The 144,179-nt window shown below is 37.3% G+C and overlaps 2 protein-coding genes across 4 annotated transcripts in view; both read left to right on the top strand.

Annotated features, from left to right (window-relative positions):
* The first annotated feature begins 37,315 nt into the window (after positions 1 to 37,315).
* On the top strand, positions 37,316 to 95,024 carry SLC1A3 (solute carrier family 1 member 3). Its single transcript, XM_015848511.3, has 10 exons — positions 37,316 to 37,427; positions 38,985 to 39,258; positions 54,689 to 54,826; positions 77,618 to 77,822; positions 79,218 to 79,260; positions 86,036 to 86,331; positions 88,032 to 88,265; positions 89,620 to 89,814; positions 91,238 to 91,372; positions 92,382 to 95,024. The coding sequence occupies exons 2-10, from the start codon at positions 39,078 to 39,080 to the stop codon at positions 92,584 to 92,586; spliced, it is 1,632 nt and encodes a 543-aa protein (XP_015703997.1). The 5' UTR covers positions 37,316 to 37,427; positions 38,985 to 39,077; the 3' UTR covers positions 92,587 to 95,024.
* Positions 95,025 to 143,538: 48,514 nt separating this feature from the next.
* NIPBL (NIPBL cohesin loading factor) overlaps positions 143,539 to 144,179 on the top strand; it is a 140,231-nt gene continuing 139,590 nt past the window's right edge. For 2 of the 3 annotated variants that reach the window (XM_085529882.1, XM_015848466.3), the window contains exon 1: positions 143,561 to 143,681. The gene's annotated coding sequence lies outside the window, so the exon portion shown is untranslated. Of the gene's footprint in view, positions 143,682 to 144,179 lie in introns of all 3 variants that reach the window. The other variant, XM_085529880.1, reaches the window with a different exon arrangement.

The raw sequence follows: 144,179 nt of genomic DNA, 5'->3' as shown, positions 1-144,179 counted from the left end.
ATAACACACTAATGTTTTAGTTTCTGCTGAAATTTAGTGCATTAAGACAGCTAAGAGAAGCATCACCTGTGCCAAGGGAAGGGTAGTAAATCCTATATAAGAAAGGGAAGGTAGACAATCAGAAAGAAAGTGCAGATTTATAGGATGTGGCACAGATGATCTCATTGCACTTGGCTCACTTTCCTGAGGAGCTGCAGCCTAAGTCTTGCTTGTATCTGTTTACTTTAGAATTTTTTCAGCCTTATTTCTAATAAGCTCCCAGATCATAATGCTCCCCTACACCAAATTCACTGATCCACACCCCCTGCTCATCTGGCCTTGGCAAGCTAAAGCTCAGATTCTTATACTGCTCCTGATTCAGCTCTTATCTCCACTGCACTCCAGAGCACATTTGAGTACAGGAGAGACCCTGCTGCTCCTGGCATTTGTTTGCCTACAACTAAGCTAGACCACAAACAGCTGGAAGTAACTACACCAGAGTGAGATTTTGTGCCTGGGCTCTGTAGCACACACAGCTGTGTTTTTAGAGTGACGTGCTCAGGCTGGCCAAGAACTGCGCAAGGCTGCCTCCATCAATCTTCAGATTAAGTTGCTGAACTCTTAACAAGTCTTGGAACACATTCCAAGTAAGATGATTCAAAGCATAACTTGGCTATGTGAGGGTAGAACTCTAGAGAAATTGTTATAAGCACATTGCCAAATTGCAAATACCGTAGTAAAGAGCTGTCAGAGTTTTCAGAGAGGTGGTTGACAGATATCTTGTTTTAATTTGAAAATGAAAAGTTTTCTTACATCTGCATGGAAGCAATGTATTCAAAAGAAAAAATTCTCCAAGCATTCAACTTATAACAGTCTGAAAAAGTGAGTTAATGCTTGATAAAGTTAAAGGTAAATGAAGATCGATTCTTAATAAAAATGTCAATTAACATTCATAGAAGAAACTGCAAGCAGATCTACCTGCATTATTGTTGTGTACATTACAGCTACACAATTTTGTGTTTTCCTACCAGTTTTCAGAAGTTATACCCTATGTCTTGCAAGTTCAGAGAAATGGGTCTCAAAATTTTCTGATAGGATATACTAATTCCATATGAATTAGCTTAGGCTAAGTATTTATGTGCACAAAATGCCTATCATGATTGTCGTTACCAACAACTGACCCCGGACTGAACCCCATCTGGAATGTACCCCATCCGGAGAGAGACAGCGTCGTGGGTGCCATGGAATCTTCGCTCAATTTACTGCTGCGTCACACAGCTTATATACCAGCATGGCTTCCATGCATGCATGTCCTGTACACCTGCTATGCAACCCCATGCACACACAACCCTTCCCACTCCTGGGGCCCCCCTTGCTTAAATCATGTCATCACCAGGCATCCAGCAAAGCACTTCTTCATATCCCCATAGCGTGGTTCTGCTTCAGCTCCTTTGGCTGTTGTTATCTTAGCAGTTCTTCACTCAGGCCTGTCTCCCGGTTGAACTTATTCCCCAACAATGATATTTCAAGAGAAAATTAGACTTACCTTTAAGTCAGATTTTCCTGCAATTTTTACCAGCCAGCCTTCAGTATGATCAGTAAAACCAGCATCAGTACATAAGAGATTACCTCTTCTTTTCCCTTGCCATTAATAAAGTTTGTTCACCCCTATAGATTCTGTTTTCAGAAGTGGCAAGCAATCTAGACACCACAGACAGTAGTTGTATATGCACAAATGAAATGAGGATTCCACTGACAGATCTCTAAAGCTTTGGATGACAACAGTGGTAGCAAGGTAAAACTACGCCAATATTACCTGATTTTGACGGTCTCTGTTGTTTTCAAAATTAGATTTTTTTCCTTCACCAATCTGTCAAAGCTTCACACCAAACTGTGAAACTGATTGTGTAATGGATCCCTTGGTTCACTGAAAAACAGGAAAGAAACCATTTTGTACAAATGAAGACATTTTATTGACTAAAAATACAGTGCTATTCCTTGTTTTGAGAACATAAAGTGAAGCAAGAAAATTCCCAAATATGTGATATAACATTACAACATTTCTTACTTTGATTACCTTGGTTCTGCATCAAAGAATCACTGAACTTTAGGGGCTGGAAGGGACTTCTAGAGATCATTAAGTCCAATTCTCCAGCAAACCAGGGTCCTTACAGTAGGCTGCACAGGTAGGCCTCCAGGTAGGTCTTGAATATCTCCAGAGAAGGAGCTCCTACAACCTCCCTGGGCAGCCTGTTCCAGTGCTTCGTCATCCTCACTGTTCCAGGTTATGGACATTTCCAATTTATTATTCTAAAAATCTGTTAAATAAAGATAAGAAAAGATCAGTAAAAGTAAGTATTGATTCTTAAAAGTAGCCAGCACTTTGCAGTTGAAATAGATTTTTTCCTAAAGAGAAGATGTATCCTTACAGTCTTCACATCATGAACATGAACAAAAAATAAACAAAGTAATATTGTCCAGTTTTTGTTTTGTGAAAGTGATAGAAGTATTCACATGCAATTTAGTCTCATTTTGCAGGCATTTCTTTAAGTTTTCACAAATCAGCCATTCTTGAAACATGTACTTCAGGAATCCCAGACTTAGGAGATAAGAAAGTCTGGAGAGAAGAATTCCACGAGGTTGAGGAGCATCTGGTTAGAGATCACCTAGGCAAACTCAGTACACACAAATCATAAAATCATAGCCACAGAACAGTTTGGGTTGCAAAGGACTGTAGAGACCATCTTGTTCCAAAGCCCCATCCAGCCTGGCCTTGAGTCCCTCCAGGAAGGGGGCATCCACAACCTCACTGTACAGCCTGTTTACGTATCTCACCACCCTGATGGTAAAGAATTTCTTCATGATATCTAGTCTAAATCTACCCTCTCCCACTTTATAGCCATCTTTGTGGCCTTCATCTGGACCCATTCCAATTGCGTGCCCCAGAACTGGATGCAGTACTCCAGGTGGGGTCTAATGATATGAGAGTAGAGGGGCAGAATCATCTCCCTTGACCTGCTGGTCACTCTTCTCTTGATGCAACCCAGGATCTATGGACTCCAGAATGATGAACTGAAATGACTCCAGAATGATGGAGCTGAAAGAGTTGATTGCAAAACTCCACTCTATCATATTTGAAAAGTCCTGGAAAATGGGAGAGGTACTCGAGGACTGAAGGAAGACCCTTGTCACTCCAATATTTGAAAAAGGCAAGAATGAGGACCTGAGAAACTATGGGCCAGCCAGTCTCTATTGTGACCCTGGGAATGTGATAGGACAACTTGTTCCAGATGCCATTTCCTTGATAGGAGTGGCTGGCTCACCAGAAGGTTGTGCTTCTGTTCAGTGAGACTTAGCCTGTAGAGTTAGGTGGAGAGGAACTTTGTGAAATTCAACAAATTCAAGCACAGGAGTCCTACATCTGGGTTGGAATAACCACACAAATTGTAGAATGGCTTCAGCTGGAAGGGACCTTAAGATCTATCTTATGAAATCTGGCATTCTGTCTCTGTTCTTTGTCAAGACCATGTTCCTTGAGATCACAATCTCAATAAGAGCATGGTTGTTAAAGCCCAGACTGCTTCTGATCTTATTCTCTTCATTGAGTTCTTCTGCACTGGTGAGCATCAGGACCATTAAAGCCTCACTTCTGGTTGGTCAATCTGGATACTGGATAGCCCAGTTATCCTCCGGTGACTCCAGGAGTTTTTTAGATTGCTTGCAGCCCATTGTGCTGCTTTCCCAACAGACATGTTGAAATCCCCCATCAGGATGAAAGTCTGTGAGTGTGAAGCCTCTTGTAGCAGAAACAAGAAGACCTCATCGACAGGATCCTCTTGATCAGGTGGCCTGTGGTAGACCACAGATGTAGACCAGATGTCCTGTATTGGTCTGGTCCCAGTTTTAACCCACAAACTTTCAACCTTATTATGGCTGTACCTCGGAAGCAGCTCTTCATGGTCTATCCACCTTGTTCTATCCACACAAAAAAACCTTTTTTATGACCAATAGCAACTCTGCTTCCAAGCTCCTCTGTATGGAGATTGTTTGCATCTTGTTAAACTGGTAACAGAAGATCACCACTCTGATAGTCTCTCTGGTATTCTACTGATGCCAACTAAACTCTAGTTATGATACCTTCAGATTAGGAATGATGTGACTTGGAGGACTGTTTAAATTTTCCATGCTTAATGTAGAACTGTTCTTCATATTAGATGGTTCCTTCAAGTGCAAGAAAACAAATGTACAATTAAACTTTACAGAAAAGGTAGAGCTTTACAATCAAAACATATCTGTTTGCTTGTAGGCCTGTGAGTAAAGTCTCCAACAGCAAATAACATGCCATTTTTATAAAGGAACACCAAAATCAGTGCTTATGTCACCCCTCTGGCTAGGGGGATGTATTTGCTCAGAGACTCATTTCAGGTCTGAAGACCCACGATGTCAGAGAGGTTTTATATTACCTCAGCAAATTACTGCACCTTGTCAGACCATGACCATGGGTGATAAAGCTTCAAGGAGTTTTATAAGTCATTTAGTGATGCTCATCACAATTTCTAATATAGAATAAATGCATTAAGATGTGTGGTGTATTCGATGATGTTACACTTTTGAAATAATCAATATTTGGCACTTCATATAAATTATGACATCTTATTTTTCATTATAGAAAATATGATAATTGGAGTCCAAGTCGTACTCATGCTTTTAGGTTTCTATATTGTTGTGTAATTTATGAAAACCTTACTCAGAATGCTATAAAACAGTGGGTAATAAATAGCAATTCCTGCCGTAGGAAGCTAACAGAAAACTAAGACTAAGATTCAAAGCCAGACACTGTACTTCCTGTCTTTTAGATCTTCTAACATGTAAATGAACCATTACAAAGACGATTAACTGTTAGAATTGTATGACTGGAGTCCAAAATTCAGCCGTCTTTTTTATTCACCACCAGAGTAGACCAGGTGTCCAGAATCCTAATGCGTGTCTTTTCAGTTTAGGTTTGTATGATCTGCATACTAAGCACTAGTCAGCATTGTTTTCCAGCTTTAATTTATTGATGCCCTTAACAACTGGCTATTTCACTGCTAATTGTACTTTAAATTTCTAGTACAAAATCAAACAGCAATTGGGACTCTAGGCATGCACATTCATGAAGTACAGTTATTTTAAAACAATATTTTAGTTCCCAACTGTTTATTGCAACAGAAAATTAGATTTATACTCAGAGCCTTTCAGTTTTCTCACAGAAAATTATGCTTTGGTATTTTTGTTATTTTAATCACATAATCTTATCATTATGTTATCTACATTCTAAAAGATGTTCTAGAAATAAGATGACAGTACAAGAGAGTGTTTTCAAAAGTTGAAATAATTGTCTCACAGGCATACATGTATCTTTAAAAAAGGAAGCCTGGTGCTTTTGAGAATCTCCCCTCTTCATTCTTCTTGTTAAAACAGACAGAAATATTCTGACTAATTCCATTTTGAAAATCTGCTTTATCTCCCAAAAGTCACTGCATGGCTTCAGTTTGTAATTTAAAACATGTTTTTCCTGATAGTTGTGGAATAGAGTTGAGGGTTGGCCTGGAATGAGAAGTTCACTGTGTGTGACTGTGGATTTGGCTGTTCTGCTTGTATAGACCAGCCTTTATCTTCTAAGAAAATACAGGCTTGAAAATGGGCTTGCATGAACCAAATGATATTCAACAAGGCCAATAGAAAGGAGCTGCGCTTAGGCTGGGTCAACCACGTAGGTGTGTACATACAGAGTGGTACATTTTGAGCAGGCCTGTGGATAATGACTTGGGGGTTCTGCGTGCCAAATGAGGCTGCTTGAGGGAGGTGATTGTCTCCCTCTACTCTACCCTTGTGAGTCCTCACCTGCATCCAGGCCTGGAGTGCCCAGCACAAGAAAGATGTGGAGCTGTTGGAATGAGTCGAGAGGAGGGGCACCAAGATGGTCAGAGGGCTGAATCACCTCTTGTATAAAGACAGGAAGTGAGCTTTTCTTGTTTAGTTTAGAGAAGAGAAGGCTGTGGGGAGACCTCATTGTGGCTTTCCAGTACTTGAGTGGAGTTTATAAACAGGAGGTAAAATGACTTTTTACATGGGCTGTGATAAGACTGGGGGGTGGCTTTAAACCAAAAGAGGGTGGATTTAGATTATGTTAGGAAGAAATTCTTTAGATGGTGATGAGGCAGTGACATGGCTGTGGGTGTCTCATCTCTGGAGGTGCTTGGAGCTGGTTTGGATGGGGCCCTGGGCAGCCTGAGCTTGTGCGGGGCAACAAACCCAAGGTGGGAAAGTCAGAGGTAGCTGATCTTTAACATTCTTTCCAGCACAAGCCATTCTATGATTGTTTGAAAAAGTAATTGTTACTTTGATGACATGGATTTAAAATACAGGTCTTGACAAATGTGTAGGGATCTGCCTTGCTGAAAGTCACCATGAAATAATAATACCTAGGTTGTCTCCAAGGAGCTCAGAAGATCTAACTGATCTAATAATCTAATAGGGGTTATCTCTTACAAGCCCATTTTAATAGTAGAAATAAACCTCAGGTTTAAAGACAGTAAATGACTTATCCTGAGTTACAATTGGAGCCTTTTGCAAAACTGGAGACAGACTCTCAACTCTTCATCTCTGTCCTGCTCTAGAAAATTGACCATTGTTTTCCAGTAAAAGAGATAATTTTCACAGATGATCTTGATCTTCACAAAATATGGAAAATGGTGCATAATTCAGAAACAAGATACACTTTGCAGATTGAAAGACTAAGTGCCTGAACTTCCATGGTCCTGTTTTATTTTTCCTATTTAAAATACTGTCCAAGCTGAATAGATGGATTTTTTGTGTTTTTCTGGGTTCACTGAATAGCCCATGATGAACATATAATTTCTTACATTACGGGAATACAACGTCAAAGAAATTCTCAAGAGCTATGGCAGACATGTAGTCAACTCTTCTTCATGTGTGAGTAGTTACCCAGTGCGCTCTGGATTCAGCAATTCTAAGCAGGCTTGAGTCTCTTCTCAGGACAAACATCAAAGAATAGTGTTTCCAACCTGTGAAATGTAGTCCCATAGTACTGACATCTTCATGTTGCCAGATGTGGAATAGCCTCTGATGCTCTGAGGCTGTTTAAAGCAGTTGGAATAATAATTAAAATACACATATGTATACATAAGATTTAAGGCCTAGGAAAAAATAATGCCAAAAAGCTCAGATTGTAAAAACAAAATCTTGGTTGCAAATGTAATTTGTAAAGTTCTAAATTTATTTCAAAACATTTAGAATAATATTTTCATGGAATTCATTAAAGCATTAAGCTTGTCTTGAAATATGTGACGCTTTTTAATATGTGATAAAAAGTAGACTTCAGTTTCTGTGTAGAATATGTAAGTTCAGTTACTCAGTTTTTAACTTCCAAAACTGAAATCCTCCCCTAAGGTCTCTGTTATTTACTTGAACCAATCTGATGACCTTCAGATGTAGTAACAACAGCAACAGTACTTTTTTCAAAAGACTGCACGCAAATATTGAGTTTAACTTAACAGTTTGAGAGATCTGCTTAGATTAAAGACTTAGAGGACAAGAACCTCCAAATCCTTCTCTGAAGGGCTGCCCTCAATGAGTTCTCCTCCCAGTTTGTACACATAGCTGGGATTGCCCCAACCTAAGTGCAGTGCTTGGGCATGTTGAATCTCTTTCTGTTCATAGTTCACAAGGAAACAAAAATAGAGATAAGCCCTCTGGAAATCCCGTATTTTAGTCTTGTCCATTCTCAAACTTACCCATTCATCCAAATTTTTCTAATTTTTGCACCGAAATGAGTTCACCGGCATTGTAAGTTTGTATTCCCTGTTACTCTCTGTTTACTGAAGTTAGCATTTTAAAAGGGGAATACTTCATTTCTTTGATTCTTCCCTCAGTGTAAATACATTGGGTGATATGGCATTTGCTAAGTTGAAACTTGTTCTTCAGCTTATGCAACCAAAGCAATCCATGTGACACAAACTAAGTCAAGCCACAAATGCTAACTAACATAAAGAAATACTGTGGAAGAATCAGCCCAAAGACCTTTCTTTTCAGTTCAGTACAGTTTCTCCATCTGTAAAATCAGTAAGATATACTGAATACTTTGTGTATTTTCAAATCTGCAGATGTGAAACACTGCATGAAAACCTGGTATTCATTTTTATGATGGCTAATGATCGTAACATTGAGGAAAATTTACATTCTGGAGGATAGCTTACATGCAGGAGTTTTGCTAAGTTAGATACCCTGCTATGTCCTATTCAGGGCCCCTGGCCATAAAGACATTATGTTGCTTGAGGTTTTGCAGAGAACAAGAAGGAAGCTGATAGAGGGGGGTGGAAAGAAAAACATATGAGGAATGACTGAGGCAACTGGGATTGTTTAGTCTGGAAAAGAGGAAGGCCAGGGGAGACCTTGTTGCTCTCTACAAGTACTACAGAGGATGTTGCATTGCCAAAGCTGTCAGTCTCTTCTCAGGTGACAAGAGATAGGATGTGAGGAAGTGGCTTCAGACTGTGACAGGGAGGTTTATAGTGAATACCAGGAACAATTTCCTCGTGGAAAGACTGGTACAGAATTGGAACAGGCTGCCAAAGGAAATTGTGGAGTCCCCTCTCCAGATGGTATTTAAGAGAAATGGAGTCATAGTAGTAATGGGCATATTGTATTGATGAGACTCAGTAGGTCAGGCTGATGGTTAGATTTGAAGCTGTGAATATGTTAAGTAATACATTTTCTTAGTACTTTTGATGTTGGTATTTTGTCTTTTTTTTTTTTTTTTTTTTTTAAACATATTATTTTTACATGTTTGGACAAAATAAATGAATTAATCGTTTTGGTTCTAAGCAATTTACAGCCCATTCCCTTGCCCAGTTCTCTCCACTAGGACCATAGACAGGGCATATGAAAACACAGCTTCTCATGAGTTAGTGAATGAAACAGAAATCAGTCCATACCCTTTCCTGGAAGCTATAAATTTTACAAAGATTCAGCTGTGACATTGACAAAAGTTACAAGTAGTTGGCTACTATGCAGGTACGGTGCTTCAGGATCACACTGAAAAACAAAATATAAATCATAATATTTTAATTAGATTACTAGGTATATTCTATTTCACATCTTTAAAGATGTCAGACCACTACCCTTGCCTTAAGCATTTTTTTGTACCATTCTATAACCTCACTGAATTTTCCTGAATACACACATACTTTTCCCCCTAAATTCAGTAAAGAACTATAAGATACACCTCCTCCAAGATTGGAACTTAATTACAGTTTGAGATTGTAATTCAATTTAGATTTAATTCATCATTGATTAAAATAATAGTTCATGCATAGTGTTGATTTTTTTAAGACTACAAATATATTTTCCACTTGAGAAGGGGGTATTTCTTTCTGACTGTAGCTAGAACTTACAGCAAAAACCACAGGAAATTATTTAAAGCATTTCCCACTAGGAATTATCTGAGAATTATATTAGCAGATCTGCTTTTTGTTTTATTTGCAAAGTGTTTAAAAAAAAAAAATAGATTTCAATAGCTATTTTTCTAATTTCTTTTCTAGAATAATTTTTGTTACTCACTGGTACACAGGATCATGCATCATTTCTGGATGAATGTTTGTTCTGAAGAGCTGACTTTACCATAATTCATGAATTTCTGGTACATATACCTTGGAAAAAAATTAACTGGCATTAATATTCTTATTACAGTCTTTTTTCAGAATTTTTCTGTTGAAGAAAGAAAAATGTATTTAATGTACATATTCAAGTCAGCAACAGTTTGAGTTTGAGTTGCCAAAAACTACCTTCTTTATATCATCTCCTTTTTATTTTATGATATTTGCATGCTAGTCTTCATAGACAGCATTTTCCTATTGTATCTTTTTCTAATAGACAGTATTATTAAAGGCTAGAAACAAACCTATTAAATACAGCACAGCAATGCACTGAGTTTCCCTGTGGCAGACCAGCACATTATTCAAAGTTACTTCAGGAATTCAGCCAGTGACGACATATGGTTGCCTGCAGCTTCTAAACATGACTGAAAACCCATAAAACGTGGGCATAATTAAAGAAGAAAATGAGACTGGTATGTAACTTCTTTCTGTGCTGAGGTGCAACACATACCAACAGAAGGGTGGAGATGGCCTCCAATAAACTTTGCTCCATTTGTGTTTTAGGAAGGGAACAATAGTGACAGAAATTACAGTAGAATTCTTATCCTCCAGCAGCACAGAATCAATTATTTACATATATACTACAGATTAGTTATTCAAATTGTTAGAGACTATATTTTTAAGTATCATTAAAAGTCAGTCATAGAGTTTGGACACATCTCTGATGGAAAAGCATTTGAAAATCTTGTAGAAATCGTGAAAGGAGTAAAAGCAGAAATGAAGAAGCAAGATTTACAGGAAAATGTTTGTCATTCGACCAAAGGATAAAACTACAAAAAAAAAAAAACAAAAACAAAAAAAAAAAAAACAGACAAGTTTCAGTTTTTGTTACTTTGTGGTAACTTATTCTGAAATGACTTTTATGGAACTGTATCTTTTTCACCTTAAAAATCTGATGATACTTCCATTGCAGTTTCCCTTTTTAATATTTGGCCTTTTTCTGAGGTGTTGGTTCCAAAATTAGATTCTTTAATTTTACAACAACCTCTCAGATTAAATAAGACTTATGGAAAGTTTTTGCCTTGTTTGAATCTTTCAGATTTCTCCTTATAGAACCATTACTACTGGCAAGTCAGAGCGTGTCTCCTGTTTTTGCTCTGGCTTCTTCAATTGTAATTTCATTGCGGCATTCTGCAGAGCTCCCTGCAGTGTCAGTCTCGTGATTGATTTCTTTAATAATTTTCTACATAAGATTCTAATCTCAAAAGCAGGAAAAAATCCTGGGATATTCATATCATCATTTAGATTAGTGGAACAGGTGAGGTGAGCATCCCCTTTTTTCTTTTTTGATGGAGTTAATTCAGAGAGTGGCAATTTTTGTTCTTGACATAATATAGTTGCTTGTTCTTCTATTGAAATCACACTTCTTTGCAGATGAATTTGTCTGTACTAGTGAAGGGAGCACTAACATACACAAAGAGGGTAGATGCCTGGACTGCAAATATTGTCAGTTCTGTGTTGGCTATCCAACCAACCATCTACGCAGCTGACTTCCTGCTCCAGCAAGTGTGGAAACCGAGGTGTCTGAATCTCTTCAGATGCAGCTGTGATCCCTAGGAAATGATTGTTTCAGATCCAACTGAATGTTAATCATTTCATACTGAAGTCTGTTATGCCACACCTCTTTATTATAATAAAAACTTGAGCATGAAATGTAGCTACATTACCAAGAAAATTCTAGAACACCTTTTAAGTTGGTTTTTATATTGATAAAAAGTAGAGCTTCTGAATACAAACTTGAGAACCCATAAGACAAGCAAAAAATGGAAGAATTGTTCATGGAAATACATGGGCCTGTGCCCCTGTCACTCATAGAAGATGAAGAACAAAATATCAGAGGAGATTCTCATCACTATTATTGAACATTGTGCATCGGTGTATTGCAAACAATACTTAGGAAAACACAGCAGCAGAAATTGCGTTATATTTGTGTGTGTGCGTGTGTGTGCATAACCATTGCAGTTTTAAGTGTACTGCTCTAAAGTAAGACTCATCACCTGTAACTAATTACTTGTAGTGCCCAAGGAGATTTCTATTCATATTTATGTTCCACTTAATGATGGTGAGTACTCATTTATTTTAAAAAAAGCTTCCTTCGCTCTCCCGTAGGGACAGGAACTACCCACAGGGCTGCTGTTTGTGTGCTCTACCACTTCCAACTTTTGGTCACATCCTTCATTTGTTTACAATCGCTATGGCAACGATGACTGCCATGGTAACTATTAATAAACTGCCACTAATTCAGAAAAGAAAAGAGAAAGAAATGAAAGAAAACACATTTTGCACCAAGCTGCAAAAAGATAAAACATTTTAATCACCGGCAAACTCTTTGTAGGGCCAGATTCCATGCCCCTTTCTCAAACAGCAAGTGGAGACGTAGGACAAATCAAAGTAAAAAAATAAAAAATAGCAAAGCGAATGAGAAATCACCCCAAAAGCTTGAGTTGAATTAAACTTCTCTTACTTCTCTTACTCTTTTAAAAGTCAGCCACGATTAGTAGTTTATAAATTGAATGAGTCATAGGAGTACATATGCACCAGACAATTTTTATAGTGTTAGTTTCAGAAGATTTCTTGTGAAACACTTCAATGAGCAAAGCAAGTGTTTGTTTTTTGGAAGCGATTCAGATGCAGAAGGAGCAGACTTGTGGCTGACCATGAAGTGTAATGAACGACAATCAACAGCAGCAGCATAGTACCTCTTCATGCATGCCCTTAAACAGGCAAACATGAACTAAATGCATTTCCTCACACTTTTGAAATCTATAGGAGATATCATGCTGTCTTAAAGCCTAAATTAAAAATCATGGAACTAAATTCTATTACAGGAAAGCTTCAGAACTACTGTACTTATCCCCAGGAGCCTTAAAACAAGTGTTGTACATTATTTTTACCATTTAATTCACTTAGTAACTTAGAAATATATCTATATCTATCAAATTCCTAAGTTAGGATTTAAACTTCGAGTGTTCAATTCAACTCCAGAACATAAGGCAGAAAAGACTGTTTTCCTAATTTAAAAAATGATAGCAGATCGTGACAGTTGCTTGAACAGAAGGTTTTTTGACATAAATAGTCCTGGCTGGTTATAGGACTAAAGAAATTAGGTAGAAGTGATAAACCCTCCAAAAAAATTTCAGCATCCTTTTTATGTTCACAGAAATCCTATTAGACGAAGAGCAGGATGCTGATTAAATCTGAGTAAGAAAGCAGCATGAGACCAGGGTACCACAGCCTATGTTCTTTGCAAAGTGGAAGGCAGGACCATTCTGAGGGCACTCAACATCTCAGTGAAAATCTTGGGAAGCACTTCATCTGCTTGCATAGGCAATTATGAAGGATATACAAAAACAGATTTTTAGGTGAGCAGATTAGAGTCCTTTGACATCAGCTTGGAGTGAGAAAAGCATTCAAACTCCGAATGTTCCCTAGAGTGTGCAATTGGTCATCTCTCTTGTATACAGAAACAGTGTGTTGGTTTTTTTAATCTACACAACCGAAAAGCAAGAAATAATGGAATCATACAATAGATTGAGTTTGAAGGGACTACAAAAATCATCCAGTTCCAACTGCCTGGGCCCCATGCAACTTAGCCTTGGACACCTCCAGGGATGGGACACCCACAGCTTTCTTGGGCAATTTCTTCTCATAAACATTTTCAAGATATCTTTTCACTGGATTAGACAAACAGCAGCACAGGAGCATCACACAAAGCTACTTATAGAAGCATCCTATGCATCTGTTAATAATACCTTCCTTCTTAGAATATTTTTTGGGTTTTGAGTCATCGGACTTGGAAAGAATATACAGTTAGAAACAAAAGAAGGAATGCAATTCTGCAACTAACTACTGAAAACAGCAGTCAGAAAAGGAATTACAAAATAAGGAGTCTCAGAATTGTTTGAGTGATCCCTCTGAATTCCCCATCATCTCTTCATGAATATAACTTATCACTAGTCATAATGTAAATTAGAGCCTGTGTGAACATGAAACAATTTATTGTCACTAGTACCAACATAATGCTCAGAAGCTAGTGAGCTCTAGTTAGATAAGATCAGTGGAAGAATTAAAATGTTGTTGCAGAAGCAGAGGCGAAATCTATGTCCTACTGTAAGATGGCAAAGTATTGCTGAATGGCTGATACAGAATAGTTTTAAGGCACAGAAGTGTGAAGAAGATACATTATTTCATTGAGATAAAAGGGTAAGACAGCAAAAAATCTTCCTGAGAATAATTTTGCTATGGTTACAGTCTTTTGCAGAAAACATTTGAAGGTATCTGAAACAAAATATGGAGTAACATCCTATGGCAAGTTGAGATAGATCCTTCCACCTGCCTGCTCAGTATATGTAAGAAAGCTGCAGTAAAATACCATGCTAAAGAGAGCCACACATGAAATCTATAGAAGCTCATTCCATCTTCTAGAGAATTTCTAAAGTTATAAAAGTGGGAGATCTTTGGAACAAGCATGAAGGTGTTTGGGGCACAGATCTGTGCTATCTGCCTTGAGTCTTCTGTCTATCCTTGGATGTCTACCATGAGCAGGGCACAGGAACTGCTCAGGTTTTTTTCTGACATTAAAGACCAACTAGTTTCACCTCCCCTGCTATGGGCTGGTTGACCCCCATCAGATCAGGCTGCCCAGGAGCCTCATACTCCTCCAGGGAGTATGGCACCAAGATACTCCAGGCAGCCTATGCCAATGCCTCACAACACTCTGAGCAAACAATCTCCTCCTAACTTAAAATAAATATCCCCTCTTTTAGTTCAGTGACATTCCCCTTTATCCTGACATTATTGGTCCTTGTAAGAAGTTGGTCTCCCTTCTGTTTATAAGCTCCTTAAAAGGACTGGAAGGCTGCAACGAGGTCCCCTGACATCTAATCTAAACCCTCCCTCCTTGAGCTTAAAACTATTCCTCCTTGTTTTATCACAGTCTATCCCTGTAAAAAGTTGATTCTCCTCTTGTTTATAATCTTCTTTTAAATACTGGAAGGCTGCATCAAGGTCTCCTCATAGCCTTCACTTCTCCGGACTGAACAAGCCCAGTTCCCTCAGCCTTTCTTCATAGGGGCAAGTTCTACAGCCTCTGCATGGCCCTCCTCCAGATCTGCTTCAACAGCTCCATATCCTTCTTGTACTGGGGTCCCATAGCTGGATGCAGTATTCCAGCTGGGACCTCATGAGGGCAAAGTAGAGAGAAACAATAATCTACTTGCTCATGCTGACCTCCCTCCTCTGACAGAGCCCTTTATAACATTGGCCTTCAGAGCGGCAAGAGCTTACTGCTGACTGTTACTCTGCAACTTCTGCCTCTGAATGGTTGTTATAGTTGTATCATTTCTTATCAATGACTATCAGTGACAAACTTTTATCTGTACATCAGGAAGAGACCCCTCCAAGGGAGAAGTCCATGTATTTACATGAGATGGAAAACTCAGATTTTTATATCTAGGCTTTCAAATTATTTAATATCAATGAAATGCATGTGTAAGTTAATTAGTTGTGTAAAAGTTGCAGAAAAATAAAAATAAAAAAAATAAAAAATTGAAGCATTAACATTGTAAATTTTATATTATTATCTCTGTAAATAGGAGGCAGTGTTTATTTATAAAATGCAGAGAGTTCACTTATTCCAAAACATATAGTATTACATTTTATATAAGTATACATAAACATTACTTGATATCTATATATTGCCACATGATATTAGCAATGCTGCAAACTATAGGCCTTCCTCAAGAACTATTATCTGCAAATATCTTTAGATTATAACTAAGCCTGAGCTGCCTTGGCATAAATTACCTAAGCTTCTATACAAAGAGAAGTAGTAACACAGAGGTATTCCATTCCATTCCCTTCACTATAATGAGTTACTTTGGAAGCTTTGGAATACATTCTGTAATCTTTCCTGATCTGTCCTCTTGTTTCAGTGATTGGGCAACAGCCAAAAATAAAATGAATTTGATATTGAGAAGCTTATTGCTTCACTGCCTAAAAATAAAAATCTAGGGTGAAGGAAAGTTCCCTTTATAGTGAGTAAGAGAGAGCTACCTATTGAGAAGCAGTCAGTGTGGGAGGTGGAGAAAACGTCTAATCCAGGTGACATCAAATAAGGGGAAAAAATGGATCTGGAGTGCTTCCCTTGCTTGCTTGGAAGCTGCAAGCAGTCACCTTTGTGAAACCACAGTTAAGAGCTTGGTGTCTTTGGACACACATTACTTCTGGCACTTATACATTCGCCTGAGGCACCACTTCCAAGTCAGGAAAGTGACTGAGCTGAAAACTTGTAATTTTCTTGTTGATGCCACAAAGTCAGTTCTCAGCCAGATCAGTCCTTCAAACTGTCCAACTGTTTAGCTTGGCCGAAGTTCATACTGGCAAGTGAAATTTCTGGCAGCAGCTTGAGCAATGGCTCAGAGTAATCAAGCTTAATGCAGCTTAAGGATGTGGTGCACTGGTGTATCTGAGTGCATCTAGCAGCTATGTACTTCTCATGGGGAGAGCAATTCTTCCCATGATCCCTGATGGACTGTGCCTACCCCTCCCTTGCTCTGTCAGTGGGGCTGATTTGATACATCAGTGATCTGGATCAGAAAGGAAGACTGGATTAAAACTAGCATATTATGGAGGGAAAAAAAATTGAGGAACACAATGGGAAACTGAGAGGTGAGTGTTGAACTTATGGAAGAAAGCAAGAGGAGAAAGGGCTGGACTAACTGCTGGAATGCCCGGAACTATATGATCCAGATGGTACTTCTAGATATTACTCTCATCACTGAGCATCAAAAAGAAAAGTCATGCATTTGAGTACTGGCACACAGACCACTGTTTTCTCTTACAAATGTAGAAGAGTAACTGGAGACTTTACCATGGTACTCCAGTGTTTAGAACATTTTCCTTGTCATGACATCATGGTAGGTTATGTTCAATCACCCTCTGAGAGATTTTCAGTGATCACTTTTTAATTTTATTTTGCCCTTATCTCACATTTGAAAGACAAATGTGAATCATGAAATACTTAGTTTTGTGCATCTTGGAGTCAAGAAAGATATTTGTGTAAAACATTCTATTGTTAATCGGAAAGTAAATAAGACAACTACAGAATCGTGTGAGAATCAGAAATAAGATTTTTTAAAATGTGTATCAGTTTATCTTGTAAAAATCAAATCCACCTCTACACTGTGTTGCGCTTTCTATGTTTTAATGTTTATTCTGTCTAGAAGTACATTCTGTCCCAATAGAAGAACAGATAAATTTAAACAGATTTTTGTTGGATTCCATCCACTTCATTCAGTGCAGCTATGACCTTATCTTCCTGTTCTTTGGGCTCTTGCTTTATTTTGGATACCCTAATCCCTGAATAGTGAGTACAAAATAGTGTCCCTTTCTTCGCTTTCCCTCAGTTTTGCAACTTAATATGCAACATTAGTTAGCCCTTAAAAACGTTTCTCCAGGTTTGATGGCATTCAGCCCATTGAATTCTTATTGTTAGAAGTCTTTATAGTCATCCAAGTGCTAACAAATGCTAAATAAAAGAACCTGTTTTTCACGTTGCCAGAGGAAAACTTCAAACCAAAGGAAAAGCAGAAAAAGAAAATTTGTTCAAGATTTTCTAAGCTCCATTGGGAACGTGATTTCAGGTAATTGTGTGCTAGTGGTGGTATTTCCTGCATTTTCACACACATCCCTCAACTGAAATAATTCATATGTAAGTAAAGTCATAGTATGTAGTTACCGCAGATTCTTTAAGTATGTTACATGGATTCCAAAGTCACAGCTTCTATAGCTTCTCATTTTCCTCCTTCAGAACAAGCAGATTTGGAATATTTCAAATATTTATCAAATATGTGCATACTTCTTTGCGTCTCCTGTGACTCTAATGGTCATTACAGGAAAAAAACCTCTAGCCTGACTAGTATTGGTGAGGGCTATTCAAATGTATTTAAACCTCGTTGCTTCTTAGTCCTCATTTTCAGCAAGGTCTGAAAATGAGGACAAAAAAGCAACTTACTGAAGTTGTAATTTCTGCAGAATTCAAAAGCTTCTGGCTCTGGAAAGCACATCTGAGCATCAAACATTTTGAACCAAAGTTCTTTACCTGTCTAAACTAGATATACTCTGTGTTCCAGATGCACTGTCAGCTTTCCAACTCACACCTGAGTTCATGTGGAAACCAAAGGCAAATGTTCCTGTGCCCGTGCCCACAGAAAAAGAAGAGGGAAGGGAATAGAGAGAAGAAATCTAAACATACTTTGTCAATTGTGAGTTCAAGTCCCTGAATTTTACTGTATTCATAATGGCTGAAGAGGACAAGTTATATAAGAAATTCAGAGAGCAGAGAACTTGGGAAAACAGAATGGAGAAAATGGAAACTGTGGTTGACCTGGCACCAGTTTTGACAGAGAAACCAGTGGGAGATGATCACAAGTCAGCGGTTACTATGCAGAAAATTTCAAGGAGATAATGCTAAGGCAGTTAAACTACAGACAGTACTTTCTTAGAAAAATGTTGTGCTATGCAGTAAAAAAAAAAAAAAAAAAAAAAAAAATTGCCTTGTGTTTGAAACTCGGAGTGAATGGAAGGATGTATCCTGGGGGCTTATGCATAACAGAAGACAGTGTAAATTATCTTATTCTTATCTTCTCTAAATTTGGCCCAGTAACTTGAATTTCTTCTATATCAGTGAATTAGGGTATCTGAGCACTTTAACTAACGTGATTTGTTTCCCTGAGTCTTTTACTTACAAGTTCAGACTTTTCCTGGTATGAACCATGATAAAGGACAAAAGAGAACACCCTCTAATTCCATCTCCTGAAAACCAGTATTCTCCAAGAACTTCCAGAAAAATATGGTGGCAAAAGATTTCTAATTAAGTCCTGATTAAACTTGACTTGTGCAGTACATTAATTTTATTGAGTTGTCTCTCTATAGATTTTTAACATTGATTTCTATAAATTATTCAGGTTACAATTCAGATGCTCATAATTTGTATGTATTGTTCCAAGCCCACATGCACAGATGTCTGGAAAGGAGCTATGCATCTAACTCAATGAAAGAAGTTGCGAATAACCCAAAGAATCTATTGGCATTTAATAGTTACAATATGACATCTGTACCTAAGATAGAAGAGCAGAGCAAAGAACAAAGATGATCACAATAACTTTAAAAATGGTGATCTGGGAGTATGAGGTCAAAGGAGCAGGCCACAGGGGGGGAGGGGGGGGGGGGAAGGAAAAAAAAGAAAGAAGAAGAAGAAGAAAGTAGACTGCCATATTAATTGACGATAAAAGAAAATACACAAAACAACAAAAGAGAATGATAATCTAGGGAAGGCACCTCAAGAGCAGGGTGAAGTCTTCATGAATATAAAAAACTGAATGGACATTTTCCCAAAGCTATCAAATTGCTCACAAGTGGTATAGAAACAGAGGCACACAATTGTATATGGATGTTTCATTTATTACACAGTTTTACTTTTTTTAACAAGACAGCTAAAAAAAGAAAATAATCTATGTCAAAATCTAATCAACTTAAACTTATGTATATATATATATAATTTATATATAAACATATATGTATGATTATGTATAATATATATATAATTTTTAGAAATATAAATATACATAAAATAATATGCATATACACATATATATATGTTACACACACATATATAATTTTAATAAGATCAAACTTAATTCCAGTTGTTCTCTTCTCCTTCCACTGTGCATCTCTGAAAAGAATCACTAATCATTTTCTCCATATGTTCCCACTGATATTTGAAGACAGCAATAAGTTCCTCTCTGTTTCTCTTCTCTTTTAGAGGCAGAACAACTTCAGGTTTCTCCTCACAGACTACATTCTTCACTACCACAACCACCTTCATAGTTCTCTACTGGACTTGCCCTGCTCTTCCCTGTATCAGGGAGGCCAAGACTTGATGCAGTAGTCCAATGAGGCATGGCAAGTGCCATATTGAGGAGAAAAATTAGTTCCCTCAAGCTATTGGCTACACTCCCATTAATGAAATCACTTTGCTAATGTGAATGGCTTTCTGCAAGGGTACAGTAACATATCTATGGAAATACTTTATCAGTGTATCAGTGTTGAAGTTACAACCAGGTATTAACACATTTCCAGACCACAAAAAAAAAAAACCAAAAAAAAAAACTGTTTTAATGGAAGGCTTAAAAGTATCATCAGGTTTTTCTTAATCAAACTGCAAACAAAATAATTTCGTATCTCTTCTTTTTGATTGTCCAGTTTGAAAGAACTTCAATCATGATGACATGATACTCCTCCACAACCAAAGGAAAAACAATACCAACAGTATCTAGTTCAAAAATGAGAGGAAGAAATGGTTCAAGGAGAAAGAAGTACAGAGGGGCGGGGGAAGTAGTAATTGCATGGGAAGAGGAGAAAAGGACTAACAAAAGGTCAAAACTGGAAATCTTAAATGAGATGGCAAGTAATTACAGAATTAAAAGATTGAGAAGAAATATTCTTAAGTCTTTATAAGCATTTGAAAAGCTGGGCAACACAAATAAAGACACCTTCTGAAGTTCTAGAGCTAATAAGAGCAAAAATGACCCTGCTGACCTTCTCTTTCAATTCCTTTTAAAGTTCTAAATGATATAAAATCTATCTTAGTGCTTCAAGTAAACTCAGTGACTGCTTGTGGTGCGTGAATCCTGGATCAGTCTTTTGGCTCTACACAATCAACTTTCCATAGCAAAGTGAGACTCTGGCATTGCTTCTCAGTGGCCAGTGCCAGCAGCAACCTGAATTTCAACTATTTTAAATTTGGAAGGATTAAGAATTTGAATGTAAATTCAGTGGCTCATTTTGTATAGAGGAACAATCTATGCTTCAGTACTTTTTTTTACCAAGTCACTCAACATGTTGACCAGTTGTCCCTAAACTGGCTGTTTTTTGTTAATTTCACTTTTCAGCTTTCAAACTACCCCTCCTAGTTTTTAGCCATTTGCCCCAACAGGATCAAACAGGGCATTTTTGTGTAACGAACTCCTTTCTCCATGACCACAGATTTCACTGTGGACAGCAAGAACGTTGCAAATAGGGCTTTATTTACTTATTGTATTTGTTATATAACACCCATCCCCATGTATCTGGCTTCCCTACAAAAGTTGAAGGCAAGAATAAATAAAATAAGGCTGTACCCAGTGGCCAGAGAGAAGCAGCTGTTCTGCCAAGAGAAGAGCAAAGAAAGAACTCCAACAAAAAGAGCTGTTGAAAAAATTGTGATAAAATGATCAAAGTTGCACTGTCCATGAAGGTCAGCAAAGTTTATATACCAAAGCTTTTGCATGCACTGTCTTTTTGATTGCCATATCTAAGCATTTTATGGTCATCCCTGGAGCCTAATACAGTTCATGCTGCTGTGTGAATCCATCAGTGGAACTAAAAAATGTTCCATGTTTATCCAAAAGTCATGTAGAATGAAAGAAAGAAAGAAACAAACAAACCAAAAAACAATCATGATATTCAACTGTAACTGCTTAGCAGACCTGAAGACAGTTTATATTTGTGAGAGTCATTGCCAAAAAGTCGAATTACTGTGATGGTACAGGAGAAGATAAAGTAAAAGTAAACTTAAATTATCTTTAGTACCAGCAACTGTAGAAAAGTAATTTTTTTTTTCATTAGCAACTGAAATACAAAAATGAAGCATACTAGAAAAGTATATGAAGATTTCAGAGAATTCAAAAAGTTATGAGCACTCAATTTCTGTCCATCCCTATAGAATATCTTATATGGGCATAAATAAATACTTCTATTTGAAATATGCCACTCTACAGTACAGGGGGGAGGGTTCATTATTCTGGCTGTTTCTTGCATAATGCAGAAAACCATTTGATTTTGAGCTACGTGATCATACATCACAGTCACATGGTCTTAAACTATCAGCACAAATGCCATCCAGATATTCTTAGCTCTTTAGTCAGTATCAGCACATGCACATGTTGAGCCCTGTCTAGAAGACATGCAGACAGGACTAGTTTGCAGCTAAACTGAATTATGTAATTCTGGACAGTTGAACTTATTCTGCTCTTTTGCCTTTGCTTGTGCTTCCTATTCCCTACTGTTCCACCAGAGACACCTACTGAGCAAAACGGAGGCGTATGGATATTTCAGGACACATATTAGCCAGACGTACTCAGGTAGGTACAACTCTTCATCCCTGGCTGCTTGCTGGTACATGCCTTGCAGCGCTTACTATATTGCCTGTCCTGCCAGCAGAGTCACTCTGCAACCGTCTCCAAGATACTTCAGTCAAACCCAGTAAAGTTCACAGGAATTAATGGGAATCTTACATATATGTCAAGTAACTTAACTTAAAGTCTTCGAAATTCAAAGCATTATGGGCCCAGGTTAATATTTTACTACAGTAAACAAGCCAAGTCATGACAGTAGAAACATTACATATTGTTTTAAGAACCTTACACTCTTTCCTTTTCAGCTCCAAAATCCTAAACATGATTAAAATTCCTCTAGGATGACACTGTGCTTTGTAAAGCCTTCCGTTTAAAATTCCAGTAACTAATTAGAAGATACTTTTATCTTTCACCAAATGCCTCCATAAGGCCCCATGCTCCTTGCAGATTTCCAGCTATCAAGATTATGTGCCTGTTTCCCACCCCTGAATTTCTTTTAATGCTCTTTCCCGATCTCCACTCTCAGAAGAAAAACAAAAGAAATGAGTTCCACAGGATGCTGTCAGTAGGGTCCACTCCCCAGCAGATTCATCTGTTTGGTACAACCAGCTCTTCAGACAGAAAGCGCTTCAGGGCACCGACTGTCTGTTTTTTGTGCTTAAACTACACAAAAGGCCCAGCCCTTGCTGGGAGCACTGGATGCTATCTGGGTTCTCACAGATGCTTTGATCTCCCTCCATTATCAGGCCTTCCCTACAGGTCATCAAGCTCAGACTACTGAGGCTCTTCTACATTTGGCATCATGCATTAAATCTGTATGTGGAGGAAAGTACAGCTTTTCCTTGTTTTCTTTTAAGAACACCCCCTTCTTCCCTCTGTACATCTGCTTAAGTACAACAAATCCATCCCCTAAGTACATTTCAGTCTGCGTTTAACAGTTTAACACACAGAGCCTGCAGTTGCAATGCTGCCTGATGTAAGCTGGCCTGCTAGTGAGAAACCCAACATCTCAATACAGACATTCAAATCTATGTTTTATGAAACATGGATTTCTTAGCATGCAAAAAAAAAAAAAAAAAAGTAGACCATCATAGTATTAAATACGTGAAACAGAAATTCCTGAAAGGGTTTTGAATAATCTAGCCATATGGAATCACCAAATCATCATCCAAACACAAATGGTGTTTTCTAAGCTGGTCATCACTCTCCATCCAAATTGAATGAGCACAGATATTGAATTACCTGTTGCCCGTGGACAAAATAATTGCTTCTCATTGCAGGGATGAGGGTTTTGGCAGAGTACCCTGGTACTACAGGGTACCCTGGTACTACTATGCAGCTACCAGCATAGCTGCCCCTAAGGCAGGGCTGTATACGGCTTAAGGGCAAACAGAAGATTCCCACTGTGCCAACATATCAACCTCTGTAAACACAATCATGAAATGAAAAATCAGAAGTAGCAAAAGTGTCTCATGCCAGCAGTACATGCCATATTTATTATTCTAGTGCATATGCTCTGAATAAAAAGATCATTGCAGGGGTTCCACTACCATTCTCCTTCAAAATTAGGCATTTCTAAATGCACAACAGCTGATGAGATTACTTTTCAAGTAAAACAGATAATATGTGGAGAAATCTAGTTTAAGAATGACACTTTTTTTTCTTATTGCCTTTCCAGTTTTTGTTTTCTCACTATAGTGTATCTTGAATCACTGTCAGTCATTGAGTTGTACAAAAAGGGGACCCTTGTATCCCAGTGTTTAAGGACAATAGCTCTCCCAGCCTCTCCAGGCATCAAATTCCTGATGCTGAGTGGGTTGCACAGAAGGTGCATACTATAGGAATTGAATTTCACACAAACTATCTATGAAGAAAAAATCTTAATCACTTGAATTTTTTATTTTCACAATTCTAATTTAATTAGAATCTTAATTCAAAACAGATTTGAGGGAAAAAAATGCTTTCTGAAGTTGTTTTGATTGTTCTGATTTTGAATTTTAGTAAAAAATAATATGATTAGGAAATAATGGGACAGTCAGTATGATTCAGTTTTTCACTTGCATCTAATTTCTATTTGAAATTGTATCATGGTGACCTTGGGAAGAAAATAATGGCTTTTACTGCAAGTTGTAAGACACTGACCTTTTTCCTCTGAATTTGCACAGATTGCACATTTTTCTGAAACATGACGGGAAATTTTTATATTTCATCTGAATTAGAGCTTTCACATCCTTATATGCTTTGAGACTCTGCTTTTCACTCTGCACTCACAACAGGCACCACTGGAACGAGAGCTGTGCCAGGAGGAAGGTGGCCTCAAGATCAAAATGCAGATTTATCAAGAAAACAATAAAGAATAGGAAAACAAAACCACTTTAACTAGACAAAGCCATTGTACATTCATATCAGGAAGATTTCACTCATTAGCATATTTGTGAACAAAAAGGAGAGCCAGGCACGAAGAGGAAAGTCAGACTGACGTGAATGAGGTTACAAAAATGTAGCAGAGAGGTTTGTTTTTCAAGTTTCATATGTCTGTAATATAGTCAGTGGTGGATTAATATACTACAAGTGGGAGATCTGGAAGCTGTTCTGAGCCCAGAAGAATGTCTGGTGTAAAAGCGGTGTGCTAGCTAATGAGAACAGTCTTCTCCAAAGTTTCCTGAGAGCACCTATGGCAAAAACTTTGCTATGTTCTACTTCTGTGATAATATTCATGTTTTAATCTTGGTAGAATTCACAAACAGAAAAATGCAGGAGTATCTAGTGGGAGATGTTCTCCTATCTACAAGAAGACTCTTACTCAAATGTACTACAGAATGCTATACTGATAGCCCCAAAATGCTATAAAAATATTTTCCAAATGACATGATCTAGTAAGTTTAGCGGAATAACATATGTAACAAAAGAAATAGTGTATTAAAAAGTTTTAATTAATTTATTATTTGAGGATTTCCTTTCAAAATTTTCAGTCCCAACGACTTCAATTCAAAGATTTTATCAGCATATCTGTGGATCAGTTGCACTATTTGCACTGAATTACTGTGATGTAAATGTGAATCCATGTACTGACTTCCACATATACAAGCACAGAAGAAAGCCAGAGAATCTTCTTACATATTAGACTGTTAGCAAAGGAGAAAGCATAATTGGTGTGGAGGAGTTTCTTCTTTGCTTGTTTGTTTAGGAAAAGTCATGCTGTGTGATCAAATTAAGAAGAAGAATTTTATTAGGATAGCAGGGTAGGTGGAATGCAAACTGCTCTGGTCTGGCTGCTTTCATTAATTCCAAGTAAAACTGCCTCTACTTTCTCTGCTCTGTGGTAGAACTTACATTCCTGTCCAGAGAATGAAAGACTTCAAAGATGCTAGCTTGAAAAGAATAGTTTTAAGATTAACACATATAACTTATTTATATATTAAAGTGATGTGTTTAGAATAACAACATCTGCACTCCCACTGTGGCGGCATCCAGATTTCTCTAGTACTTCTCTCACTCAAGAGCTATTTGATCTGCTAATAGTAGTAGATGGTCATGTAAAGATTACAGATGTTGGTGACTAGAAAGGTGATAGCCAGCTACCTCTATATTTTTGAAAAAGCACACCAGATTCTATTCCATGGTGTACTAAGTGTATAAGCTAGTAGTTCATTTCCAGTGGCAATCATTTGCCTAAGATTCTCTCTCTTCTGCCTAGCAGGATGGTGCTTACCACTGCTCCTCCTCTTGCTACTTTCTGCTTGTGTGAGGCATTCACACCAACAGTCCAACAGCTCTTCATCCTGGTGTTTGCCATGTACCAGGCAATTTGACGTAGCAGCTGACTGACTCCCATTACTAATGGGCCACAGTTCCTCCCACTTCACAGAGGTGAATATGGCTATTCCTAAATTTAATCTATATCTAAGAAACAAAATCCATTAAATTACAACTTTATTTTCATAGCAAATGTAGGCATTACCTTCATTTAACTAACTAAATAAATAAATAATAAAAACCCAGAAAACAGAACTTGGCATTTACAGATACTGTAGTTTCATGATGGAACTACAATGCAATATTCTAGTTTCAACTTTTGAAAACCTGTGATAAATAAGGATATTAAATAATAAGCATGTAGATTTATATTTCTAATAAATTGTATATGGCCATCTGAAATGCATACCAGATTTGCTTTGTTCACACTAACAAAGCTGTTCACAAAATGAAATTCATTCAAAATGCATTTCAAAAATTATATGAATTACATTTGTGAATGGTTAAGATTAAGACTTTGACATAAAAACAGAATTGTAGTCGAGAACTTACACACAAATAAACAATGAATGAATGATGAAAAAACAGTGCTATTTGTGTCAGTAATTATATTAATATGGAATTCACTACAAATTTAATAGTGACATCACAGTTCTGTTTCACAGATATCAATTAAAAAAAAATATCTACCCAAACCCACATTTTTCCATTTTGGCTCCTTTTGTGACCACAGTATTTATCTAAAAATTCAATGAGACCAAAAGTATACTGAATGTAACTCCTTCTTCAAGAAGGATCTACTGTGGAAAAATGTACCTCTCTCTTTTACAGACAACTTTACTGTGAATGAATGAAAAACATACATGACAAAGAGGTGGTCTGAGTCAGCCAGCACATCTTCACTAATGGCATATTGTTCCAGATCAGTCCAGTGGCCTTTTATGATAGAATGACAGCATTTGTGGACAAAGAAAGGGCAACTGATGTCTGTTTTGATCTGTGCGTGGCCTTTGACACAATCCCATCCCACATCCTTATCGCTAAGTTGGAGAGAGAGATTTGAAAGCTGAGTGGATTAAGAATTGGTTGGGTGGCCATAGTCAGAGGGTTGTAGTCAACTATGTCCAAGAGTATGCTAATCACTAATGGTGTCCCCAAGAGGTCTGTCCTGGCACTGGTACTTTTCAATATCGTAATTCATATAATGATCGGGACAGGTTTAAAAGGTAGGCCCACTTGAAATAATGAGGTTCAACAAGGTCAAGTATAGGGTGTTGCACTTGAGTTGGGGCAATCCCTGATATGTAAGCTGGGGGAAGAACTCATTAAGAGTAGCCCCCTAAAGAAAGGATCTGTTGGGTTCTTGTAGATGACAGGCTGGACACGAGCCAACAGTGTTCATTTGCAGTCTGGAAGGCCAACAGTGTCCTGGGCTGCATCAAAAGAGGGGTGGCAGCAGGGAGAGGGAAGGGATTGTCCCTCGCTACTCTTCCCTTGTAAGGCCCCAACTGCTGTACTGCGCCCAGGTCTGCGTTCCCCAGAATAAGGATACAGAGATGTTGGAGAGGGTCCAGAGGAGGGCCACACAGATGACTGAAGAGCTGGAATGCCTTTCCTATGAAAAAAGGCTGAGGCAGTTAGGTTTGTTCAGCCTAGGATACTGGGCAGGTCTCATTTTAGACTTCCCTGTAATTGAGGGGAACTTATAACCAGGAAGGGAAGCAATTTTTTACGTGGTCTAATAGTGATAGGACAAGGAGGAATGGCTTTAAACTAAGATTCAGATTAGGCATCTTTTCTCAGACGGTGGCGAGGCACTGGCATAAGCTGCCCAGAGAAGTGGTCATGTAGTTGGAATACACAATCTCTGAAGATCCCTTCCAATTACACAATTCTATTCTAAAAATAAAAATCATGAAAAAAAAAAAAATCACTGAAAATTAATATTAATTTTTCTATACTCTGATGTTGCATAATTTTCAATAAAATATGCAGTCTTTTACAAACAATATTTTGGAAATGACTACTGGCTGCATACACTATACATTCATGCTATTACTTAAACATGAATTTTATGTATGCAAGTGTTTTTATTTTCAGAGAGTATAAACGTGTCATAATAATAAAGATACCATGCCATGAAAAAAGAAAAAATTACAGAATTGAATAGGAACTGAAGTGTGCCATTTAATTTAAAAAGAGAGTGAGAGCACTGTAATAGAAATTGAATAGAAATAGAAATAAAGATTGCTACACATTGTGGGTGCTGGTACCTCAGTTGGAAGTGATGGATTAGGAGTCTGAAAATCCTTTTGCATTGTACTGTGTTGAAAGTATCAGAGTGAAAAGAATAGTTCTGAGATCTTGAGACTTGGAGAAGTTATTATCATTTACAAATACCCTACTGTGTGAACTGGATTTGTTTCTTCTCCAGGGCTTTTATCTGAAGCACTCAGAAAATGAATAAAATTATAAATTGCACTGAAAGTGCTCTGAAGTTCAGAGCTGAAACCTTCCTCTGGAGAGGAGTTCAGTTAAAGAAAAATTAAAAAAAAAAATAAAATTAATGAGAGGTTAAAAGAGATCTTTAATAACCTTGTTCTGATGAAGGGAAGGGAAGGGAAGGGAAGGGAAGGGAAGGGAAGGGAAGGGAAGGGAAGGGAAGGGAAGGGAAGGGAAGGGAAGGGAAGGGAAGGGAAGGGAAGGGAAGGGAAGGGAAGGGAAGGGAAGGGAAGGGAAGGGAAGGGAAGGGAAGGGAAGGGAAGGGAAGGGAAGGGAAGGGAAGGGAAGGGAAGGGAAGGGAAGGGAAGGGAAGGGAAGGGAAGGGAAGATTATGACCTTATGCTAAAAGGTGATGACGAAGTGAAATTAGATAATTTTCAAAGTCTCCTTCCAAGTCAAACCAGTCCATGATTGTAAGGCAGTATGATAGTGTATATAATGAGAATTCCAATGAAATCAAAACTCATCTGATACCCTCACGGCATGTTTCATGTTTCCCACATTATCCTACAATCATTTCTGAGGCTTTGAGAAGCTTGTACTAAAGGTCTACAATTTTAGTGTAAGCCAAGTGAAGATCTATGGTAATTTTCACTTTTCAGAATGTCTTGTACAGCAGTGAGTTGTTTTGCAGATGACTCGTACTCTTTCTGGTCATGCAAATAAAGTATATTAAGGTTTATGGTTAATATCTGTTTAGAGAAAAATATCGCAGTATTGTCGTATATTGCAAATGTATTAACAGCGCCCTCTTATCAAAATGTCTACAGAACAAAATGTTAAATATACACAACCTACCAAGATATTCGCATTGGTGGGATTAATGAAATTAGTTGCATGGGGGATTAGACATGTCTTACACTTATTTTGTTCCCTCTAAAAATCCTTTAGATTTCAGAGGGAAAACTGGGATGAAATGAAATAATTAAACACATAATTAATAAAATGAGGGAAATACAGATTATGAACACTTAAAGTGAGGTAAAGCATGTTTTATTTTCATGCTTTTCCCCTACACCTATCACAGTACAATATTACTGCAAACCTTCAAATAAGATAATAGATGTAAGAATGCTGAGTTTGTTACTGACCCACTGAAGACTTGAAGAGCTTGTGATTTGTACAGTTTGCATGTCTTATGTCATGTACAGCACAACAAAATCTGCTAAAATCTATTATTTCATTCATCTCTTATTTTGTTCTCCTGAGACAATGTAATTCTGTTTCCAAGAAAAGTATCAGAAACTTGATCACATAATTAAATACTATCATATTCCTTGGCTTAACAGAAAATCAAAAGTATCAAATATTATTCAAGTATTCAGATTTCAGAGAAAATAGTGCTTTAGGGATACATTTTGCAAGATGACCCATTCTCATAGGTGATGCAGTTTTAGAGTTATAGGTCAAACCGAAATTGCTGGCTAATTATGCAAAAAATTCAATAGTGATTTTACAGAATTAATGAATCATCAGGAAATTATTATCAAAGCACAGCTGACTAGTTCCTATTCAGCACTTCTGAATCACTGCTCATTGAGCAAAGCAATCACTGGACAATGGGGGTTTTGCCTGAGCAAAATGTGAGTCAGGAGACCTGGACTCCCATTGTCTTCACTGGGAGTTTTGCCTGCATATGGAGTGAGCTGGGACTTGTGGTGAATGGGACCCATTCACAGAGCAGCTAAGTAAAGCACTCAATACATCACTATTTTGAAGTTAACACTAGGTGGTAGACATAACTGGAAGAAATACAGACATTTTTGGAGCCATGTGAAAGACTTGTATAAAGCAGCACTTCAAAAGTATTGTCTCTCATTTCCCCCTATTTTTGCCTAAACTTTTTTGTTTTGAAACGTATCTGGCTGTTCACACTGACATTCCCTTTGGTTTAACAAATTAATTAAAATAATTTCCTTTTTTTGCACCCAGTCTGCAGGCGGAAGAGACATCCCTGTTTGGAGAAGAGTTGATGTTCTTGCAGCTGCAAAGGGAAATCTCTTCCGCTGTCCAGACAGGCTGTCCTTATTTAGTTGGAGAAAGGAGAGATTTCTGCCTAACCAGTTCTCAGCATGATGCTGTTTGAGTGCATCCTCACTGATCTATAGACTGCCAGCTGTACTAACTCCTCCATGAGCACAAGTCCTTCAGTCCCACTTCCCAGAATAACTGTGAAATAATACAAACAGAATACCAGGAAGAGGCAAAAGGGAAAAAGAAGATAGTCAAGTAAAGAAAAGAACAAAAAGGCCATATAAAAAAGCCTGCAGGGAAAAGAAAATGTGGGAAAACAAAGAGAAATGAAGATTATTATCTACGTAAAGAAGAAGCATAAAATAGGAAAAGACTTGGAATAGATGTTGTAGAACCAAATAGGCTAAGGCCTAAGCTTCCTTCAAAACTTAAATTCGCTGAAATGAATGAAAACAGTAATATTCCTTGTATTCAAAGCAAAATATTGAAGGGAGAAGAATGAAGAGAGGAGATAGTAATAATGGGAATAGAAGGAAGGAGAACGATGAGTGTACAGTCATGGGGAGAAGTTGCTCTATCAAAGGAAAGAGGGCAAGAGGGAAGGCAATGCTCAGCTGGAGCTGGAATTCAGAAAGGAGCAGAAGGGTTGGACTGAGTGACTGCATGGAAAACAATCTCCTTGTATAATGTAAGGACTGCTCTGGAAATAATGCCTCATATTTCACCATGTTGGCCCACAGTATCAGAGGTGGATGCTGGAAGGGTGGCAATAGATACTGAGCCTCCCCACTAATCTTTCATTAAATGCTGTGTAACAAATTGCTGCAGAGGAGTCTGACATGGAAGTGCAGATGAGGCAAAGGGGTGTCACTGGAAAAACTTCCACGTGGAAAAAAATGGCACTTGTTCACATTCACAAGCTAAATATTTATGGACACTAAACTGGGGATGTAAGCTCTGTGGGGCAATTAGTGGTGCATTTCAGTAGTGGCAACAGTGATTTTGAAGATGAGCCACATTCTGAAAAGCCACACGTGGCTGCTACACCACATAATGAAATGTATCTCAATCTGTTCATCTGCATGAATTTTACTAGTGCAGTGCAGAATTTTAAAATGTGAACTCTACACATTTCTTTTCTCAGTTTTTGTTTGTTTTTTTTTATAGCTTTCTGAATTTCTTTACTGCAGTGAGCATATTCATGTCCTCTCAAAAGTGAAGTGAAGAACCTGGTCGTGAACAGAATAAAGTAAGCGAATATATCAGTCTCAGTGAGATGTCTTGTCTCCATTGAAACATCCTTGTTCACCTTGATAATTAACACCTTCCTCAGCTTAACTAGATCTGATGGCAGGCATTTGAGCACATTTCAAAAGCAATTTGTAATAAATATTAAAGGACTGTTCCAATTTGCTTTTAAGTAAGTCACGGAGAACTAATGAGTTCTGTGGGCCTGGGATCCCAGTAGAGAATGGTATTTCAGAATGAAAAACACAGCAAGAAAATAAATGCTGACTACCAGACAGACTGAATGTCCGGATGCCAGGGTTACTGTGAAGCAAAGATATTCTGGGATCTACCAGGGTATATGAAATATAGATTGTACAGAAGAACTTAATGATTTTATATTGTATCAGCTGATGTGGATTCGTTATATAGTGAAAAAGAAGGAAAAAGACTTTCTGACATTTGTTTTTCCAAACCTGGTGCTGCTTTTTCCCTCAGTGAAAATGTGCATGTTTTCTCAGAGCCTGTTTCTTTCTCACAATAAACAATGCAAAGCCCTCCTGCCAAAAAAATGTCCAAATGCTAAGCAGTTGCTATTATAGTCATTATTATAATAGCAACTTTGAGCTATGTGCTTTTAAATTACAATTATTTTTACAAAAGATTTTTATGTGTCTTGATTGCAGTAATTATGGTTCTATAGTAATAAATGTGTATTTAAACAGTCCATGTTAGCTTATTGCTCCAAATAAACAAGTTCCCTCAACTGAACTTCTTACAAGTGAATGGTTTTCTTTGTATTAATCTTATTTGCTATTCTAGCAACACACTAGGATGTATTAAAGAGATGATAAACCATTGTTTCATAATAGAAATAACTATGAACAAAGATGTCAAATAAAAAGCAATGTTTCATATGAAATGTGTTTCATGCAGATGCTATCAGATTTTAATTTAGAAAGAAATAATGCTCTTTAGATTTGTTTCTCACCTATCTGCTCTCATTTTGTTTAATAACAGCACCTTGTCAAAGAAAACAAAGGAATGTGAAAAGGAAAAGAAGTTCACGACTTTGTCTGTTATACAGGCTGAGACATGCACTACTGATAAGGCTGCACTCTGTGTAAAGAGCATCCTGTATAAGGAGCAACATGGAATACAAGAAATAGGCTTTTTTAACAGTATGGGAGTAAATAAAGACAGAAAACTGTTCAGACAGTGAGACGCCCACCAACAGCACTATGTTCCCAATATAGTACAAATGGGACATCATTGCTCTGTTGCTACCATGACTTGCGGCAGTGCATGCTTCCAGCAGGGCTTCCCTTCAGGACATGCTCTAGCTCAGACAATTCACATGTTTGGAAAGTTTACATCTCTTCAGAGAAAATATTTTAGAAAGATAAATCAGAAAGAGGTAGCAGAGAGAGAAAGAGAGATAGGAGTCTGTTGCCAGTATTTTGCTCTTTCCTAACTAGCCACAGTGCTATATGAACTTTTGAGTTGAACCTGTCTGTGTGGTTTTTGCAAGCTATAGGAAAGCCAGCAAAGCAACACTGTATGGAACCTTGGATCTGAATCTTTACAAGCTACTAATGTGATCCCTTTAGATTTCTTACAATGACACTGTCCCATACAACCTCTCATCCCTTCCTACAGCCCTACATACATTTTAGTGAGAACTATTCCATTGTATATTCACAACTATGATAAGATATTTAGGAAAAAAGTTCATGAGCCATGTTCTCCACTGGCTAAACTAATCTTCCCTTCACCCTTCTCCTGACACTGAAAAGAGGCAGCACTGTCAATTCCAATGTGCATTGTGTGGTGAGGCCCAGGCAGCCGGCGATGCTGAATGGAGATACTGCAGGTTCGTGTTTCTCTGCTGGGAATTGTCACCGAGCAGAAAGGAATGCTGTGTTTCTATTGCACAACTTCTAACTGAAAAACATCAGAGCTCTAAAACAAAAAAATTACCATTATTTTCATGGCACAAGACCTCAAAATTTTGGAATTAAAGTAGCCAAAAAGATTTCTTGGCTAACTTGAGTTAGTAAATCTAAGACTGTAATTGGACTTTGCTTTTAAACTGTTATTTTGTCAGAAGAGTGGTATTTTACAATAATCATCTAATCTCTGCCATCAACAGAACATTTCACAACATGTTATTTATTGATAATTGGTTTTGACCAAATATTTGTTGTCTAGCAATCAGATGCTACAATTGTGATGATAAATTCAAGTTCAGAGTAACCAGTAGATGGAATTATCTTCTAAAAGTAAATAACAGCAACATGCTGTGATTCACATCCTTGAGTGGTCTTAGACGATGTGATCTGTATTTCTTTATGATAAAAACAAAACCAGATAATACAGTACAAGCACTAAAAGGTTTTCAGGCTACAAGTAGTAGTAACTCAGGTTAATGTTTTCACGGTGCATGGATACGTGTTTTCTAACAGAACATAAACTATGTCTTTGATGCGTGTAGGGGGCACACAAGTATACACATAACAAAACACTATCTGTTTTCAACGAAAGTGTTAACTTTCACTGTATCATATCTTAAATAAAAATAATGTATATTTTTCACATTTGGCTGGCAAAAGTGAGGTATTTGTCAAATTTCACTGTGCTAAACAGATCTGAAAACAACCAAAACCAAAAATTAATTTCTCATGGTTATTTCAGCATGGTCAAAAGGAGAAATGCAAAGCCAATCTAGTATTGCAGGGGGAAAAAAAAGCATGCCATGATCCAGTTGAAGTACTCAGGAGCCTAAGGCTTTGCCTTAGCTCTGCCAATTATTCGCTAGTTTATATGGATTAAATTTAACCTCTCAGAAAGTCAGTTTCTTCATTGGCACAACAGGATCTAATGGTACTAAGCTGAGTTTGAGCTTGCAAGGCAGTCACATATATTCTCATTTTGTCCAAGTTAATTGAAGACTGGTTACATACGATTTACTATGAATAAATGTACTCTTTCACAAGTACTTCATTTCTATTTTACCACTGTGGAAGAGACTGCATAAAGTTTCAACAATATTTAACTGAGCTTCTACCTAAAACTACAAAACTTTTAAGGTACTGCCAGCATTAATTGGTAGTGCTGATTTGTTAATGTGAAGACTGGATTGCTTGGATTGTTAAGATACCTTTTTCAACTGGGATCCATGCACGCTCAAGCTAAGTTTTATTACCCTCCGAGAAATGGAGTGGAATAAAATGAAATTCATTGCTTCAGTTCCACATCTTGCATTTGCTACTTTTAATTTCCCTAAGGTTTCTCTTGATAGCTCTATTCACATGAAAATAACAATACCTTTTTTTTTTTAAACTGCAGCTTCCACTCTGATATCTTCACTTAGTTTACAAAGACATTTTGCCAGTGTGCAAAGTACATTTACTGGCAGATTTTTCTCACCACAACAAAACAGAACTTGAGTTTATCGTGTGGATCCACACTGCCCATAAGGAAAAGGTTCAAATTAATTTGTCTTCACACTATCTGTGCATCTCCTGCTTTCTCAAGACAGGGCTGAATCTGAAGCCCAAAGCACAAAGGGTTCTGTGCTAAAATAACTATGTAGAAAGGCTTTACAAGGCCTTGCATTGTTGCTTGTCCTAAGGTACGTAGAAATGATTTTACCAATGTAACATTGATGGTAACACCTTGAATGCTGCTTTGTTACTCAAAAAAGCATACTGATGCTTTTCCACATTCCAAGTGTTGCCTGGTTCAATCTAAAGGCTATAATGTTTCTAGGAACTTCTGTACTTTAAGTTGCTGTCCCTAGAAACTTATAATACTAAAATTACAGATTAGAGTTCTCAACCGGTAACACTTTAAATCTCATCCTAGCCCTGGGATTAAAGACTGTATACTAAATCCATTAAGTCTGTTGTATACTTAAAAGGTAATTCAAGTAGGTACATTAGAATTGTGTGTTGCCAGGAGAAACTGCATTACTAACTGTGACTCATTTATTGTTATTGAGGAACACCTAAAATACCTGTTTATTATAATAATACTGTAATAGTAATATATTGGATAGTAATATTTATATATTCTTTACAAGTTTCCTAATTTCACTGTCAGAGATAAGTAGACTTATAAAAGGAATGGTTGTCAGGAAAGGAAACAGAGGGAAAAGAAGAAAGAAAATTTTGAACACACTCCCAGAACGCCCTTAGTGTTCTGTTTCTCTAAGCATTCTTCAACAGTATCTATTGCTCATGAGGGCAAATGAAAATATTACTGCCGAAGTTAAACCATGCTGTAATACTGCTTAATGTCTGTTTACATCTTGTCTCATTCAATAGCTGATTCTCACAAGATTCTCTTTTCAAGATGGTGTACTTTCAGATCACCTCACTTGGGTCCTGACTTCTCTCCAGCTAAGGCACCTTGAACATTACCACCTATTTGAATGCAGGGCAGAATGAAGTCTTTATCTGGGAGGTGTCACAAAAAGCTCACCATGCTCCACAAGGAAACATCAAACAAACTGATCAATAGAGGCCAAGGGTCAGGAAAGAGGTCAGCTCCCAACTCCAGGCAAGGGGGTGAAAATATTTAAAAGCTGCACTGGAAAAACAGTTATGAGATGGACATCTAAGCTGCCAGGTATTAAAAAATGCAGCGAGTGGTTTCTATCCTTGCAACACAAGATGTTAACAATTTTTCTTGCTTTTTAAAATAAATGAATACAAATTAAGGTCATTCAGATGTTTATTTTCCCTCTTGTGAAATGTAAGATCAAGATTCCATGGTTCTCAGTCCAAACGCAAGCCTTCATTAAGCATGAGTGTGGATGCATTATACTGTAAAAGAGTTTTTTCCTTATGTTATACATTGTTCTGTTAAGCACATTTTAAATCAGAAAACATCTTTGCAAAGCTGTCACTCTGACTGTGTGGAAGTTGCACTGCTCTGAATTTTATTTCTTACCTATTTGTGTGTGTTTGGTGTGGCAGAGTATTCTGTATACTTGAAACCATTTAAAGCCACATCATCTGTAAACTGATTCTCATAAATGTCAACTTACAGATTTTGTTAAACTTAAGGGAAAATACACTTAAAGTCTCATAACTTTAAGTCATGACAATGACAAATGCACTGAATTATGATTGTTGAAGAATTTTAACTGACTTGACCAACATTTTTAATGTTAATGTGCCTTCAAGAGTTGAGAAGTGTGTGGGAATTCCTCTGACTCTACTCTGCAAACATCTTTTCAGTAGTGTAAACTTCTAAATACTGGGGGAAAAAAAGGCCAGTTATTTCCCAAAAGTGGATGTATTATGCTTTTCACTTCACCATTCATTCCATGCTATTGAAACAGGTTGAATGGGGCTTAACATCCAGTGGATTTAAATTGCCAAATGGGAGACGAGTCTCATCATGTCCTCTGATTATCTACAGGAAACGTATAAAGAATTACAGCTGATTGCATTTTTCTCTTCTCTTGACAGTGCTCCAGTTGCTTCTGAAAGATACATCTGGTTCCAACCCTGGAAGAATAGGTGTTCATGAATAGGTGTTGTTGAGGTTTAGAAAATACCTAACAGCATCACACCTTGCTTCTTATTGGTACAAGCTGTCATACTAATGTATTATATCATTTATTTTAGTGAGCACAGGGAAGGTGTTATATAATTATGTGGAGGCTTTGCAGCTTTCAGCCTGCAACACTGAGTGGAGAAGCGCTCAGCTCCAGTGCGTGCGCAATCCTCAGTCCTTCCTGGGTTCTGATTTTGCATTTCTAATGAAGCTGAACTGACAAAGCGTGAAAGTGGTCTAAAAGGAAAAACAAAGAAAGTGACCCTGTTCTCACTGCGCTGAGGCTCATCAATATTCCAGCAGCTCAGCTTTCCCCTCTCCCTGATGTCTTTAATTTTTTTCAGAGCAGGGCTGACAGTCTCCTCCCCTTTCCTTAAGTTGCAGTGATAGTAAGTTGCTGCATTCCCCAGCACACGCGGATTGTCAGTTTTCTGCCTCCCGCTCGCTGAACCGTGCAGCTCTGCTGCATTTGCTGGGAAGTCCCAACCTGATCTGCCAACAGCGTACGGAACCACACAGGTCTGGAAAGGTGAGCAGACCCTTCAGCTGCGCGGGAACACTCATTTCTCACTCTTATCCTTTGTATGTTCCTTAGTATAACGATCCTACTGCCTATACTCACGTTCTCTCTTGACCTTAATGCTGAGCTGTTATAGAGCACATTAGCTCTGTAGAGCTCTATAGATTAGCTGCATGAAGCATCTAGGGAAGAAAAGGCATGCTGAGTGAATCTGTTTCTTGCAAAAGAGTGAAAATCAATTGCTCTGAAAAACCTTCTTGCACACAGTCCTCAGACTGGAATAAGTACTAATGTAAACATCTGGTGCAAATGTTTTCACTCTCTAAACAAGTAAAGCATGTGTCTTTCTGTTAAAATTCACAGAGAATGCTGCGCTCACGTGCCAGTCTCCAAACATATGGCAGTTCAGAAAGCAGTGACTAAATCTCAATAAAATCAATTTCCTACAATATGATATTTACTCTAAGGCATATTATATCAGAATCTTTTGTATTTATATTCCAACTGCTTCCCAATTGAAAAAATACATATATTTAGGCACTCAGTTTACTAAGGTGTTACAGTTAAACTGTATATATTGGAGGCAGGTTTCAATAGAAAGAATGAAGTTCATGTAGACATAAATTTCTGATTTCCTCATAAAAGCATTCTGCTGTATTAACACTTCAGAAAACCAGATTATCAGTCTGAAAAACCACCTTTGTGTAGACTCCATTATGAAATAAGTCAATACCAAGCAGATGTCAGTATTTTATTCTTAAACAGAGAATAAACTTTAAATATTAAAACATTTTATGGTTGATTCAGTGGCATGGTTTCTTGAATTCAGACTGTATGCCTATAGTTGCTGGACACTACTTGCAAGGAGAGCTTGTGCTATGGTTAGAAACAGCAAGCTAAGTGGGATATAACTTCTGATGTTTTACAGATGTACTCCAAATAGTTTGTACACTTTAAAGATGAATATTATCAGTATAAAACTGTCAAGGGCACACCTTCTAAATAGTGGCTGAGGGATGAATAAATGATTCCTGCTGTGTTTTGCCATGCGAAAAGGAGGAATTCAGACAATGCAGGCAGCCTGTTAAAAACATCTGAAATGCAGAACACTTTAAATGTTCCAGTTCAAGCAAAATATTTCTCAGTATTCAATTTCTCAGTGTCTATAGTGAAGGTGAGCTAGCTTTTTTTTTTTTTTTCCTCTTTTTTTTCAGATGGCAAGGATTTCCTGATCAGATGGGAAGTACACTTGACATATGCACTTGACATAGAGCCTTATACTTCCAGGAATAGTAACCAGTTCATGTTACTCTAGGAATCAAAAAAAGTTAGCCCTGGTTTTTACAGAATGGCAGTAAGCTCACTGTAACTTTTAATAAGCAGGATGCCTGTCTGAACAGAACATAAAATCCTTCCTTCTAAGGGTTCTTCTCACAGTCAACAGCTTAGGCATTACAACAAATACAAGTTTTATTGAAATGGGAAGAACATCTGCTTCCATGTAAATATGTGGTTAATCATTCCTCTGAAATCTTACTGCAGTTTTTGGTATTTCTTGTCTTGCAGGCTCCTGCAGCACCTCTCACAGAAAAGGGTCTCCCATTTTTCTGAAAGGATTTTGATAGAAGTTTATTATAAAAGAATACTTTCTGCAAGATAATGACTAAAGGTAATGGAGAAGATCCCAAAACTGGAAGTAGGATGGAACGCTTTCAACAAGGAGTCCGGAAACGTACACTTTTGGCAAAAAAAAAGGTGCAGAGCATAACAAAGGATGATGTTAAGAGTTACTTATTGAGGAATGCCTTTGTGCTCTTCACCGTTGTTGCTGTGATTCTCGGTGAGTCATTTGTTCCATAGGAATATTCTGTTTTCCACTGCATTTGACAATGACAATTTGCCTGGGTGTTTTGCATTACAAACAAGATTCCAAATTCTTCTGCACTGATAAGGATGATCTTGCTTGGAGAGTTTGGGCTCTTGCAACTGTGTGTGGAAGCTGTGCAGAGAGCCATTTAAATTATTCTAGTATTTCTAAGAAAAAATGTGGAGGAAGAGGTCAGATGTTTTACAGGCTCTTCTCCTAAAGAATTAGGCTCAATAACTGTAACAGAACATTCTCAGCAAAATCTTCTACTCAAAGCAGGTTAAGCAAAATGCTCAGGATGTAAATTTTTCCAGTTTCATCATAATGAACACTTTGTAATGACTAACAGAAGTTCTTTATGAATGAAACAGGAATGAAACTTTAACTTACATCTGAGCAAACTTCTGTATCAGAGCTTCAGTCTTTTTAGTTTCCGCATGACAAATACAAACCAATCAAAAGTAAGTGCAGGCTTGCTTTCTCTGTTTCTCACAATCTTACACATGCATCTTTCAGATGCAATTGTGGCAACAATAGAAATGTTACCTGTTCAAAGAATTGCAAGATAACACCTGATTAAATGCCTGTTTAGATGGTATGGAGAGGAATCTGGAACATCAAACAGCATGCAAATTAGGAATTCAACAAAATGATAATTTAAAATATAGCTACATGTTTTATATTTACATTAGAGGCAGAATCGTCTGACAAAAATATGCATTTTTTAAGGAAAAATATTACTTTTTATAACCATATAATCATTTTTTATCATTTTCCTTTATGTACAGATTTATTTTCTGAATGACACCATATACTCCTTTAAGTACTCATACTGTGAGCAAGAATATTAACGTTTTACCATCCCTTTTTTTTTTTTTCCCTGTTTTCATTTTTAATTAGTTTGCAATATAAAACCATGAAACTGCTCATCAAGACTCAAATGTTTTACTTTAAGGTATACATCTTAATCCTACACAGATCCAAACATCCTTGATGATGATGTTCTGCAAAAATCAGCTCGCTTTATTTTTACATCTTTCTTAGAGTTGAAATTTTAGGGCTCTACCATTATTGTTGTCTGACACCAGTGCTATAAGGTTATTTTAAACCACTTTTAGTTTTGATGGTCTTTTTCTGGGAGAAAATTATACTGGTCTCCTTAAGATTAACTTAGGTACTTTATTGCTATAATGAAAATGTAATTCTCTCTTGTTTACCAATGGTATTTGATCAAAATTACTTTTTATTCCTAAATAAGAATTTGCTCCATGCAAAAAAGTCCCAAAGCATTAATATTGGTTGGGGAACAAATAATAAACATCTTATCTACACTGGTAAGAAAAGGCAGAGCAAGCTATCCAGGTTTTCAAACGCTGTCCAAACTCAAAGCAATACAATTGATGCAAATAACAGACAAAAGCAAAACAATTTCACATATTTTTCACTACCATCAGGCTCCAGGATGACTACCCTAAAGTCAGAAATGTAGGAGCAGAAATGTAGACTGCAAGAGTGTGTTTACATTGCACGTTCCAATTATCTTTAGAGTACTAATGACAAACAGCTGCCCATAACTCCACTACCACCTACAGCCAGGGCAGAGTACAGTAAAGATGGAACTCAGGCTGGAGAACTGACAAAAATGTGCAGCCTCAAATGACTCAAATGCTAAAATTATGCTCACAAACCTGTGGACACCTCTGACTGCTGTAATATCTTAAAGAATCTTCTCATTGCTATTAAGGAATATTCAAAAAATTTCTCACATGGTTGGTGTAATTCTACATTACATGTGTGATTAGAACAGCATGTTCACACTTGGCAGCTATAAAAAGGTAAAACTCTTTTTGGATAAGTTTTCACTGTTGTGGAAAAATACAGAAATAGGAAACAGTTGGCTTAAGAGTTTGGAAAATATTCAGTGGTTGTGCTTCATCTGTCTAGTCTGGACAGAATTCTTATTATCTCTTAGCTGTTTGATGATTTGTGAAAAATCAGGTGGAGGGCTCAGTCCTTTCCTAGCAGATAGCAATAAATATTATAGAAATAACCCACAAGTTAGGATTACTGATTGTCTCATCAGAGATTCTTAAATGAGAATATAGGTAGAGACCAACCTATACTCAAGTAAAAGATCTTTAATGCTTTCTGAAATCTGTGGAGATAGAACACGTCAATTTCTACGGCTGTCAGTCCATCAATTTTAATGAAGACTCAACTGCAGAAAATCGAAATTTTATCTTAAACGAAAACGGCAATTTCTCAGAAGCATTTGTTTTAGGCTGCTTTGGCTTAGGGAGTGAGAAGAAAAAACCCACTCAGTAGACCATTTATGAATTTTCTGCTGAGTAGGATCCATGCTGGTAGATATCAAGTGGATTGGATCATCTGCCCTAGCCCACATCCAGGACTGTAGCTTGAAGCAAGTATTTGAGTATTTCTTGTGAGTGAGTGTCTGTGGAAACAAGCACTTTGTTATGAAGTGGATGGCTGCAATGTGCAGTTCTTTGAGAACTGATTTTTAGTGACAGAGCAGAGATTTTGTGGCATTCACTTGGGAAGGAGAAATACAATCAATTACCTTCACTTCTGCCTGCAGTCCAATTCTGAATTGATTTCTAAATTATCTGTTCCAATACCAAAACAGTTACTCTTTAAAAATCTAATGATGAATGTTCCAGGAGTTATAACTCTCACTGATGATTATTCACATGCTATTCTCTATTTTTTTTAATCTCAAGTAAGTTTCCTCTGACTTCTCATTTTGCATAGGCAGGTTCTGTCTAGTATATCATTTGCATTATCGTAACTATTGCCATTTTTAGATAAATTTAAACTACTTTCAAGACCTTCGAGAGACTGAGAAAAGCATGGTCAGCAAAGTGAGTTAAAATTATTTTTTTCAGATTCTGCTGGCTCAGCTAGAAATATTAAAATATGTTTTGTTGTTTGTTTTTTTTTAATCAGTAGATGTTGGCAAAAGCCAATAGATATGTGAGGTGAATTTAGGAAGCTGACCATTGGTGAATTCAGTGTTGTGATGACCAGGAGCTGTTTAAGGTAGGGTTGATGCCGGGGTGGCTCATGGAAAATCTGCAGGAAGTGTTACCACCTTTGAAGTGTTAGCCAAATTACTGGCAGAATCTCAGGGGCTGCCCTCTCTCCCACGCTACTTCACTTCATCATCCTGTCCCCAAAATGCCTTCCTTTCATATGTTCTTCCTCCAGCGGACACAATTCTCTGTTACCGACCTCCCATTTTCCAGAAATGCACACAAGTCCAGATTTTGCTCTGGCAGGACTTCTGAGTGCCCTAAAATATCTTGTAGATTCTGAACTTGTACTAAAGAAAAGCTCCAAGCTCACAGAACTCCTGGGAAGCTGTTCACAGAAAAACATACTGTTATAACTAAGAGGCTCAGTGAGAAAGGAAGTTGTGAAGCAAGTACAATAAAAAGCTCTTTCTGCATAGAAATGAAACTACCATGGCACCAGTCAAGAGGGATGGAGATGGAGCTCATTCTGGGAACCAATTTGTGCTTCTTGCTACCTACCCACCAAAGAGAGCTCAGGTTGTCTGCATCATGACATGCAGTCCTCTGAAACTGCAGGGAATCTCACGAAAAATGTGAATTGCTGACAGGCATATACAAGATCTATCCTACAACAAGTGTGTGCCTTCCATATGATCACAAAACTTTCTGATGTCCTTTCAAACAAAGCAGTTAAAAGTGTAATATGAAGCTAGAAAGCAGAGTTAAATAAATCCTGCAGATGATCCAGTATTTAAAAACAAACAAACAAAAAACCTAAAAGATCTGGACAGTGAGAAGCTGTGCAGAAGTCCAGAGTTGCAAATTCTCCTGTCTCAACACACTACACGTCCCGACAGTAATTTAAAATTATGCAAGTGACACACGGGTAAACAGAACCCATGGATTACAAAACAAAAAAAATAATAATAATAAAGGACAGAATCTTGTACTTTGAAGCAATTTGCTTTCTGCTACTGGTAGATATCCTGTATGTCCTGTATCCACTGAAGAGAAGGTTATATGACACTATTGCACACTGGAAGTGTGCACAGTGACAGTGCTGACAGAAATCTTGGTAAAATTTTCATGAGAACAAAACAGAGATCCATCATGGTAGGAGAAGTTGTTGCGATAGGTGAGTCCCACGTGAGAAAATATTGTAAATGTAACAAAAAAATGTGATGCCAGCAAAAGGCAAAATACATAGAAATAAATCAAGATAGCTTAGGGAGATGTGAAGAAATTCTGTCTTTTATGAAGTCAGAGGCTGTCTTTATCCCAGCATTTTCCTGAAGAACATGCGCTACACAATGGCTCTTTCTTACCGCATGAACCCTCCTAGCAATGTAATAAAAACATATAAAAGAATGTTTTAAAAACATGCATGTATTAAGAACATTCTGGTGTTAATGAAACAGCCCAGTGCTACTTGTCTGACTGCCATATGCAGTGTAGTAACGACAATTCACATGGCTGCTAAATAAAAGCTGTGTATTCAGTACCAGTACAGATGTTAGCAAAGGTGCAAGATATGCTCAATGTTACCTTAATATCTTATTTGCTTTTGTTAGGCCAATCAGTAGGCTTGCCAGGTGGTGCTGAAATGTAACATTTCTGGGCAATCACAAATCAATCCAGAGAGTCATCTATTCACTGTTTTCTTCATACAGCTTGTGAAAATGTAGGCATTGCTGGCATTTTCAAAACTTGCTCTAGAAATTCAATTTAAATTTATTTATTTAATAGTACTCTGTACAAAATGAATTTCAAGGCTTTTTAGAGTGGAGCACAGGCCATTAACAAAGGCATTTACTGTGTTCAGTGATTTCTAAGAGATTTGCTGATAACTTTTATTGCTGTACTCATAGAACGTGTCAATCGTGCCATCAAAGGATAAGGTACAAAAGAAATGAGTATAAAAGACCATCAAGAAAGAGTTTGTAGTTTTGTGAGCATTAGGGAGAAATAGAGAAATATTTTGGTGACAAACTATTTTCAGGCCTGTCCAGTTCTTTTCACTTTTCTGTATGTGTGCTGTAGTTACTGTGGTGACTGCAAAGCAATACAAAATCAAGAACAAAGTGGTAGTGACTTGAATGCTGAGTAAATGTTTAAGCTCTTTAGGTTTTTACTAGCACCCTAGCTACTCAAACACTTTAGTGAGTAGCCATGAGCACTGGAATGCCTTTCAGTTGCCCAAAATGAAAGTGTAGTCCAATATGTCATATTCAGTCATTTATTAATTCCAGAAGCTTATTTATTAATTTGGTTGAATATTCTTGAAATAATCAGGAATCTGAAAGTTTGTGAGATTTATGATATGAAAGTATTTGAAAAAGAACACAAAACAATCCATAATGAAAGAGATAAAGAAATTCAATCTTCTAAATATTAATAAGGCTGCTAAAAATGATGAAATAACTGAATATGTGGCAGCTGGGAGATATTAACTTTTTGATTATTTCACTCCTTCTTTACAAGGTTAAGTGCAAAAAATAGTCCACCCAGTTACATTAGTTGTGTGTATATCCTGTCCATTCTCCCAATTCTTTCTTTTCCTGTACATCACATTCACATTTTGTATTTCATTAAATTTCAGATTAGAACTCACCCATTATCCTTTGCATTTATTATATTTTGTCACATATTTGTTGCCTAGACAGTCTGACTTTGACCTTTGGAGCAGTAAAAGAAAGTAACTGATAAATAACAGAAAAGGAGCTCAGAGATTTCTACTTTGTAGGCTAATTTCTCTGAATGAGCTCTTCACAGAATATACTGATGCTGATATTGTCTATTAGGAAGCAGTGAGGCAACTGATTGTGGAAGGTGATGTGAAAAATGGGGCAGAAACAAATGAAAATAATTCCAGATTGATTTTTGTAGGTACTTGATTAATTTTTTCATTGCATCAACACTGCAGAGCTGGAACTGTACTGACAGCATGGGTGCTTTTAACTAACATGATGCAATCCCAGGGAATTTAACTTTTAAAACCATGCAAAAGTTCAGTAGTAGATCAATTGAACTATACATATCACTGAAAAGACAAGCAGTTAAAAGTTGGAAGGGAGGCAAAGTCAGAAGGATAGCATGAGAATCAGAAGGGTAACAAAGTGCTATTCTTATCCTCTGTAGATGTAGTACCAAGTTTCTTCTCTTAGTAGTTTTTATATTCAACTTTTGGATGTCGTTCAATTCCAAAAATTGAAAAAGGAATAGTATTTTCTTCCTTTAAATTTGACATGGCTACCTACTGCCTATTAGCACTGCTGTAAGACCATAAATCAGAATCACCTTAGCCTCTACACAGTACATGATTGGTTTTTTAACATTTCAGTAACCTGGCCCAACTGAAAATTCATTCCCTCCACAAAGGTGTATAAAAGATGCAATTTATGTGGTAAACGGTATTTACACTTGAACATAAACTACTTCTTCAAATTGCCTTTAGAAAATATTCAGTTTTTAGCAGACACAAGAACCAAGTTTAAACAAACAAAAAAACGAAAAACAACCAGAAAAACAGACACTATCATAGCTTGACTGTAGTGAAACTATTAATGAAGAAATTCCTAGCTGATGGATTAAGTTACTGCATAATTTTTGATGGTTTTTGAAATTTTTTGACTTGGGAGCATATACATCAACAAACAGGGACTTATAACCTAGTCCTCTAAAGCCTTAAATTAAGTGAAGGGAGCTTGCTGTACATGAAATTCATATCTCAGAGCTGAGTATCTTTGCAGAATATGGTTGAGAGCAAGGAGATTCAAAGTGTGACCCCACAAGTCTGCAAAGCAGATATGTAACTGTTACAATCTTGACAGGAGGTAAAATAAAGCAGAACTGCATTCCCGCTCCCACTCCTTTCTGTTAATTTGTATCATGGCAGATATTTCCAACCAGTCAAAATCCAGAAGTATGTGAATCACCACCTTGGGCATAGTGTCAATGGCTCTTGAGGAATCAACTTGCACTTTCCCTTTCAAAATCTGAGTTTAAGAATGGATTCCACTATTTCTTTCAAAGTTATGTCATTGGGCAGAAGGAAGTGAGAGATTGAAAGTTATATGCCAAGAGAACAAAAGGAAGTGTAGTGTTTTATCCTAATGGTGAAAACACTCATCTTTAGCAGGGAGCCCCACGTAGTAAGGAAATCATTGGTGAAATTACAGTAACATAGGGCATTCCAAATCCAGCTGATTCTCTGCATATATGTGTTAGCTGTATTCAGCTTCTTGTTCTCCAGTACTTAGATTGGAAATAAGAAAACTGATCATGGCAATTCTAAGAAAAAAGACAAGCAGAACTGTGAAAAGGAAACTTAAAAAAGAAAAAAAGAAAGAAAAAAAGAAAGAAAAAAAGAAAGAATGAAAAAGAAAAGAAGTTTCCATTAACTTTACAGTCTCACAACTAAGCTATTTTATCTAGAGGGACTTTGAAGGTCAAAATTTGGGCTGAGGTGCTTTGTGATTAAGTGCTGTTCCAGCTGCCAGTTTTCCTTTGCTTTTTTTTTTTTTTTTTTTTTTTTTTTTTTTTTTTTTTTTGTAACCTTCCATTCTGAATGCTTAGAAGTGAGAGGAAAGGTGTCAGAATTGATGTGGAAGTTACATCCAGTTCAATCCTCCCTCGTACAACATTTTCAGAGTGACAGACCACCCACTGTACCTTCAAATTACAACTCATAAGAAGTCAGTTAATTAAAAAGCTCAAATGGGTCCTCGTCAAAATGAAATGAAATGAAGAACTTTTTGAAATTCATACACTGGAAGAGGCTGTTGACTACTGATCAGAAAGGATGGAAGATTCTAGATCTAGGCAGTCTGATCAAAGTCATAATAAGATTTTTAGGAGTCTCATCTGAACAAATATAACTGACTGAAAGCAGCCTAACCATCTTTTTGAAATGATAATAACATGTTCCAATGAATACTATTAATGAACCTTAATTCCTTATTGACAGAATATGATTTCTTTCAATAATAAACGATCACATTGATCCTCAAACCTGATATATTCCACATCTGGAAATCCTTCCTTTCAATTCTGTCCAGATTGTTTGCATATGTCAGTAAAGTACTGGATAAGAAATCTTTTAAATCTTCTGACAAAATCTGCCATGTGAATTATGTTCCATGACCCAAACAGGTCTGGCACAGGCATATCTTGATTCAACAAAAACTTAATCCTCAGTGGCAAATGCCTCAATTGCAGGTTTAGACTATCAGTGCTGAGTTCAATTAACAGGTGGTTTTGTAGGAATGAAAAAGTTGGGCTAGCTCCACAGAGATATAAATGCATAATTCAAGTGTCTCACAGATGATCATATAAAACTGCACATCAACGAAACTGAGCCTGCAAAGAAATGTTTTGTAATGTATGTCTAAGGTGAAATCAAAATACACAAATAAATGCAACTATCAAGGTCTAAACTCAGGCTCTCCATTAAGCTACACCAGACATCCTTCAGAGTAGGGCCCTGTTTTTTGATTTTGTTTACATAAAGTTCTTGGCACGGAGAGATCTCAGTCTCATTGACTGCAGTTCCTGAGTGTTACTGTAATGTAAAAAAGACAGAAGATTACTGATAGGCAGATGAATCTGCTGAAGAGAAGAGCAGAATTTTGTGATGTTTAGGATTATGTCAGCTTTCAGTTGATGAAAAACAGGCAAGAAAGAAATGTAAAGGCAAGAAAAGAACTATGTAAACTTTACAAGACACCAGTCCTCTTATCTATTGGGAATTACTCTTTATAGGAGTGAAAATATGGACATTTGTCAAGAAGATTGGAGAGCAAAATAAAGCCAGAATGAGAAAAGTTATTACTGTAACATTGTAGAGTACTGAATAGTGTCTTAGTTTTAAACAATACTTCCCGAAATACAGTCTATCTGACCTGTGTTGGGTGGGTGTTGCATTTTGTGTAGCGGTGAAAACTCTTCTTCATTTCAAAATCTCTAGAAAATCTTTGTAATTACTTGTTTCATCTTACTTATGTAAGAACTGTCCCATTGACATCTAACCTAAATCTCCCTTCCTTCAGTTTATAGTCATTTCCCCTCATTCTATCACTATCTACCCATGTAAAAAGTTGATTTCCCTCTTGTTTCTAAAATCTCTTTAAATTCTGGAAGGCCACAATGATGTCTCCATGCATCCTTCTCTTTTCCAGTCCTATCAAGCCCAGATCCTTCAGCCTATCAGTTCTTACAGCTTCAGACTCCTCATTCCCACTGTAGCCTTTCTGTCCACAATATCCAAGGAGGGGCTGATGTGCTTGCAGCAGTGCAAAGGCCCAACAAGGCTGTCAAGTCCAGGCCCCTCTGTAGTGACAGGAGACAGCAGCGCAGCCTCTTTGCTTAGCATAGCAGCCAGCACCATGGCATTCCTGCAGAGCCTGAGCAGAAGTAACACAATGACTTTTTCCCTGATATGAGGAACAACTCCAGCACCAGTGCAACTCTAATTTTTGGAGAAAGTCAAATTCGTACCAGAAAACCTCTCTTTACAGCCTTAAAATTCTATTCAGATGGAATTTGCAGATTTTTTGCCTCTGTTTTCTGATCTTCCATAGCGGGAGTTTCAGCTATATTACTTGATGTCTGGCAGCCTGGTTCAGTATCACCTAGGCAAAGATTTCAGCAGTACCCATGAAATGCCAAGCCTGCCACAATCACTGCGTACGGAAGTATACATCCAATTGTGCACAATAAGCACTGTGCATCCTGACTGAAATAGACTTACTTTATACATGGACAAGCCAGGTATTTTTGTTGCTAGATCTGTCCCTTAGCAAAATATCACAGGCTCCTCTGCCCCAGTCATGTCTAGGATATTAAGCTCTTTTAAACAAGTTCTTTCCTGGCTCCCTCCATCCTATCTCTCAGACAATGAATGGAGAGAGTTATTTGCATCCAGATTAACTCGTACCCTTCTTCACCATATCCACCTGCAAGACCTCACTAGCTTTTTTTCACCTAGCTACTAAAGAACAGTTACAATAGGAGTTAATAATACTTAAGATATAATTAATAGAAATTTTAAAAGTCACTAACAAGAATATTGCTACAGTATACAAATATGTAATAGTAAGATGAATTCTGAATTTAGGTTATTCAGAATGGTGACAAAGGGAACAGACTTTCCTACCTACATAGGGAAAATCAGAACTCAAGAAAGGAATAAGTTACCATATGCAGAGAGTAGGTGGAAGGTTTCATTCAAAATTATGAAACAAAAAAGAGATCAAGAGGTTAAGAATGATTGTGATTTTGTCGGCACCTTAAAGTATTCCTTATCTCTAGAGGGATTATTTACCTGTTTGTCTTAAGTAGATACAGTTGATGTCTTATCTGAAAATGGTTGTTAGAAGAAAAGGTGTCAGAACAGAATGGTAAATTAAGCAAAAACAAATGACCCAAAGAACAGAAGCATTCATCCCAGGGCTCTGTTGGAACACAAGAATGAAATGGTTGTGCGGCTAACAGAAATATACAATGTCCCATTAGTCTGGTAGGAGCCTGATTCTTCCACTGGCTCCAGCCTAATTTCTGTCATAGAACAAAATGTTATTTGCTTGCTGGTCACAAGGTTTTCTGAAAGATCATGCTTAACAGTGATTATTTTAGTGACCATTCTACTTAGTCTAAGGAACTCTTTTCCAGTTCTATGGATATTTCCTATTTCCTCCTGGAAAAGATAAATACTGTAATAATCTTTTGAAGAAAGGAGCTCATGTAACAATGACTTGGAATTTACTGGTAAAAAGCAGAATATCTATAGTAACCTCCTCTAGGGAACCCTCTTTGCAGGAGTTTGGACTAGGTGACCTGCAGTGATACTTTCCAATCCCTATAGCTCTCTGATCTCATTTGGAGGGCAGTTTTTTCACAGTAATTTATACCATCTAACAATTTTCCACTCAACACAAATCTGAATGATTTACGATCAATTAAAAAGGCAACATGCTAGATCGTGTACAAAAATATACAGAACACAGACGTTTAAAGAATATAAACTCCAAGAAACTGTGTGGCTTTATTTTCTGTGTGTTCCTGATGTAAGATAGACAAGGGAAGCTTTTAAGGATTAATTTTAAAATTGAAAAATACTTCTTCAGCAGAACTGCTGCTGTTATTCACTTAAAAATATCTTGCCATTTCTTGTAAACTTCCTTACTTTTTTAAAGTTATTAATTACGTGAAGTAGAGAAAAAAAGCTCATCCTTCTGTATTAAATTTTTATATGCAATTAATTGAGGTAAGCCAAAAAAAAAGAATTAATTCCCCTGAAGTTCTTGAGTAAGCCCCTCGATCTGCAAAAAGACCAGTTTATCATCTTCTAAGAGCTTTGGGGTTTTTTTGTTTGTTTGTTTGTTTTTTCACTGATGTGGTGTTTTAATTGCATATGGATGTGCAACCTTTCTTTTTTCTAAGTAATATAAAGTATCATGTGAAACAGTTTTTATTATTATGTAACACAGTTAAGAATATCTTTATTTTCTCCATGGAATAATTTCAAAGTAGTAAATTTTGTAATGACAGCATAGGAAAAAACAAAACAAAACTAAGTAACCAAATAGTTCTTAAAAACTGAGTATAAAAATATTATTTTTTAATTGCTGCTTCAGACTCAGATTTCAATACTTACCACACCCTGATGTTAGTCCATTTAAGAAATTTCAAATAAAAGGGTATTTGTCTGCAATAGTGAAAACTTTTGTTTCCTTTCTGTTACCGCAGCCATTTGGAAAAGCCTAGACTGATTCATCAATATTTTCCTGCTTTAGGAACAAGCAATCCCAAATCATATCTGCCATTTCTGCCATTTCAGTTCCATTCTCATTACTAACAACATTATTTTCCCCTCTGCTTCTTTCAAGTTTTAAATCCTCTCTTGACTGAATTCATGTAAGTTAGATTCTAATTTGAACATACGCTGGAATAGAAATGCTATAGATAAAAGTTTAATCTGATTGTCATCAGATTTATCTGCACAAAGATTTTCCATAAATTTGAGAGTATCACTGAGAAGTACACCTCAAAAGCCACATTTTTAAACTGTAACCTGATTTGCTTTATTATGCATAAATTGTTTTTTTTGTACTAGTTTACAGACATATGGAATAAGGATCTTCATTTTAAACAAACACTGTTGTTTTTTGTCCAGAAAAACAAAACAAAACAGATTCTGTTGAATCTACTCTTTCTAGCAGTGTAGAAACTGTACACCATTTACTGTTTAAGAGGTTAGGCTCTGATATTGTAGATGAGCTGTTCTTTTCTGTTACAAAGGGTAGACGGAAACCTGCCCTACAGGTTGTGGCAGTACAGTATGTTTCACACAAGGCTTTGTTTCATTACAATTTTCAGAATTAATCAGAAACTTGAAACTTTTCTGAGAAATGCCTGCTCCATTATTTACCTTTCTCAGTCCTGATTGTGGAGGGTGCTAATCCATACCTCACTTACCAGACACTGATGTGGATGGCTGTTGAAATACTGCACATTTTCCAAAGGTTTAATGGCTCATACTGAATTAATTTTAATATCTTGTTGTTGTGCCTGACTTTAAATTATGATTTTGTGGTGTTATCTGATTATTTAAAACCTGTAAGTGTTGGCTCTAAACAATTAATTAAAACAAGTCAAAGCTATTTTAACTACTTTCATTTTTTTGTTTGTTTGTTTTCATGACCATTATGTTTGTTAATAAAATCTTAACAGACAGGAAGAAATATCCAGTATCTTAAGTATTGAACCCAGAACATAAAACGAAATTTCATCTTCATTTATTCTAAAATCAAGAGAGGCTAATAAAATCATGCTGTTCTGCTTTAATGTTCAGTCTACAATGAGAAAATCATTTGGTTAAATTCCTTCTTTTGCTGCTAGGATGGCTATGTTAACACAGTATTCAGAGAGATCTGTAAAGCAATTACTACTCTATTTTATCAGTAGGGAAACTGAGTTAGAGAAAGGTTTTTATGGCCTAGGCATGACTTCACATAAATCAATGGTAGTGCTAAGATTAAGGCTGAAGAATTAGTAAATATCAGATGTCAGACCAGGTCACCAGGGCACATATTTTCCATGTTGCAGAATTATTTTCTTGTAAATTACGGTGTTGGGCAATACTGTAATTATGCACAATGCACATTAGGACAAGGGGGAAAAAAAAAAAAAAAGGAATACCACCAGTAATATTCATTGAATCAACATCCACTTGGGTCCTGATTCTCTCTTAGCCAACATTGTACTGCTTGGACAGTAGTGGATGAGATAATCAAGACCTTCGAGTATAGCATAAGTATTAGTTCTTATAGCAGCCTCAGAAACCCTCTCTAACTTCAGTAAGGCTTTGTATTAGTGCAGAGATTAATCCATGTAGAACTAATTGCAGGACCGGAGCCTAAGTAAAAGACTGGTCTAGCTCTATTTGCTTGTTATCCAGTTGTCAAAATGTCACGCTCATTAAGTGAAGAAACAAAGGGTCCAGATGGATTCTTTATGTCTGAGAAATGTGTTTCCCATATAAAAAGAAAATAATTAGTAAAACTGCAGTGGAATTTCAAATCTTAAGAGAAGAAAATTTTAACACAGGTCTTCTGGGGCCCTTCTGCACTTTATAGTTCACTCTCACTTATAAAATCATTTGTAGAAAATGCACTTTGACTTCCAGAGTCCACAAAATATGAGTGAGGCAAAAATAAATGTTCTCCAGTCCTATCACTCTATTCCACAGTGTGATCTCTTTGCTTTTTTCCCCTTGAATTCTTAATGCTTTTCACTCACTGTTTCACAGTGGGATTTTCTGTCCTACACTTTTCTGGATACTTGTAACTTACCCAGTCTTAAAGGTTTCCCAGCAGGATGGTCAGACAATACAGGCTACTAACATGGGAGTTGTAGTCATTTCCTTATGCCAATAGCTGGCAATAAGCTAGTGTAGGAGGCATAGCAACATATTTTAGCTGATAAAATTTTGGAATGAAGATACCTGCTGCACGGATTTACAAATCTAAAATCTTGTGGTCAAGTGATCAATAACTGGAACTAGGTGCTATGTGCTGGCATCTTCGGTACCTACCCAAGTTCTAGGAAGTTTTATAAGAGAGCTAGAATCCTCTGCTGCCCATTATATCACTAAGGATGCAGTTCCATGAAAAATATCAGGACATCTGAGTATGCCTGTCTGCCAAAAAACATTAATCCCAGTCTTCTTCAAGGCACATTCCTATCTGTTTCCTTGTGGATCTACCAACATTTGTACAGCTATACAAAAATATCACCTCAGTGAATAAATCTGGAAGCCAGTAAAATAAATTATTTCTGCAGTTGAATTAACTATCTGATTCAACTTTCTATACAGCAAAAATTAGCCCAAATGCTAGTAATGGACAGTGGACAAGAACAAGTTACAAAGATGTATGGTGGATGCTTTGTCTTTGAACCATCCATGGTCAGGCTGTATTGAGCTTTGAGCAATCTCATCTGGTTGTAGACATCCCTATTCCACTGCAGGGATTTGAATAGGTGACCATTAAGGGTCTCTTCCAATTCCAACATGGAGTGGGAAAGGAGAGCTAACTTTCATCATCTGCATGAGCAAGGAGTGTTCCAGGTACAGAAGTGTGCTGCCTGGCTGGATATAGAAAGCCTACATCAGATAGATGCCAAAGTGTTTAATGGTCAGTAAATTGTAATGAGTAATGGTCAGTAAATTGTAACCAAAAAAATAACCAGATAAGCAAGTGAGGCCACTGGTGCCAGGTGGAGGATGAAATATTAGAAGTTCCAGCTGTGAACATGGGACTACCCATGGCTTCCATTTGTAAATATATCTCCAGCATCACTTATCTACTCCCAGCAAGATGAATGGATTCAGACACTCCCTCACCCTACTGCCTCAGGTATCAAAACCTGCCACTTAGTCATCCAGAAAGGCCCTCCCACTCAATTAGCTGCTGCTTCGCAAGTGCCTATGTGTCTGAAGGCAGGCATGTATAAAGCTACTCACATCCTAGTGCTGCTTTGCTGTGTGAAGGCCTAACCACAAGGGGATTCTCAGCTCATCAGGTTATCTCACCCCATCTGAAGCATGTCTGCAGGCTTAGGTCCTGCAGAGAAGACAGGAATGGGCAAGGCATCTGAAGGCTGGTGGCTAGCATGCACATGCACTGCGTATGTGATTATATTCAGAATCCCAGAAGTCAAAGAACTCAGCCACAGTAGTAAGGACAGTTTCCTTTTACATAAACCTAGATTATATGTCTTATAGTCAGCTTTTTCAATTACTGTACTCATATTCAGATGTTATTACTGCTTCAGAAGAGTAAATCATTACATCTTTTCCCTCTCTACAGGTGTAATTCTTGGATTTTCTCTCCGATCATATAAGATGAGCTATCGGGAAGTCAAATACTTTTCATTTCCAGGAGAGCTACTCATGAGAATGCTGCAAATGCTGGTCCTGCCACTAATTGTATCCAGTTTAGTTACAGGTAAAAATATTTGTTGTTATTAATTTCATAAAGATGTACCACACACCAAATAACATAAACAAAAACAAAAACAAGTCTAATCTAGAGACCATGTAGCAAAAGTTTTGAATACAAAGAAACTAAAGATGTTTTTCCCAGTTCCAAGACATTATAACTGTTCATTACTACACGTAGCTGCTGTGAGGTTGATTCTTTTTGTCCTCCTTTCTGAAGAGATGTTTTCTTCCACAATGACCTACTATTATCAAAGAGATAACAGTAAATCTCAGAAAAATGCTTCCAAGACCTGAGAAAGTTCCAGCTATTGACTGAAATCAATAACGCATGGGACTGATCTGTAAAAAAATTTATTTCCTGTTTCTTCTTTTGAAAGCTTAATGCATTCTGAGACTAGTGATAAATTTATGAATCTTGTATTGGAAACTATGGAAATTATGACAGTTTTTATTCCCAGCCCATGTATATTCTATTGCTCATATCTGCTTACTGTTTTGTCCCTTTCACCTGCAAAACTCTCCAGGTTAACTCTTCAGGTTGCACAAACATTTAGAAAAGAATCTTTAAAAGTGAAAAGGAAGAGAGATTTACCCCTCCTCAGTATCAGCTGAGACTCATGCTGGTGCTCTTGTTGATCCAGAAAAGAAGCAAAATTGTGTAGAAGCACTTTGTTCAGGCATAGATCTTCAGATGCAGAGTCACAGATTTCAGAAGGAGTTGGCCTTGCATTTAAACCAGTTCGTTTTCAGTATCTCCAAGTCTCCATAGGGATTTGTCAATGTTTCTAGATAATTCTAGTCCAGAAAGGATCTTCCATCCCTGTCTTCAGACAATACTTTGGGGATTTTGTTGTTGTTTGTTTGTTTTTGTTTTGTTTTATTGTTGTTTATGTTGTTGTTTTTAAATCATTTACATTTTTATATTGATATTTTTAATTAAGATAATTGTTATCTATCTAAGAGATTAATTATCATGCAAACACCTTGCAGAGCTGAGTGGAATGCTCTTAGATTTTCCCTTTAAAGCAAGAACATTTATTATTAAGGTGAACTACAATACTCAAATTCCTTTAGTCTGGAAGGGAATAATCACAGAAAATTCAATGCAATTTGCAAAGAGTAGATCTCATTCTGCTAAAAGAATTCTGAAATACCACATTATTGCATCTTTTTTGTTGAACTACAAGAAATTTCTCAGCTTGTTGCTAAAAACTCTGGAAAAAAAATGTTTTCTACAATAAACAGTACCTCATTTAGTGCAAAAATAGTTTTTAAAACATAAATATGATAAATATGTTCTTATACATTTGATACAGAACTCTCACACTCATGTAAATACAAAGATATTATTCAGTAACTAAATAACAAACTATAACTCTTATACTACCATACAATTACGTAAACACTGTTGGGCTGTTTGATACATTATAACCTAATTCATTGGAGAAAAGTCTTATCCTTCCCAAATCACTTTTATGTCTGCTCTGTGAATCATCCATGAGCCAAATTTCTTATTTCCTGTATTTTATTTGGCAAAAGTGTAAGTGTAAGTTTCCTCCAGAGTCTTGCATGCTGACAGCATAATATTACATAGCATTATGATATAATAATATTTCTTAACACTTCAAATTATCTGAATAAATATTTTTGCTGTTTGCAAGCATGACAGTGTCTCCAAGAGATGATGTTCTTGGTTTCCTTTTGTATTTATGTGAGTGCAGTATAACTGGTTTTGAGGATGGCATCAGAACGTAAGATGTTAGAGGTGTTAGAAATAGGTTCAGCATAACTACCTTCCTTTGTTAATTTTTTTAAAGGCAAGGAAATTAGGATAAAGGGGAAGAAATAACTATAGAAAGTGTGGGCTGTTGCAAAAGTGACACATATATGTTGAAAGTGAAGAGTACTATGGTCCTAATTAACAGTTCAGTCATCCACAAACACTCATAGTGAATATAGGACTATAAATAGTGAAGTCAACTCAGTCGTGTTTCTGCATTTTCTCAGAAGTAACAATACAGAATCCTATTCAGAGAACACAGAATCATAGAATGGCCTGGGTTGAAAGGGACCATAATGATCATCGATTTTCAACCCCCTTGCTATGTGCAGGGTCACCAGCCACCAGACCAGGCTGCCCAGAATGGGCATCCAGCCTGGCTTTGAATGCCTCCAGGTGTGAGCCATCCACAACCTCATTGGACAACCTGTTCCAGGGCATTACCACCCTCTGAGCGAAAAACTTCCTCCTAATATCTAACTGAAACCTCCCCTGTCTCAGTTTAAACCCATCCCCCCTTGTCTTGTCACTATCCACCCTCGTAAACAGCCATTTTCCCTCCTGTTTATAGGTTGATAGGAGAGGTGCTCAAGCTCTCATACCATCTTAGTGGCCCTGCTCTGGACCCACTCTAAGAGCTCCACATCCTTCCTGTACTGGGGGCCCCAGACCTGGATGCAGTACTGCAGATGGGGCCTCACAAGTGTTGAGTAGAGGGGGACAATCACCTCCCTCTCCCTGCTGGCCACCTCCTTTTTAATGCAGCCCAGAACACAGTTGGCCTTCTGGGCTGCAAGTGCACACTGCTGGATCATGTCCAGCTTCTTGTCCACCAGGATCCCCAAGTCCTTCTCTGCAGGGCTGCACTCAAGGGATTCTCAAGGAGTCTGCATAAACACCTGGGATTGCCCCCACCAAGTTGAACCTCATTAAATTTTCATGGGCCCACTTCTCCAGCCTGTCCAGGTCCCTCTGGATGGCTTCCCTTCCTTCCAGTGTGTCAACTGCACTGCTCAGCTTGGAGTCATCACAAACTTGCTGAGGGTGCACTCGATGCCATCATCTGTGACATCAATGAACATATTGAAGAGCAGCAGTTGAAACCATTGATCACAACCCTTTGGCTGCATCCAGCCAGGCAATTCCTAATCCATTGAAGAGTCCAACTTTCAAGACCACACCTCTCCAATTTAGACAGAAGGGTGTGGTGAATGACCATATCAAAGGTTTTGCAAACTCCAGGTTGAAGACATCAATTGCCCTTCCCATGTCCACTGAAGCCATCACTCCATCATAGAATACCACCAGTTTGGTCAGGAAAGATCTGCCCTTGGTGAAGCCATGCTGGCTGTCTTCCATCACCTCTTTGTATTGTATGTGCCTTAAAATAGCTCCTAAGAGGATCTGCTCCATGCTCACCAGGCACAAAGGTGAGGCTCACGTGCCTGTAGTTACGCAGGTCATCGTTTCTTCCTTTCTTAAAAATGGGAGCAATGCTTCCCTTTTTCCAGTTACTGGAGACTTCACAAGACAGCCATGATTTTTCAAGTATGATGGAGAGCATTTTGGCAAATAGATGTTTACTCACATTTGACTTCTGACTTACCATTACTGTACGTGGCTCAAGCAGCTTTCTCCATTAGATTCTACTTTCTGATCTGTATGTTACTAAGCATGTGTGACCATTTGCTTGGGAGAAAATTGAGGATATTTCCATACCTTTAACCATTTTTTATTGTTTAAAGGAAAATGGGATTATATGAATATTTATTAATCTTTTAAGGTTTAAGCACAAATCCCATGAATACTCTATGCCAGTCTTTATTTTCACTGACCTACATCAGTGGTCTCAATCAGTATTTCTTACGAAGCCAAATTAAGGCATAACATGTGAGAGACAGCATAAATAAAGTAACAGAGAAAATTTCTATTTTTTTATGACCAAATTTGGCCTGACTTCTTATACAAATACAAGGCTAACAGATTTGTCCCATTTCTGCTTTGAATTTGCATTATTTGTAGGATTTCCAAGTATTTTATACTTCCTATTTTGTTGTAACATGAAGCATTTTACGTAAACAATTTGCTTGACATAATTACTTTAAAATATTCAGTGTCTGTAAAAAATATCTAAAATAAATATATACTCATGTGCTAACAATTCCACTCATTATGAAAAAGCCAAATACTGCTAAATTTGTGCCAGCATTAAAAACACTATACATTAACATTTTTGAGCAGTTACGGCAAGAATATCATGAAGTTAAAATTACAGCTCTTAAACTACCCCACAAATTCTGTCTCCATATTTTATTTAGTAAGGCAGTTTACAGAAATATGTAATGATAGGTCTCCATGAAAACCATAGTTAGAGAATAACATTTGTAAAAAATATTGAAACTAAAGAAATTTTCTAATGCCTATTTGTGAATATTTTGCACAGTTCTGGTCACAACTCTGTCCCTGAAATTCTGGAAGCCTGGACCACTACTTTTAAATGCAAGTAACCAAACTAAATCAAGTGCATTTCCTCCAATATATTTTTCAGGTGAAATATAGCAGAGCATGAAAAGTTTGATCAAGCTGCATACTGCACAAATGAAGTAAGAAAACAACCTGCCCTGAAAAAATACACTAACTTAAGCTGGGCAAAGAGGAAGGGAATGTGAAAAGAGCAATAGTATAAGCAAGCACTAATGTTGTTAGCATTTACCACTACACGCTATGGAAAGAGCTGACAAAGTGCAGAGACCTGGAATTTCCAAATGTGGGGGTGTCTGCTAACTTACCTCAGACATACATGTGATGCTCTGAATTTCAGTTCTCAGTGGAGTGCAACAAATGATGATGATGTTAAGAACAAGTTGTAAGGAATATCATAAAAATTATATATATATATATATATATATAGATAGATAGATAGATAGATATAGATATAGATATAAACACATAAAGTTACTCAAATAATTAATCAAACATAATTAAAGACCACATTTAACAGTCAAGATGCTTTAAATTACCTATGAAGAAGCAAATATAATATTCAATGAAACAGATGAACACGTAATCAATTGTTGCACAGCCAGGTTTTGCACAAAGAAATTTATGGATGTAAATTGTGGAAATTAATACTGTGAAACATTGTGCAGCTTTAGGCAAACCATGTTACCTTTTTATACCTCTGCTTCCTTTATCCTTTCAGATGTAGTTTTGGCAAGGATTTTTTTAATAGTGCTGCTAAGTAGAAGACTACATATGCTGGAAATTTTAATGAAGACATGTATTTGTCCTGGCTCAGCAGGCACAAAGGGTATAGCAATTCTATCACTGTGGAGATGGAAATAAACTTGAGCAAATAAGTACAGTAAGAATGGTACGGGGCCAACCATGAGATGGTTGCTATGGAAATACAATACCCAAAGTTACCTGGTGATGGTTTTCAGCCAGCTATGATCATATCACCAAAAATCTTGATCCAACAAGAATTACTGATGAAAAAATAAAAAATAATTTCTCCTGATGTGGTTTGATGGACCTACAGTAGGTTGCATGACATGGAGCTGCAGTACATTAGCATAACCTTCCACTGAGAGCAGCTGTGCTTAGTCCATAAAAAGTACATAATTCCAGAAAGTACTTCAGTCCTGAGTTATTAAATTTATGAAGTTAGAGTATAATTTTCCAGAGTTTGGCATGAGGTAGTAAATCAAGTGTAAGTGGATGCAATTTCTATTACATTTCACCAATATTCCTATTTGCTGGTAAAATGTTAGCACCCTCTCATTTTGATATTCACAGTGTTCTTTATGAACATGTTAAATTAATAGCAGTGAACATAAAGGACCAGGCTGGAAATCCACTCTTGTCTAGTTTTGTGGAAGAGGAAAATACATTGGACAAAATCTTCAGTTAGTTCCAGTGATCTCCTGTCTACTCAGTGACAAGTCTACTGTGTAATAAGCACTGTCATTTACTATAAGGTTACAGGTGCTGTCTGCTTTCAACAACAAATATATCAATATAATGAGTCTCTCCTTGATTACTGTACATAGATAAATGGACTTAATCCATATTAATATTCTACAGAGCTTTAGCACAGTGTCAGTAGGTTTCTGTAGAGAGAACAAATGCTATCAAGCCAGCACTGTCTTTTTTCCAGGGAGAAAAAGGAGATGATAAGAGTAATTCCATTTAATTCATTCTAGCAGAACAGACCCATGAACATCTCAGATACCCACAGAAAAGATGGAAGTCAAAAGTATTAGCAAAAATCAGTCTTACTCTTCCATGTCTCAGTTTGGGTAATATATTCCTGATTCAGTTCTACTAGTTCATACATGACAATTTAAAAAAAAAAAGAAAAAAAAAAAAAGGCAGGGTTTGTTCAGTTTACCTGGTCACCAGAATTATAAATCTATTTTCCAAAATATAATTTATTTTTTCCAGTCTTTCTAGAATTTGTTCATTTTTGTATGTCCTAAAGAAATAATTACCGAAAATAGAGCAATCAGTGGGAAATTTTGTACTGATCTTATTTGACTCTAGGTGCAGACAAAAACCAGAACCAACTTTTGAATTTTTACTGTATTTGAGCTGCCTGTGTATTTCTATTTCTACTGAAGCTTTCTACGGGTGAATTCTGTAGGTATCCCCTACAGGATTAAGCTATAAGAAACCAGTCCACAAATATCCTAAGAAAGTTATGTTTTTCTCAAGCCTTTCATTTAACACAAAAAAATGTTATTAATTAATAACTTACCTTCTTTTTAAGGTAACTTGTCCACCTTCCCACTTCACCACTGTACTATGAAAGCATGTGAAAGCTAAACAGCATGGCAGTTTTAATTTCATACTCTTGTATTTTTCAAATGCACAACAATTAATGTACTCACATAGGCATACATGCAATTTGAATAGCCGATGACAGCGCTCTTCAATTTGAACATTCAAATCCTTTTTTTTTTTTTCCACTAAAGAAAAAAAACTCACTCTGATTTGTGTGTCTTCAAATTCAAGACTGATTTAAAATATGGCCATGCTAGTTGTTGAATTTATGAGTACCCATTCATCTTGTAAATGGGATCCCCTGCAGGAATAAAGAAACAACTGGAGAAATATTACTAAACAAACTCTGTACAGGTCCAAGTTCTGTAAAAATTTTGCCTCAGACTAATGTATCTATATTAACAGCAGCTAAAAATCTACAACTGGTTTGCTTAAAAAAAAAAAAAAAAAAAGCAGTTTTTGCCATTTTCCATACAAGTAAAAGGAAGAAATTGAAAACACCAGCTGATATGCCTGCATTGCTGTTTAATCCAATTATTTATCTATATAATATATATATATATTTATATATATATATTATCTAGTTGTTATCTATAACGTCCAATGATCCTTAGGCAGGTAGTAAAAAATGAAAAAGTTAGAACCCTCTTATACACAGTCTTTAAAGGAACACAGGCAGGATAAACTTAATAATTGTGTAATTCTAAAACAATTTGGACAAAAGCTCTTAGCAGTTACAAAAGTAGCAGGACAGTTATGTTTTAGAAAGTAAGAAGAAAAAAAATTGCAAACTATTCAGAGCCTAGAAGCACCAATATATAAATGTATTTAAGACTGACACTTGTGATAATGTTCTCAATTCTCAACACTTTTGCAATAGGAATTATGCAGAATCAGTCTTCACAAGAGCCTGAGAAAGAAAATCCAAGTGAGTTCTGATGCCACTAAAAATAAGAAGTCAGTGAGAGTAGAGAGTAAATTACTGCATATAACAATACTATCTACAATAAATTTGATTATATCTTAAAACTTAAGCACGGTGAGCAGCATCCAACAGTGGAAAGTAAGAAGAAGCGAAACGTTGTGGAAGCATTGTTCTGTGCAAGCAGTAATGCACAAACAGCAAGAGTCTTCAAGTCTGTAATACTTAAAGGAAGCAAAATTTAAAAGAACCTCCAAAATAATTTAAGTTACCTAATAGAGCTTAATTAAAGGATGGCTTATATTTTACTGTAAAATACATATTTTCTCAGTGGACCACTAGTTTCAGTTGTTTCACAAACTACGGTATAACCAGTCATTATACGCTGCCATTCATTTTGCATTCTCTGTGGATTTCCAGTTGAGCTCATGATAGGTAAAAACCTCCCATCCATAAAGACTTTGTTTTGATTCTTTATTTTACTTCAAGTGTATAACAACATTTTCCTTGCTGAAAGGCTAGTTGCTGCAGAATAAAAACTACTTGGAAGAACTTGTAACAATTAAGATATCTTGAGCACTGATGGACTGCATCAAAACCACACTGAATCTTTATTACTATTTCTTTGCCCATTCATTTCCTATTCCCATCAACTGTACAAGAGCTGTACTTTTTTTTACTTGAATAGAAATGGATTTGTACTGGTTACAGGAATAAAAACACACCATACCTGAAAAGTAAAGTCCACAACAGTAAATGTAAGATTAGCTGCATTAGATTATAAATAAGTCTTCTCAGCAGTTTAGGCATTAGGACATAGAGATAGCATTTTATTCATAATATTGAAGACTGAAGCTGTAAATAATGCTGTTTTCAATAGTGAATTACTGTGATAAAATGGCAGATGAACAGTGCCAAGTGCAATTTAATACACCTGGGAAAGGTGACCATACTGCAGCTATACTATGCCTAATCATTAGTTCTTAATTGGCCATTAGTATACAGGAAAGGGTTCTCAGACTCACCATGAACAGTGTGAAGCAAATTACAATGCTTACTAGTGGTGTACAGTTCTAGTGAAATACAAGCAGGGATTAGACAGACTACAACTTTTTGGCTTGGAAAAGATAAAATGGGTAGATGATTGCCATAGAAGTCTATAGAAATCATAAATTATTTTCAGAGGCTTAGAAGGAGTAGGTTTTGTATCTCATAATGATTTTGTATAAAAAAGGAAATACACGGTGTCCAGTGAAATAGTTTGGGAGCACATTTATAATAATGTCCTTTTTCACACTGTGCAGAATTAAATTGTGCTGCACGTTGGCACAAGCCAGAAGTTAACCATTTTGAAACAAAGCTGGAGAGCTCACAGATAGAACCATTGTTGACTATTAAGCTTGCAGCTTTTGTTTTCCTACTTCTTTCACCTCATTACCTCTAGCTTGAACACTGTGATCTGCATCCCTACTTCCTATGTGTGAATATAATACAGCTCTAACATATTTACTTCCTTGTCAGTTTGTCTCTGCTTTAACAGAGGCTGCACAAAGATAATTGCCACAATCACTCATGAAGACCAGAAACATCTAAACAGTGAAGAATGTTCCCTTAATCAAGAATGTTTCTAAGGGTGCATTTTGGGGACACAGGAACACTACTGGGAGTACTTGCACACCAGCATGAGTAACGCTTATCATCCTTTCATCAGAGTTATAAAATCTGACAGACACAAATTACTTCCTGAATCGCTGCATCAGCTGCTCAGATCATTGCAGAAGTACCCACTGCAAGCTAAGTCCTTTGTGCATAAGCAGAAGGTTTTCAGCTCTCATAAGACTGTAATGCAATCATCAGGCCCTCTATCCTTGTTTTCACTCCTTATTCTTCTTTTTCTGTGCATTGATAATGGGCAATTCTTGATCTTTTAATGTACTATTTTGATTAAATTCTCAAATGTAATTTCTGGATCTCCTATATGCCACTCTTCAAACATATCTGTGTGTCATAAATTTCTGTGAGACAGGATGATCTTTACTGGAGGCAGTTACTGCCTTTTGATAGCACTGCTGGATGTCCTACTTGAATTCTGAGCAACTGCAAACTAGGGATATCACTATGCACTGTAGGAACTACAAGACTAAAGCCCTAGGTCTGGCTTCATGGTCAAATACATGGTCTCTTACAGTGAGAGTGGGGCAAGTCTCTTCTCACTGGTGACTAGGGACAGGACGAGGGGAAATGGCCTCAAGTTGCACCAGGGCAAGTTTAGGTTGGATGTTAGGAAACACTTCCTTACAGAAAGGGTAGTTAAACACTGGAATAGGCTCCCCAGGGAGGTGCTTGAATTGCCATCCCTGGATGTGTTTAAGAGCCATTTAGATGTGGTGCTCAGGGGTATGATTTAGCAGAGGGTTGTTAGAGTTAGGGTACTATGGTTAGGCTGTGGTTGGACTTGATGATCTTCAAGGTCTTTTCCAACCTAGATAATTCTATAATCCTATGATTCTATGATAAAGTATTTGATTGTCTGGAAGATAAGGATGACTGCTCCGCTAGCTGTTCATCATCCACTGGTGTCTGATGGTGAAGAGGAAACACAGAGAAACTCAGAAAAAGTATCTAACTGATTTGTTCAAATTAAAGATAAAATTAAGAGACAGCAACATCTGGGATTTGAGCCTCATGATAATATGGAGCAATTCTGTGTTCTCTGCAATTCCTTCCACCCACGTGCTCCTGTTAGTGTATATTTTTAGTTCTCTACCTTTTCTTTATTGTTTCAATGTGTATATTTTGCAGCATCCAATTCAGCCCTTGAGAAATGAAAGCAACAAAACATAAACATTACTGTTGCATATGGAATGAAGATCATCACAGAAGATGTCACTGCCAAGTATTTAAGAACATGCTTTGTTCCTAGGAATATCTAACCTCCCACCCTGGGGGTGTTCAAGGCATGTTTGGATGTTGTGTTGAGAGACATGGTTTAGTGGGAGCTATTGGTAATAGGTGAATGGTTGGACTAGATGATCTTTTAGGTCTTTTCCAATCTTTGTGATTCTGTGTTTCTGTGATTCTGTGATCTTTCCAGTTGTTTCATAGTTCCTTTTCATAGCTGATAACTTTCTGCAGATCTGTGAAACACAGTGTGGTACATCTGTTGCAATATTGTCACCAGATGTGCCTGAGGCAGGCATGAACAGAGCAAAATGTTTGCTGAAACTTGGAGTCCCCTTACAGAATTGACAGCCTGTTTTAATTGGGTGGAAGGTCTTGTGATGTCAACATTTCAGACTCAAACAGACTGATCCAGTTTTCTTCACATCAGTCAGTCCAGTGCGCAACTCAGTGTTGTTGCACTGCTGAAGCTTTCTGCAGAACTCATGCATCATTCCATCAATCCCAGAAATCACCGTTTGGTTTGGTTTGGCATGGTTTAATTTGGTTTGGTTTGATAAGTTGGTTTGATTTTGGTAACGGTTAATTCTCTCTGATCTTGGTAAGGTTTGACTGAATACTGTGAGATCACTGATACATAGCACAGCAACTTCAGTTGTATCCACCTTAAAGCCTCCTGACTCTGGAAGGTAGCAAGCACCATTTGAATTCCAGAAGTGGAGACAAAGAAATTCTTGTGGTCCACTGACTGTTCTCATAGCTAGCTAGCTTATCTCTGAGTTTCCCAGGCCAGAAGTGGTGGTAAGTTTAGCTTTTCTCATCTTAGTAGAGAGTTTGTCAGTGCAAGACATAGTCCTGTCCTCTGAAAGGAAGACATGTAGAATTCATGCAAGCATGGGTTCCTCCAGATTTGGTGCATGCATTGGAACAGGGAAGATTTGTATTTAACTCTCAGTTACTCCTGTTGAGAAAACACTTGTATTTTGCAGAACGGTAAGAGAAGCTGCTGGGAATGTAACCTTTTAAATCTTGATTACTCAGCAAATCAGATGAAAATGTCCCATGTATTTCTTCTGTCGATATTTTCTTGAAGAGATCTTCTACTCCACGGGAGTCTATCAAAACCAGCTGTACAAATGATGGCCTGAAAGGAGAAGCAAAAACTATTAGGACACAGAAAGATTTGTGCAAAAAGAAAACATTGTTTCATTATTTATGTTGCCATATGGGAAGTTAGAAGATAAAATCCCATACAGTTTTGAACAATTGAATAGCAATTCAATTTTAATTCTGAATAAGAAACATAGGAATAAAGAAAACTGCAGAGCATTCAACTCCAGTGCCTCTAGAAGCATTCAGACCTTAATGTCATTTTTTAAAACTCATCTTTTATAGAAGTGAAATATCTAAGCGAATTAAATCTAGAAGTAAGGAAAAACTCAAAAGTATACTCTGACTATATTTCAAAAACTCAGCACTCAGCCAACAAAAGTACTTGATTTACAAAATATCAATTTTTAAGTTATTCCAGTATTTGGAGAGCATGAGTTGTAACTCCTATGTAGTTAAGAGCTGGTAATTCTAGTATAGTTCTTTAGTCAGTATTAATGCACACTGCTTCATTTGAATGACTTCACAGATCTTAAGCTGCAAGTTTGCCTCACATCAGTGTGTTTTCAGGATCAGATTTTCAGTAATCCAGAATTAAACAGAATTTTCATTTCTTCAGATAACTGCACCTTTTTGTCTTCAGATAATTGTGCCAATAGCTCTTCACTGGTGGTTGATAAGGAAAAGGAAAAATACAGCATAGTACTGTAAGTACTATATTTGCACTAGAATTAATATACTCCCTCCATAAACAGCTCTCAGTACTTGTATGCTAAGCTAAATGCTTACTTTATTCTGACATTCACCACCCACTTCTAACTTAGATTTGAATATTTGATAGTATCAGAGATTCTTCAGTGAAAATAGCTCCTTTTTAGAGCTAGAGACACAATAGATTTTGGTCAAGAGTTCACATAATGAATGGCTGTTTCATCAGTGAATACATTCTTGCACTGAAAATCAGCCTTGTCCTCTATTTACAATCACAGTACATCTTTACTCTCTAAATCTATTAAAAAAATAAATAAATGAATAAATTAATTAAAATAAAATAAAAATAAAAATAAACATAAAAATAAAAATAAAAATAGCTCAACAATGTTAGCTTACTAAGCTTTCTAATGTCTGTTTCAAGACTAATGAATCTGTGCAAAGAACCTGTATCTGTAAAGAAAATAGAGCTTTCAAATTCAAGATAGGATGTTTAATAGCTCCTTAAAAGTAAACAGGATTCTCTTCTGTACAGTAGGTCATCACTGTCCAAAAATAACAGTAATCTAAAAAAAGTAATAATAATAAAAAAAAACCAAAAAACTCTTCTCTTTCATCTGTTTAGTTTTAAAACAGATGATATTTTCTTTGGTACCCCAGACCTCTCATATAAATTCATATCCTCAGTTCTGCCTGCAAACAGATGATACCCAGATGGCAACTGTACAGCACTCGAATCAGGGAAGCCAGAACCCATTTGCAGCCCTACATGCAGCACTATAAGATCCCCCAAAAGAGATTAATAATATTATTAAAAAGTACTCCTTGCTACTGTCAGGCATTTCAGAAGAAGTCTTCACTTCTTTCCATTACCTCCTACAAGTCTGTAAGGTGGGGAAAGACAAAGCAAAATATGTACAGCTTGGATGATGCAAGGCTGTAACTGAATCAGTGACCCAGAGTTCAAGAGGTCACTGAAACAAAGGAGAGAAGAGAAGAAAAACAAAAGCCTGTTCACATGAAACTCCAACCCCACACTTTCATAACAAGTTCTCAGAACAGCCTTAACATCATTACTGAACTATGAAAAAAAGTCCTAAGTGTAAAGGCAATTCGAAGCATAATGACTTGTTGCAGTGAAAGTAAAGACTTCTCAGTATACACTTTGCATATTAGCAGAACTTAAATTCACAAATAAGATGCTAGTTTTCTCTTAGGTTCTTCTGTCTTTTACCCATTGAATTCTTGTCGTAGATATAAATTAAATCATCAGTTGCTATCATCATTTTTTTTTCAAATATCTTTATGTGGAATTCCTAACTCTTTAGACTGACCTGATTAGGGAAGTCTCAGGATGTTTTTTAGATTTGTTATTATTCAAGTTCTTACAATATTTAAAATTTTATATGCAAAATTTTTATTACCAAATCCAAGTTACTGTGATTCTTTGGAAAAAGATAAGCACACAGATGAACAAAGTGGTGCTATTTTCTTTGGTAAGATTTGTTAAAAATAAGACAGTGTAGTGTGTTTATTAAGAAACAGGGGTAAATAGTAGCCACTGCAACAATCAAAAATATGAAAGATTTAATGAGTGGGCAGTTGCTGCAGTAACCTCAGATTATTCCAAAATATCATGTCTTGTTCACATAACTACAGGCAATGTCATGCTGTTCTTTTCAGAGTTACCTTAATATTGCTGAATTAGCAAACAGAGGTAACTCAGGGTATTAAAAATAGTGCTGAAATAAAATACAAGGAGAAACCCAATGGCTAGGTTGTTACCATATGCATTAGAAACTCACTGCCAATAGTTCAAATCTCAGCTGAGTACCATCCAACCAAGCAAAACTTTCTTAATCATGGCTACTGCATGAACTTTAACCATTTTCAGACTCCAGTGGACAATCACGCAAATAAAAGAAAGACCCTACTATTGTAATGGAGTATATTGTCGAATATTTTAGTAAAGAGGACAAAGGTTTGCGGTCCAACAATACTGGATCACATCTTGAGTGAGGAGATGATGCCTCTAGCGTAAAGCTATTACAAATTACAAATTGGTACAATCCCATACACCAAACCTGGTGTCATTTTGTACACAAACCTATATATATTTAAGATCTTGCTATTCAGTCACTAAAATTATGTTCATTTCACTTTTTTAGCAGTTCAGCAGAGGTGTCTCTTCAGATATCTGTTACATACTGAAGATAGAAAAGCAAGTGCATTTTTATAATATACTGCAACACTAACTACTGTTCCTTCAGTCTTCAGTCTCGTATCTCTGTGCTAAAGTATGTCATACTATTTTTCTCAGTAGCAGCTTAAGTTGATCAGGAGGGTATTAGTAACAGTAAATTGTTTACAGCTTCATCATGTGGAATGCAGCAACAGTACATTTGCGGGATATTGCTTAATAAGTTCTGCATATAATAAAAACTTGTCTTTGAAGGGCTCCAGGTGCAGTTTGCCAAAACTCAGACCTGCATTTTAGCAGATTAAAAGCTTCCACGTGTACTTTAAGAGACTGCTTTTATGGTTCACTAAGTAATGTGCTTAGCATCATTCAGAAGGGAAAGGCATCATTTTAAGTGGCATTTTGCCAGGATACATTACAGTTTGTAGTTAAAGTAAATACTTTTTGGCAACATACTCAGAGTAAGTGAGAAGTGGTATTTTCATCCTCGGGGAACAGAGGAAAGGTCTGTTACTATAAAAGTAGATACTGATGTATTTATTTTAATCTTGTAACAACACGTCCTGGGTCTGAGGTACTTTAATGACTTTTGGATTATCAGCTGCCACAATGAACCTTTTCTGATCAATCTGACATAACTTACTATATTACGTTTTTCCTTAAGCAAATTTTATGTGCTTATTGTTTCACTCATGATACGGAAAATGAGCAGCTGCATGCCCGACAGAAGAATCCCATTTCCAGAGAAGTTTGATCCAAATGTCTGGACGTGAAATTATGTCTTTTTAGAACTGCACTGTGCAGGTAGTAGCAGTGTTTTGTTACCAAAAAAATGTGAGCTGCTATTTTCTGTGTTCCTGAGTCTCTGATTCTTGGCTTAAATACAGTCAGTCCTTTGTACTGTGTTATTACAATGAGGTAACCAAAGAAAGAGAGTCTTGGTTTGAGACTGTCAGCTGTTACTAATCACCGCTCCATGGCTTGCTGTGAATCCCTGCTTGCTTCTCCCTCCTGCTCTGCTTAGCACACATAAAGAAGATAAATTACTCCCTGGTTTCCCTTCAAAAAGCATATTGTTTGGCACATTCCAATACTGTGAGCAAAAGATGGAATAAAGTGAAGAGTTAAACGGGTATCTAAACAGGCCCACAGCAGGCTTCTTCTCAGGCAGATGTGAGTTTCAGGAAATGTCCTTCTCCAAACACATTCTGGTATCTTGTAACCCCGGACAGTAAATCAATGGCAGTCTTCATACCACTGCAAGAGGTTTTCTTCACTAATACATGTATCACTAATGTACATAAATGCAGTATCTCAGTGCTATTTACATATTTTAGTGGAGGCTGCAATACATTGATGTCTACATATCATTTAGCAACAACTACAGTCTTGAGAAGCTTCTTGATTTCCCTGCCTTCAATGACTGGCACTGTCAGGAGACTGAAAGGAGGAAAATGAAGTTATTTTTGTATTATTTGTAAAAAAAATCTGTGAAAGCCACCTCAGTAAGAGCAGTGAAAGACTGGTATAACCTACCATGAAAACAGCTAAAGTAAAAATAGCAGCTGATCTGAACTTCAGTCTACATAAAATTCTGACCAAGAAATTACAGTGTATTTGCCAGCTCTATCAGAGTACTATGCTTGATGTCCCAGGAAATAGTTTTCACCAGTGACATTTTACTGTCATTTTTACAAAAAACAAGATGATAACAATTTAACTGGATGCACTGAAATTAAGCAGAGTGTCATACTGTTAAAATGAATTTATTACACAGAAGGAGCAGTATCATTGATGAATGACAATAAAAATGGTCTTTCATTACTGGTGGTTAAATGGAAGGTAAAAGTCACTGCAAAGCTACTGGAGTTTACTTGGGCCTCTACCATGCACAGCAAATGATGTTCTGAAAGTATTCTTATTGTGGTTTCACAAGCATACTCCTACTAATGATGTAACTATGGTTGGACAGGCAAGGAGGATGAAGGCCAATAAACCATGATCAGTTAGTAACTATTTTCCCCTAGCAAGAGTTAGAAAGGTAAGGAGGAAATACACTTGCAGCTAGTAACACACTATAGTTCCTAGAATATTCTTATACTGTCTTTGTCAAGCATTGGACCAACAGGAAAATGATGTTTGGTTTGCATCACTATTTTGTTGCCTGTGCAAAACCTTCCAGAAACATGGGGAGTGATTCAGCATCAGTGGTCACTGATTGGTATCCAGTGCCCACACTCAGATATAATTCAAACCAAATGTTGTATGAATACCAGGAATAAGTATGCATGACGTAGTTAGGTTTGCATCATCTGCAACATTTCTCCTTGCTGTGGTGATGAAAAATCCACAGAAGAAGGGACACTGCTTTATGTAAGTGCTTATGTGGACTCTTATACATGCTTTCAAGACCCACCTTCCTGTTAAGTTCAGTGATTTCTCTGATTCATGCAGTGGTATTTCTTATTAAATGTAGCAAAAATATCTTTATATTTTCAGAATGGCTTATTTTGATGTTGATTTTTTGTAAGTCTGTACTATCTCAAGTAGCTCACGCTCTCCAGAGTCCTCTTGAGCCCAGGTGTTCTTTTCCACACCTTTCTTTGCTCATCCTTGTCCAGCTGGTGCCTGCTGTGTTCTGCAAAGTGGTGAGAACAGAGCCGGCTGAAAGATAATCAGGGTAAAGTGAGAAACTCTGAGTGTGCTTCAGCAGCACTGCTCCTACACGGCAAAGGATGCATTCTAATAGTACAGCCAACCCAAAGCAAAGGCAAAGGAAAACTGCTGCCAAATAGGCTGTCTGTCTTCTCCCAGACATGCCCTCCTTCTGCTTCCTTTGTACCAGGTCTGGTGCTTGTCTGATACCATCCTGAGATGATTTAGAACAATAGACAGAAAAACTAATTCTACAAAAAACAAAGTAAATAGCATTCTAATGGCAAGGAATGGGTCTGGACTACAAAGCTGTGGGACATGTTTGATCCATCAGGAGCCCTTCCTGACCACTTAATTGGCTCATTAACTTGCCTTACTACATCCCAGCCATGGTTTTCTTTATTCATTTTGGCTTAATCACAGTCACGTAACTTTGGATCAAACATAATTAACGATTTTCCTGAGAGCTTTGTCAAATTGTCTTAATGGACAAGGCAAAAATACTAAAACATGCAATTTCGTTATTTCAGTTTCCATATTCGTGTAAGAATAAACTAAACTGAGATTTGGGGCAGCTTGTTCTCTTGGTTCTTGTAAAAAGGACAGACATAGCTGCATTTCAGACGTGAATTTGATGTGTCTTCAAGAAGTTATTAGTTGTACTAATTAAATATTAATCTACCATTGCTTATAATTCTTTGAAAATGTTACTTCTATTTTATTTATTTATTTATTTATTTATTTATTTCCAATTTTATTTTCTTACCAGAAGAACTAACCTGGAGCTCGGACTATCATGGGGCATGATCTTTCATAGACTCAGCTGTCAAAGCTTTAAATATTGACATTCCTGTTCTGGGAATACTTGGCAGCTATCAGAATAAAGCCTCAAACATAATCATGTTAATTAAAGTCAGGCAATACTGCCACTGTCTTTACCTAACTAATGCTTCTCCTTAGAATTCTTCTGTCAGGATATTTCACCATGAGCTTGCACAGCCTTTTTCTTTTTCACAAATTCTCATCAACATACACAAAAGGGATTGTTCTCATGGTCTCACACTGAGAGTTTACTCATCTCATAGTGCTTAGTGGATGTAGGGGGTCGGGAGTAGTCCTTTTAATAGTGCTTCATTAGGAGAGTGAAAGACAACCTAACAGAAACAAAATTAGGGCAACACTCCTGAATCAACAGTTGCCATTATTGCTGTTCCACCATAAGAGTCTTTAACAAGCAACTGCAATTTCCTAATGAAGAGAATATAAAAAATAAACAGGAAAATAATTAACAGTGAAAAGATGTTCTGTTCATAATGTTCTGTTTTTAAATACTCAGTCTGAAACTTGAAAAGGAAATTTATATAAAAAACTACATTACCAAGAAAGTGCTATTAATTCAGTTCTAATTATTAAGAAAAAAAAAATTGAAGCAATCTTAGAAATCTCCCTTTCTTATTTGCCATAGTGAATCCTTATGAGGACCAGACAGCATAGTTTGCTATAAACTTTCATTTAGAGTTAATTATCTTACATATTTTAAATCTTTATCATAGTAAGTAACAAATATTTTTAAAGTAACCAAAATTTAAATCTATTTTGGGCAACATGATAGATTCTATTATACAAAACAGAAGAATTATATTGTAAGAGAGCTAATGCATAAAATCTATTTTTTTCCAAAAAGTTTTAAAGGACAACAAAAGACTTTTAGAAACAGACTTTTCATGTGATAGATGTTCACTTTAATTTTTCAGACTATGATTATACAGATGCATAGAAGTGTACATCTTTCTTGCTCTGACAAATGCTAAAATCACTGAAGGATTTGTCACTCCTATACAGTGACTGTTTTTTTAAAAGAAACAAAATGGATCTTCTTAGCTACCCAGGTCTTCAGTGTTGCACTGTGTACTCTTGGAATATTTTGGGGTCAGTGTGTGTAAAGGAAAATATCCCATTTAAAAAGTTAGTTTGCGCTTTATTTCAACAAATAACCTTTGTTAGTAATTAACATTAGGGACAAATTTAAGTTCAAGTGTGCTTTGCTGATTGGGGATTTACATGCAGAAATAGGACCTCAGTCATACAAGCTGCTGACCAGTTATCTAATGATAGATTCACCTAACTAAGGTGAATATGTACCCTCTTTGCTAAACAAGACAGGACAAAACCAAGCCCAAAACAACAATAAAAACCACCACCAAGTAACCAACAAACAGCACCAACAAAACAAACCAGGTAGAAACTTTAAGTTACTGTGATGGGTAAACTAGGTATGGACTTAAATCTCAGACTTACATACCACAGAACTTATGGTATTAGGGTTGGGGTTAGGGTTGCAGCAGTTATTGGGAGGAAGTGTTCTGAAGTTGGAATTTTTAGCATAGGCATTGATTTTTGACTTTTAGAACAATTCTTTGGAATTTTTTTCAGTAAGCAGCTCCAAAGTAACTGATTTAATTATTATCTCTAGAGAACATGATCAGTATGTTTTATCCTTGATCTTCCCAGGGGCTACAGTATCTTGACTGTGTTTATGTGCCCTAGTAAAGTACAGGACTACAGATGGACTATGTACAGTTTATTTGCAATGTGAAGAAAACTGATATCAATTGAAGCATCTCCAAATCTATAAATTTTAGAATTCTTTATAATTTGGACTCACAAGTATAATAAAAATAGACTGAAAGAAAAGTAGTAGTAATAGAGTAGCTATTCAAGAAAAGGTCTCCATGATCGGGTCATGCTAATTTGGAGAGCCATGATTAAGTTAGGCAAACAATAAGAGCAGTCAGATTAACAACTCAAAATTTAACAAATTGCACTAACTAGATTTTTTTTCCCCTTTTTTCTCCACTGTGTTTCTCTTTTTCTTTCTTCTGCAGTTACCCTACTTACTTGCTCCCACTGCGTTCCCTACATCCTAAAACACTGTCTTTTCTTCTTTAATACCTTTGTTATAGAACAGCGCAGTGCTTTGCTTTTTGTCCTGACACTCTGCAACATGTTTTTATTACATTCACGGTGTGACTGATTTGCCCCTTATTTCTCAAGAGAGGAAAAAAGTGGGGGAAGAGAGAGGACAGGCAGGGGTTTGGGTTTGTTTGCAGTTCTACAGACATATGCCAGCCCCCTTCTTTCTTGCCCTCCCTTCATCTCCACCAACACTTAAAAAATCGTTCCCATTCACACTGTGCGCGCACACACGTTAGGAGGAATTACGGGCACAGCGCTTGAGGTTGCCCTGACAACTTCAAGGCATCCCTGTGCGTGGGGACCAGCAGCCCAGCGGAGTTTCCCAGGCCCCTTGGGGAAGAGGAAGGAGGGAAAGAGAGGAGATTGCAGGGTGCGGGAGCCAGAAGCTGTGGGGAGGGGGGGTAGCAGCAGGATGAAAGGGGCACATACATCTCCAGTGGCACAATGGGAGTTTTTCTGGCTGGCTATGAAAGGACACACTGAGGATACAATGGTCTGTGACACATGAAAGCTTTGGAGCAAACTTTATTGCTTCTCCATTAAGAACCCTTCCAGAGACCCATTCAGCTCTAAGAAATCTTGTCAACATCTTAAAATATAAAGAAAACAAAAACCTTCATTTTCCCATGTTCCAAAACAGATTTTCAATATTTTTTTAGATGTCTTCTTGTTTGTGTCCTAGAAGCTTTTGAAGCTTTAGCACTGGCAGGTACTGGGTGTTCCTCTTCAGGTTCCCATTAACCCCAGTCTGAGGGAAACCTGCCCAGCAGTACCCTAGTAAGGGTTCTCTGAGGCAAGAGTTTGCTTCCTCCTCATATATCTTTTGTTTACACGTGCGCCTGCTATCCCTCTACAGTGAATGCTTCCTGCTGTACATGGCATCAGCAGTTAGAGCCCAAGAAGAGAGGAATTACTGTACCCTGCTTTCAAGCTGAGAGGTCATTTATAGGATAAGCGACAGCAGAAATGAGACTAAGCAACCTAAAATAAGGGGCCATGTAGTCACAGACAGAGTGCATAGTAGGAAGCCAAGCTGGAAAGCAGATTACAAAGGAAAGAGCATGACTCTTGCTCCCTGACATATCAGGTACGCATGGTTCACCACTTGATCCCAGAATGTGCCCAAGAAAGAAATAGGATCACAAGCTCTAATCCTTCTACACAGCACTCTTCAGTGGTAAGATGTGACCTACATTGACTCCTAGTGATTTTTGTAGTGTAGGAGACTGAGTCTAGTGTCCAGTGTGGAACACAAAGATTAGAACTGGTTAAAGCAGTAGGCTTTGGGAACCCTGCAGGCTGACAGTGATCAGCATCTGGTCCCAAATCTACTATTTGTAAAAATCAGGATTCTGAAAACAGATTAATTTAGCATCTGAGCATTTCCAAATCTTCTTAACAAAGTACATAAATTAAGTTTTTTGTTTGTCTGTTTGCTTGTTCATTTGTCTAAGATATAGTCCAACTTTAAAGCTGATCTTGGCTAAACAGAAAGAATATACAGTCCATTGCTGATACTTTAAAGACAGAAAGTAAAAGCACAGAATAGTAATTTAAGCATGTAAAAATAGTTGGCTGAACTAGTATGCATGAATTAATTTTAAATTGCACTTCTTTTCAAGATAGCTAGTGATACTTTAAAAATAAATTTTCCAACAAATGCTGACATAAACACTGTGCAGCTTAGTATTTATAAGAGTCTGTTGCAGAAGATTCTTTCATAATGTCTTTCTTCATCCTGCAGTTTGAAAACACTATTCCAACAGGAAGCATTAGCACTGATATGGAACACGTGGTGCAACCATGCAGATGGAGTCTGGGAAAGTTACTGACTACTTGAAATTGCAAAGAGAAAGTACCAAGGGACATTTTAGGGACAAAAATAGTGCCTGCACCTGTTTGGAAAGAGTTTTTCCATTTCTGACAGTGTTCATGAGACACCCCTCAGATGTTGCAAGTACATTTGCTTAACAGCCATAGTGCAACCCTGTTGGTGCAATCTGGAGAACAAATACTTTAGCAGATGCCACACTGAGCACCCTAGTATTCACTATAGATCAGACACATTAAGACCAGCCAAGAATTAGGATTAATGTCGCAAGTTTTGAAAAGCTTATAAAGGACTCTAAATGCTTATTCATAAAATAGTAAGAATTTTCTGAAACAAGCTAGCAGCATTCAATCTATTTTAAATTCCCATGGCTTGAAACAGAGGTAAACTCAGGTCATTCACTAACAATTGAATAAACTCATGTTAATTGTAACAACATCCTCAAAATTTCTTGAGAGTACTGTTTTATTTCTTGCCATTACAAGTTAGGTGCAAAACATTCCTAAGGCACATTTTTCAAATTATGGTCATTACACTGATGAAAATTGAAAAATTGGCTCACTGGAATACAGGGAGTGCCATACTGGACTGGATGATTTTCTAGGTCTTTTCCAACCGTGGTGATTCTATGATTCTATGATTCTATGATTCTATACTGCTTCACACCAATAGTATTTAACTTCAACGGGTGCTAAGAAAGCGCATAAAACTGTAACTCTTATGACATGACAGAGAATGTGATTGCAAGCATTAGGGACTGGAGATGAAAACATTGGCAGTACGAGCTGCAAAAAAAAGGACAACTTACTTTGGATAGCCGTCTTTGTACTGGTCCACAAAACTCTTCCCATAAACCTATTTGCGTTGTGCTGACTTTATAGTCATTACTCATGAGGTGAATGTGCTTGTGCTTAAATTTACTAGGAATTGCTGCCCTGGACAGTAAAGCATCAGGAAAGATGGGAGTCAGAGCAGTAGTCTACTACATGAGTACTACGATCATTGCTGTACTGATTGGTATAATCATTGTGGTCATCATCCACCCCGGGAAAGGTACAAAAGAAAACATGCACAGAGAAGGCAAAATTGTGCAAGTGACAGCAGCAGATGCCTTTCTTGATTTAATAAGGTATGGCTATGATATTGCATATTTTCTGTACCAATGACAACAGTGATATCTGGATTCTCAAGAGATGTATAGTGAATAAATTTAGGTAGTGAGTGTATAAACTAGTTACATTTCTTTCAGCTATGCAATACTGATATCTCTAACACTTACAGTGCTACAATGCATAGTTTTACATTCCAATCAGGTTGCTGCAAGGGAAGAAGCTGCTTTTAATATTAAAAAAAAAAAAAAAAAAAAAAGATTATTTTACATACGAAATAAAGTTTTCTGTTCTGCTATCTGCATGGGTCTTTTCCCCTTCTTCCATAGCACAATCCTTATTACCAAATTCCTCTGCTTTCTTTACTTCCAACTTTCAACAATTTTCTCATTTCATTGAAGCCCTGATTTAGCTTTTCTTCAATGCCAATCTGGGTTCATCTACTCAACCTTTTTAAATTGTATGGATGGGAAATAAATTCCAGGAACAGGCAAAATGAATGCTTGAAATAGAGGGCACAAATACAAAATCTTGTTTTCTCCTTGCTCAGAGACTCTGCAATACCTCTTTTCTAGAGTTAATATGTCATAGATGTATTCCAGGGAGTAGGGAAACTGAGGTTTTGAACTCAGGAGCTTTTCCACAGGTAAAGCCATCAAAATTTTGTGTTCCACTAACCCATTTGGAGAAGCCAGAGACATGGAGAAAGGCCTCCAAGAGTCATGCTGCCAGGAAGGGGGACTTCAGAAAGATCCATGAAGAGGTTTGCACTCAGATTCCTCAAGATTTATTCAGTTACGCTGCCTCTAATCCCCTCAGAAATATCACCATTTTGAAAAGGAAATAAACAAGCCCCCATATGTAACAAGCATGTAAACACATATATTGTTATATGTGTCTGTGTTACTATTAAAGAATGCTTCGCCTTTGGAAATATTTATTTTTTTTAATCATAAGACACAAAATTGAGTTATGAAATCATTATTTACAAGGCTATGTGACTGAAAAGGTTTTTGAGAAATAGAAACGCATTATTAATAATTTCTTTATTAATCTAGGTCCTGACAAAATAAATAAATGTAAACTAAAAAGTTGGTACCAATACATAGAGCTTTGTTCATGTGATAAATTAGCTAATGTTCTGCTCCATTACAAGACCTGCTATACCATATTGGATCCAAAGATTATAATTGACATGATCTCTTGAACCCTATTGCATTTTGTCCTGATAAAGCTAACCGGGCCAATTCTGTACACAAAGCTCTACTTGTTGTATGTATCTGTATGCATAAATATATATTCATCTTAGGGTTCCTTTGAAAATTATCTGGTCAACTATTTAGTTGGCTCTGCCACTACTTAATATGTAACTAGAATCATAGTATATCTCATATAATCTTCTTTCTCTTTCACAGAAATATGTTCCCTCCAAATTTGGTGGAAGCTTGCTTTAAACAGGTATGTTTTTTCCAGCTCATATTAAATCTGAAGATACTTGGATATGAAAGGACTTTACAGATTGGAAGATGTTAAAAAATGGAAAATGTGCATAGGTTAGAAACTGAGGCAACAGTTTTGTGAATATCAGTAATAGAATCAAACGAAGGGACATTCCATTACCTGTGATAGGAATGCATGGGAATGTTCTTACTTCATTGCTTCCCAAATTCCTCCCTCATTAGCCTAGTCCTAACATAAACTATTCTACAGAGAAAACAATAGTAACTAGTTACATACCTCTTTTAAAAACAAGACATCACGGATCCAGGGAAATTTTTTAATGCGTCTTGTCACAACTTAATTACTTTGTACAGAACCAAGAAGCAATCTCTAACTGAGTTTACCAGTTGCTACGGTAGTAACCAAATGGGATGGAATGTGGAGGAAAAAAAGCAAGAATTTAAAGTAAAAGCTTTGAAAAGATGTACTGAATTACAGCAGAAGAGAATTTAAAATAAACAGCAACATCTTCCTTAGGCACAGGTGTTTTGATGAACAACATTGCCACAAGAAACACACAGAAAAGTTGAAATACTTTGTTTTGAGTTAATTAACAAATACCTAAGAAGGTGGTATGGCTTAGCACACTGTAAACCTAGAAAAAGTATAAGCATAATAATGAGTGAATTGGCCATTGCAAACGTTGACATGGACATTACTATGACTAAACATAAAATGGGAGTTAGTATAAGGCTTTTTAACTAGAAGAAGGTTTATCATGGTGATGTCTTGAAAAAATGGAGTAGTGGGAATGAAATAGATCATCTGTTTTTAATGAAAATTCCTATAGCAACAGGAAATTTAACTCAGTGAATAGCAGTCTTAAATCTAAGATGTTAATTAAAGAGGTCCTGTACATTCTGTTTCTATTATATATGTTGTATTTCTCATGTGTTTCACAGCCTACAGGATTTTCCTAGTAACAATTCAATGAATAGGAAGCGTTTAGTGAATGTTTTTCTGACTTCCATCAGCAGATGTCACTGGCATATACACTCCACACTTAGATCTTTTGATGTATCAGGTGCACACATTCTGTCTTATAGCATCCTTCAACATGTTTCTTTCCTGATAGAGATCTGCACTGAAATATAGTGGAAGGATTTTCCTTCTTTCTCATTATTACCACCATATAGAACCTCTAATGACTGTGTTCAGACTCACAACATGTTCTAAACACTATGTTCCCTATCAATAGCAAATACATTCCAAAATACTTCCACTAATGCACCAAAGATGTTACCTCAAAAGACCAAACATTACTCAAATTTTTAACATTGAAAATTTTTGCTTTCCTTTGCATAGTTCATTTTAGTGAAGTAAAGTTGGACTTCAGAATGTAGAATACCTTTTCTGCATAATTAAATAGAATTTCTATCTAGAAAGTGGTAGCCAAGATGGAGAGGGCTTTTAGAGGGAGCTAGGACAGCTTTTATGACATTGCTAGTGATAGAAGAAACTGGAAGGAATGCTGGGATCTCAGGACTTAATCAGGAAGGATCTTGCTGGATTTTCTGCTGCTTTCCAGTCAGTCTTCCTGCTCTTTAACTTCCTTTTACTGTATTTTCACAGCAAGCCTGTGAAGCAAACAAATCTGCCTCCTCTTGTTTCTCCTCCTCCTGCACTTCTTCCTCCTATTCCTCCTCCTCCTCTTCTGAAAATGTTCATCCCAGGAAACAGAAATAAGAGCTAAGGAAATCCTTGTTCAAACCTTTCAGCTGGGAATGAGAAGATCCATTTCAGGCCTAGCTGATGCTTTTCAGCTCCATACACCAGGAAGGCTTCAGGGCACATCTTTTCCTAGCAGGCCTAGATAAGAACAATAACTTCAAAAATGTCAGGCATTAGGTTCATTTTATTCCTCACAAGTTAATCCCTTACTACTCATGAAAGGTCTGATTGCACTGTCTCAGTCAGCCCTCACTCCAAATAAATCAGTGGCAGATAGGGATCTCTGGAATCAGAAGACAATTAAAGCCTATGACAAAGTTTCTAGTGCTGGTTATTTCCCTATGACATACGATGATACTTTTCCTATGTGGGGCATTGTGCCTTTTCTCAGCAATGACAATCTGAAAAGTCTGATGGCAGGTAAATATTTCACACTTGTCTAAAATTAGAGAATTTTATTCAAAATATTCTTTATAGTTCAGTATTCACCCCAAACTTGGGGATATGCAAAGAAATCTTCAGATTTATCTTTCACCTCTGGCTACAGCTTTTCATTTTTTTCCATGCTAAATTCAAAGTTGATATCTATTGCTTGTCTGATAGATAGGCAGAAAGTTCATCCTATCTGATTACTTGCTGTGCTGTGCTCTCAGGATATATCAAAAGACAAAAGAAACAAAGAGAGAAGTTGGGACATCAGGGAAAACAGAATCAGTCTAATAATTTGTTGGAGGAGGTCACTGTGTTGTGAATAGGCAGAATTTGTTGCCAGATGATGCTTAAAAAACTGGAAAGGTGTACCTGATAACTGCATTTCATCCAAGCTGTTTTTAATTAATGTTCTTTCCATAACTCATTCTTATCAAGGGGATAGGAAGTGTTAATTACACTTCAAGACAAGACTGTTGGTATACATACTGTCGATTCCTCATGATAGTATTGTCTGGTTGAGATGCATTTTAACCTGTGTCATCAACTCTTCTGCAGAAAACCTCAAATGCTTTCATATATGTCCATAAGGACAGGAAAAAATGAATCTGGAAGACAGAGTATTTCTGCTTTATTCTCATTTATCTATATATATTTATCCTTGCATTTTAGGGCTAGCAAACCTGTTGTCTTCAAAATCATCACTCACTAAAAACCACATCACCATATTGACCTAGAACAGATAGCACTAATTATAGTATGTCAGAATACTGATAGTAAATCACGACTTTTCAGAGTATTTACCAATGCAATTACATTTTTCACAAGCTAAATGGTGGCATGTGCTACTTCCGTGGTACCTACTGTTGCTTCTTAATGTCATGTAATGAATTCAAATGAGAGGGCTATGAGTATCTTGCACAGGTTTTGAAATATATATATATATTTTTTTATATGAATATATATATATTCTATATATATATATATATATATATATTTCACAATATATATAATATATATATATTCCCCAATATATATATATAATGTATATATATATTCCCCAATATATATATATTATATATATTTCCCAATATATATATATATATAGTTGAAAAAATATAGTGCAAACAGGTAATTCATTATATTACAATGAGAAATTAAATCTATTGCCTATTTCATCATGAGATATCTGAATTCAAAATAATTTTAAAGCTTCACAGTGTCTTGGACTAATTCCAGAAACTACATTATAGAATTTTCTTGCATATAAAGTTGTTTGTAGAAAGCTATTAGTATTACTGTGTATCAGATAGCATTTTCCTTGCTACTTGTTTGTTTTCTGTATGTGAACTAAAGGAAACTGTATGACTATATTGAATCTAAAATCCTATCAGGCAAAATTCTTTTTACTTGGTGACAAAATGTATAAAAGACTCTTCAAAATGACAGGACCACAGTTATGTTGTTTAGTCTATCCCAGATTATCAGTGTAGGTGTGTAGATTCCTAGTAAAACACAGATGGATTCTGAAAATCCTAAGCCCACCTGTAGGAATTATAGGAGAGTTATTCTTTATCTACTTTCTTCCATTACTGAATGATACAAAAGAATGAGGATTCACAGAAGTGTAGTGTGATATTAAAATGTCAGTTTGAGGTACATGTTTTTACTTCGATTCCCAAAGACAGCTGATAAACCTTATTCCCAGAAAGATGCAGTAAATTTTTGCCTGAAAAAAGAAATTTCATAAAAACTCACGAAATAATCTCTGTTGATAGTTTCTCTGCAAAACAATGATAGTCAGCTCAGCTACCACCAATTCACAACCTTCAATATTTCCTATCCTTTAGAAGATATTCTTTTATACTGTTGCTTTCTATAAACTGTTGGTTTTTCACCATTCTGCACAGAGAATTTTTTATTCTTTTCATATATATTTTTTCCAGTGCTGGTTAAGCAATCTTCTATTTTGCTTTCAGAGTCATCTGTAAAAATTATTAAAAAGAATAAACTTCAACCTACACTTTTTCCTTTGCAGTTACTATATTTATTTTTCCCTAATACCTTCTAATTTGCTTCACCAGGAATTTTCTCATGACTTTTTGATAGACAGCTTTGTGCACAGTAAGACTGACACATCAGTGAATTTATCCATAACCTCATTTATCACTAATGAAAGGCCAACACAATTGACTGTTTTAGAACAAATAAAGGTTGCTCTCTGAGTTCTGTGCTCAAATTCCCACTTTGAATTCAACTCTAAAAAAACTGTTTTTCCACTGCTCTCCACCCTGGGAAGAATTCTAGAAAGACTGATCTCCCTAGGGTAAAGCCAACATTTCTGAATACTTCATTTTTACCAGCAGTGTGAGTCCACAGAAAAGATCAACAACTTTGTGTACCAGTAGTACACAGAGTACATAGTAGTAGCAGAAAAGGGAAGACTTTGCTGAGAGAAGTTCTAAAATCTGTATAATACCCCCTAAAAAACATTTACCAATACAATGGGCATCTTCTGACTGAGATAGAATTTCAAAATCAGCAAAAAGAAGGAAAAAGAAGAAAAAGGAGGGTGGGACTGGGGTGGGTGGAGTGGGGGGTGGGGGGTGGAAGAGAAAAGGAAAAAGAAATAATTAGTGTAACCTAAGATGATTTCTAACTGCCTTTCCAAAGAGGTCAGAAATTTCATATGATTGTGCTTTCTCCTCCCCTGCCCAACACTTTCCCGGTTCCCCCTGATAATGTTGGAATCCAGTATCTCCAATGTAATTGACACAGGAGTGGATGTCTTACAAAAACTGTGGTACCGATGAAATAAAAGTAGTTTATGGCTTAGTCAATAACCTGTTGCAACAGGCAGCAGACAGCACACACCTAACACGGTCTAGAAGCCCAATTATGTTGCTTTTGACTTACTCAAATAGGCAGGAAAAAGAGAATAATCTGGGGATAATTTAGGAGAACCAAGGAGAAGGCAGTAATTGTGTCTGGAGAGAGCAAGAAATAAAATAAATTCTATAGGAAATTAGTCTTTAACTTCAGTCTTCATTAAGAGGTTACCTTTTTATGTTTGTCTAATCTGCATGTCTGAAAGTCCAGCATAATTAGACCCTTCAGATATCTGAAATAAGAAATGTCTACCTAGTTGGTTTTGTTTTATTATATACAATGACTAAGATAAATAAAATTATTTGTATTATGAAGTCATCACACTCCCATTAAACCTCAAAAAAAAATTAACAACTGGAAGCATTTCATGTACAGCTTTGGACAGTAGTTCCAATTTCAGTGTTGCTTAGCTTCTGGCATTCAATTTCTCAGTGACTTGATTCACCACTGTAACCTATTAAAAAAAAAAAAAAAAAAGCCACTTTTGATCATTTTCCTGCCGTTTTGAAGAACTGTGCTATCTCACAGAGAGATCAAACTTCATTTCATACAGCAATACAGCAAAGAAATTTTCACAGACAGGAGTGAGTGAGGGGGGAGCTGTGTTCCTCTGTCAGCCAACTGCTTGAATAGCTCATTTGCCTCCTCTAGTTACGGAATAAGGCTTCATACATTTCTTTTATAATTTTTTAGCAAATTTCATTTAAAACTCAAGGATATCTTTGTTCTGCTACATCTTTTGTATGTACAACTTGTTTCCTTAAATCTCCTGTAATTTAACACAAAAATCTGAAAAACTTAAAGCCTTCAGGAGATACAGTGTATATGTGGTAGAACTAAATTAAAACAATTCAGCTATGGAAAGTAAAAGAAACTTAGGTTAGCTTTGCTATGTGCTAATATTTAGGTTTCCCATCTTAGTTTTAAGTATACTAGCTTCATTTCATTCAGATGCTCATTCAGATGCTTTTAGAGTATGCAACAGTCTCCAAATATTACTACTAACTCTACAGCTTTTGAACTTAACATTTGGGTTTTGTAGACACATCCAAAGGAATAAAAATCCAAAGATACTGAATACTCTTGACAACTGTATCCCATTGCTTTAAAATGATATTTAGTATCCCAAGATAATCTAGAAACATTTTGTGAGTTTTACTTAGTATTTCTTGTGCTCAGATGAATTTAATAAGGATAGGGCTGAGGGTTTTTTTTGAATGCTGGAACAAATATTCAGGGTACACATTTCTTTTTGGAAAAGTACGTGGTGGAAGGCTGGCTGTCAAAGTGGAGATTTAGTACAGCACTGAGAGATTTAAATTGATTTCCCCATTCCATAGAGAAACTATTTAAATTGAGAAATAATTCCATATCAACAAAAATGGTGACTTTTTATTGCATAGTAGAGAAAACTAATGTCTTTTCTAATAGCAAATTTCTAATTTCAAGTTAAGGAATTGGGAGGAGTAGGTATGTTATATTTAGATTACTTTCAGTCTATTTTTTTCTAATTCAAAAACAGTTGAAAAAATATTTGGGGGAATAATGGTTATTTATAAAAAGGCAAATTAAATATTGATAGATTCATAATAAACTCACACGAATGACAGCTTACCTTACCAACAAGCATTATGCAAAAATTCATGTTTTACCATGGAAATTAATAATTCAATGATATGTGATTTTTACCTTTGTTTGGACAATTCACATGATTTCCACCTTTCTGTTCTTTTTGTTTTACCAGTTCAAAACTAACTATGAAAAGAGAATGTTTAAAGTAGATATCCCATCCAATGACACGTCCACAGTGGCTTCCATAATTAGTAATGTATCAGCAGCAATGGAAACCCTCACACAAATGAAAGAGGAAATGGTTCCTGTTCCAGGTTCTGTAAATGGAGTGAATGCCCTTGGCTTGGTGGTTTTCTCAATAAGCTTTGGCCTGGTGATTGGAAGCATGAAGGAGCAAGGTCAGGCCTTAAAAGACTTCTTTGATAGCCTTAATGAGGCTATCATGAGACTGGTAGCTCTAATCATGTGGTAAGTGCCTCTGATAAATTATGTATTAAGTTACTAACTTTATTTTTCACTATAGTGGATAGCCAGAGTTTTTGGCAGAAAGTGATACAATAAGAACTTAATTGAATTGTAACTTTCTGGTAAATGAAACCCTAAGTTGTAGTTTTGTATATTTAGTCTTACAGAGTGTTTGGCTTTTTATCCTAAGAATCAGGATCTTTGGCACACCTTGCCAAGCTTAGCACTCATTCTATGAATTCATAAGGTGAGAAGTCAAAATAACATGCTATCAAAATTTCCTTATCATCTACTCAGATTTCATTAGAGGAAACCAGCAAATCTCTCCTATAATCTTATTTCTACACAGAAAGACCTTGCTACCACTAGTTTCCAACACAAGCAGTTCCTGCAGTTATATAGTATGTAACTATGTCCTTGCATTGTAGCTGCACAAAGATATACATATTTTTTACTGTTTCGTTTCCTCTGTTCAATAGATAAATAAAACCTATACATTTTCCCCAAAACACACAGAAATCCTTTTCAGAAATGAAGTCTTGTTTTCTGTCATGTAGAAGGTAGCTTTTGAAAGAAAAGGCTGAAATGTCTTGTTGCCTTTTCACAATCCCCAAAACCTCAAAACCTGCACATACTAAGTGCAAAACTATAAAAGAGTATGCTGTAAAATTCTATAATACAGAAAACATCTGTGCAAATCAAAAATCTTTTCCCATTGCTTGTAAGAACACTTGAGATAACAAAGCAGAGGGTAGAAAATGTTACTTCTAGTAAGCTTCAATGTGTATTTTATGTTTCAAGGCACAATTAAGATATTCTATATAATGATGCTCACTGATAAAAAGACAAATGGGTACTTATGGAAATGGAAATAGGGCTGCATCAAAAGTTCTGCTGAAATAATAGAATTATGTTTCTGTAGATCTAAGAGTTTTATGCCCAGTGCTAACTCCTTTACTTGTAGCTGTGATTACTGATAGGAAGAAATAGATAAGACCACTTGTGTTGCTACCCCACAGTGCCATAACCTTTTCCATACAGACAGCTTCACACTAAAGTATTTATGGAGTGCTCCACTAGGAATGGACAGAAACATCATGAAATCATTGGAAGAGTGAGTTCTTCCCCTGCAACATAAGAAACAACATTGGAGAGAGAACAGAGAAGGACACTTGGCATATACTTCAACTGTGTTGAATGAGACTTCATTCTAACTTGCAGAATTTTAAACAAATTTGCTAAACCAGCTTGTAAATGATACTTGAATTATGAAGGGAGCTCATCTCCCTACATATGAAGGCCTATTGCTGGAGAATTTTGAGCTGAAATTGTTCTTCTAATGACACTCCCTTTACATTGCAGTGTTAGTCACATATCTGGCCACTCCAGTTTTCCTAAGTGATTTGCATGCATTTTTAAGTTAATCTTCAAGGCTTTGTGTCTGAAAGGCATGCTATACTCCTCTGATGTTCCTCTTAACAGATTTTGAATGTAGTAGAGCCTATAAAAAATCTTTGCGCTGTGGTTTCATCCAATTTGAGCTCCTTATAGTCTAACAGTTAAACTCCTGAACTGCTTTTCAATTACAGTCATCCAATTAGTAATATCCTACCTTGAAGCACACATACAAATGTGTAAAAGTTATGAACAGGGGAGCATTTTATATTGTTCACTACAATACTAATTTGATTTCTTATTTGCAGGTATGCTCCACTTGGAATCCTCTTTTTGATTGCTGGAAAAATTGTTGAGATGGAAGATATGGGCGTGATTGGTGGTCAGCTTGCCATGTATACTGTAACAGTTATAATCGGTTTGCTTATTCACGCTGTCATAGTTCTACCTCTCCTGTACTTCCTAATCACTCGTAAAAACCCTTGGGTGTTTATTGGAGGCCTAATCCAGGCACTAGTCACAGCTTTGGGAACATCTTCCAGGTATAAAATAATATTTTAGGGCCAAATATATATATTTTAATATTATTGCTTTAAGAAACAAACTTTTGCCTAATGCAGCTGGTTAACTTCACTCTGTGAGAGATGGTCATTAGCATTATATTGATTCAGACTGTTATTTTTTTTTATTTTTTTTTTTTATGAACTCCTGAAAAGGTATGAAATTGACATATTTGGTAATGCAGACTGTATGGCTGGAGCCTTTGTGACATCATTTAGCCCTGGTCCTTGAGTTCTGTAGGAGTTTGTAATTGTTGGTGAAGGACAAAGCTGGCAAAAGAAATGTTGTGCATGGCAAAACAAAGAAGCAAGCATGAAGCCTCAGAGGCAATTGTGAGAGAGCTCAGGAGCCTTTCTTGGCAGGTGATGTTCTATGCTAAGTATCCTGGACCTGCAACAGAAAGTCCACTAGTGTTCTATGTTGGTGAAGTGAAAGACTTCATGTGAACTAATGTCTGTTTCCATCTGAGATGGAAGAAAATGTTGCCAAAATGAAATACTTATTTCATATTCCACATCCAGACGAGAAGCTATTAGGACTATTAACACAGAGTCTGAGTAAATTTCATATGGTAAAAAGTCTCTTGAGGACTTACAAAAGACTGTGTCAGCATATTTTCAGTTAAGGAAAGACATCTACTTTTGAAACCAACTCCTTCTTATTTGACATTTTGATGTCAGTGCTTGCAATGTGTAGAATGTCTAAATGGGAATTTTCTTAATGATTTTTAAAGGTCAATAGTAAAACTAAAGACAATCAACATGGTTCAAAAGAAAATAAATAGTGGCAATTAAAACAAATACCTAGTTCTATCAAAACTGAACTTCAGTGTGTAATAGTGTTAAAAGTGTATTTTCCAATCTTAGCTGCTCAAGATTCTTAGTAGGAACCTAAACAGCTGCTGTATTAAGACAGTACAATGCAATGCAAGTAGATTTAAAAATTATTCAAAATGCTATTTTATGTTGACTGTCATCAAAGAGGTTTTCTGGCACAATGTTTACTTCCCTTCTTTGCACTTTATCAGTATTTTTATTTTATCAGTACTGATAAAGTTTTCCAAGTCTGTGAAGTAGTTAGCAATGAAGAGGTCACCGAACCACAGTAACCTGCGCTGCTGAAAAACCTCTTCAGTGTGATCAGATGGAAAGATGCATCTTTAAGAACAAAGAGACAAATCTATTCTTACAAAACAGCCAACTAGTCCCAGAGGATCAGGAGAACCTCCAGTATCATATATAGCTTGGCAGATATATACACGTGTCATCACAGTGAATGACAGTTTGCATTCTACAGTGTAAAACTCACATCATGACTTCTTTCTTTTTGTTTCAGTTCTGCAACACTGCCTGTTACATTTAAGTGTCTAGAAGAAATAAATGGAGTGGACAAACGAGTTACAAGATTTGTACTGCCAGTTGGTGCTACAATTAATATGGATGGAACTGCCTTATATGAGGCTTTGGCTGCAATTTTCATTGCCCAGGTTAACAACTTTGACCTGAACTTTGGGCAGATTATCACAATCAGGTACAGAAGTCATTATTACCTACATCTAATGAAAGCACCTCTGTGTTGATTTCTTGTCATTTAATGAGGGATTAAACAATAAACATCTAGAGCTAAAAACAAGTACTACTAAAGTAGGTGAATAACTGTAACGATTTACACCTTCTGCACAGAAGAGGCCCCCAGCACATACCCTTCATTAGGTAAACATTTAAAAAACTGGAACATGAGATACCTATCACTGCACATAGTAGGGTCAAAAAGAAGATTTAAATTTCTTTTGTCATTAAAATTTTCTTGAAGTATTCACACAGATGTTGGGATCTGCACCAGATAGTTTACAGTGAACGTACCAAGCTGTAGCAAAGGAGCAGCACAGTGGCATGGTGCACTGCTAAGTCAAGCAGGGTGGTATTTTCCTAGTCTTGGTCTCACATAGAGCAAGCTGTGTAAGGAGAAGCAGTACATTTTATTACATCTGCTGATAGAGGTGGAGAAGATGAGTATGTTTTCAAGCAAACAAGCCTTCATGTTTGAAATGTGACAGCAAAACGAAAAAAAAAACCTAAGTAGCACATTAATTTTGTTCTGTGACTCCAATGGCTTGAGAGAAGAGGGTGATGGATACATGTGCACTGTAGATGAATGTCAGCAAGGGGAGAGTGGAAAAATGTAGGCAGACAAGCAGGTATTTATTACTCAGCAACACTGAACATTCAGATAATGGTGAACTGAAAACACAGGATATTTTCAAGCAGAAGTGCTTCTCTCCATAAAGCCCACCATATTAACTTAATATTCATTAACAGAAGGTAAGACTCTGCTTTCACACTCCAGAGCAGTAATTTAACATTCGTTAATACCAGAGCTGCTCCCTGACAAATCACCTGACAAAACAAAATTCTTACTAAAGTGAATGTGAACAAGCATATTTCAGCCAAGCTACTAGAATGTATGATTCAGGGGTTTTGCCAGTTTTCTGATTTCTGTTGACTGAATTCAAAATGGCAAAGGAGTTGGTAATTCACCTAGCGTAAGGTTATAGTGAGGTGGACAGAGAATAAAACTTTGAATCACATCTGCCGGGACAAAATTAATTCCTCAACTTTAACACATTTGAGCTGATGGAATTGGTTTGTTCAGTGAGTGGTGTCATGTACCTATGATGTTTTTGACTGGCCATAAGCACTAAGAAGGGTATTTACCATGCCACAAAATCATGTTACCAGAGTTCTGGATAAACGCTCAGTGTATACATTTTGGACTAAAATCCACATACCCCTCCAAGCTGTGCAGTGTTCAGATTAGGGGCTGGGTTCACAGTTTTCTTTCTTTACTAAAGAGCAAATGCTTTCTTGCTTGTACTTGTTTTCGGTGTTTACCAGATGATAAAAAGTGTTTACTACAGAAGTCAATTAATTGTTCTTGCGGTCTCTTTGCACAGCATCACAGCTACAGCTGCCAGTATTGGGGCTGCAGGCATTCCTCAAGCTGGACTGGTCACCATGGTCATTGTGCTTACATCAGTGGGTTTGCCTACAGATGATATCACTCTTATCATCGCAGTGGACTGGTTCTTGTAAGTACTTAAATGGCTGAATTAAGAACTTAAATTTATTTGGAGGTGCAGTAGGCAGGCACAATTTGACAGCACTGCAGTGAGCTTTTGCTCTAGAAGTTGTGAATCACAATTTCTTGCAATTAAGATACGTTCTTAAAGCAGATGGTGTAGCCTAATGATGGCTCTACTTATGTGCAAAAGGATGATTTATAAACCTGGATACTTAGGATACTAAGAAAATTTTCAGATGCAGTAATTCAACTAGAAAAGAATTGCTCTAGTGTGACTACTTTTGTTTGTTTGCTTGCTTGTTGGTGTTTTTTTTTTGGAAGCTGTTAATGAAATTCCATCAGTTAGGTTTAGAATATTGAGCTGGGGTGGCTATTTAATCCAGGAAAGGTTAGTATCTTCTCCACAGACATGGAAGTGAAAAACAGTTCTTTACTTCTTATCCAGCACCCATAATGTATCACACATCAGTTGTTCTGTTCCTTTGCAGAAGACAGTACAGTCACATCCATAGGTATAAAGGGAGATATCCTAGATCCAAGAAGTAAATCACAGGCATGTTTCTTCCAGCCTATTTCCTCTGACCTAGTTTCCAGAGAGTTTTACCCATGAACTCTTATCAAGTGATCCTTGCAAGAAGCTGGAGGAAACTTTGGTCAGAAGGAAAATGAAAATCAGGCAGATTCTCATTGGCTTGTATGTCAGAGGATATAAACCCAAACAAGTATAAAAGTGCCTCTGATAAGCATCTGCCATATTTTCCTTTTGTTCTCCACATCACAAGCTATTTCTTAGGGTGGAGTTGCCAACAGTATTAACAGATATAGTTTCTCCAAATCCTTGTATATTGCAGTTTTCTGTCGAAGGAGGAATAATGACAATCAATTCAATGAATATACATAATAATCATAAAACTGCTGAATCGTCTAGTAGATATCCAGTGAAAATTTAAATATCTTGTCTGCATACTTCCCTGAACAAGTGATAAACTCAGGGTTAATTTACTATTTCTTCTTAGGGATCGTCTCCGTACTACTACCAATGTCTTGGGAGACTCCATTGGAGCAGGAATTGTCGAACACTTGTCACGGCATGAGCTGAAGAACAGGGATGCCGAGATGGGGAATTCTGTGATAGAGGAGAATGAAATGAAGAAACCATACCAGCTGATCTCACAAGAAAACGAAAATGAGAAACCATTAGACAGCGAAACCAAGATGTAGGGCAAAGATGGCATGAGTCTAACACTACAAGTGCGGAAAACACACACTTTTTCCAGCCTTTTATATCTTGAATTCACCACATTCACTTATTCCTTATCTTTTCCATTTATGCTAGCACTGAAAAGAATTAATGGAAATATATTCCAGACTAGCAGTGATCAAGTGGCTTCCCACTTTAAAAATAAAAAAAAAAAATAAAAAAAATAACAGACAGCAACACTGGTCCTGCTAGAAATGTGCTAAGTGAGGATAAAAAAAAAAAAAAAAAAAGAAAAAAAAGAAAAAGAAAGAAAAAGAAAAAAAAGAAAAAGAAAAAAAAAAACGGCATCTTTGTTACTCAGCCCTGAAAATGTGATTTATTTTTTTTTAATGAACTGGAAAGTAAAATCATATAACAGAGCTTGAAAATGTTTTTTTTTAAATACCTATTGGAAAATTCAACATCTGTAAGCACACAATCAGTACTTTCCAACTTGATAACTGCATTCAGCTGAGTAAATTAATAAGATTTCTTTCACTTGATGTTCTTTTTTTTCTAGCATTACAGCCTTGTTCAATTACTAGACAATAAAAGGACATTAATTGAAGGAATAAAAAAGGAAGTGTATAGATGCAGAAACAATTCCCACAATCAGCACTTTGTCAGCTAAGCTGAGAAACAATTTTACCTAGACACTATTTTTTACATTATCCTCAGCTGATCTTGACAAAAACTCAGCCTAGTCAGTTCCCATGGATTTGCAGACATTTGTGTATGTATATATGTGTACCTCCGCACTGGATTTGCCCTTTAATTTCAACTCCACAACCCAGCTGAACAATCAATGTCTGTAAATGTTTGTAGGGGCAAGGCCCTAGGCTGTACTGACTCTGGGACTGGAAATGCATCTTCTTCTATTTTTGGGGATATAAAAAAATATGCTTTAGGTACACCAATTAATCTACTTAATAAACAATAATATAAATAGGAGGCAGTACCGGCCCTCTGCAGAAAGTGCAGAAGGTTGAGTTGTTCAGATCCTAACAAGACTGGATTCTAAATCTGAATCCTTAGGGCTAACAAGAGATCTTCTGATTGTAGAGCTCCAAAACCCTTGGTCTTCCACTGATCAGTAATAAAGCCATTAGATAGATCTGTGTTTTTCCACCTGGAGAAGAAGGCTCCCTGTTTCAGTGCAAAATTCCAAAAGCCTTATGCATTTATGAGCAGCATCCCAAAAATAAAAAATAACCCTTTAGAAAGTAAAACTAATGGGTGCTTTTTCACCTTTTGCTAGGAAAAATCTATAAATCTAATCTAATCTAAAATACAAAATAGTAAATACTATAATAAATATATGAAAAAATAATTACAAAGGATTTTAAAGCTCAATATTGTAGATTTCTTTCAAGGAATCAGTAGGGAAAGAATGAAAAAAGAGAGACAATGCACTTGTAATCCTGTTGCTTTTTTTGTTCATTCCAGAATCATTCCCCAGTGAAGCCCCTTCTTAGAAATATTAATTATATACATTCTCCTTTTAACTTGTATAATTGTAGAGGTTAAACTGGAATTTTTTAAAATACAGCTACAGTTAGGGGAATGAAGAAATACTAATCAGAAGGCAGAATAATGTTGAGTGATGGTTTTTATTTAAATGTTCTTTTTTCTTCTTTCTACCTTGCCCAACAAAATAAAACTTGATTGTATGAATGAAGGATTGATTCCCTTGTAATGCCCAAAGCGCAACACAAAAAATATTCACCATGCTGCTTTTGTCTTTAAGACAACATAAATGCGGTGTATTTCACTGTAGTGAAAATGTCAACATCCTGATTGAAGGTAAATTTTTTCCCATGTTTAGAGCAACAAGGCAAGACTGTTTTGTTTAGGACTGAAAACTCCTGCCCATCTTCTCCAGTTGATTAGTCCAGACAATAGGAGCAGGAACTCTTCAGTGACTTAAGTGAGCAGGGTTTAACTCAGAGCACTGAGCGGTCAAACCTACAAAGCTCTTAAATTAATCTCTCACTGAAAGAAAGCAAGTGTGACTTTTATGTTTTTGCTAACAGAATGCAAATCTAGGATACAGATAGACATTCTCAGATATGTGTAATTAGAGATATTTTTATATAGATACTGTATTCAAAATGTGTGTATAAATTTTAACTGTAGAATGTACAGCATAACGATTTAATTTTTGTTAAGATTCTGTTTGGAAATACATTGCAAAGACATAATATAAATGGCTGTCTTTCTATGACATCAGCAGAGAAAAATGAATTGTTTCACAAAGTATGTGATCTTTTTTTAAACTAACTTTGTTTCTTATGGAAATCAGGTATTATAGAAAGATTCCCTTGCTCAGCCCTCATTGGTTCTGAGTTGGTATGCACACAGAGTGGATTGAGAAGCATTACTTTGTAGATGTATTTTCAATAAAAATAGTTTTACATTACTACTTTTTGGGGAGATTTTTTTCAATGGCTCTCTAACCAAAGTTCTACACAAACTCAAAGCAAACAAATTTATATTATGGGACCCCAGGTCATTCTACACAGCGGGGATTCCTCACTTCAAATATCTGCTTAGAGTTCCAAGATCAAAGAAAACAGATAAGTGAAACACCACTGACCAAAGAAGGCAAGGAAGGGAGGGCAGGAAGGAACATTAAAAATTATAAGAAAAAATGTCAAACTGAGTGAAGTTCATTCACATGTAGGTAAATCTGCAAAATCTTAAAAAGGTAAGCATTTATATTTCAATTGATTCAGTAACTGAAAAGTTGCTGGTTCATTTTGAATGTATAATTTCATGGTCCAAACACAGAAGGGTCACTGTGCCATGGGAAGTAATAGGAGTCCTTTGACTGGGGTATTAAAGCACTGTAATGTTATGGTCATCCTACACAATCCACTGTTCTTCTCACGGAAGTAGTTTGTTATGGTGTCAGGGTTCATCTGGCAACAACTTCAGCTAGCAGAGATACTATCTAATGGAAGTGAATGTCTTGTCAGAAGGAGTGGGAAGGTATGTGAGCTGAATCACTTGCATTTGGAAATCTGTCTTGGAGCAGATAGAGACAGCAGTGAGAAGCCTTGCCTTCCTGAACATGACAACAGAACTGGACATTGACTTTCATTGATTCATCTGAAGCATTTTGAGTAAAAACAATACATAAATGCAATCGGCATTAAAAAAAAAAACAAACAAACAAAGAAGTAATGGTTATGTTATCAAATGCATAAGCATCATTTTACCCATTTTTTAATGTTGTCTACACATTCATTTTTTGATTCAATTCAGTTAGGCATCTTTGTGTTTTGATAATTACTATCACTACGTGAAGAGCTAAAGAAAAAAGGGTTAGTGCATTGCTCGGAGGTATTACTGGCACGGTGACCGCACAGCTCTGTGGCCCGAAACAGAATAAGGTCTCTAGTATTGTATAATTTTTCAGTGGTGTTTTCATTTGGAAGTTGAGGTACAAAACAGGCATGCCATTCTTAGACAAGAATTTATGTCTCTGTGACGGTGTGTGGCCCATACAAAGCAAAGGGATCATGCATGTGGAAAATGAACTACTGGCAGAAGAAAGTGCTTCTGCCTTCCTTTCAGAAGGACTGGTTTGCACTAGGGACATTTGTGTTCCAGTGCAAATGCAATTGATGAGAGATAGACAGCATTGTTTTCAACCAGAAATATAACATGTATTTGGTTTAATAAAGAGTAAAAATGATCCAGAAGAGAACAATTTGCTTCTAATGTGATCAACTGTGCTAGCTGTGCTTGTTGTAATCAACACAGTGTCATCAGTGTCAACAACTTGCTTCTAGCATGATCAGCAGTTTCCCAGAACAGGATAAAATATTGAGGAGAGCTGATAGATCACTCCCTGTCTGGTTTCCTGTCGTTTATTTTTATTAAGAGATTGGCTTACACTGGAAGTGTGGAGCAATGGAGAGATGGGGAGAGATGTCTGCACCTCCATGACAATCAGAAAACCCAGACTTGCAACATCAGAGAGGCAGCAAGATTCTCTCTGACAGTAAAGAAAACATTAGCTGGAAGATAACATGGTGAGCCTTTTTTGTCCTTCTTTTTCCTCCGTTCTGGCTTCTGGTTACACAGAGGTATCTAAAATGCCAAAATTTTAGAACAGGAACATTTTCATCTCTAACCAAAGTTTTTCATCAGCATGCCTCATTACACAACTAGGGCTGCACAAATAACTGATTTTTCACTTCAGTGAGAGAACTGAAAAACATGGGAGGATAAAATTTTTCCATGGCATCATGAAACAATTTTTTTTATTACAAATTTTTTATTACAGAGCAGTCTGTTTCAGGTAAAGTTAAGTGTTTCATCATCCCCTTCACTGTATTCTTGTATTCCCACAAAACACCTCATTTTAATCTAATTTCTGATCTATTTAAAATGAAGTGAACCAGCTTTTAAGTGAACTGTATTTCTTGAATAAAATGCTGGACAATTTTTCAAGGAAAATGTCAAAAAGAAATAGATCAACTTTTCTACCTCTCCTCACTTTAAAGCCAGTTGTACTCACAAATGCTGGCACAGCTTCATAAGCACTTATCTCAAAACTGCATTTTTCAGCAATATATTTTTATATGAACACTTCTTTGCTATTTCTTTCTTTCCCCACACCTTACATATTTTTCCTCATTTCCCTATTGCTCAGAATTTTTTCTTGATTGTTGACAGGAAATGAGGCACAGCCAGAGGAGGACCACAAAAATATGATGCAAGGGGTGGAACATCTTTCCTTTGAGGATGGGCTGAGAGAGCTGGGGCTGTTCAGTCTGGAGGAGAGAATGCTGTGGGAAGACGTGAGAACATCCTGTCAGTATCTACAGGGGAGCTGTAAGAAAGAAGGGGACAGGCTCTTTATCAGAGTTCATGGTGATAGAACAAAGGGAAATGGTTTCAAAGGAAGGGAGATGTAGATTAGATATAAGATACTTTTTTGCAATTAGAGTGGTGAGGCACTGAAACATGTCACCCAGAGAGTGAACAACTCAAACAATTCTATGACTCTGTGATGAAGACTGTGGAGAGCCCATACAGTGGAGCTGTACAAAGCTGAGTAATACCTAGTGCACCTCGCAGACTCAGAGGATCTACTGATCTGGACCTTTGAATGCTTCTGTGCTTTAGACATTTGAGGTGCATTTGGGAACTCACACAACCTTTGCTTCAAACAAAACTTAAATCAATTTGTTCACTTTAACTGTGCACAAAACCAGGCCAAATTCTTTGGTGCTTGATTACTCTTCTGCCAAAACTCCCACTAACTGAAGTAGGAAGAAAAATAGAATAAAGATTTGACTAGTATTTCACACACAGGGACACAGGGAGTAAACTACAGTGCAGATATATTCAGAATAAAATCACATTGATGCCAGATATTGACAGGCATTGGGTCTTTGCAGGTGCCACACAACTTCCCACACACAGAGTTGCTGCTTCATCTTGCCCCTTGCTCTTTGAATCCCACTCCTCCTCCAGGCAGCAGTGCCTGGCCATGCCAAGCTGTGTGGTGGTTTTGTGATATGCACAAATGGGGACTAGGACTGGACCACCCAGCTTGCTTTCACTTGCTGGCTAAGCCAGGATGTAAGGCTGAGTCTCTGGGAGAAAAGACTACGATACTAACCCAGTGTGCCACTTAGCATCCGCAGTGCAAAAGAGCTATTCAGATGCTGCCAGCACTTCATTTTTAGCTGTTCTGTGGCTCCGTAACAATCAGCCACCTACAAAAAGCAAAATGTTTCCCAGCAAGGACAGCCATGGTCCCATTGGATTGTGCTGCCATCGTGTGGCAAATGTTTTATACAAGAAAGTTTTCTCCAATTAAAATCTAAATGAAACCATCTGGTGAACAGTTCAGCAAAAAACTTCGCGAGACTACTTCATCTGCAGAATGTTACTGTAATCCAGTTTATTCACGTGAATAATAGATTCATTCATCTTGTACTTTGTTCAGCACAGCCATTAAAATGTTCAGCCATGAACACCTTTATTCTTGTTATATGGGTTCTTTTGTGTGTGTTTGTGCTCATTTGCCTATTCTTTATCTGAGCATCTCAGGCAAGATGAGTTTTCTTAGAGTAAATGTCCTACACTGTGCCTGAAGCATTCTTTTAAGTAATGGGACAATGCTGGTGTGTAGCCTTATTATTTGCTAATTCTGGTTGCTAACAAGATGGAGTTTAACACAATTGCTAATCTCGCTTTAAAGGGGCCTTTGGTGATCTGGTATCTGCCAATGCATTGTGAGAATAAGGAAATTACAGAGTCGTGGAGGCTGGAAGGGACCTTTTGTGATCATCTAGTTCAACTCCCTGCTAAAGCAAGTTAATTGCAATAGATTGCACAGGAAAACTTCAAGGTTGAGTCATGGAATCATTGAATCACCAAGGTTGGAAAAGACCTAAAAGAACATCCAGTCCAACCTTTCACCTACTGCCAATAGCTCTCATTAAACCATGTCCCTCAACACAACATCCACTCATTCCTTGAACACCCCCAGGGTTGGTGACTCCATCACCTCCCTGGGCAGTCCATTCCAGTGCCTGACCACCCTTTCTGAGAAGTAATATTTCTAAGAGTCTTGAATATCTCTAGAGAAGGAGATTCCACAACCACCATGGACAGCCAGTTCCAGTGCTCCATCACCTTCAAAATAAATTTCTTTCTTGTTTTATTATGGAACTTCCTGTGCTCTAGTTTGTTCCCTTTGCACCTTGTCCTACTTCTGTACACCACTTAAAACAGACTGGCCCTATCCACTTGACTCCCACACTTTGCATATTTAGAAACATTTATAAGATCCCCATCAGCCTTCTCTTCTCAGTGGTGAGCAGCCACAAGTCTCTCAGCCTTTCCTTAGAATGAAGATGCTCCAAATCCCTCATCATTTTGTGGCCCTCTGTTGGACTCTATCCAGAAGTTCCTTGTCTTGAACTTGGGAGCACAGAACTGGACATGGCACTCCAAATGTGACCTCACCAGGGCAGAGTAGAGGGGGAGGATCACTTCCCTAGACATGCTGGTTGCACTCTTTTTAATATACCCCAGAATATCATTGTCCTTCTTGTCCACAAGGGCACACTGCGACTTCATGGCCAGCCTGCTATCCCCAGGACACCCAGGTCCTTCTCTGCAGAGTTTGTTTCCAGCAAGTCAGACCATAATCTGCATGTGAGGTCTTTATACCCCTCCAGGAGTAGGACTCTATACTCTTGTTGAACCACATGAAGTTCCCCTCTGCCCAAATTTCCAGTTCTCCTTTGTGGAATGCTAGATTTCTACACTTGGAAACTGTACTTGCTGAAACTTGTCCCTGTTGACACATACAGACAGTAAATAGAGATAATGCATTTTGAAAGAGCCTGACCAAATGATAGCCTTCCTACAAGAAGCTCTGATTGGTATCTAACTGAAAAGGACTCATCCAGGTCATTGGCTGTGGTCAAAAAGCAACTGGTACATTTGATGAAGAATCATAAAAAAGTGTTGAGTTTCCTTGCTCCTAAGTCTGGCCCATGCCAGCTCCTCAACTCAGCTCTCCAAACTGATGACAAGTTATAGAGCCCCCATAACATAGATCAAGTATCTTTTTCAATCTTCTTCCACCTGGTTGGCTGATGGTCTGCCCTCTGAACTACATCAGAATTCAGATGAGATCTTTCAGGACTACATCTGTCAGCCACAAGGTTGTTCTCTGCTGGCAAAAAAAAAAAAAAAGGTTGTGTGGCATCTGTCCAGGGCCTGAGCTTTTCCTTCCCAAAAGTGCAGCATTGCCAACTCTAGTAGTACTACATATTGTATTGCACTCTCCTAGAATCAGAATCAGACGACTGACAATACTATCTTAAAATAATTTTTCATCCCTCATAGCTGTCTACAAATGCAATTCCACTGTGACATAATCATAGACTCATGTTGGAAAGGACCTTTAAGATCATATAGTTCAAAACCCCTGTTATAGACAGGGACATCTCTCACTTAGACCAGGATGCCCAAAGCCCCATCCAGCCTGGCCTTAAATGCCTCCAGGGAGGGGGCATCCACAACCTCACAAGGCAACTTGATTCAGTGTCTCACCACCCTCACAGCAAAGATTTCTTCCTAATAGCTAGTCTAAATCTACCCTAAATCTGCCAGTTTAAAGCAATTTCCCCTCGTCCTGTCACTGCCTACCCTTAGAAAACATCCCTCCCTGTCTCTCCTGTAGGCCCCTTCCATGAACTGGAAAGCTGCTCATGTTTCCTCTGGAGCCTTCTCTCCTCTGAACTGAGGAGACCCAGCTATCTCAGCCTGTCCTCACAGGGGAGGCATTCCAGTCCTATGATCATAGCATCCCTCCCCTCTAACATGTCAACTGTACCACTTGCAGACTTGCTGAGTGTGCACTCAATCCCACTGTCCATGTCACATACAAAGATGTTAAATAGCACCAGTCCCAGCACCAATCCCTGACAAAAGCCACTCATCACCAATCTCAAATTGGCCACTGAGTCACTGACCACAACTCTCTGAGAATGACCATCCAGCCAATTCCTTATCCAGTGAGTGATCCATCTATTAAATCCATTTTTCTTCAATTTGGTGATCAGGATGTCATGCAGAACAATGTCAAATGCTTTGCACAAGTCCAGGTAGATGACATTAATTTCTCTTTTCCACTGACATAGTATCTCCACCATCAAAGGCCACCAGTTTTGTTAGATATGACTTGCCCTTGGTGAAGCCACGTTGTTTGCCACCTATCACCTAATCTTTATTTTCCATGTGCCTTATTAGGGCCTTCAGGAGGATCTGCTGCATGATTATGTCAAATACAGAGGTGAGACTGACTGGTCTGTAGTTCCTTGGAAAATAAAGTTTCCCAAGAATAACATAAAGAATTAGAAAGAAGAAATAAAGAGTGTCCAATTGTATTTTTTGTTAGTCTCAAAATGGTTCAACTGACGGTTTTGAACATCTGATGTCTGTTATACTGAATGCTACTGAACTAACGGCCCTCAAAAATTACTCCAGCAAATACTGACCTTTCAATGAATGAAACTGCACAAGAATTTTCACAGCAAAACTCCACTAACAGCAAAAGGTGAATGAATCTGCTAAAAACATAGAGAAGATTTACAGGATTGTGAAAACACATCCACGACCACAGGTAGAACTTTACTGCCAGCCTGGAACAGTGTCTCTATGAGAGCCCTAACAACAAACTGAACACAAGAGATAGAGCATTTTAAAAGAAAAGGTACAGGTATAGAGCAACAGTTCTTACTTCTTCCCATGATAAGATAGTAGGATAAATATTCACTCAACACATGGATAAACACACAGCCTTCTGAGGGAGCTGACACAGTATTTGCAAAGGGAAGTACAGCATTGCTGGCCTGATGGAGCTCTGGCAGTGCTATAGCTGGGGAGCCAGCACGTCTGTGAAAGCAATTTATTAAAAGTAAGTTACTTAGAAAACTCAGCAGAAAGAACTTCAGAAATGGCATGCTATGAAGTTGCTATTTTTTCTCTCTCTCTTGAGAGGCACTGAACATTTTACGTTTCTTTTGTGCTGAAAAGGAGTTCTGACAAAAACTGTGTGAAAGGTCATATGTCATATGGCAAGTCAAAAGTAAGTGAATTCCGAACCTCTCTTGTATATTCATTTGGGAGAATTCATAATAGACACATATATTACAAGTATTATGGAAGCTTCAGATGTGATGTGACATCTGTCACATCTAACAACAGTTCTAACAACTCCATTCACACAATTGTGCCAAACATGATGCAATCATAGACCTGTGATTTCTTTCCCTTAACAGTTTGGGCCTGCAAATAGTCAAAAGCTCCTCACAGGGCCATTATTCATTAGCCTGATTAGCCAGCACTAAACATTCATTCAGCTGAGATGGCAGAGTAAATCACAGGTTTCCTGAGCAGCCTGATCCAATGGGTGGCAAGCACGCCCATGGCAAGGAGCTGGAACTGCATGGGTTTTAAAGTCCATTCCAAACCAAGCCATTCAGTGATTCTGTGACTCTATGATTTACAGCTAACCCTAAATAGTGGCAGTGCTGTTCATTTAATTTTCATCACTTTTTGTCACTCTGCTTCACCCTTGTCTACTGCTCTCTTGAATTAGTGGATAAGTTGGTATACAAAGCACGTTCAGCAAGGGGACTTCCTGAATTCCATTCAGAGGCTGCCCTCTGGCCATTTATCCCCATGAATTGGCTGGGACAAGAAGCAACACAGAATTTGCTAGCTCTTATACACTGAAAATTTTGCTGTAATAATTCGGTTAAGTTTCATGCCCCTCCAGCAGAGTGCTTTGGTCCAGAAGATGTCCTGTCCCTACATTAATTACAACCTTCATAACAGCATGTCTCTTTATACAGAGAAAGCCTGAGTGATGGATGTTGCAAATAGACCATTAAACAAGGATGAAATTCACTCCAAATCACACAGTTTTGTTTGTTCAGCCTGACATCTAGTGGCCCTAAACGGAAGCATTTCGAGCAACTGCACTTATTCCTTGTCCCTCAAACATGAAGTCCAGTAGAAGCGGTGCCTGTAAATTCAGCTCAGACTATAAGCATATTGCTCTTCGTTTTTCATCATTCTCATCTTAATATCTCTTTCAGCTATAACTTTCAGAAGTAAACCTTTCAGAAAACAATGCAAAAGTAGTCTATACTTGGTGAGGATTAATAAAATGAGAAAGTACTGTTTCAGAAATCTGAAAAAAAAAATCTTTTTGTTTGTTTGTTTCTTTTTTCCAGTGGACTGAATAGCAGCTCCTTCTTCATATTTGGCTACATAATTTCAAAAACTATGCAACAGCAACAGGACATTCCAAGAAAGGCAAAGTTATTGTCTGTATTGGCAGCATGAAAACCTCCCAGCCAAAAGTAGCATAGAAAAAGTAGAAGTAGTAGAAGCACTACTAAGGAAGACAAGATCTCTAGTAAGCATAAAGTAAATGTGCCTTTTATGTTCTCTTTAACAAAGAGGCAAAATAGTATCCCATAAAATTTCACGCATTGCAGTCAGTTTCTTCGTATTATCTTGGGATAAAGATTTCTGTAGAATTCAGAAGAGTGCTATTTTATAAGGATGTGATGAGTAGGAAGAAAATCCATTTGTAGAACAACACATGTTCTATTCAGAAGTTTTGCACCTTCTCTGAAACATTGGCTTTCTCTTTGCAAAGTCACATTATTAATTGAAATGAACTGGAGTTCTGATGCAAGACTGGTTCTTGAGTTCCCAATTAGCATAGCAGAATGTGAAGCAAAACACATATGTGATTATTACTGAAGGAGAGGAGGCAAGAAAGCAAGATTTTGTGAGGCAAGTGCCATGTTATCAGTGATACTACCTTGTACATCTCTCATTGTGAATACAACAAGCTCTTTATTGCTGAATAGTAAATTAGGATTTAGGATTTTACCTCTATTACTGTAACTGTTAAGTTGTTTATTAGCCAATCCAGTGGTTAGGAATTTACTCTTTATTCCCTGCTTTCATAAAACCACTTAATATCGATCTGTCTTATTCCAAATACTTCCTAGCATGTAAGTGTCTCTTTTCAGTCCCATCTCTGTTAAGGTACTGTATTTTCTCTTAACCATCTGAACAAAGAATAAACTTATTTCTAGTCTACTCTGCTGTTTATCTTCTCTACTATCTGTGCTCGCACTCCTGTGCTGTGCCCAAGCCCTCACCCTTCTCTTACTTGTGCAACCAGAATTGCAAATAGTATTTCACATGAAGTTATGGACACAGAAAAACTTTAATTCTTCCAAATAGCTACAAAACATCTCTTTAACACATCTCCAGATCTCATTTACTGCTTTACTGTCACCTCATTCTGGCTACTTGCAGTCATCCTTTAAAAATTTTCAATATATATATATATATTAAAATATATATATTTTTTAATAGCAGTAAATCTTGTTGTTAATCCCCAAGTGCAGTGAGTTTTTACTTTGCACAAATGAATTTATCTGCATTTAATCATTTGACTTCCTTTTATATTAATGTCATTCAGTGAATTACGAAGTTTTTTCTCAACTTTGCCAGTAATGTCCACTTCAGTTTTACTCATCTCAGTTCCTCCTTTAACCAGCACCTCAAGCTCCTGAGCAGTGCTACGTTGTCCCAAATACTTTGATTCAGTTGATAATTTTCTCCAAGACATTGTGGCGAGATTGAATATCAAAGAAAATGATGTGGCAGATTTGACTTGAAATTGGGGAATCCATTCTGCGTTTGATCCTGTTTCATTTTCTCTTCGCATCTTAATTCTTGTTTTCCCCAAGTCCTTCTGTTCTGCTTAAACCGGGCTTAAACAACACTGCAACAGTAGGGGTTTTCAGATGTCTGTAGAGATTAAGCACATGTACAGAGGCAAAATCATATGAACATTATCTTTGACAGATGTTTGTCTGACCTGCTCTTGAGACTAGCGTAGTTAGTAACCAGTGTTATATTTCACAGAATCACAGAAGCACAGAATTATAGGGGCTGGAAGGGACCTCCAGAGATCATCCAGTCCAACCCCAGTGCAAAGCAGGTTCTCTACAGCAGGAAGTTAGAAGTTCCTTGTATCATTCAATTCAAGCCCTCTCTGCAGCAGAAGACAATTCTTTCCCACGTGGAACTGAAAACTGCTGATCATATTCCTCTTTAGTACAGCCTCCCTGTAGGCAGACACAGCTGTGTTTGCAGTATCCTTCCTTACAATTTAAACAAACTCACTTCCCCCAGCTTTTCCTAGGAGCATGTTTTACAAATCTTTTACATTTCTTCTTGTTTCCTCTGGCACTTTCTCCAGTTTATTTAATAAATATTTCATGTAATAACCTACTCATTATAATTCACAGTATAATTTCCTTTCAGTCCTGTAATTCTTGTTTTAAGCTTGAATGAAGTCTGGTAGCTGGTATAGTGAGTGTTTGTTGAGCAACATGTACACCAGCACACATGTTCCTCTACAATACACATTATCTCTGCCAGTGTTTGGTAACCTGTGCAGCCTTATTTCAGTCTATGGATTAGATAAATACATCTGGTGCTCATTCAAAGTATTTTGTTTTTCCCTCTCCTACATATCTAGAGATCCAACAGATCCTGCAGACTTAAGAAAAAATTAAGTCACTTCAAGGACTGTGCAGAATTCATACTTGCTGTTTTTGATGATTACTTCAGAAGAGTTACTATTGACTCATACAAATATACATTTTGGTAAACAGAACCTAATACAGCTGGATAATAGATTGGTTACATTTATGAGCAGCACAAATTTCCTACAGTTTCTACAGTGCTCCAAACTGGTAAAAAACTATTCAAAGGAAGGTTCCATCAGTATGTGTATTCTGCTTCCAGTCTCTGCAAGAACTCCTCACAAGGTTACCCAGTTGTGACTGCTACCTGCTTACACACTGCCATGCCCCTGCTGAAAGAAGCAGCTCTTAGCGAATGGCTGCTGTTCCAAGTACATTTTAAAGTCATAGGATAAGCTTAATTGGAAGGGATCCATAAGGATCATCAAGTCCATCTCCACCAAAAAGATGTTCTTCTTGACTTGGATAGAGCAGAACTAAGGTATCTTACATCAAGCAGCTGCAGAGTGTATATCCATCTTTTAGGTGAGATGTGACCCTGGAAAAGGCTCTTAGGAGGGGGTGGATGGATGCTGCATGGTTTCTCCCTGCTCTTGAAGTTATGCCACTACTTAGAAAAGAATTTAAGATGCTGATATAGAGCTAGCATCTTTCTGTTGGTCAGTGATTTGGATACACATCTATGTTTTGCCCTCTAATACAGTGTATGATTCCACATTTATATTAAAGAGTCAGTGAATACAGACAGTCAAACACCACCTAAAGGAATAACTGAAATCTAGAGGTTTGCTGTCTCAAGTGAATGAACAGCAAAGCAACATTTCCTGCCCACAAATTCACCAAAATTCCATTTAAAATAAGGTAGGTATTTTGATTCAACGTTTTCTGTTGCAGAGAACTCCTAATGCTTTTCCTATGTAGTGTTTCCCCCTATAGAAACCTTAGTGAAGTACCATCACTTTCTAGATTTTGTTGTTTTCTTTCTTAAGATCGTTGTAGCATTTTGGCATTCAGCATCATTTCAACTGGCACTTGTTTTCTGCAGAGCTGATTTACTTTGGCAGCATTCTGCATATCCTAATTATAATTCTGAGCCTAAGGTGCATTTATTTATGAGTTTTCCTTCCACTCCTTCCCATCACAAAGATGGGTGCCAGCTTAGTACTGTTGAGTCAGTTGACAGACTTGAATTCCGGTCTTGCTGTCAGAACAACCGTGATGAAAGGGTCTGAGCATCTGAAGCAATAGCAGTGTCTCCAGGTGTCATCTGGTCCTGATTTACCACACCTTAACATGGACTCCTCTGCTAATTTGTCTCAGTGAAGGCTGCAGTCCCCATTTCCAGGCCCCTCACCTCCTTTGCTGTTCTGAATTTGACAATAGGACTTCAAGTAATTTGTTATCATATCAACTTCTGCTGTCCTGTGATTAAATAACATGAACTATAAAGGATGTTGTACTACAGCAAACACAGGTTTTATAACGAGGGCATGTTCCAGGCCCAGATAGTTTCCCAAGTTTCCAGCTTTGTGACGCTCCAGGCTAATCAGTGACAGGATGTCTCAGGTGGGTTATAGAAGTCTGGGCTTGCACAAGAACAAGAACTTTTACCTTCTGTAGCTTAAGAGCTGTGGAAAGACTGCATTTTTTAACTTGAGGTAATTTCAGAATCACTTCTACTTCAAAGTATCTTCTTGAAAAAAACACTGCAGAGCTTTGGGCTGATTCTCTTCCCAGGAGGAAATGAAGAAGCAGATGCAGATCGGAAAGGTGCCCTGTGGGGAAAGCATTCATAGAACAGGAGCAAGGAGCTCTCTCTCCCTTGCAGTTGTGGTCATTGGGATGCAGCACATTTTCTTCATTGTGCCCAGTTCTCTAATTCCCATGTGATCATGAAATAAACACCTCATCCTTTGGAAAGAAGTAAGGAAATGAGCATGGGTTGTCCTGTGAGCCTGTCTTTTTAGAGGGAGAGACAATGCAGTCACGGATAAAAACATTACTTTAGTAGTGGTTGCTTGGCTTAATTCATTTTTGAACCTAAATATGAGGGGCATAACCTTCACATAATCTCATTACCTGCCTTCCCTGTGATTCCTCCATGACATATCATCTCCACACTGTTCTTGTTTATGCCTCACACAAACAGTGAGCTTGATGTCTTCCCTTCCAGGAAACAAGTGGTTAAAATTCAATTTGAAATAACAGTTCCCAGAAGTTTCATCTACCTCAGTAATTACTGCTTAGGGAGAGGGAGAGAAAACACCCATGTCCCTAAATCCCCATAGTTTGGTAGTTCATCTTCGCAATTTACATTGTATTTACTGATATATTTTAATTCAAGCATGAAAAATTAGTCAAACACCAATAACATTTTTACACAGAGTGCTGACAAAGGAATTAATGGAGCAATTAAACAACACACTGGAACAGGCTCATTAAACTAATACAGCCACCATTTTACTGGCAGCAGTATCTTCATTAAAACTGGGTTCAGTATCAGGCAGAGGGAGAGAAAGAAAAGGGAAGAGGGCTGGGAAAGTTAGGAAGGGAATGTAGTAGCATTTTGCAGGACATTTTTCAGCATGGGAAAGGACAAGGTACAAAATTACAAGTCTCTATATCCTGCCAGAGTCAGTGCCATCAGCAGGATATGCTGAGTTGCCCTCACATGATCAAAGACATTCCCCAAATCACCTCTGAGAAACTTCCTGAGGGAAATTATCACCTTACTTCAGCAACAAGCTGAGTCACTCCTGAGACAGTGTAGTGGACAAGGCAGATATTGTGCTCTGATCTATGTGGGATTACAGATGTTTCTGTAGGATCTACCTGTAAATCTCCCAGAGCCATGGGGACAGATCTCCTGCTTGCTTTTACTGAAGCACATCAGTGAGCTGCAAAGGAATGTGGCCAGACGCAGCCCACTTTTAAGCTAGCACAGTGTACTCAGTTCTCCGCATAGATCTTAAGATTTCCTGTGAAATGTTTATTGTTCTCATGAGTAGCAGGTAACTAGAAAGTTGAACAGGTTGTTTGCTTATCTCACAGCTCCTCTATTTTTATGCCAGGAGAGATGAGGTGGAGGAAAGTTCTCTAAGCTGAGAACGACCCTTATCTGAATCTGCAGGCAGATATCCTGGGGAATCTGTTTCTCATAGAATAAGCATGCCTGCCTCTGTCTGAGACTTTAGAACTCAAACTAATACTCCAATGTCTTCATAAGTTATTGTGCTGACGTCATATTTGAAACTACTTATTTTCCACACTGAAGGTTTTACACTGCATCTCTATCTGATATGTGAAAATCCAATTGCTGGCACTAACCTGCTTATTAGTTTCACGTCACCTGATGTGCAAAGTGCACGCCACAAAGCTACCCCACTCCTCCCTTTCCAGTCCCTACAGGATTGATGCAGGCAATGCTTAATGTTAATCTGAAGTGAGAAATCTTTGCCATGCGTGGGCTGGAACAACTTGAATTTCAGAGAGTCATTATTCAGCAGAAAATTGTGTGAGTCAGTGGTAAGCAGGGATGGTTCAGTAAGCAGGGCAGCAGCGCAGTGATTCCTGGGATACCACGTGCAGGTGGGAACACCCTCAAACCAGTATTCATATGGCATACGTGGCAAGGGTGGAAGATGCATTTTTTAAATAGCAATGGCAGTCATGCATTAGCAACTTTGAAACACTTTGTGATCATTAAGGATTAAATCTGGCCCTTCCACTCCTTTTCTGTGTGTGCTTTGCAAATGAGCAAAGCAAAATGCAAATAGGGTAATAAGCAGAGTACAAGGAAGTTCTTGCAGTGCAACCCTCATCCTCTCAGAAAGTTTCTCTGGGGTTAATGTGGCACATTCATGGCCAGAATATGTGAAGTTCTTCTGAGCAAAGGGAACAGCCAAATAGTTGTGGCATAGTTCCCTGTAGCCATGGGGAGGTCTGTGGTTCCAGCAGCACTTCCTTCTGCTCTGAGAAAGGAACTTATTACCACCTTCAAAAAAAAAACAAAAAAATAAACAAACAAACAAAAAAAAAGCTAAGAAACTACGAATGAACATATCCATGGGTAACATCCTCACCACAAATAGTCATCTGTTTTGCATCCCATAGATCTCTAGCAGGAGATACTATCAGTCTCAATTGCGTACAAAGCCTGACCTAACTCCACTGGTCCCTCCAAAATTCACCAAAGTACAGAGGAAAATAGTTTCTTCAGAGCAATGCAAAATATAAGACAGTGGTAGGATGACATATCCACCTTCACTTGGAGTCTGCAGAATAACTTCTGGTAATGGAACAGAGGTGCTGTAACAGCTGGTGATACGCATACTATCCCCTAGGATCACTAACTCTCAGTGGAAATGTCCCTTTCTCAAGCCCAAGGCGTAGTAAGCTCTGCAAGTAAAAGCAGCACCCTTTAATGTGGCTCTTGGAAGACTGTACAGGAAGAAGGAGTAAAGGTAGTGGCTGTGTATCTGAGGAGCAGCAACAAATTGGGAACAAAGATAAAGAGGTTTGGGTGGAATATTTAACTTCTTAAGATAGCCAGGAGAGAAATGAGAGGGTGAGAGGGGGATGGATCAGAAGGACCCAGGCTCGTTTGTGACCTGTTAATACAAAGAATCTGAAGATGTGCCCTCACTTAGAAGTGAAATGGTAGATCTAAGAGCATCCTGTTAATTAAGAGACCAGAGCAACGCAAATATAAGGCACCAAGTTCATCTGCAGTCTCATTTCCAGACTTTATTGATTTTACTGAGATTACAGTTTATATTCTGCCCTGAGAGAAGTTTAATCAGCTCTATTGTTAATAATTGTTTAAACAGTCTTCTGCCCATACTCATCAGTCTCTGTACAGGTTTGATCCTGCAGACTGCTTCACGTGGAAGAGAATCCTGGAGATTCAAGCCACACATGGGTTTGGCTTTCTTGTAAGAGAGAAAACAAACGCTAAACTAAAACTCATGATGGATGCAGATGAATCCATTGCTGTTGTTGCTGTGCAACTCTATGCCCAGTTTGTCATTCACATCTAACCTTCCTGCAACATACTTGGCACAGACTTCATGCAGGGAAAGAATGTTCATATTTTGCCTCTAGACCAATGCTACTGTAACATCATTTCTGCAGACAAAGGCAAACAAGTTTTTGACCCTGGGTGAAATGCAGGAAGTGACTGAATGCTCTGAGTACAAAGCAATTGTAAAGAACGTGACTTAGCTTAACCATCTTTCCCTGCAGTCTGAGCTTATTCATATAGGTGTAACAAACCTCATATATTAGAAAAGCAAGATTTTGCTTGGCAGTCTTAAAAAGAATTTAAAACCCCTTAGGTGTATAATATGCTCTTCCTGGAGATTTCTTTCCAACTCCTCACAGGAAGAACATACCAAAGACAAGTCTACAGAAGTAGGAGAAATGCTACAGAGAAGTTTGTTCTCAATGATCAGGGGAAGATTTTGATGAAAAGCTGTGAGCACAATGTTCTCCAACACAGTGTATTCCAGATTCATAGCTGAGACTTTCAGAGGGCAATGAGGCATCTGCTAAGGAAAATAATGCGCGTTTGTGGTGCCAAAGTGCAGTAGATGGACAGAATATCAGTAGATAAACTTCTCCTTAGTTACATCTAATGTCAGCACCACATAAAAACAAAGACTATAAGAAAATCAGCAAAGCATATCTACTCGTTTTATCAGCCTTTCCAGCCAAAGGGGCCTGCCACTTATCCGAGATATATAATCTACATCTACAGCCTCTCTGCCCACAGGCAAGATTAATCTCAGGTTGTGGTAAATGCTGGGGTACTTGGGCTGAAATGAGACACAGGGTAACGTGTTCAAGCTGTGGGGTCAGATAAAGGTCAGATAGCATCAGATCAGGGTCAGGCTTCACCACTCCACACCTAGTGAAGCTATGAGCATTCAGCACACCAAGCAAAGCTCATTAAAAATAAGGAAGACTGGGGGAAGAAGAGAGAGAAAAAAATGAGAGGGTAAGTGAGAAGAGCAAAATCAGTTGTTGGGACAATGAAAATTTCCTGCTGGCTATAAGGCAGATGGTAACCAAGAGGAGAAAAAGGGACAGAAGAAGTAGAAGGCAGATGTTAAAATAGAAGATTACCAATTACAGAATTGTTTATTTCTGTCTACTTGTTGCACTTATTACTTCAAATAAATCATTTTAATTGTGCTTTTAGTGTAATGATGTTACACAGTTGTTGGGCTTTTTCCAAGAAGATTTTAAATGGTGTTCCTGTGGGCCCAAGCTTGTAAGGTGTTGGAGAGCTCAAAACAGATCTTCAGATTCAGTCCAGTTGAATCCAACAGCCCTAGCACAGTCTTCCAAATAACTGAGTATTATGGCAAGAACCAGTGTAAGGTTTCTTTTTCCAGTAGCATCTGAGGCAGTGCTGCTGTGTTCCTCTGCCCACCTCAGATACACTCTGGAAATATACTGACCAGTGTGCCGGAAACAGGCAAAATGAGAGTTAAGCAATTACAAGGAATGTAAACAGACTTGCTTTGCTCTCTCCAAAAAACGAATGGCAACATTCAGCTATTTCAGTTATCTTCAGAGAATGGACCTATAGAGACATCACTGGAAGCACTCTAGAAAACACACTGACCTCTGCTGACATTGTAGCATTAGGAATTCCCCTGTCAGAGCCCCAGCAGCTGCTCCCCTCGCAGTGCAGCCTGTTTCTGCACTGATACCTGGAGGCGTGTGCAATATTCTCCTAACACCAGCCCCACTGCAGAGGTTTGTGGTGATTGTACTGGTGGTCAGAGTGACCCAAGAGACTGGCAAAAAAACACGGATTAAACTTAAATACGCTCTGCCCTCACCTCCCAGTCTGACCACAGGCACAAGCAACCTGTGAACTCCATCCCATTGACTCTAATTTGAAGTCAGTCTTTTCATACATGACAATGAAAGAGAAATATTATTAAGCAAGCCTCAAAAATAATGTGTTGCGGTACAGGGCACTTTACTACTTTTAAGAGAAATGAGAGTTAGCCTGAGGGGATTTATTTTAGATGACACAAATGTTTTTATTTTATTCTTATGAAAAACTGAGCTCTGTACATTGAAACATGTGAAAAACAGTGCCGCATCTTTTTTTAAACCCAAACAAATGTCTTCATCAGGCTTGTTAGGCTGCTTTGGTGGTTTTGCTTTTGGGATGACTTTCAAAGCCAGGTGTCTTGAAATAGTTCCATGCTTGGTTATGTTTAACCTCTACCACTTTCTGTTCAACTTTCCAGAGAAGACAATTCACTCACTGCTGGAGCAAATGAATATCTTAAAGTGCTCTAGAAATAATGAAGTGTAATAGCAGAGACTGGCAATGTGTTGCTCGATTTTTCAGTATGATACATTTCTAAAAAGCACCATCAGCTGAGGATGTGAATTAGTCCATGTATGAAGATATACTAACTTTCATTTCCCTATTACACAAGGCTCCATGGCAAAGCAATCTAAAGGCTAATTCTGGTTGTCTGTGTCCATAACTTATCTTCTAAATACATTTTTACCTGTCAGTGTTCATTATGTTCCTTTTGAAATGGCCACATTTTGCTTGCAGGAGGGACTCATAAAGCACAATGCTGGCACCCCCAGCTCACAGAGGATGTCATGTGAGGTATGCAGCTTTCCCTGGTCTGAATTCAGCAACAGGGGTGTGGTGGAAGAGGAGGAAGGATGCTGATATACACATTGCCTGCCCCTGGCTAAGGGCCCACAGCTCATAGCCATACACAGCCTCATGGTCTGTGGGAGCAGGGAGCAAGCACCCACATGCTGAGGGCACACAGCTGGCACAGCACGAGAAGCTTTTGTGCACCACAACCTCTGCTTTTGGGCTGACAAAGAAAGGCAGAGGTTTCTGTTTCAGCTATAGGCTGTGGGCATGCTGTCCCAGAGAGAAATGTGACACACTGTTCTGAGCACCCTTTTAATTAAGCTTATTGCAGTAACGCAGATACAGAACCAGCACCAATGAGTGTACACATAGTAAACTGAACACTCAGACAAAATATTACACATTGAGGAACTTCAGATGCTAGGAGAAAGTTCCGCTTTGTTTTCCCACAGGAAGTAAATGCAGAAATTTGCTTACAGCAAGGGTAGACATTTGTGCAGAACCAAGAATATCTGCCAGAGGTGATATGAAAATGTGATTTGGTAAGAAATGTGGCAAATTATTGTTCACTGTTCTTTCTTTCTTTCTTTCTTTCTTTCTTTCTTTCTTTCTTTCTTTCTTTCTTTCTTTCTTTCTTTCTTTCTTTCTTTCTTTCTTTCTTTCTTTCTTTCTCTTTCTTTCTCTCTTTCTTTCTTTCTCTCTTTCTTTCTTTCTTTCTTTCTCTCTTTCTTTCTTTCTCTCTTTCTTTCTTTCTTTCTTTCTTTCTTTCTTTCTTTCTTTCTTTCTTTCTTTCTCTCTTTCTTTCTTTCTCTCTTTCTTTCTTTCTTTCTCTTTCTTTCTTTCTTTCTTTCTTTCTTTCTTTCTTTCTTTCTTTCTTTCTTTCTTTCTTTCTTTCTTTCTTTCTTTCTTTCTTTCTTTCTTTCTTTCTTTCTTTCTTTCTTTCTTTCTTTCTTTCTTTCTTTCTTTCTTTCTTTCTTTCTTTCTTTCTTTCTTTCCTTTCTTTCTTTCTTTCCTTTCTTTCTTTCTTTCCTTTCTTTCTTTCTTTCTTTCTTTCTTTCTTTCTTTCTTTCTTTCTTTCTTTCTTTCTTTCTTTCTTTCTTTCTTTCTTTCTTTCTTTCTTTCTTTCTTTCTTTCTTTCTTTCTTTCTTTCTTTCTTTCTTTCTTTCTTTCTCTCTTTCTCTCTTTCTCTCTTTCTCTCTTTTCTTTCTTTTCTTTCTTTTCTTTCTTTCTTTTCTTTTCTTCTTTCTTTTTTTTTTTTTTTTTTTTTTTTTTTCCTGTGGGTAAAAGTGATCCTGGTAAAAAATACAAAGCTAAAAATTCTGACATTATAGTCAAAAATCTACAGTTTATTCTTCATGAAAATGGAACTAGGTCTGCAGCAGACAGATCATTGAAGTTTCTGTTATCGTTCACAAGTAGTATGAGGCCTTTCTTGTTGCGCCTTATTTCATTATTATGTGGTGTGTGTGTGTGTGTCTGCGCACTCTGTGTCCATCACAGACGATTATTCCTGCATCTTTGGCTTTAAAATGCAATCTTGTCTTTTACAGCACCATACTGGAATGCTTGTAGGACAAAGTATCATACCAGAGGACAATAAGCTGACTACAGATTTATTTCAAAATCATGTTATGTGATTATCCTACCCAAGTTTAATAAGTTAAATAACAACGTAGTCAAGTGATGTTTAGTTCTGCATTAATGCTGACCTATAAAATTATTGCTTCATTAACTGAACTGTCTCTGTTTAATCCCTGAAAGCAACTGCCTTCCTCACAGTATGAAAAGTATCTTGAACTACCAACTCGTGCCACCAGAGGGCTTGCGGTAATGTTGATTTGGCGAGGAACATTGTGAGGAAACGGTGAGGCTCTAAAGGACAACATTTTGTGCACTGAAGTACTTCGTACAAAACTCAAAATATATCATCTTCTTTGTTCAATGTTTTCATCATTCTAATTCTCACAGAAAACAGAAAACTGGTTTGAACATCAGTGAACCAAATCAAGAATACCAAGGAGCAACCAGAATATGTGAAAGAAGGTACATTGAAGGTTACCACAATAAAAAAGGAACTGGGCATCGATGGCAATACTGTTTTGTTCCTAATCTCTGAAAATGTACTCTGAGACGGTGTGAGATGCTGAGGATTGAACACAGGTAGACCTATGACCTTTCAGTACATTTTCAGGCATAGAGAGGTGTTTTATTAACTGTAACCAAGGGCAAAGAAGTAAATTTAAAAGTTCTGTTGATAAAGAGAGATGAAGTAAAGGAGTACGTGATGCTTTTACTCCCCCTCACAAAGAAACTTCTGCGCAGAATCTCTTAAAATTTTGTGTATCCAGATATTTCCTTGCAGAACAAGCCTGAAAACAGATTTATTGCAGAGCTGACAATTAAAACTAAAGAAGCTGATGTACTGATTAAATTACTGATCAAAATGGAGAGATTGAACTATGGGTCATTTGTAGCTAAATGAAAGAGTAAAGAAATGGAGAGATGTAGTTTCTTTTTATAAAATTGAAACCAAATTCTTCATTTCACATCACCTGCCTGCAGAGTAATTGAGTTACTGCTTTAGATTTCAAGCAAAATTCAGACTTATGTTACAAAGGGATAATGTTTAGAGTAATGCTTGCAAAGGGGAACTTGTATAAAAGCACAAATTACCAAAAATAAGAAAATAGGGTTTCACATAGAATTGATATCTAAACAGTCTGGAGGTCCATTTAAAATCATGCAGATCAAATGAGGAAGGAAGGGCATTTACACCAAGACCAATGACAGCAGGAGGTTCTAGGTTCCTTCCAATGAAACCACAGGTGTACCAGCATAAGAACAGAAGTCCTTTTAGAGTTCTTAAAAGTTTGTGAGTGTTTAGATCCAAAAGAGACTGTCTACTTTCCCACATATGGAAACTATTACAGAAATGAAACTCACTTTGGTTTCAGGATGGTAACATTTATACTGTTGTAATTAAGACGTCCAGAAGAACTTGGCTGGGATCCCTCTCCAAAACTTATGTAAATGTAATGCTGCAGCATAAAGTGGAAAATATATGATATGGGAATCAGTATCAAGGAGAATGAAAGATATATTCTATTCATGGATTTCTGAGGTTCCCAAAACCTGGTAAAATCATCCACATTTTTTATAAACATCAGATGAAGTGCTTATTTTTAACTGACAGACAACAGTTTCTAGAAATTTGCTTGTCAATCAAAAAGAAAGATAGACAATGATGATGACTGCAAGATTTGCTCAGTGGAAGCACAGTAGACTATGCTCACTAGAGAGAATCAGAAGATAAACCACGCAGAAAGCAGTAGAATTGCAGCAGTAGTGATGCTTTGCTTTTTGATGCTATCATATATCTAGGAATCTGAAACCATTTCTCAAGAAGTGGGTAAACATCTTGAGAAAATGAAGGCATAGGACCTGAGTTAGTCAAGGTCACACCATAAAATAATGATTCAGGAACAGAATTTCACATCTGCAATTACCTGATCTGCCCCCAGATCACTTAATCACTTAACTATCACTTAATGTGTACTTGGGCTAGGGTAGAAAGAGAGACAGCATACATTGCCAGGAGATAGAGCAGTGAGAAACTGCTGACCCATCCAAGTACTTACTCAGTTTTAATCACAGCAGTGCAGTGGCACCTTCAGCAGCTAAGTTCTTAGTTCTGGCCAAAGCATACTGTCTACGGTAATTCTCAAATACAAAACTAATCCATTCAATGGCAAAACATAACTGTTATGAGAGGTCAGAATTGCCTTTTATGGTGCTCAAAATGAACACTAAGGGCCATGAAGGCACTGAAGCATTATGCTTTCGTTTTGTGTAAGAAAGTTGGTGATGCTTTCTTACCTCTGGGGTGCAGTATTGGACAGATAAAGCATGTAGGAGTCCTGTTGCGCAGCAGAGCAGAATAGACACTCCTTTCAAACATCGCTGATTTTGTTTGAGAGGAGCTGCTTCTATTGTTGTTGTTTTTTCTTTTATTTTAAAGCCTGTTTAGAGAAGAAAACTGATATTCTTGACAGGTTTCTGTAGCCAAGACACCCAGAGATCAATAAAAAAGTACCTGAGAATTAATTATTAGAAGGGATCTGGACCTTAAATCATTTTTCTGTTCTTTCCCATATAAACAACCCTTCAGTGAACAGAAAGCTTGCTCATAAAGATACAAAATTTACTAATACAAACATAGGCATGATTTTGTCACTGTGAGAACTATTATTCCCAAAAGTCTGTCTTGCAGTAGTTAAAGAGTTTGAGTCACATTACCAGTATAAATAGAGGAGAACCTCACAAAGGCAGATGACTTGTTAATAACAAAAAGATGGTATGGACAGCAGGAAAAGAAAAACAGCCAACATTCAGAGCCGTATACAAGCACAGTACATTTATGGAAACAAGTTTAGAAATCTCACAGGCACTGAATCAGTCATCACTTAACTGGTAGTGACTAGAAGAGAGCATGAGTTAACTTAGACTAAGTCCTTTGCCTTTACGGTCAGTTGGTGTTTAGGTCACTCAGCATTGCTTACCTCTTTCAACCTCTTCCTGTAATGCTGGTAAATAATTTTCTCTAGAAAATTATCCCAAAGGCTATTTGAGTGAAAATCTGAAGAACTGCATTTTGAAGATTCTCTTGTGCTTCAGTTTAGCTTAATTCATAGAATCACAGAATCATTAAGGCTGGAAGGACCATTAAGATCATCTAGTCCAACCATCATCCCACGCCTGTGACCATGTCCCTCAGTGTGGCAACTGTCCAGATTGCTCTGTAGGGCCTTTCTTTCCCCAGGCAGGGAGTAAGGTTGGTGGCCCTGTCTGTGGCAGGGAGTTTGAAACTTGATGATCCCTGGGGTCCCTTCCACCCCAAGACATTCTATGATCCTATGATTCTATGACACTTCTTGCCAGCTTGGTGTCAACTGCAAGTTTAAGGAGGATGCACTTAATGCCCTCATCTGGGTCATGACTAAAATATCAAGCAGGACAGTACCAAATGCTGTGGAATACCACTTGTGACCAGACACCAGCTGGATGCTATTCCACTCTTCATCACCACTCTTTGGGCCCGGCCATCCAGCCAGTTCTTTACACATTAAAGAGTGTATCTGTCCAAGTCATGGGCTGCCAGTTTCTCTGGGAGAATGCTGTGAGAGACAGTGTCAAAGGCTTTGCTGAAGGCTAGATGATCGACTACATCATGAGCCTTTCCCTCATCCACTAGGTGGATAACTAGATCATAGAAGAGATTCAGGTTGGTCAAGCAGGACCTGCCTTTCATGAACCCATGCTTGCTGCGGCTGATCCCCAGGTTGTCCTGCACATGCTGTGAGATCTCCCTCAAGATGATCTTCAAATATTAGCAGGTCACAATGAATTCTCTTCTTCTCTTCTCCAGGATGAGTGTCATTTAGACAGGCTCATTCAATCATGAATGGTTTAAATTCCAGATGTGAACTCACCAGAGCAGAGTAGTGGGGACAATCACCTTCCTTGTGCTGGCTGCACTCTTTTTAATGCACCCCAGGGTACCATTGGCCATTTTGGCCACAAAAGCTCAATGTTTGCCCATGACCAGCCAGTTGTCCTGGTCTTTCTCTGCAGAGATCCTTTCCAGCATGTCATTCTCTAACCTGTACTGATGCATGAGGTAATTCCTCTCCAGATGCAAGACTCTGCCCTTGCCCTTGCTGAAACTCATCAGGTTCCTCCCTGCCCAACTCTCCAACCCATCCAGGTCTTGCTGAATGGCAGCACAGCTTTCCAGTGTGTCAGACCCTCCTCCCAGCTCCGTATCATCAGCAAACATGCTGAGGTGTGTTCTATATCTCTTCATCTAGGACACTGATGAAGATGTTGAATATGATCACACCCAGAACAAACACCCAGGGAACACTGCTAGTTACACGCCTCCAGCTAGACTCTGCACCATCAGTCACAACCCCCTGAGCTCTGCTAATCAACCAGTTCTCAGTCCACCTCACTGTCCACTTCTCTATCCCATATTTCCCATCTCACCCTCAAGGATGTTGTGGAACACAATGTCAAACACTTTGCTGAAGTGCTTTATCTACTCTTGTATCTTAAATAAAATAATCAACAAAAAACAAGCAGGTAAGATACAAAATCTTCCTTCAGTTTTGATTTTCTAAATAATGTAGCTAAGCAAATGCCTTAAATTTTATAATTTTAAAATTTTATCCATGCCTAAAACAATTGTAAAAAGCTATGTCATTAGTGACAATTGTCTCACTCCAGTTTATAGGATGGAGGCAAGGCTCTTTGATACTCTTTGAAACCCAGAGTGAGATTAAGAAACAATGGCTCAAATAAACTGGTCTGACCAGTTTATTACAAAAAATAATCAGCCGAGAAGATGGGGAAGGGAGAGTGACGACTGCTGAGAATTAGGGTGATGGGGAGGGGAACGCAGGTGATAGGAAAGGTAGGAAGAAAGCAAGAATTGCACAAAGCGGGGATAGTCACCACATGGATGCCACAGCATCCTGTCAGATGTCGTTCAAGTGGTCCAAGGCAAAAGCGCAGAGGAGAGCAGCAGCAGAAGGGAGCAGCAGCAGAGTGACTGGCCACAAGCAGCAAGTAGGTCAGTGCAGAGCAGGTGGTTGAAGAAGCAGCAGGGTCTCATGCAGCAGGCCCAGGAGAGTCCGCTGGAAGCAGCAGAGCAGCAGCGAGGGATCTGAAGCCAGATACCTTTCTCGTTCTTCAGCATGCAGGCATCTTCTTCAGCACGCAGGTGTCAGGTCGTGAGGAATCTGATGTCAGACATTGTGAGGAATCTGATGTCAGAAAACCTAACTTCATGGTTGGTGATCCCTCTTTTATCCTCCTTTCTCCTGCCTACCTAACATTCCTGGGTGCACCTCCTGAGATGACCATCTTCCTCGAGATAAGCTCACACAAAAGAGCACTTCGCAGCCACTCATCGGCAGCTTATCGCTCTCTTGTTGCCCCTGGCCTTGTCCATCTGTCCCTCAGACAAAGAATTTTTCAACCCTTGACCAAGTCTTGCCTGGACTTGTTCATTGTCAGCAAACTTTGAGGCAATGGAGCAAAACCATGGCCTCTTCCAACATTAAAACTGCAAGCTATGGGGATAGATGTGATCCACAGAATGGTTCCCTTAGCAGAGTTGGATATAGATGGATGAGATTTGCAGCTCCTATTCAGCATTCTTGCTTCATTGTCCTCCTCCTACCTTCTCTCAGATTAGTCCTTATTCATTCATTAGACAAATTTCACTCAAATAGAGACCTCAAACTGTGACACAGACATAAATGCAACATAAATACTTTCTATACTGGGAATAAGGTTTTGCAGTTCCTCTAAGTGTAAGTAAATGAAAATCCTCTTGAGTGTCACAGCAAAGGCTTGTGATTTCTCAGCCAAGTTACTTGAATTCTACCCAGGAGATGTGAACTTCTAGAGAAGTGGTACTGAAAACCAGTCCATAACATTGAAAAAGTGCTGGTGTTGTGTTATAAAACTGCTTTCCATGCTAAACATTACATAAGAATCTGTTAGTATCAACAAGACACTAATTTGCTTTTATTTGTAATTCAAAGTGCACACTTCAGCGGCCCCTTTAAGGCTTAAATATTCAGGTCAGCAACCTAAGAACCACTGGAAAACTTCCTAGCAACACCTCCCATCACTATGGCAATGTGTTGCAGCAACACTGAATGGAGACCTGTTGCTACATAACAGGAAAGCTTTTCTCTCTCTTTTTTTATTTTTATTCTTTGTAGATGCAAGAGATATTCTCTCCATAGCATCAAGATAATATGTAGATGCAATTAAAGCATAAAAAAAGAATACAATTCTGTTAGAAAAAAATAGAAATAGTGCAAATGAGTGTGAAAGAAGTTGAGAAAGTATAGAAATTTTTGCCTGAAGTCCCAGAACTTCAGAGGTCAAGGCTGCATGAAGTCTTGTGAGCAAACAGCTCATGGCTGTTTTTTAATAGATTTTGGACATAGAACCCAAAATAAAGAGTTGCTGAGCTTTAATTAAGTTCAACCATGTGGCCAAGCCTGCTTACAGCATATGCTAATTTAAATGCTTGGATTTTATACAGCCAGTTTCTCATTACAAGTAATGCGATTTTGCAGTTACTACAAAGATGTGGCAAGTGTTCCACCTGCCAGAAGAGCATATATTTTCCTGAGTTTTTTACTGTACACTTATGAACATTTTAATAACTACATTTCTACAGTGCCAATAAGAGCCACGTCTTTTTGATTTGTAAATGACAGCCTTCATATTTGATTTGCTTGTATCCTAGAATGAGTAGGAAGGAATGGAAGGGGGAATGGATACCCTTCTTCCAGGAGTGCTAAGTAACCAAAAAAAAAAGACAATTTGATATGAATAACAGCAGTCAGACGCCAAATCTGGGTAACATTCATTGTACAAACAAAAGTATCTGCTGAACTCTACAAGTTATAAAACTGGTTGTATTTGCATTTGAAGTTCATAGCATAGCTACTGTGAATGTGTACTGGGAAAGGCCACTCACAAGGAAAGAAAGGCAAATAAATTCTACCCATTCTACCTTCTTGCCCAAAGATTTATCTGATAGACACTGTACAGGGGAGTTCAGCCCTTCCTTGCTTTTTTTTTGTTTTGTCACGTACATGTGTATCATACATATTGAACATCATGCCCATTATTGTGCACAGCAACATTTATGTGAAAATTCTGCAATATTAAACAAACTCAACACAGTTCTATCTGCATCCTCTCCTCCTTTTAGGGTCATCTTACACTGTTCGTTTTGGAAATAATCTTGTTTTCTGGTACACTGGAAAGTAAGGACTTAGCCACCATTGAAGACAAAGTTTTAGACACTACTAATCCTATCACATCCATGTGAATATTGGTATATATGCATATTTTGACAGTCTTACAAAAAATCTAGATACTCAACTTTCTGGCATCGTGGTGAATGATGTATTAGATTTGCTTTCCTGGCACAAAGATGTTTGCATACTGGTGGTTCTCCTAGCAAGACAGAGGCAAGGACATCTCTACATCTCTAAAGATGGAAATTCATCAAGTCTGAAATTTAATGCAATAAGGCAGACAGGACAAAATACTCCTTCAAAAGGCTCTGGGAGGAAGCTCTCCACAAGCCATAGAACGTAGGTCCTCTAGGTATTAACCAACATCTACCTTTCCTCTGTCCAGGCAGAGCTCTTGGCTGCATACTGCTGTCAGTACTACCAGCCTTTACATTTACATGGCATCTCTTCCTCAGATCAGGATCTTCTCTCACCTAGGTATTCTTTCTCTGAATGAAAAGCCTGGAAACTCCTAACAAACTTTGATCCAGGCAGGTCTGCTAGCTTCCTCATCTTTTCTGTGTCTGACTTACAGTTCTGCATTTCTTCCATCCCACATCATTAGATGACAATTAACAACATTAATCTCTGACAGAGAGTCACCACAGCTACTGGAATAGTGTTTCTCTGTTTCATGAAGAGCAAGTCAAATAAGAAAAGTCAGAGGGCAGAAAAAGCAGAGTTTAACATAAAAAAATATGCTGTCAAAGTGAAAAGGAGATATCAGCAGGTCAGTCTCCGAGGTGTAGATGTGAATTCAGCTGACGAGACTAATGTCTTAAACTAAATATCAAATTATTTTAATTTGAAGCATAATAAGGGTATGACCATTTGAAGGAATAAGTGTCAGGGAAAAAATCCAAGTTCTCTAAATTACTTTCTTCCTACAGAATAGTCCTCAAAAACTGGGGGTTCAGTATATTTTTGATGGTGGAAAATCTGTGGCTTTAATTCTCTCAAGAATACATTTTTTAATTTTTCTTCTCATCTCATAAGAACCTTGCTGTTCCTACAACCATTTATGTACATAAACATAATAACTATAGGAATATTCCTCACAGCCATGCAGCTGTGTTTGTACAAATTGACATGGTATTTGCAGGCAGCAATGCAGATAGTGGCAACAGAAATGTTTTCACATGAAGTGAAAGACTCCATTCTCCAGAAAACGTCAAGTGAACAAGATCACTTTCCCCCATTTCTAATGTTCTTGCACTGGTTGTAGTGCACATATCTGCATTTTCATCTTTTATTTGAATTGATAAGTTAAATAATAAAATGCATAAATCTCACTCTGAACGTAACTGTACCTCAGATTTGGCAAAGATGGCTTCAGTTCTGCCAACACCTGAGGAAAGGTGTAGCTATCATGCTTCTTTGGCAATCTTATTCATGCTGAGTCAGCAGCATGGATCTTTTTTCCATCAAGTTCCTCTGAAGAGATGACTCATTATATGGCAACCTGTGAATCTCCTGAGGTTACAAGGGACCTGCAACTGACCAAAGTTCAAGTGTGCATGCTACAGCCCAAGTAAAACGCAGACCTTTTTCTCCATTCAGAAATCACAGAGTGATTGTAATTAGTGAGCTGAAAATTTATTTCCTAAATATAGCAGAAGGTGGGCTGACATAAACAAAATACAACACCATTAGTTTGCGTAAGAGTATCCTACCTTTGACAGGCACAACTTTCTGCTCCCATTAATGATTGCTTGAGTTGCAATATACTTGGGTTGCAACATGCTTTTAGATCTAAGCTGTTTGTCACAGCATGAGTGGCATTAATTATTTCCACATATCTTGTCTTCTTCTGTAAACTCCTCATTACAGAGCTCCCTCAGTTCCCCATTCCTCTGACAGTTGGACTGGATGACATTTGAAGACACTAAAATGATATGACTGAATGTTCACTAAGCGTTTTTCAACCAGTTTTACTTGCTACAATGATTTTCTTCTTGCTTCCACAATGAAGTTCTGTTCTGTGCAATAATACAGGTTGAATAATGTCACCTTTGCCTATCACTGACCTACATGACAATTAAGGCCTGAGAGAACCTCGAGATACAATTTCCTGTTCAGATTCATAAGGATGCTGTTATTTATTCATCATCCACGAAAGATCTCACAGTATAAGCATCTTCAAAGCTGATAGTTGGTGTTGATGTCTAGACTCAGTGAATGACCTCTCTTCAGTTCCTCAGGAGAGCACCTGCTGCAGATACTAGGTCACAGATTGTTTTGGGGAACACTGGTCTCTCTTTGATTTTGAGCTCAGAGTAAGCCAAACTTAAGAGAGCTATATTTAAATTTGTTCACCCTTTCCCAAAACAAATGGAAAAAAACCTCACATTATATATTTGTTAATTTAGAATATTTTTAAAGTTGAGAACATGGAAATTACTTACGTTATACACCCACTAGGGCCTCTTAAATCAATTAGACTTCAGTGTGCAGTATTGCAACAGATCTTATTTTTATTTTATTATTCTGAGTGACATTATTTGCTGATGCTTGTTTTAGTACTAGGTAACTACGATTAAATTATAATAATAATAGTAAACTAGCAAACTGAAACCTGCTGTGCATTTTCCATCTTGAGTAGAAAAGAGGAAAAGAAAGGCGTCTCCATGCATAAAACCACTGTATCTGACGGTCCAAAGTGTGGCACATCATTCCTCATATCTGCAGCACCTGGGAAACCTTTGATCACCAAGCATGGTGGAACAGTTTTGAGTAATGACTGCTACTGCTACAGGGCAATGTGGCTCTCCTCGAAAAAGGGAAAGTCTGGAAAGAGAGACCCAACAGAGAGAACCTGCACACAAATGACTGGAGGAACGATAACACTAGGACCTATTTTCAAAAGTGCCCACTGTTTGGTGTTTGCATAATATGCACGTATATGTGGACAACAGCAAAATCATAATTCAGTTGTCACAGTCATTGACTGGATAGCTAATATAAGTTCTAGGAAATTTATAAAGTTGATGAAGTAATCCTCTTTGGTACAACAGATAAAAAAGCCTCCTACTTAACCATTACAGCCTGCCAGTAAACAGCACTTCTATTGATCCATGGACTCAGTGACATCTGAGTAGCTAAGGCCTTCCAAGCCATTGATCTGCAAGCCACATGTTGTCAATGTGGACTTTGACACAATTTACTACTGGAAGTGCTGATTATCAGTGTTGTAGTTATTGGTTCCTTAAATAGAAGGTGAGATTCTGATTTCACCCGAGTCACTCAAAAGCATTAGTTGTGCCATTAAGTTCTTTTATAGTAGTTTGTTTCTGGTTTAAATCATCAGGGGCTTTGGACTTGTCTCCTCTGCTCTGCTTTGCTGCATCTCACTCAGCTGATGGGTTTCTATCATTTTTTCTTTCATTTGTAAACTAAGAACAGATATCTCATGATTTTTAAGACCAAAAGTACAGTTGTATTAAGCTCGGTGATTTGTTTGATGAAGTGTATGTTACACATCAGTAGTTGTATAAATGCAACCTTAGTAAACGGATTCTAAAATCTATTGATGAAAATTGCTATATAAGAGTTATTGTAACTACAGAAAAAATTCTGTTAAATCAGAAAGGAGAAATTAAGTGAACCAAAAGTCTTGCTGATGTCATTTATCTTACCTAGCATTGTATTTTAATTCCTCCACAGATAAATGACTTTTTCAATACAAAAACATATAGAATTTGAGTTCTGACTGAGGTCTGTGGACAACACAGTAATGCAAACAATGAAGAACTGTATTTATAATAAGTGGAAAAACTATAAATTCAATAGTGGCTAGTAATTTTTCTGGCCTGTAACAGAGGCCTGGAATCTGCGAAGTAAAAATAACTACAGTGTATCATGATTAAGAGAAAGTGCAGGGAATCAAACATACACACTGCTTTGTGCTGCATCAGTTCTTTCAGGACTGTACCACTGATCAAGTTGCTACTGTATAGATATATGTATTTTTCTCCAAAATGCAAATGCATGGGCTGCACAGACTGTTCTTCTGAAAACCTGCCTCTAATCTGTAATACATTATGGCTGCGAAAAATAAAAAAACAGCAGTTGAGATACCATGTGCAGAAACAATATATTATTTCTGTCATTTCTCTTTGTATGTTATGGTGTTTTTCTCAGCATTGCTATGAAAATCTGCAGGATGCACTGAATATATTCAAGTTACCAAAATGTCCCAATCTATTGCCATGGTATCCCAAGGGTAGACACAGAACATTAGCATTTTCTAATAAATGGTTAAAAAAAAATAGGAGGAAAAGGAAGCTGACACTTCTGAATTGCAATCATGAGAAAAGGGAGAGGTGATATACACAAACACCACCATTACAGCAAGAAAAAAAATTGCAGGCTCAAGAATTTGCAAATAAATTATATATAACTTTGTAATACAGAATACAGCTTCTGTGTTCTTTCACTTGATTTTCTTCACTACAGTGTAGATCCCATTTAACTAAGCAGAGAACAGTACATTCAACTTTATAAAACAAACAAGGGACATTAGTGATGGCAGCAGCTGTTGCTGGCTACCACGTTCTTCAGTAAATTCAGATATAGCTCTGTATAAAATGCTTCTCATAGTGAAAATCTTGTAAATAAAGCCAATACAATGCTAGAAGGATGATTTCATAAAAGCCCCCAAACAAGACCTTGATAATGAAAATGACCTTCCTGTTTGTGGGGAGTGGCTCACTGTTGTAAGCATAATCTAGCATAATATACTAATAGCATATTTCTAACAGGATCTTGCAAGTCAGACAGACTTCCTGGATCTTTCACAAGAGGTGGGGTGTGTTAGTTCAGAAGAATGCAAAATTAAATTTGAGTGAATAATTAACAGCACACTTTCAGAACAGAGAATCTTCTTTTCTGGTGTCTTTTTCCAAGTCTTACTGTCAGAAGGGATGAGAATCCATTAGAGAAATCAGACTAAAATACCCAAGTTATTCATTGCTACAAAAAGTCTCTGATTTGACTATTTAGATCAGATGGAAATAAGGGTGTTTGTGCCTGTAGCATTACTTCACAACAGTTTCCTGGGAACTGTAAAATGTGAATACTCCTTTGGATAGAATGCCATAATCAGAAGCAATTTCATTTCAATAACCTCAGTACAATTCTCTGCTTCCACATGCTTGGGAAATTCTCTATTGAGCATCTATCTACAGTTTCACTCTTAAGGTCTTGAGATAGGTTTTCCTCTAAGATTTTCAATTTTTCGCTCTGAGAAATTGGAGGCATTGAGGCTTTATTCCCAATAAGTTCCTTGCTTTCACTAGAGCTAGTTGAAAACATGCCTCCAAAGTTCATGTCTGTGCTTGCTTTTCACATTTAACAGTCAATTCCATAATGGCATTATTATTTTCTGAAATGTGCTTTATACAAATGTACTGGGACTTCCATTGACCATAGATCTGAGAAGGTACTTTAGAACTTAGCAACTGACAGTTTTCCTGTTTCAGCCATTTTTTCAGAAACACTCAGTGTTCTAAAAATACAAAAAATTTAACAAAAATTCTTCTGATTTCTGTTTAATTACCATAATTAATAGTATAGGAGATAAACCTGAGTTTCTGCTGGAACAAAGTGGTGGTGATGGACTGATGGCTGGACTGATGGTTGGACTAGGTGGTCTTAAAGGTTTTTTCCACTCTTAATGATTCTATGATTGATTACAAAACAGATTCAGAACATGCTTCTACTGTTCATTTTTAGAACAGCAGCGTGTATCTCACTCAGAAGGGGTGGACAGCAGCAGTGAATTAGGAGTGCAGAACAGCATCATTATGGCAATGTTAACTTTTACCAGCTCAAATCAATGAACTCAGATCAGTCAATTTATTTCAGGAGTCATACATCACTCTTTAGTGAAACTTAGTACATCTATCAAGATTCTACAAGCATTCTGGTTTTCACCAATGAAGAGAAGAAACTGAGATTGGAGGCAGCTGCCATGGCTGAGATCATGATCTCAAGAAATATGGGCCTCTTAAAGAGTGGGAGCTGTTAAGGAATAATTAAGAAATTGTTGTGTCTTCCTCCTTTCACTTTCAGAGGAAGTGATTTCAGCTCATACTTTTAGTTCAGCTGGATACCACTAAGATAACGTAAATGCTTATATGAGAACTCTTCTGTGAGATGCCACACTCGTTATTCTTTCCTGCATCTTTGGAGCTTAGATGTAGACACTTACTTTCCTTTCTTACTACACATATTACATTCCCTAGCTAGAACTGGCTTAGAATGGTGCCAGATAATCTCCCTTGACTGATCTGATGGGGATACAGTTAGCTGCTTCATGACATGATTGCTGGAATCCTGTTCCCTGGAAAGGATTGCATTCGGGATGTTGTAAGCAATAGGTGTAACAGTGTGTTATATCTAAGCTGTTGGCAGACTTGCTCTAGTCTATCCAGTCTCTCTGATGGTGAAGGAAAAGATGCTTCTGCAGAAGGCTAGAGAAGTTTGGCAATAAGGATCCCTCACCTGTGCTCTAGATTTCTTGGTGTCAGTAGCATCAGTTACAAACTGTCTTAAAAGTACAGGGTTCAGGACTGTCAGAAACTTAAAGTAGAGCTCCCTCCTGAATATGTCATATAACTTTTTGTAGAACTGGCAGATAAGCTGTGCTCTTGTCTTCTTGGTAGACATATCGCACCTTTGATATTCTTGAACTTGATATTTGTCTGTTTATGTGAAGATGTCCAGCTTCAAAAACATGCCATCAAATTGTCAGGGAGCTTTCCTAGCAGTAAAGACCTCTATCTAGGTACTGTCCACACATACTTTAATCATGGGACAGGTCTCAGGAGTGCCAGCAATATAGCTCCTCACAAACACAGGTAACTATTTTTAGACTGGTAGACACAGCTTTCTATAGATCTCTCTAGACTATGTGGTCTACAGCCATGAAGAAGTGTTAAGAATGTGAAAACTTGGTCCCCAAGTAAACCACAGGGCCCACAGAGAAACACGCACAAAACTGTGGTAAGGAGTCACATTTGCTGAGGAATATGTGACTTCTGAATAGAGAAACAGAAAAGAAGTTTACATTAGCTTTATATCTCCATCTAGGATCCTCCAGCCAAGGATCAGCTGTGAAAATCCAGGGGAGAGGTGTAAATCTCACACAGAGCTGTACCTATATCAGCAGCAGGTCTCCAAGGTAAACAGCCTCTGGCATGTTGGGCCAATGAAGTCGGCAAGCTGGGATTCTCCTCGGAGTAGTGCACTCCCAGTCCTAGTAAGACACTCTCAAAAGTATTACAGACACCGCCCTTCATGACATATCCAAGGTGGTGAAGGAAATTATTGGCAGAAAGAACCACAGTCCCCCAAGCCAGGATCAGTCCTTTCCTTAGAAATAAATATATATTTTATTTGAGGCATACTGAACAAGTAGAATGTCTGCTAATCACTTTGTGAATGACTGAATGGTTACTGAGATACCTCCTTCCACTGCTCTGCCAGCTCCTGCTGTGATAGTACAAGTGTCTAAAGATGTCATACTGGCCAGAACTTTATAAACTGTGCTACTACTTAAATGAATCACAGGTATAAGTGGTTGGAAATCTCTGTTTAAAAACCAGCCAAAGAGATCTTTAAAAGCATTTCTATGGGAACAAGACAAAATTAATTTTTTTGTCTCATCTGAAACTAAGCATCTTGCCCTACTGACAAAAGAGGAAGGCTGAGGCCAGATACAAGAAATAAAATGTCTTGCACACCAGGTCTGCTCTCAAAGTAACACCTCCTGTTTTATTATTTTGTCCCACTATATCCAAATTAGATGGTGGTACGGCAGTAGAGGATGAGCCTTCCCACAAAATTTCCATTGCATTTTGTTGTCCTATGACAGATGGCAGCAGAAGGGCAATCTGACAGAATGGAATCTGACATTTGGTACAGATGTAGCAAAGTTGTGTCTCTTTTCCTCCATGCTGCAAAAATGGCACCCATTGATATTCATCAATACTTCAGAAGATTTATGGAGATGAGACAGTGGATGTGAGCTTAGTTGGGTGGTGGGTGATGTATTTCAGCAGTAGCAACAGTGACATGAACGACAAGGCACATTCCAGGTACAGGTACAGATATCACACCACAGAAAGCACCTTGAAGAGAACCTTGATCAGTTTGTCCAGATGAATTAGCAGATTTGTGTAAGGAGCTGAATATAGACTTCAGCGTATCAGAAACAACAGTGACAACATTGCAGTATCACAGTTTCTGCCAGGTGGCCCCACCAGCTGCTCAGCTGACAAAAATTGATAGGTAATGGTAGTGACTGTACTGAAAGGTAGTGTTTGGTAGCTGAGAATTTGCTCTATCAAATAGTGTTACTGTGTTCTTTATGTCTGCTGTAGTTTCCAAGAAAATAAATAAGAAGACATTAATTTCAGAGTGACCTTGGCATATTACATGTAGACTAGTGCAACATGTATAAGAGTAACAATAAACAGTAAGGAATATGACTATCCATCAGATTTTTTCATTTATCTCTTAGTATTTGCGAGCTGGTCCCAAGTACAAAAAAATGAGTCACCCATGAGAAAATACCTATCCATGTAAAACAGCTGAGAATGCCAAAAAGGGCTTCTTGTATTCGCTTTGTAAGCTGTGTTTGCTGAAAGGATAGCCTATATCTTCTAAGCGTTTTTATAAGCTCTCAAATGACTTTTTAGATTAGATTGCCCTTTTACATTTTGACTTCTGAACAATGAAAAAATTATTGGTCTTTTGATACCATAGGAATCCACTAAGTGGATGATTCTATCAAAGCAGGTTGTCATTATTTTACAGGCTTCTTCTCCCCCAACATAAATGTCACTTTTTAAAAGAAACAGTGACATAATATAAAGTATATTTTAATAATACCATCTAATTACAAGGAAGAGTAAATTACTTAAAAATCACATGGGGAGTGTCATTAATACTGTATAACAAAAAAGAAAGCAATTAACAATAAAATAGGATGGTGCCAATTTGACAGATTAATGGAGTGCATGGTACTTTTGGAATGCATTTCCCATTGGAATGCATGACAAAGGCAGAATCACAGTTTTTACAGGGAAATTCAAAGATAATTTGGTTAGATATTTAAATTTATCATATAACAACTTTGAAGCTGCTTTTGTCTTAAATTCAGATCTATTCTTTGAAATATTTCTTTTGTGCTTGTATATGTCTCACAGAAGCCTGAGGTCACTGAGTCTTGCTCAGTTCCACCAATTTGCAACAAGAACTGCTTTACAAACAAAGATCCAGCACTGAGAACAGCTGGGTATATCTGAGGGACAGAAAATAATATCTACAGAAAAATGAGAGCTTTACAAGCATTAGAGAAATGGTGATGTTCTTTAAAAAGTTTCATTTGAAATGCAATATTAATATATATTCTCTCATACAGTTATCAAAATTCTTTCAGAGAAGACAGGTTGCTCAATATCACTTCTACTACTATAAATCTGCCAGGAAAAACCATTATTTCAATAGCTGAAGATCTTCTGATTTTCTTATATTCTCATGTAATTTTCTTTAAATACAGAAGGTGCTTAAGGTGGCCCTGGTTAGTGTTTGTAAGTGAGCCAAATTACCAACTGACGTCATTTTAAAAAGAAATGTGGGAAGGAAATACTGGTCACTTTTTAGGAAGGTGAAAGTACTGCTAATGAATGCAAAGCTTTTATCAGGATGTTTTTGGGAAAGTGGATCTTCCTCATAACTTTATCATTTCTACATTGATATTTCAACAGTTACAGCCTATTGCAGATTTCTAGCCAGATGTTATGTACCAGATATGCCTCCTTGGAACCTTTTAATGAATTAAGTAACTTCTGTGAGAAAGCTAAGAGGGAATTAATTTAGAAATTATTGGATAAAGATTCTGACATCTGCTATTTTAATCTCTACTCAGAGGATCCCAATGACTTCATCGCATAGGCCCCATGCATTTGAGACACAGTTTGGGATGTCCCACATCATTCAAATGTCAGTGTGCGTGCAGATACATTTTCTCTCGATTTTTGGAACTAAGCATGATTTACAAATATTGTGTAACTATTTTTGACCAAGGCTAATATTTATGTCCCTAGCTTGAATATGTGACTAGAAAACTTTTTTCTCTTAGGGCAAAATATTTCTCTTTAGTCACAAGAGAGACTCCTATTTAAAAAAAAAATAATAATAATAATTAAAAGATTCCTCCTTTTGCATGTCAGTAGTTTTCTTGCAAACAGGCTTAAAGATACAACCAGACATTTATGGAGGTAAAAAAAAAAAAAAAAAAAAAAAAAAGATCTGGCAAAATTCCAGTATTAATTCTCAAGAGACTGAATGCATATATGTATGGTTATATATTGAGTGCTCTATGCATGTATCTATTGGACAGTAATTAATAACAGTTTATAAGAGATCTTTATCTTGAATCTTCAAGGGAAATCATGGAAGTTTGGTCCTGAGGTGCTTGACAAACACTGTTTGCATGTGTAACAGTATTTCTTCATACCACAATACATCTTTCACATTTCCAGTGCAAACCACAGGCTCTTATTCACCACTTTGAAACCAAACTGACACACAGTGTCTTTATAAAGCTTCATTCTGACCTCTGAATGGGACAGCCACATCCCAGCACTGCTCAGCTGGGACATAACTGTAAGTTATGCAGCAGTGAATAACACATGCAAACACTGTTTGCAGTAGAAGCTGCAAGAGAGGGGAGAAATAGTATCAAGAAAAGAAAAAGATAATGAAACACCATGTCAGAACTGAAGGTGAGAAGAATGAGGGGCTGAAAGTGAAAACAACAGTTTCAAAATGCTCCACATACAGGAAGTGTTCTTCAGCAGAAGTCTATGGTCCTCTCAACTATTTTGCTCTGCTGTTTTGCAGGAAACAAGTCAGAACATTTCCGTAGCTACTAAATGAAAGGTCTGCATTGAATCCTGTGCTATAACTGCTTCTGTTATGGCTATATTTAGCAAGTAGTAAATACAAAAGGCAAATGTCTTAAAAATATGAGGTGAAAGTTTCTTACAGACTGTTTTTCATTTGCTTCTCTAACTACTCGACATTACAGCATGTACAATAATCAGATATTTGATGTAATTCTTGGGTGGATGAAGGCAAAATGGAATCATATTCCAGTAATTCTCTATTTATTCCTATAATCTGTGTAATTAACTCCTCCTAAATATGTATTTATCTCAAAAACAAATGTAAAGGTTCACTAACTTTGAGAGTTTTCCCCTCTTCAATGTGCTAAATGGTCCCTCTCCTAAGTGTAATCTTCATGTATCCACAGCAATCAAATTTAAGCAAGCAAACCATGGAAGTTCATCACTGATGTTATCATTCCAAGGGTAGACCACCAAAATTACACAGTGAAGGTCAAGGTGGATATTTTTAGAATAAAGGGAGGTGAGATCAGCATAATTTGCACAACATACAGAATTCCGTAACCTATTTTTCACTGCTGGCATAGACTAGTCTCCTTATGAATGAAGATAAAAGACATTACTCAGCTGATGTCTGAGGAAGAGTAGAATGAAGCACAGGTATTCTGCACTGACAGAAGTCAGCTGAAAAGACACTATATTATTGTTTATCATCAAATCAATACAATTTAGCTTAGAAATACAACTGGTAATGATGCTAATGTAATGAAGAGAAGAATATGGAAAGTGTAAGAGAAATAATATAAAAGACAGTATAAAAAAATCTCACTTTGAAACAGTGCATGCATAAAAAAGCACATTACTTAGCAGTAACAGAAAAGTGTATGTGATCCACTTTGAGTCTCCATTTACTCAACTGGGTATCTATGTACAAGATTTGTGGTGCAAATATACTTAAAGTTATCCTGATTTTCCACTGCTTCAGTTTAAGACTTGGCACACCACAAATTTTATCTTGTACTGAGTTCTACAAAGTCAAATTGCTTATTAAATTAAAAAAGATGGTAATGTGGTCATGTCATTCAGTAGCAATTAATTATAAAATGTATATTTTAGTTTTCACATATAGTTTGCTTACCAGTTTGTAAAACTGCTTGTATAAATCAACTGATGTCTCCTCTCTATAACGGAAAGTACAAAGTCAGTGTTTTTCAGCCAATTCCCCAAATACTTCATTCCCTCTCAGAAGTTGTAATTACACTCCACTGCACTGATATTGAAAAGCTATGGTATTTTTTCATATTTTTCTGGCTACGCTTCTGTTACTTTGGTTTAGTACTATTGTAACCTGCAGTGATATTTTTTGTCCACCTGGAAATCAGAAGATTTACACTGAATACAATGTAGACTTCTTTCGAGCTCTGAAAGGGAGTCATTATACTTTTTTATGCAGAGCATCAAAATGAGATATCACCAACCTAGTTTGTTGTTTTGTTTTTTGTTTTTTTTTTCCATTTTTTTGACCTTAGGTCACATATAACTTTTGTTGGCCCATTGTACTTCTCATAAGTTTTGTTTCTTTGTGAACACACACCTTCATTTCCATGGCACCTTTCAGGCCAAATTCACTTAAAATCACTTTAAAAAATACAGTCATCAAAACAGAAGTATGTTTCCAACACTGAAATCCAGTGTTTAAAATGGTAGTCCTTTGGTTTTGCATATATTGGAAGAATTTATATTCTAAATGTGATGAAGTGATGGAAGTGATGAAATTTTATGGTGAAAATTAATTGAACTTGCATGAACTTTGAAATTTTTTCTCCCTGTGGAAAACAAAGAATTCAAGAGCTGAAGAAATTTCTTTTTCTCAGTTTATTGACTTGAAAACAGGTTTTCAACAGTGACTACCTGTAACAAACCTTTTATCTTTGACTATTCAGAATTTATTGCATGAATGAACAGGTGAACACTGAAATAATGCATTCAAAGAAGATATAAATTAGTTACATATTGGTAAGTGAATTTTAACAGCATCAGGGAAAAAAAAAAAAAAAAGTCGAAATATCACACTTCTGTTTTAGGGATTTTCTGAATTAGTTTTGCTTTTCCTTAAAGAGACTACAAGCTTTCATGAACTGCTATGACAACTGGCAACATCCAATAGCAATAATGGAGAAAAAAGTAAGTAAAGAAGTTTTTGTTGCTTTGACTAAACACGAGAAACTTCCAGGAAGGTCAAGTTTATCTTAATCATATTAGTTCATAGGTTATTCTCTTTAGTTTTCCAGATATTATAGTTTATAAAATGGACTAACAATGACACGTGGCAGTAGAAAAGTAACTACATACTTCTGAGAGTTCTACGAAACCAGAAACCCAACGCCTCAAAGGATGAGGTAGGTGCTATCTATGCTAGAAGGACCATAGCAGTTATTTTGTACAGTGAAATGGTCAGTGCCAAGGAGCAATGCTCATTCTGTCTGTGTTGCAAAACTTAGTCCCATGAAAGAAAAAAGACCATCTGTGGTTAGTGTACATCAGATGCAATGGTGTGCAAATTCTAGTTTGATTTGATCTGAAACATAGTCCAAAAGTAGAAAAAAAGTAACAGTTAAACAGCTGAGAGTTATGCACAATGAAGGAACTGTTGATAGAACTGAGCGCAGTATAGTTTTAATAGTTCTGTTGTGGGTGAAGATCTGGAAGAGAATGGTGAAAACAATGTCTTTTTTTTTTTTTCCCCTCATTTTTTTCTCTGTTTTTTGAGTTGTGTTTGTTTGTTTGTTTGTTTTGTTTTTGCTTTTTCCCCACAGTATTTTTTTTCCCCCAATCACAGGACCAAGAACAGAGAAGGCACAATACAAGGTGTCTAAAGAACCTGCTACTTACTGGGCAGTACAGATTGTGATCGTTGCTGGGCTGAAGAGCTGAAGACTGAAATCAGCTTTCCCATACATTTGTAATCCAGATGAGGTATTAGCAGTAAAGCCTCTGGATGACTAACAGTGACTGTTTTTACTGTAATAAGTGAAACCTAATAGAATATGAAATTTAAATACGATCCACTTATTTTTCCTTTGGAAAATGCAACAGAAGTGGGTTGTTAAATAATTCTCTAGAAAATGTTTCCTTCTGCACTTCTTTAAGATACATCCCCTAAGACTGTTATAAGTAAAATGTAAAATAAATTAAATACAGGTACTTAGCCATTTTGTTTCAACTTGTCACTGTGACAATAACAAAAAATCCTGTAGTAAATGCAAAACTATACAAAAAATCTATTCATCTGAATTTTCTTCCAAGATTACCCAACTTTAGAAAAAAATTAAACAGAGGAAATAACTGTCATGTATTTGGAAAAGGTGAGTTTTCATTCTAGATATTATTCCAGTACTCACAGTCTCAGTATTATAAATATACAAAGCCTAGGTTATATGACATAAGAGCAAAACTGTAATACCATATTAGAATAATAGTTGCTCATGAGAGGCATGGTACGTTTTTAGAGCCTATCTCAACTTCTTTTTAAGTGCATAGGAAATTCTTACATTATTGGATTTTAGGTCAGGCCTTTTCATCTCTGAATGATTCTTCAAGGAACTGAATCAAATAAACTAAGAAAAACTATACCACAACTGTATTATGTAGTAACTGACACAGAGAAGACATTTTACTGCTTTATTTTAAATAGAATTGGAAGGAAGGGATGGAGGAGGCAAGAAGGCAGGAAGGAGGAGAGAATGAAAGGAAGACTTAACAGCTCCAATCCTCAGCCCCTGTTTAACTTGGTTAATTCCAGTCTTGTTTGTTAATATCTATAAACAACCATGACACCACTCTTACAACATCTGAAATGTAGTTTATGCACACTAAAGACAAAACAATGATAAAGTAGAAAGTATCACGAGCAAATAAATTAATCACAGGCAATTTTCAATGACAAACTCCCTATTGTTTTCAACTTGAGAACTTGTATCACCTCCGAGTTGCTGTAGTCTGGGGTGGGCATGTAAAGTGAAAATAATTTTTGTTTTTCACTAATGTGTATGGTGTTAATGGTCACAGAGCTTCTGGACTGCAACTCTACACTTTATACAGTTTGGTATTTTAAATGTAGGACCACCAGCAAGACTAGTCTCAGGACAGCTACTGCAGTGGCTGGGGATTAGATTTCTGAGTAATGCTCTGCAGCTGTTGCTTAACGGAGATTCATTATAGAGAATAATTTCCAGATAGATATCTTCTAATGCGTTCTAAATCAAAAGACTAGATCAAATTAGTGCTCCTTGACAAAGAATACTGACTTTATCCTCTTGATTTTCATTTGGATCTATACAGGATACTTTGAGAAAATAAATTCTTATTGGCACAAATCCCATTAACTATGGAATACAATCACAGAATCATAGACTTGTTTAGGTTGTAAAAAAAAACCCTCAACTTTCTTGAAATACAGTTTTCAAACATGAACAAAATACTCCAGTTTGGCCTTTACTAGTTTCAAATAGAATAGACAAGTTCCTTTATATTACTCAGGACATTTAAGCATCTAAATACTGTGTTTTTTTATTGGAAAAATAGAATGACATCGCTAGCACATATTTGGGTTGTTTCTTTACAGAATCATTATTTTCTAACCTTAATTTTTCATTTTGTTATTCGAACTTCACTCTCGCTGATAAATTTTCTAAATATCTGCTGGTACTCCTAAGTTCCCTTTTCCACTGGAATCCTATTATATATGATTTCATTTGCTAATGCTGCTTCTAATATCTTCCTAGGAATCAGAAATTCTATAATTTCTTGACTATGTTCACCATTATTGCTTCTTGTCTTTAAATTCTCAGAAAAATCTGTTTGTGATTAGCAGTTTGAATAAAAAATGTGGCCAGTAAGCTCAGAAAATTTGTGAACACTTTGCATCCTGCCGCATGCTGTAATACCACCAAAGTTTAGCTGATTCTGAAATGATCTCACCTACTCAGTCACACTGGATTGATGTGAATAACCAAACAAATGGCTTTTATTTCTCCTATAGGTTTTAAACACTTCAACCTCCTGACAGATCCTGCCTCTAAAGCCCAGTTTGTATGCACTGATATGCAGAGTAACATCTCATTCTATTTATTCTGGTTTTGCTTCCTAATAAGACTTACTATTCCCTGATCATACTTCAATAATGAGACTTAGCCTATGAAGTCAGGATAGACCAAAACAATTCTACTTTTGCATTATTTCTCATCCAATCCATAGTTGTTTATCTAAACTGTAAGAGTGGAGATGGTCTTTTTCTCACTTTCATAGTTGCCAGTGAAATTTATTCTCTCCTAACATATTACTTTTACAACCAACAGGTATATTTACTTTCATACTGGGTTTTTTAATAATCAATAATGAAGATTGGAGATAGATTCCATACTTCAGCTCAGGAAATGAGAAATTAACTGAGATAGAATAAAAGGAAGATCTGTATCCCTAAGATCAGGGAACAGCAGCATGGATTTCACCCTCCTTTAGGAAACATTTTTTTTCTAACCAGAAAACTGATATTATATAGTTCCCAGACATTTTGAATTGTTCAAACCACAACATTTCTTGGAAGAAGTTTTCAAGCTTTACCTAAAGTGACTGGGTGTGAAACAGAGAATGTCCTTTTCCCAGTGTCCAGCAATATCACAGAGGCAGTGGCACAGTTACTTTATAGAGAGATACAAATATCTTTACCTGCAGTACAATCCATTTCTTCCTGTGTATTTGGAAAATAAAGAGAGAAATAATACGTCAAGGCTACCCAACAGTACTAGAAAATAAGTTACTTAGGTCAAAATGGAAACAAAGAATCACAGAATCACAGAATTGTAGGGATTGGAAAGGTCCTCCAGAGATCATTGAGTCCATCCCCAAGAATATATGTGTATTGCTGAAGACACTGTACAATCAACAAATTATCAGATATTATGGATTGATTAAAAAAAAATTTAAAAAAATGATTCTGCACACAGTGGTATGTACTAAGACAGAAACTTGATACAAGAGTTGTTCATTCATGCAAATAGTCAACCACATGTAAAATAGAATAGCCACTGTATGAGAACAATCATTTCATGTTTGTATTTATAGAAATTATGATACATAAAGAATGTATAGTTCACATTTTTTAAGACTTAAATCACATTCATATCATGAATATCATGAGATGGCAGAATGCGATAAAGGATAAACAAGATACTCTCAAGGAAACGAAAGGGAAGGAAGGGAAGGTCCAAAGTGCTAAGGCTCAAGGAGACTGTGTTCGCATCTGTTGTAAATATTCATACTAATAACAAAATCATCCATACAGGTAAACATCTTCCCTTCTAAAATGTCTCCCCTCCTGTCTCTTTCTAATAGCAACAACTTGTACCAGAACATTCTCAACATTTGCTTGTGTTTCAAAAACAAACAAAAACAACACCTAACAAACAACTACAACAAAATGGATGCTGATAAGCAAAATAGCAAAGCTCAGTTTAAAATGTTCAGTGCAGTCAGTGATGCTGTTTGATTAGTTACCCACTCTGAGCAATTGATTTTGTCTCTCTCTAAAAATATCTAACTTATCACTGATTAATTAACCTTTTAAGATCTGGTTAACAGTAACCATGGAAATCTACAGAAGTTCTGTGATCTGCAGAAAACATTTATTAAAATTTAACAGTAATTTTTTGTGTGTCTCCACTGATTTTCAGACACAAGCATATTAAAAAAGTAAAGTCTTCTATGCAGCATTTTCAGATATTTTAAAATTTTTCTGTAGGCAAGATAGTGAAAGCTATAATAATAATAAGTATTCTATGAAAATTAATGTCTTTCAGACAGTCTAACTCTAATTGATTGAGATACTATAAAAACACAAACAGGATGTTTACTTTTCTCTCTACTGTTAGTATTTAGTTTTCTCTCTACTGTTCGTATTTGAAGTTCCTCAGCATTTTTAAATTGGTTGGCTACTACAAAGATGTTAAAAAATTTAGTCCTTTCTCCAACTAATTTATAAATTTAGTATCTACTTTTCACTAACAATATTACAGTTCAAATTATTACTTAAACTCTGATGCAATAGCATAAGTATTAGCTAAACATGAAGCCTTAAGAAATATGAGGGAAACTGATGTTCCTATTCTGTGGCTGATAGGATTCGGATTTCTTTTTCAACCAAAGAAGGAATGAATCCTGACCACCTATTTTAGAGACACTGAACTTCTGAAAAGCTTCTCAAATATTCTTGCCAGTGTCTTGTAAAATCTCCCATATTTATTTTTTAGAAAACACTGAATGATACCCAGGCCTCAAAAAGGAATACTTTAAAAGTACTTTTTTACTATGATAGTTTCAATGTCAGCTTGTATTTAGCAGTTCTTCCTCTGTTTAGTTGATTTGCTTAGATGCAAGATGGTCCTTCCGTGTCCCCCTTCTCCCCTCCAGAAAAACCCCAAAACTTTCCATTCTAATCTTACAATTCAATGTTTTAATGCACCATATGTTATACTTTCCTGACTGTAGGCTGCAACTCAGATTACCCTCACACTTTTAGATGTACCAAGCCTGAGAATAAGCACTTAAATATCATGCAGAGAATGAGGAAAAAAGTATGAAAACTAGTAGGGAGGGAGAGCTGTGAGTGAATATTTTGTATATAATGCACACTTATAAACCTCTCAAGCAAATGAGTTTTTAATATTTATACATTGAAGAGAATGATGTTCCATGGGTAAGAAGTGTAAGATTTTTAATCATCACCCGTTACTTTCAGTACGTATTGTTACTTTTTCGCAACTATGTAAGACTCAGTTGCCTAATGAAAATGCTTCTTCTTCCAAACGTATTCACAGCTTCAGTTTCTGATTCAGACTATACATATATAAGTCCCTGAAACTCAAGTAGTTCCAGCCACTATTCTCTCCAGTTATCACTGGGGCCTTTCACACAGTCATTAATGCTGCATGATTGCTATGTATTGAAATAAACCAAGGACAAGGATGTCGACAGAGGCAGCTTAGGATGTCACGTTTCTGAAATATTTTTCTAAAATATTCCTCCTATGTGTTGTTGTAAGTTTTGCTCATTAGTACACATGAACAATTCAGACTCAAATTCTCCTAAATTCATCTTTCTTCCTATTAATTGCATACACAATACAGGAGGAAATACTCAAAGTACTTTTAATTGCCCAAATACATCTAAAAGACTATGAAAGAGTGAATGTATTATTTTCTCCTAGCTCATAGGAAACCAACCTGCTGTCCTTCAAGTGCAGGAGCCAGAGCTTTTCCAACATCACCATCTAGTGGGAAGGAAACGTGAAGCATTAAGGATGGAGAAGTGGCTGTGGACCAGCAGTTAGGGAGGTTGCTTTCAGTTGATTCTGCTCTCCTGTGAATAGCATTGCATGTGGACATGAATATTTAAGGAAAACCAAGCAATTGTACATAATTTTCTCAGACCTTGAAATAAAGACAAAAACTGTGGGAAAAAAAAACATGTCCTTAAAGGAAATAAATAAATAAATAAATAAATAAAATCAAAATCAAAGATTCTCTTACTACATCTGTAAAGTAATAATCCTATCAGTGTAATAAAGGGGTGGGGAGGATGGTTTGCAGGATAAATTTTACATCAAATAGATCTGAAGTTTAAAAGTACTTTTGATACCTCAAGGGATGCTAAAGGGATGTGGTAATCCAGAAAAATTTACCATGCCCAGGGTATTTTCAGGTATTTTCCAGACCAGAATTGAGCTACTAAAGTGCGTCATTCCTTCCTTGGCTCTTAATATAGACTAGAGAAAGAAAGAAAAAAAAGCATTGGTATGGAGACCCTGAAACAGCAATAAAGAAGACACCAAGGTGCCTGCTACAGGAAAGTTATGGCTGTAGAAAAGAAGAAAAATAAGCTAGGGATTTTTAACAAAAATCAAATAAAACATCACAATGTCACAACATCTGTGAGGCTGTAGTAGGAGAGGGGAGAGGCCCCCTCTGGATCCTCACTGGAGAGGAGATTAGGAGTGCAATAGAACTGGCCATAACTTCACAACCTATGGAGTTCCCAGTGCTCCCAACTCTTCTTCATATGGAAAGGAAGAGGCCTACATTAGTCTGAAGAGATACAAACAATGAAGCTGTGAGTGAATACAACACCCTTGATTGCACTTTTTAAAGAAACTTACACAAGTTTTCTAAGCAAAAGCAGACATTTGTCATATGCATTGCATTAATCAAAGTCTTGCAATTTATTGCTCTTATTTTGCATAATTGCTTCCTTTTCTACTATTAAGGGCTGTGGTTGCAGTTGTGCACCATGTGTGCTTTCTAGATTAGAATACTAGGCTGAGTGTTAAAATATAAACCAAATGTACAAAAGTGCTTTTCAGACAAGAAGTTATATAAAGCTGTAGTAAATTTAAATATTCTAATGCTTAGTTTGTTATAGGAAATATGATGCTAGTATTCATGAACTCTCAGACAGCAATAGAGCTAACAAACATTGCTTGGCCTTACACACTCTGGGAGCTGTGATACATTAATTCCATTTATACAGCTTGGGAAACTTATGGAAGAAGGTGTCCCACATGAGTGCAGTAAATATGGACTTGTATAAGTTCCCTTACCAGAACTCTTTTTGCATGTTCACCACTGCCAACTCGTGCCTAATAATCTTAATAACTTGGAGAAAGTGTAAAATTTTCTTCTTCTCTTAGGTCAAGCTACGTGCCCATATTTTTTGTCATGAGAAACAGTATGGTTGAGAATAGTATCATGTAGGAATTAGGTGATAAAATGGAAAATAGAGTGTTCCACAGAAGAAACTTCTATCCAGAAAAAAAAAAAAAAAAAAAAAAAAAGGAAAAAAAAAAAAAAGAGAGAGAGAGAGAGAGAGAGAAGGAAAATAGCAAGAGTGAAACATTTAATCTCAATTATTAAAGTTAGGGAAAATACAAGAGAGAGATGGTGCTCAGGCCCCTGGAGGTTAGACTGAGGAATGGAGATGGGGCTTCTGGTGTTCAATGAAGAAGAGGCTGAGGGCAAGAAATTAGGCAATGGTTTTTTCAGATGCTTTATTTGGTATAGCTGAAGCTGAAGTATGACAGAGATAAGACTCGGACTATTTCTTCGGAAGAAGAAACTCTTCACACAATCCGTTTGGCTTTGGCAAAAGAAGAGTTAAAGTGCAGCGTAGACGCGGAGGAACCCATCGGGCTGTCCCATTACCCTTAGAGGGGGGAGCCTGCTTTCACATTCTTTGTTATTCGCTGTCAAATTCCCTGCAAAATTTCGAAAGGAAGGAATAAAATGGGCACTATAAATCACGAGGAGGAGATCTGTGAGTTCAAACCGGTGACGCTGTGGTAAAATTCTGAGGGCTCCTCTCTGCTCTCGGGATCGTGGGCACGTCCCGCTCCGCCGCCGCTCGGTGTCGCAGCCCGGTTTGAGGGAGGAGGCGCGCTGACACTCGGTAGCGTGTTTGGGGCTGGCAGGGCTTTGTAGGAGCTTTTAGATCGGCTTTGATGTCTTCCCCCAGCATCTACAGAGCTTCCCTCCCTGCTCGTTTCTCGTATCCGGCCCGGTTACCTGAGTGGCACCGGGAGGAGAGGAGAAAGGGAGGGCAGGGATGGGAGCGGGGCTTGGAGTGACAAAAGGGCGGCAGCGACCACTACGGGGCAGCCTGGGGTGCCTCTCCTCTAGGAGCCCCGCGGCTTTCTGTAGTAAAAATACGATAACGTGGTGTTCAGCTGCAGCAGTGTTACAAACAGGCTCGGCTGTGTCCTCCACACACGGGCTGGCACCCGCGGAGTGCTTTGTAAAGGCTGGTGCTGTGCTCTGGGTCTGTTTAAAACGTCAGCCTGTACACGAAATGCTTTTCGCGTTTTTATCGTGGAGCCTCTGAGTCAGAGGCCCATAATAAGAATTTCTTAAGGAAGTGAGGAACAGAGTCCTTCGCATAAATGGAAAG

This window comes from Coturnix japonica, chromosome Z (genome assembly GCF_054131305.1).
Source record: "Coturnix japonica strain WE chromosome Z, WE-NBRP24, whole genome shotgun sequence".
Lineage (NCBI taxonomy): Eukaryota > Metazoa > Chordata > Aves > Galliformes > Phasianidae > Coturnix > Coturnix japonica.
The sequence above is the reverse complement of the archived record's forward strand: the minus strand, read 5'-3'. Positions and strand labels throughout refer to the sequence as shown.

Coding starts and splice junctions, on each gene's coding strand:
- SLC1A3 (XM_015848511.3), top strand. CDS start 39,078: ATGACTAAAGGTAATGGAGAAGATCCCAAAACTGGAAGTAGGATGGAA. Junction 79,261..86,035: donor TGGAAGCTTGCTTTAAACAG/GTATGTTTTTTC, acceptor TTGTTTTACCAG/TTCAAAACTAACTATGAAAA. Junction 88,266..89,619: donor GCTTTGGGAACATCTTCCAG/GTATAAAATAAT, acceptor TTTTTGTTTCAG/TTCTGCAACACTGCCTGTTA.